The sequence below is a fragment of the Cetorhinus maximus genome, chromosome 7 (assembly GCF_964194155.1).
Source record: "Cetorhinus maximus chromosome 7, sCetMax3.hap1.1, whole genome shotgun sequence".
NCBI classification, from domain to species: Eukaryota; Metazoa; Chordata; class Chondrichthyes; order Lamniformes; family Cetorhinidae; genus Cetorhinus; species Cetorhinus maximus.
This window is the reverse complement of record NC_135885.1, coordinates 47,578,484-47,722,662: the sequence shown is the minus strand read 5'-3', so window position 1 is coordinate 47,722,662 and position 144,179 is coordinate 47,578,484. Positions and strand designations below refer to the sequence as shown.

General features: G+C 45.5%; 1 long non-coding RNA gene across 1 annotated transcript; it reads right to left on the bottom strand.

The window, feature by feature from the left end:
* Nucleotides 1–43,336: 43,336 nt before the first annotated feature.
* LOC144682459 (uncharacterized) lies at nucleotides 43,337–97,742 on the bottom strand. The gene is made up of 3 exons (XR_013577039.1): nucleotides 97,651–97,742; nucleotides 82,731–82,797; nucleotides 43,337–44,641 (listed from the first exon to the last, which is right to left on the bottom strand). It is a non-coding gene; the product is annotated as an uncharacterized LOC144682459 (long non-coding RNA).
* Nucleotides 97,743–144,179: the final 46,437 nt, after the last annotated feature.

The window sequence follows — 144,179 nt, the reverse complement described above, 5'->3', positions numbered from 1 at the left end:
CCGGAGGACGCCCGCCAAAGCCATCACAGACATGATAGTCAGCAGGCTGCCTCCACCTCTTCTGTGGGTGACACAGAGCATCTAGACGTAGCAGTAGAGTAAGGAAACCTAAAAAGTATTAAATGAGCACTGGTAGCACGGCTGTTCAATCATGGTAAATAGCTTTTGCACTCCCAAATATGTTATGTTGCACTGTTTGGAAGTCTCCTGGATTCATTTTTGTTGCTAGTAGATTTAATGGTTGAGTGCACTCCACCCCTCCAGGGGTGGGGGGGGGGGGGGGGGGGGGGCGGCATGGGGGGAGGCCAGGGGGTTTTTCCTCCCCCTAGTACGTGGCTGCACATAGAGACATCACTCTTTGTCAGGGGTGTTGACTGGCATGTGTAAGTGGCCTCCCACTCACACGATTCTGCTTCGAGACTCTAAGGATAGATCTGATTGCAATGGAAAGACTAACCACATAAGCCTTTGTAAGGCAACTCCATTCCCCTGGGAGGATGAAGGTTTGCAGTCTCATCTTGGCTGCCATTCACCTGCAAGCCCCTCGCTCCCTACCCCCTCCTTCCCTAACTCTGCCTGGAGCCGATGGCAAATGGTTCAGAGTGAATGGCAGCTCTGCACCTTGCTGGGACCTCATTGTTGTGAGAACCATCTGGGTCAGACCTGCTGCCATGTGGCCTTCACCTAATAGTCAGGAATAACAAATGAGAAAACTTTCATACATTCTCCACATGATTATTTGGGTTTCCCTTTAGTTGTCTAGTTGTGCTGGCCATGAACTCCACCCACCTGAGCAGACCCTCCCCCCACTTCGATGTTTTGCACCTGGGCATGGAAGGCGTTGCCTTGGTCTGGAGCTGGCTCTGTCTCAGGATGGTGTATGTTTCATTTCAAACTGACTCCGCCACCTTTTACCCTCCCCCTGCCACTTACCAACCTCCCCACATCACTGTCGACCCTGCCTATCGATGTCACCTTCACTCTCCCCTTGGTAATCCTCAAGCCCACCATCCCCCCATCACCCTGGACTCTATCACTGATAATCTGCACATGCCTCCCCTCCCCACTGAGCCCATCCCAGTCACTGTTTCCATGCCCACCCTGATCCTCCCCACTCCCATGATCCGTGTCACCATCCTTGTCCCCCTTAATGACCCTCAGATGAGAACTATGCCCGCCATACCTGGATCCTGACCCTACCACCCTAGCATGTCCCACTTCCCATGCCACTCATATCACCAGCATCCCAGTTCTCCTCCCAGGATTCCAACATCGACAAGACTAACCCCTCCCTCCTCCCCATTCCACATCATGCCTTCCTTCCTCTCTTCCTCCCATGCCTTCCTTCTCCCCATTCTCCTTCATTATTTCCTTCCCCCTGCAGTCCATCCAGAGCACACCTTGTTCTAATCAGGACCTTTCTTCTCTGCCCCTCCTCTTCTCCTCTGTCCCCCCTCTTCTCCTCTACACCCCTCACTTCTTCTCATCTGGTCACCCCCCAACTTCATCTCCTCTAGATCCACCATGCCCCCCTTTGAGCCTTGCACATATCACCCCCCTCACTTTGTGTCTTACACCCACTGCCATCCCCTCATGTCTTCCGCGCGCACCATACCTGCGGCCAGCTCCAATGGTGCAGCCAGTCTCGACACTAGGTATGTGCTTTAAAATTCTGTCTTGTCGGGTACCCGCTACCAGTGTCCAGTTGGGTTACAGAATGGTGTAAGTCCTGTACTGCGGGGTGGAAAACTTGACGGGGGCGCACGATTCTGGTCTGTTGGAGTTTTAATGAGCATGCATGAGGTGCAATGTGAGTTCCCACTGAGCTTCAGTGGCAGACCCGACCTGCCATGAACTTCGGTGTGGAGCGATCCCACAGCTACCTCGACCACAGCTCCTCACACCCCGCTTCCTGTAAGGACTCCATCCCATTCTCTCAGTTCATTCGCCTCTGTCGCATCTGTTCTGATGACGCTACCTTCAAAAACAGCTCCTCTGACATGTCCTCCTTCTTCCTTAACCGAGGTTTTCCACCCACGGTGGTTGACAGGGCCCTCAACTGGTTCCGGCCCATCTCCCGCGCATCCACCCTCACGCCTTCTCCTCCTTCCCAGAAACATGATAGGGTCCCCCTTGTCCTCACTTATCACCCCACCAGCCTCTGCATTCAAAGGATCATCCTCCGCCATTTCCGCCAACTCCAGCATGATGCCACCACCAAACACATCTTCCCTTCACCCCCCCTGGTGGCATTCCGTAGGGATCATTCCCTCCGGGACACCCTGGTCCACTCCTCCATCACCCCCTACTCCTCAACCCCCACCTATGGCATCTCCCCATGCCCACGCAGAAGATGCAACACCTGCCCCTTCACTTCCTCTCTCCTCACCGTCCAAGGGCACAAACACTCCTTTCAAGTGAAGCAGCATTTCACTTGCATTTCCCCTAACTTAGTCTACTGCATTCGTTGCTCCCAATGCGGTCTCCTCTACATTGGAGAGACCAAACGCAAACTGGGCGACCGCTTTGCAGAACACCTGCGGTCTGTCCGCAAGAAAGACCCAAACCTCCCTGTCGCTTGCCATTTTAACACTCCACCCTGTTCCCTTGCCCACATGTCTGTCCTTGGCTTGCTGCATTGTTCCAGTGAAGCCCAACGCAAACTGGAGGAACAGCACCTCATCTTCCGGCACTTTACAGCCTTCCGGGCTGAATATTGAATTCAACAACTTTAGATCTTAAACTCCCCCTCCCCCCATCCCCACCCCATTTCTCCCCCCTCCCCCTTTTTTTTCAATAATTTATATAGATTCTTCTTTTCCCACCTATTTCCATTATTTTTAAATCTAAAACTAAAACTTTGTTAGTCTTTCCACCCCACCCCCACTAGAGCTGTACCTTGAGTATCCTGCCTTCCATTCTTAATTAGCACTTTTCTTAGATAATATCACCACCTTCAACACCTCTTTGATCCTTTTGTCTGTGACATCTTTTGATTATCTGCTCCTATCACTGCTTGCTTATCCCCACAATCACCCCACCCTCAACTTCTCTCTCCCCCCGCCCCCCACCTTAGACCAGCTTATATTTCACCCCTCTCCTAACTATACTTCAGTTCTGTTGAAGGGTCATGTGGACCCGAAACGTCAACTGATTTCTTCTCCACCGATGTTGCCAGACCTGCTGAGTTTTTCCAGGTAATTCTGTTTTTGTTTTGGATTTCCAGCATCCGCAGTAGCTTTTAACTTTTTGTTTTTACCCAAGTGGTTTCCTGAGATTAGAAACTGATTTTTCGCTCCCTGCAATGTCTTCTGCCCCTGTCTGCCACAAATCCCACTAATGACAGGAGGGGAATATTTCACTCCACAGGCTATATGGCCTTCAGTGGATGAGGTAAAAAAAGGGTTAAAACGATCCTGTTATGTAAGAGAAAAAATAAAATTAAACATAGCTCCAATGAACCAATTTAACTGCGAATATCTGAATTACTGTTTGACACATTATTTTAAACTCTGCAACACTAAATATTTATGAGTTAAACCATTGTCTTTTTTTAAGATATACTTAATAAAAACACTTAAAAACTTCTAGTTTCATGCTTCATTTCTATCAGTGTGAGTTAAGGAAGTGTGGATAGTGGTATTGTACTCCTATTTCAAACAACACCAAGGTGATAATTAGAATGTCAAACATTTTTGCCATGTAAACTTACCTACACTCTGGGTGTAGAGGATTATTACAGATGGAACAATGCTCTCATAGAGATCAGAGGATTAACTGACTGTTCATCTTTCACTGCCAAACAGGGGCATCAAAACAGTTTTACAGAAAAGCTATTCATAACCTGTTGACTAAAACAGTAAGATTAACGTGGCATTGCCCCAGCTTGTAGCTTTGCTGCTACCTCAGAACAATTTGTGAGCAGGTCCTGGGGCAGAACACTAGAAGTGAAAAGTTTAATTCATTTTTCATGAATTGGCTTGGTTCCAGCCTGGGACAAGATCAGTGAATGGTTGTTTAAAAACCTCACTCCTACATTTCCATACCAACTTTTATTTTTTAAGTTACGCTTTGAATTAAAGTTGTATTGCGTTTTAGTACAGTGGATCGCTCTGATTTTACATCCAGTATAGAAAGGTACAAAATGAATTCCATCTAACATCAAGGGGTTTTGTGCTTATCTTAGAAATTGTACAAAAAATCATCTGGTACTTGAAAGCTCTGGGGACTTAAAAAAATAGCAATTTATTTCAAATTTAAATTTATAATACGCTGTAATAAATATCATATAACAAAGGTTCATTCGATGAACTCCCACAGAATGGGATTTATTGACTGAATGTGATTTTGTTAACACTCCTGTGAAGCTGCTTGGAATATTTTACTACCTTGAAGGTGATAAATAAATTCAAGTTGTTTCTCTAAAAGGAGATTACATTTAGGAATGTGGAGTAAAAAGAGCTCTGCTACCTCCATTGCAGCAGACATGTAGTGAAGGTACATTCTAATGGATTCATCTTATTGAGCTGGGCAATTATATATTTTTTAAAAAAGCTTTCAAAGCGCTTTTCAAGACAATTGGGATAAATTTCCATAGAGCGAGTAGCATTGCTGTTTCACCAATGGAGGAAGATTTAAATCTGCTGGTGGTCAGGAGAGGTATTTACACAAGGGTGTCCTGGGTCATCTTATTTGCATATCCACTCATAAATCCCTCGTGAAACAGTTGTAAGCTGCTGGAATGCATGGGAATTGGAGTGCAGCCTTTAAAAAGACAGCTCAACTGATCAAGAAGCAATGAGAGAAAATAGCCACCCACCCCAATGGTAAAATGAAAGCAGAGAAGCAGGTGTCAGTGGCTGGAAAAAGTTGTTGGTAGTGACATGTTGAGACAGAATAAATATGACTACTAGAAATAGCAGGATTGTGGCTGGTGACAGCTGTGGAGATCAGAGCACAAACACCACTAGGATATATTCAGACAGAAATGGAACTGACATCAAGCTTGTCAAATCTGAAAGCTTTGTTCTTATGAGCTACGTATGAGAAAGTAATTGTTCAGCCAAGCTGTCATCGCATTTTGGAATGCTACACCCTCCAGTGTTAAATGTAAGTCCGTGTATATACTGTACACTCAGATCTGCTTTGATTGTAACACTATGTTTTTGCATCCTGAATCAGGATACATAGCATTCTATGTTCCAACATGTCTGATATATATATTAAATAGTAGTGATGGAAAATTGTGTATGATTGTTTGATAACCCATCACTTTACAGTTGCTATCCCCTGACCAAACTTTATGACACCGAATTTCCATGGGCCTTCTGATGCATTCCTGTTGTAAGTCAGCTGGGCATGGAAGGCCAGACTTTAACAGGAGTGTCAATCGGGCAGGGTGTATAACAGGCAGCTGAGAGGCTACTGGCTGCATTCTGTCTTTGTAGAAAGGTGAAACCTGTATTAATGTTTTAGGTGGGCACGTGTCATGTGAAAGTTGACAGTGAAAGTAAAGATGTCAGAAATGCTGTTAAGTTTTAAAATGTAGCAGCAGAGTCATAGAGTTATAGAGTTGAATTTTCTGGCTGGGGGGTGTTGGTGGGGCGCAGACCCAATTGGGTCTGCGCCGCCATTTTATGTGGGTGGGCCAATTAAGGCCCGCCTAGCGTGAATCGCGGCTCCCGAGAACAGCGGGAGTGGGCGGGCGGCGGTAGGTCTGCAGTGACCGCTGGGCCCAATGGTGACCCAGCAGCCTGTTTAAAAAAGTTGCTGCAGCCTTTCAAAGGCTGTGAATCATGGACAGTGGAAGGGCTCCCCAGACCGCTGCTGGTGAGCAGGCCAGACGGGAGGGTGGGGCAGGGGGCCACTGTGCCCCTTGTTTTTCCAATGATTGCCTTACTGCCCTCCTTGAGGAGGTGGCAGCACGGTGGGAGGTCCCGGTTCCCCAGGATGGGAGGTGGAGGCCCTCCCGACATGACTAAACGTGCCTGGGAGGAGGTGGCGGAGGTGGTGAGCTCCCGCAACGTGGTGCAGTGCACCTGGATCCAGTGTCGTAAGCGCTTCAATGACCTGTTGCGCTCAGGAAGGGTGAGTACCATGTTGACATTGGTCACTTAACCCAGCAGGTAGGCTTTCCCCACTGGTGCCCCCACCAACCTGCCAAGTCTGAGTGTAGTGACTGCATTGAATCATTGACGGCATGTGTCCTTCGCTGGGTGGGCCAGCAGATATTGCCCATACCGAGGTCACCCTGAGAGGGTGGTGAAGAGATGGGTTCTGCACCCGCAGCATGTGGTACACTGAGACCCACATTACTGTTTCGGGGACAACCTGGAGGAGCTGCGCCTAGGCACAGTGCTGGAACTCCAGGACATGTCCAAGTCAGGATGATGAGATGCTGGGAGGGGAGCTTCAAGGTGGTGTTGGCACCGATCGATCTGCTGCCCTCTACACTCCACATGCTTGAGCCTCCTTGCTATGGAAGGATATACCATGTGGTGCCCAATGTGATGCAGGCAGCAATTGGCCAAGGGGATGGGGGTGCGGGGGAGACAGGCCTAGCATCTTTGTGTGAGTGTTTGACAGCAGCGAGGTGAGGAGGTACTGGAGCCCTGCAATGTCCCACTCTGGTTGGGGTGGGCCGTCCGCGAAGAGAGTCCGGGTACAAGTAACACTAATCAATGCTCTTCTCTCCTTCTCAGGAGAACAGTGCTCATAATGCAGCCAAGCAGGTGAGGACTGGCGGTGGGCCGGCACAGTTAGCGATTCTCAGCCACTTCGAGCAGGAGGCCCTAGATTTGGAGAGGCGCCATGCGCCCAGGTCCACCGGTGTCAGTGAGGCTGGGGTGCCACGGACAGGTATGTTTGCCCAGCAGTGAGGTCACTATTGTCCTCCCAACAGCCATGGCAGTGCTGAATGTTCAATGATTGAAGTTTGCAACATGGCTTGACCATTGCTTATGGAAGGATGAGCGCATAATGATCCGGGGGACAGGGATACACATTGTCATTGTCTCCACGTTAACTGATCCAATGTCCTTGTTCTTCCTTTCAGCATCAGCGGAGCAGGGCCGGGAGGAGGAGCAGCAGAGGTCCCCTCTCACACCTGAGGGCCCTGAAGTCCCACCAGCATCAAACCATCTCTGCCAGGCAGGCACCAGCGCAGATACTAGCACCTCGGTGGGAATTAGAACATCGGCTAGTGTCCCGGGGCACAGCAGTGAGTGCACTTCACAGTCGCTGGAGGAGCTGGCGGAGACAGAGAGTGCCCATGGAGCCAGCAGTCAGGGGACTGCAGGGGACCAGGCACATGCTCAGTTGGTGTCTGATGATGTGCCCCTGGAGTTGTCCTCAATGCAGCAGGCGCAGGAAATGCGGCCGGGTGTGTGGGAGCATCTGGGGGGGATACATGAGGCTGTGCTTGGCTTGGTGTCTGTGGTGGAGGGGTCTATGCAGACTATCGCTGAAGCAATACGCCTCATGTCTGAGCGCCATGAGTCCTCCATGGAGAGAGTGGCGACTCTCGTGGAGAGGCTCCCCCAGGAGACCCATCAGGGCTTCCTGGGGATGCGCTCGGCCCAGCAAGCCCTCACATCGGCATTGACCTCAGCTGGTCAGTGCCAGTGTGGGAGATGTTCTGGGCATCAAGTTTCCCAGCTTGGTGTCCATCCATCCACGGTGAGCAGGGAGGTCCGAAGAGACCTCACGTCGGCACAGCATCTGCCTGTCGTCTCTGTGGGCTCCTCTCAGGGTGCTCTGGATGAGGGTGGCAGCTCCTCCGCCCCTCTGCCAGCAACCATTGCATCCGGTGAGGCTGCGATGACTGGGGAAATGCCAGCTGTGGGACTGGCAGCCTCAGCCATGGTAACATGTCTGAATTTATTTTTGTAACCAAAGAAACTTAATGAAACAAAATGAAAAAGATGTTAAAAATCACACCAACTCATAAAAACCTCATTGCGGGCCAACACAAAAGCACCAGTGATAAACCCATGTGTGTCTAAGGTGCCTTATGTTTACGTTTTCGGCTGCTATGTCTTGGTGCTGACCCATCGCTCAGAGTGGAATCTGAGACAGACTGCTGTCCTGTTAGCCTCGTTGACCTTGGCGGTCGTCCTCCGGCCCGATGAGCCTGTGCAGGCCCCACCTGGGAGGGAACTGCCAGTCCCAAAGCGTCCCACCCTTTCCAGCGCAAGATTGTGGAGAGCGCAGCATGCAACCACTATCACCGACACACGACCTGGGGGGTACTGGAGTGCGCCCCCTGAGCGGTCCAGGCATCGGAAGCACACCTTGAGAAGACCAATGGCTCTCTCCACCACAGCCTTTGTGGAGGCCTGGCTCCTATTGTACCTTCTATTGTAGCTTCTGTTCTTGGATGGCAGGTATCAGAAACTTTGAAACATCACTATTTGACAGAGCACACTCGCGACCCCACTGAGCCCTCTTATCCCACCTGTGGATGAGATTTATACAAATGTTTCCTACCCGCCTTCCCATTGTGCTTGTGCGCTGACCCGAAGATTGCACGGACGCTGAAAAATCGCGGTCAATTGGAGCGTCCAGGGCCTTAAGTGGCCTGTTAATTGATGGCAGGCACGCATCGGAGAGCATTGTGCACCTGCCCAACTAAATATCACGATGGCACGTGGTGACGTCGGGACACTCGCCCGACATCACCGCGCGTCATTTTACACGTATGCGTGCGGGGCCCATAGAGTTTTACAGCACAGAAAGAGGCCCTATGGCCCATCATATCCATGACGGCCATCAAATCCCTATCTACTCTAATCCCATTTCCCAGTACTAGGCCTGTAGCCCTGTATTCTATGGCATTTCTAGTGCTCATTTAAATACTTCTTAAATATTGTGAGGGTTCCTGCCTCTACCACCCCCTCCAGCAGTATGTTCCAGATACCTCCCGACCATCTGGGTGAAAACTTTTTCCCTCAAATCCCCTCTAAACCTCCTGCTCCTTACCTTAAATTTATGTCCCCTGGTTATTGACCCCTTCATTAAGGGGAGACGTTTCTTCCTGTCTACCCTATCTATGCCCCTCATAATTTTATACACCTCAATCAGGTTCCCCCTCAGCCTTCTCAGCCACAAGGAAAACATCCCAAGCCTATCTAGCCTCTCTTCATAGCTGAAACATCCTGGTGAATCTCCTCTACACCCTCTCCAGTGCAATCACACCCTTCCTATAGTGTGGCGACCAGAACTGCACATAGCACTCCAGCTGTGGCCTAACTAGTGTTTTATACAGCTCCATCATAACCTCCCTGAACTTGTATTCAATGCCTCGACAAATAAAGGCAAGTATCCCATATGCTTTCTTAACCACCTTATCTACCTGTCCCGCTGCCTTCAAGGATCTATGGACATGCACACCAAGGTCCCTCTGATGCTCTGTACTCCCTAGGGTTCTACCATTCATCGTTTACTCCCTTGCCTTGTTAGTCCTCCCAAAATGCATCACCTCACACTTCTCAGGATTAAATTCCTATTGCCACTGTTCTGCCCATCTGACCAGCCCGTCTATAACATCCTGTCGTCTAAGGCTTTCCTCCTCGCTATTTACCACACCACCAATTTTTGTGTCATCTGTGAACTTACTGATCATACTTCCTACATTCATGTCTAGGTCATGAATGTACACGACAAAACAGCAAGGGACCCAGCACTGAACCCTACGGTATGCCACTGGACACAGGTTTCCAGTCACAAAAACAACATTCGACCATCACCCTCTGCCTCTTGCCACTAAGCTAATTTTGTATCCAATTTGCCAAATTGCCCTGGATCCCATGGGCTCTTACCTTCTTGACCATTCTCCCATGCAAGACCTTGTCAAAAGCCTTACTGAAGTCCATGTAGAGCACATCAACCACACAACCAGCATCTACACACCTAGTCACCTCCTCAAAATACTCATTTTCAGATTTGTTAGACATGATCTCCCCCTGACAAAGCCGTGCTGACTATCCTTGAATAATCCTTGCCTCTCCAGGTAGAGATTAATTCTGCCTCTCAGAATTTTTTCCAAAAGTTTCCTTCCACTGATGTTAGACTCACTGGCCTATAGTTCCCTGGTTTATCCCTACCACCCACTTGAATAATGGTACCACATTAGCTGTCCTCCAGTCCTCTGGTGCCTCTCCTGTGCCAGACTGGATTTGAAAATCAATTTCAGGGCCCCTGCTATCTCCTCCCTTGCCTCTCATAGCAGCCTGGGATACATCTCATCTGGGCCTGGGGATTTATCTACCTTAAAGCCCGCTAAAACCGTTAATACCTCCTCCCTCTCAATGTTAATTTGTTCGAGCATATCACAGTCCCCCTCCCTGATTTCTACACCTACATCGTCCTTCACTATAGTGAATACAGATGCAAAGTACTCATTTAAAACCTTACCTATGTCTTCTGGCTCCTCACATAGATTGCTACTTTGGTCCCTAATGGGCTCTAATCTTCCCCTGGTTATCCTCTTGCCCCTAATATACTTATAAAATGCCTTTGGATTTTCCTTCATTTTACTCCCCAGTGTTTTCTCATGCCCCCTCTTTGCTCTCCTAATTTCTTTTTTAAGTAACCCCCTGCACTCTCTATATTCCTTTAAGGCTTCCACTGTTCTGAGCCCTCAGTATTTTTTTTTATTCATTCACGGGATCTGGGCTTCGCTGGCTGGTCCAACATTTATTGCCCGTCCCTGGTTGCCCTTGAGAAGGTGGTGGTGAGCTGCCTTCTTAAACTGCTGCAGTCCATGTGGTGTAGGTACACCCACAGTGCTGTTAGGAAGGGAGTTCCAGGATTTTGACCCAGTGACAGTGAAGGAACGGTGATATATTTCCAAGTCAGGATGGTGAGTGACTTGGAGGGGAAATTCCAGGTGGTGTTGTTCCCATCTATCTGCTGCCCTTGTCCTTCTAGGTGGTAGTGGTCGTGGGTTTGGAAGGTGCTGTCTAAGGAGCCTTGGTGAGTTCCTGCAGTGCGTTGGTGGTGGGGGGGTGAATGTTTGTGGATGTGGTGCCAATCAAGCAGACTGCTTTGTCCTGGACGGTGATCAACCATAAGCTTCCCTTTTTACCCTTATCAAATCCTATACATTCTTCGACATCCAGGGGGGATGTCTGGAGTTGATGGTCCCACCCTTTACTTTTATGGGAACATGTTGGCCCTGCTCTTGCACTATTTCTTTCTTGAATGACTCCCACTACTCTGATGTAGATTTTCTTACAAGTAGCTGTTCCCAGTCCACTTTGGCCAGATCCTGTCTTAGCGTTTTAAAGTCAGTCTGCCCCCAATTCAGAACTTTTATTTCCAGTCCATCTTTGTCCTTTTCCATAACTACCTTAAATCTTACTGATTTATGGTCACTATCATCGAAATGCTCCCCCACTGGCTTCGTTCCCTAAAACTTGGTCCAGCACCGCCCCACCCCACCTCTTGTAGGACTTCCTATGTGCTGGCTTAAAAAGCTTTCCTGGATACATTTTAAGAATTCTGTCCCTTCTAAGCCTTTCACACTTTGTCTACCCCAGTTAATACTGGGGAAGTTGAAATCCCCTACTATTATTACCCTATTATTTTTACACATCTCTGAGATTTGCCTACATATCTGTCCTTCTATCGCTCTTTGACTGGGGGTCTATAGTACACACCCAGCAATATTATTGCTCCCTTTTGTTTTTAATTTCTACGCAGATAGCCTCATTTGAGGAACCTTCTAAGATATAATCCCTCCTTATTGCAGTAACTGACTCCTTGATCAATATTGTGACACCACCTCCTCTTTTACACCCCACCCCACCCCCCTACCTCTCCTGAATATTCTATATCCCTGAATATTGAGCTGCCACTCCTGTCCCTCCCTCAGCCATGTCTCCGTAAAAGCAATTATATCATATCCCCATGAGTTAATCAACACCCTCAACTCATGTACCTTACTTGCAAGACTCCTTGCATTAAAATAAATGCCATCCAGCCTTGCCATGCTCCATTGTGCCATAACTTGATTATATACGCTCTGCCTTCCAGACTGACTTAGTTTTTCTTCTATACTTGCCTGCGCATCACCCCCTACTATACCTCCACACTGTATCCCATCCCCTTGCCAAATTAGTTTAAATCCCCACCAACAGCATGGGCAAACCCCGAAGCAATCTCTGGAGACTTCAATTTGCTTTGTCGTCTGCATGCTTCATTTAGTCAAATCTAAATATTTCCTTTTAATAAAGCCATCACATATTTTTTAATTCTACTTGGAAGTCAAAATTACAGTATTGATTTGAAACAAAGGTAAGATTTCCATAGTCCCAGCAAAGCAGGAATGATCACATTCATAGTCAATCACTTGTTATTAAAGAAATTACACTGTGAATTACACAAACACAACACAAGGTGAGGTGACGATGTAGTGGTGTTGTTGCTAGGCTAGTAATCTAGAGACCCAGGGCAATGCTTTGGGAACCTGGGTTTGAAGAATCCCACCATGAGATTGTGCGGGGGGGTGGGGTGGGGGGAGGGGGGGGTGAGGGGGAGCGGGTGCAATTGAACTTGAATTCAACAAAAATCTGGAATTAAAGGTCTAATGACGACCATGAAACCATTGTCAATTGCTGTAGAAACCCCTCTGGTTCACTAATGTGCTGTCCTTACCTGGCCCCTGGCCTGCCCTACATGTGACTCCAGACCCACAGCAATGTGGTTGATTCGGAAATGGTCCAGCAAACCATCCATACAAAACCAGAAAAATGGAATGAAACTGGACGGACCACCCAGCATCGACCAAGGCACTGGAAACTACAACAGCAAACTCAGCCCTGTCGACCCAGCAATGTCCTCCTTACTAACATCTAATGCAAAATTGGGAGAGCTGTCTCACAGACTAGTCAACCAACAGCCTGACATAATCATGCTCATGGAATCATGTCTGTCAAATGTAGGCCAGGCCAGGTAAGGAAGGCAAATTTCCTTCCCTAAAGGGAATTAGTGAACCAGATGGGTTTTTACAACAGTTGACAATGGTTTCATGGTCATCATTAGACTTTTAATTCCAGATCTAATTCAAATTTCACCATCTGCTGTGGCGGGATTCAAGTCCGGATCCCCAGAGCATTACCCTAGGCTTTGGGAATACAAGTCAGTGATAATGCCACTATACTGCCACCTCCATGGTTCTCCTCCATGTTGAACACCACTTAGAGGAAGCACTGAGGGTGGCAAGGGCGCAGAATGTACTCTGGGTGGGGGACTTCAATGTCTATCACCAAGAGTGGCCTGGTGGCACCACTACTGACCGATTGGGAACTGGACGTACCCCAGGGGATGCATTACAGTACCCCTGAGAAGTCCCAGCACAGGGACTACATGGGAATTGCCCAGGAAGTTTCAACATCCGATGAAAATTCCCCTGTGCCCGGAACCCTCCAAAAAAGTTGCTAACTCTGAGTTAGATTCGGGGATTTCTGAGAGTTCCAACTCACTTATCAGAATAGTTATCCAGAAATATTACACAGGAAAGAAAAATGTCTAACTCCTGGGTAACTATACAACTGACCCCAACCCCCACCCCTGTTCTCCTCACTGACCCTCCCGACCCTCTGACTCCACTCCATCCCCCCAGACCCTTCAGCCTCAACGATCCTGTGACTCTCCCCCCTGAATCTCTGACACCCCAACCTTCTGACCCCAACTCCTCCCTGACCCTCTGACCCCATTCACCCTCTAACATCCCCCCAGCCCTCTGACTCCCCCCCACCCCCTGACCCTCCCACTTCCTCTAGACATTCTGATTACCCTGACCATCCGATTAACCCCCCCTGACCTTCTGACCCCCCTACCCTCCAACTCCCCCTGACCCTCTGACTTCCCCCGATCCTCTGACTCTCTCCAAACTGACCTGACCAGCCCTCACCACCCTACCCACACTGCCAAACCATGCATCTGGCACCCTATCCACCCTGCTACACTACCTATCCTGTCACCCTGCCATCTATCAGCCTGCCACCCCACATGTCCTGCCACAACACCTGCCCCACCCACTCTGCCACCTAACCCGCCCTACCACCCTTCTCAGCTGGCACCCTACCCACCATGCCACCCTACTAACTTAGCCACTTATCTCACACATATTCATTCACTAACACACTGAAAAGTTATTTAAATGTCCCAAAGCTTTTCACTGTATTAGTGAATGAAGACTTATCAAAATATGGCAGCTAATGCCATAAAGGTGGTGTGGCTTGGCTTCCTTGACCATATGAAGGATGACTCCCAGAAGAGGTATGCTCCACATTTCTGAAGAAGCCCAGTTCAGAAGACTGAGCCAGAGATCCATCTTAAGTGTAAAAAAAATAGGAGTGGCGTGGCAATCCGACACTCTTGGGAAGATTCACCCCTCGAGAAACAGGAAAGTGAGCCCTTTATTGACAATAATCTCTCCTCTTTTCTTTCAATTATTGTAAAATTGACTTGTTGACACCAGATTTAATTTTTAGTCAGCCAGACATCTGACGTGCATATTGTCTGTGTCTGAACCAATCTATTGAAAAATCTGCACATGCAGAATTTCTGTTTAACTGATAAACAGAGCAATTCCCTCCCCATAGGGAGACATTCCTTTACATCAGTTCATAAATTCAAGGAGTTTAGGCACAAGTTCGCAGAACTGAGGCTTAATTACTCCCAAGTATGCACAGGCGTGTTGCCAGAGTTGAACTTGTCCAGTTAGGAACACCCATTCCATTTAAGCATTGGCCTGCAGGATTATATGGGGCAAAATGCAATTTCCACTCCTTGGTGACAGGTCTATACCTGCAGCTTCCATTGCCAAACCAGCTGGTCAATCATCAGCTTCCTGTCTGGCTCAGCAATCAGATTGCCAAACCGCCACAAAGGTTTGATTTAGTTCTGAGCTTCTTGGAACCACTTTGACATGAAAGGGAACATACTTAACCTTCCATGCCAACAAAGGATAGTCATTAATTGGTGATTATATAACCGATAAGTATGTGTTTGAGGCCTCAGTAGATAGACAATAATAACAGCAACTCTTCATAAGTGACATGGTTAGCAGCACAACTAACCATAAAATGTATGGATATATTAACACCTTCTTGAGAGTGTTATGAACCTCGGCCAGACCCTGGGTCATAGGGGGAAATCCAGTTAGGGACCAATAATGTTTTGTTTAAAGTAGAAAAAGTTTGAGATTCAAGATGCCTATTAAGTGAATAAAGCCCAAGATTCCATGGGTTTGAAACAAACAAAAATAAACTTTACTATGCAAGTTCAGAAAGATAAAACAATTCACAATATCCATCTTATACTCTAACATTCTGGGTATAAGGTACATGTGAACAAACAGGCAAAGTGTGGTCGACCACACCACATTACACAATAAATGACAGATGCGACCAAACTCAATTCCATGGGTTTCTCAACAACCCACCCAGACTTTTGCCGCATTGTGAACTTACCGATCTCACTGAACTTCATCTTTCTCATGAGGGTTTCTAATCTCCACCTTTGAAGATCTCACCTTAGAATTCTTTCCAAAAGTTGCACCCACTCAGACAGCTTCAACAATGAAATGATCCACCTCGCAGGGTTTCAATCTTGCCTTCTGAGATTCATTTCCTCTGGATCTCTGAGTACACATAAGCTTCACCTTCCAAGCACAATTTCAGATCTTTGGCCGTGCCAAGTAGAACACCACTGCTTCAAAGGAATAGCTTTGCCCCAACGACCCACAGCACGGAGTCACAAATCTTCAGCTGCCTTCTTGGATCTTCAGGGCTTCATTTGTTCCCACTTCACTAAACATCTGCTCCCTGCAGCTCTTTCTTTAAATTGGAGCCTATGGGCGGAATCATCCCAGATTTGCACTAAGTGCGGTAGCAGGTGTGAAAAAAAGACATTTTACCCGCTGGCCGCAATAGCAGAATTTTGCACTACATTGTCCCCTCCTTGGTGTGACCCGCCTCATTAATAATGCATTCATGGGAAACACTCCAGAAGGCTGGCGAGTGTGCTCGGATTTGCCTGCCACGCCATAACCTCAGTGCCTCCTCACCCCGGGCACCATATTTAAAATGCACCAGAGCCTACTTCATGTCTTCAGACCAGGACTGCTCCAGGCGACAGATAGCCCAGAAAGCAAAAAAGATGGCAGCCCCCAAATTTAGTGAGACCTCTCTGGGGCACTGCTGCACGCAATGGAACGTTGCCACGATGTCCTCTACCCCAACTTTGGCTGCAGGAGGTGCACCAGAGTCACCAGTCCAGCCTGGGAGGCAGTGACAGTGATGGTCAGTGCCACCGAGGCACAGAGGGGGTCAGTCATCCAGTGCAGGAAGAGGATGAATGCTCTTATCTGTTCTGCGAGGGTAAGTCAACCACCTCATCACTCTCAACTCACACACTCACAAACCCATCACACATCCACAGGAATATCACACCTCAAGGGGCAACACCACTAACTCTCACACACACCCTCACACCTCCATCCAGCTCATAGCCTCTGAAGGTCGTGTCTTTATCACGTCCATGGCTTCACTCACCACGCGAACATCCCACACAGTGCCATGTGTCCTGCTCACACTCTGTCCATCTGTTTTCATGCAGGAGAAGCTGGCTCACAGCAGCAGGGAGAGGTCCCAGACCAGGAGTGGAATGGCCCACATTAGGCCCCTCACTCACTTTGAGGAGCGTGCCATCGCACTGACTGCTGAGGACGTGGACCTTGCCTGCGGCGATGGTGAGGTCGGCGGCGAACACCCATGTGAGGATCCTGTACCACATCATCCCTCCCTCAACGCAACTGTGAGTGCTCTCTCTCCTGCTTTTGACTCTGCTGCCATGCACTAATTATCTCTACTTTGGTTCACAGGGAGCTCTGCCAAGTGACCAACACCCTCAGCCAGCCAGTCCCTCAACTCCATCCAGGTCCTCACCTCCAGCCTAGAGGACTCCTCCTCCATTGAAGAGCTGGAAATAAGCAGCCTGGAAGACCCATCACAGTGCTTACCCACACCCTCCACTAGCGCAGAGACACACATCTCAGTGGGACCTAGATCTAGAGCAGGCTCGGGTTCACAATCTGGTGGTCACCGCACGGACATGTGTCAGCAGCAGGAGGAGGCAGGTTCAGCCGAGCTCCCCATCATTTGAAGGACTGCTGGGGAAGAGGCATCTGTGAGGTCGGAGTCAGATGACAAGCCTCTGGATTCTGCCTTCCAACTCATCATGGAGAGTCAGCAGAAGGCGGGTGAACATCACACAGAACTGTCGGAAGCCTTCAACAGAGTGGCTTCCATGGGAAGGATGGTGGATGTCATGGAGACCCTGGTCCAGAAAAAAATGGAGATGCACGCAGATTTGCACTCATCGTGTTAGCCATGGGTGAGTACCTGGAGGAGGTGTCCTCTTGGCTGGAGGTGAGGACCTGGATGGAGCTGAGGGACTGGCTGGCTGAGGTTGTCAGTTGCTTGGCAGAGCTCCCTGTGAACGAAAGTAGAGATAATTAGCACATGGCAGCAGAGCCAAAAGCAGAGAGACAGCACTCAGTTGCTTTGAGAGAGGGATGATGTGGTGCAGGATCCTCACATGGATGTTCACAGTTGACCTCATTGTTGGCGCAGGCAGGGTCCATGTCCTCACCAGTCAGCATGATGGCACACTCCTCAAAGTGAGTGAGGGGCCTAATGTGGGCCACTCCACCCCAGTGTGGGACCTCTCTCTGCTGTTGTGAGCCAGTTTCTTCTGCATGAAAACAGATGGAGAGAGTGTGAGCAGGATACATGGCACTGCATGGAATGTTTGTGTGGTGAACAGGGCCATGGGCGTGTTGAGGACATGAGCTCCAGAGGATATGAGCCCGATTGAGTGTAAGGGTGTGTGTGAGAAAATTCGATGTTGTCTCTTGAGGTGTGAGACCCCTGTGGATGTGTGATGGGTTTGTGGCAATGCGAGAGGGAAGTGGGCATCTTGACATCCCTCCAGGTGCTCCTTCCCCTCAATGAGTCAGGCCCGGTCCTCGGGCACCCGAAGGGAGGAGGAGCAGCAGCTGGGCACCCCTGGGTCATCCACTCAGGAATCTCAGAGGCTGTCTGCTCCCTCTGAGTCCCCCTTTACCTGTGACCCCTCAACCTTGTCCTCTGTTACCATGAAGGGAGTAGCTGGCCCATAGGAGGACAGCCAAAGAAAGCTGGGGCCCCAAAGGCCTCGGCTCTCCAGAGGACGCATGCTGAAGTAATCAGCGGCAACAGGGCCAAACGTTGCACAGGCTGTCTCCCCCTTCTGCTGTGGATGTCAGGGCAGCACCTAAAAGAAGTGTTAGGCCTAGAAAAGTTAAGAATGTCTGATCACAAGTGGTTGCATAGGTGAACACATTTTGTCATTTCATAATCTGAAAATATATCCACTTTCACTGAATAATGTGTAATTTTGTCTTTCAGCTCCATTGAATGCTTCGCAAGTTTTCCCATTGCATCCCCCAACTGTTCAGCTGCATACAACCATCCCACGAGTGATTCTGGAGGGAGAAGTGTGTGTGTGTGGCAGGGCCCTTCAGAGCCTCGGGTAACTACTCTCCCACGCACGCGGAGCCTTCCTCCATCACACTCATCAATGTCCTGAGCATTTTCAATGCTGCCTGCTGGGGTTCTCTTTCAGTTGTCCATCTGAGCTGACCTGCATCTCCACCCACCCACTGAGTACACTCCTATGCAGCACCTATGCCCAAACAACATGAACCTCCACTCACCTTCAATTTGAAAACCATGGTCGTAGTAATGTTTTGTGGTCAGCTCTCCCGCCCTTTCACCTCCCCTAGTCACCCAAGCCCTTTCCCCCATCACTGTGGACCTTTCGGCATCACCTTCCACCTCCCCACTGTCACCTATCAACCCGAATCCTTGTCATTCCTGATGTCCAGGTGAACATGCACGTTCTCTACCTTCCTGAGAATCCCAGCCCCATCCAAATTGACCTCCCTGAACTCCCCCTTCCCACCCCCAGAGTCCGTGCCTGCTTCTGAGTCCTTACCAACCACCCGCGCCATCCCTTCAACCATTACCAATGCACCCCCACCCTCTCACCCTACCTGCTCCCTCTGCCCCCTCACATATTCACCATTCTCTCCTACCATGCCTACCCTCAGTTCGCTCCTTAGGAGACAGTCATTAACTCCACAGACCCCTCCCTTGTATATTCACCTGGTCACCCTCCCGCCACACCCTCCTCCATCTTTACATCCTCCTCCACCCTTACGCCCTCCTCCCAATACCTGGATATCTTACCCCAACGAACTCCCTCCTCTCCCCGGACACCGTCCCCCCCCCCCCCATACTCCATCCTCTCCCTGGAAATCTTCCCTCCTCCGAACTCCCTCCCTGACACCTTTCACCCCATTACACCTACCGCCCCACTTGCAGCATTCTCCCCCATTATACCCTCCTCCCCCATACTCCCTCCTTCCCCTGTACTCCCTCTTCCCACCAACCCCCAGACACCCTCCTTCTCTCTCCAAACCTCACCCCCCCAACATCTTCGTTACCCCCCTTCCAACCTCAACCCCCACCACAGTTTCGTCCCCCACTCCCAACCTCACCCCGACACCTTAGGCTCCCTAATCCCAATCTCACCTCTGACACCTTTGTGTCTCCACTCCCAACCTCACAACCCCAGTATGCCTTCCTCTCCCACCACCCCTCTACACCAGTACACCGCCCTCTCCAACTCACAGCTGGATCTTCCTCTCTTCCCCACCCCGCCGTTTGCCGCTCATCCGTATGTGCCCATGGCCAAGGCTGTGATATTCCGAAGCAGGCTTGAGACATCAACGAAGAGCTCCCAACTTCCGTGAGCTGCTTCACAGTGGAGCCATGTCCATGAGAATCCACGCAGCATGTGATGCATGTGTTCCTCCAGGATCCGGTAGCTGTAAGGCTCCATCATCTTCTGCTCCTCCAATGTCCGTGATCTGAGCCAGGCCCTAAAGGTAAGTCCTGAGTTCTGCACATCACACTTCTCCAGATGTGCTCTGGGCCGGCGTGTTTTCCCACCGGTGTAACAGAAAATCGGGTGTGGAGGGACGATTCTGGTCCGGCCTTACTTTACATCCCATTACCGGGATGTAAATCGAGTTCACGCTGACCTCCAGCAGGATTCGTGTTCCGCCATGGTGGACACCATTGGATAATCCTGCTGTGATGTCACGCCGGCGTGAAACCGAATTCTGCCCCTCACGCCAATTTGACGCCCCCCCCCCCCCCCCCCACCCCGCCATCCCCACAGGAGCTGCAAATGGGACTGGACGATTCCAACCTATGTGTCTGCTCCTTTCTTCTAATTTAACTTAACAGGACCTATTTCTGTCCGCTGTCTTTAACCCCTTATCTGGGACTTTCTTTTTCGACCTGTCTCTGCTCCCATCCCTTATCCCTGTCAGTGGAACCCTTACTTTGACAATGGTGCTCAGTACCAGGTCACCTGACTTGGGCTTCATGACATTCTTCTTTTTCTCTTCTGCGCAGGTGCGCAGGGCCGGTCCTCATATGAAGAACATAAAATGCAACCAGTTCCCGGCCACGCATGCACGGGAGGTTTGTCCGGAACTGGAGCCCAAGCTCCAAACTACAGGCTAAGGTAAGTTTGGGTTTCAGCACAGGAGCAGAAATGTTATATCCCATTGAATGGTGATTCCACAATTAGTGAGATTGGAGCTTCAGCAACCACCTATTGATTCCCTAGAACCTGATTTGTGGTTGGTGCTGAGCTCTGGATACTAGTGTCCATTTTTGTATTTCAACTCCTAATGGTTCTTCCCAAGTCCCAGGAATTCCTTACTGGCTACACCGTCAACATTGGCCTTCAGCAGCTACCACAACATACTAGATTTACCGAGTGTTAATTGCTCACTCTAGGACCTGATGTGAAGCACTTTGACCAAGAGGCGTGCCAACCATGTGGCTGACTCCCCTCTAAGGTATTCAACAGAAGGTTGGTATCGGACAGATTCCCCCTTGATTTAACTGCTTCCCCTCTTTTGCCAACAAATTGTCCCTCTCAAATTGGACCTGAATCTAACACATCTACCAGGGGAAGTAGAACTCCTAAAAAGTGCTAAGCTATGAGGTTTAAGTACATGTTATACATGCCACAAACTTATTGGCCCAGAACTTCTGATCTCCAAGGTCCTGGAGCACCTGCAGTACCAGCAGTGACTACGGCTCCCAATGGCACTGCTGGGACTGAAGAGCTGCCGGCCTTCTAATTGACCAGCAGCTCTCAGGGATGGGTCCTCAGCCCTAAAGGGCCTGATTACCATGCAGTTGCCTCAGAGCTTCTGAAAATGGCTGCACCAGGGTTGTCCCTTGTTTACCAGCCTGGGGTATGGGCCACCAGCACAGCCACTAAATTTATCCCATGATCTGTAATGTATATCTGATGGTATGGAAGTAAAAACAGGCTCTTAGCTGCATGAAAACAAAAATCATGAATCCTTTTTTCCAATGGATTCCAGGCAGTGGTGAGATTATTTAGAAATATAATGGGCGGAATGTTCCATAACAGACTGAGTGCGGTGGTGGGTGTTTTCGGCAGTGCCCACCCTGCTGTCTGGAATGGCGGGGACTTGCGACCGATTCTGCACTTGGAGCCCCATTAATTATGCGAAGGCATGTGTCGGTCCGAATCACCTGGCGGATAAGGAGCTGAATTGTGCAGCTGCCATCAGCTGGTGGGTTCAAAGGTCCGGGCGCCATATTTAAAGGCCAGTCCAACACACAATCTCACCCTCTCCAGCCCGTCAGAGATGTCTGGTGGCCAGAAGAGGAAGGTCGTGAGCCTCAAGAGGAAGGCAGCAGCCCACTTCACGCACCAGGCCCTCCAGACCTTGATCAGAGGAATGCAGGTGCAAAGGCACCCGCTCTGTCCCAGGGATGGCTGCAGGAAGCACAGCAGCCTCAGCTCTCCAGACTGGGAGGCCGTCGCTGAGCAGGTCAGTGTGGCTGGCAACCCCGCCCAAAATGCCACCCAGTGCAGAAAAAGGATGAATGATCTCATCTGTTCCACCAGGGTAAGTCATCTTTCATCTCCCTCCAATATCAAACTCTTATCATGGCATCATGCACTCAAACGGCTACTCTCTTCAGGGACCTCACACAACCATTAGCGGGGGACACATATCAGCACTCATTCTCTCACTGAGACTTTCACATCACCGCCATCCCATCTATCATGTTGCTCACACTCCATCCTCTGGCCGTCCCGGGGAGGGTTTACCATACACAGGGGACATACATCTCACCCAATCCCTACTCCATCCCTTCTCATCACATGCCTTACTTTCTCTTCATACAGGCCAAGCTGGCGCACAACAGGTACGAGAGAGTGCAGACCGGGGGAGGGACGGCCGATATCATCGCCCTCACTGAGTTTGAGGAGCCGGAGGCCGAGCTGGCTGGGGAGCACAGGGGTCGCTCCTGTGGGGAAGGGGAGATCGGCCTCTCCCACCAACCCAGTACGGATCACAGCTCCATCATCTCATCAAGTTCTGACATCCACAATGAGTCACATGCAGTCTTATCTAGCTCATGCTCATTAACTGATACTCTAGGCTGATTTTTCTAAACTGATTTTCTAGGCACCAGCAGATTGAAGCCCCTAAGCCAGTCCAGTATCAGTGTGAGCTCACATATTTCATGCGAAGAGGAAGCTCCGGAAGAACCGTCACTGCATTCACACGCTCCCTCCACCAGCTCAAAGACACACACGTCAGTGGGGCACCACTGTAGATTAAGCTCGGCCTCACTTTCTGGAGAACACCTCACCGACACCTCCCCACAGCAGTCAGAGGCAGGGACAGCCCAGGTCCAGCAATTAGAGGACTGCTGGAGACCAGCCAGCCACTGAGTCCGAGTCAGATGATGAACTTCTGGAAACAGCCACCAACTCAATGCTGGAGATGCAACGACAGGTGGCAGAACATCAGGCAGAGATTTGGCAGTGGCTCAGCAGACCGGAGTGAACAATGGAGGAGTCCATCTGCATTCTGCCTGAAGTCATGGCTCCGACATGCGAGTGCCTCGAAGTCATCGTGGGAAGGCAGGCGACCACTGTGGAGACCTTGGTCCAGCAGGTCTTCCTGAATTTGCGCTCGGCCCAGCACTGTATGGCCACACACACCATCAGGATGTAGGTGACATGGGGACGAGGCACCTTGATCTCCCTCCAGGTGCACCATCTCCTTCAGGAGCCAGGGCGAGGCCCTCAGGCACCCACAGGGAGGATGACCATCAGCCAGACACCTCAGGGGCCTCCTCTCAGGAGACTCAAAGGATGTGCAGCTGCTCACAGCCCCCTCTGCCTGTGTCTCCATCCACTCCAGCTTCTCAGACCGCCGAGGGCACTTCTGCCCCTGAGCAGGATACCCTCCAGGCCTCAGGCCACCAGACGATATCCACCAAGGTCATGACAGACACCAGGATGTAGCAGTCTGCAGGCCGTCTCCTCCTCTGCCATGGGGCTGCACCCAGGCGTAGCGATAGAGTTAGGAAAGTTAAGAAAAATTGATGTCACTTTTGGGTCACAGGTGTGCTAGACATGTAAATAAAGTGCACTTTTGTCAATACATTTGATGGTTATGTGAATGTTCCTGTCAATTGAAGGCTGTGATTTTGTACTTTGGAATCCTCTTACTTTGAGATTTGGCCATCCTCCCGCTCAGTGACAGTGTCCCACTGTGAGATTCACATTCCTGTGATGTCAACCTCAGTTGAACTAGTATCTGCACCCCTTGTGTGATGTAGGGGAGATGTGTTTAAATCTTTATTGGAAGTATGTGATGGAAGTGTTTCTAACCCTTCTTCCTCAAGGAATACCATTGAGCAAGGGCAGCTCATCAGCATTGATGATCTAGCAGCATTTGTGTCTCCTCAGTGATAGTATCAGAAGAAAAGACATGCATGGGAGGAGGAGATCCCTGGGCATGTCTACATCTCAGTCGTAGCAGTGTTTGCATCATTAGATGGCGGCGAAGGCTTGAATCTCACAGCCTGGCTATCTTCATTAAGCAGGCTCTGGACAGTTAGGGCTTGAAGAAGCCCTGGGAGTCATTGGTGTAGCTGAAAATTGCAGTTTGGACCTTTGTGTGGTTTGCAGCACACAGAGAAGCCCTGGGAACTGTTAAGTACTGTTAGCATTCAGAAAAGTTCTGGGGAGCTGAAAAGGTGGTGGAAGGTTGCTGGTTCAGTGCTGGAGACAGTTAGGGCTCCGAGAAGTCCTGGGCGCTACTTATAACTTGGTACAGCCAGGAGACTAGAACTTGGAGAAACCCAAGGACAGTGTCAACTTAGTAGAGCTAGCAGTCTGTGAAAGAGTTGGACGTGTGCCAGTAATTAGAGGTGGAAGTGCAGTTTTCTGAATTCCATGGAACGCAGTCTCAAGAGGAGAGATTGAACCATTAGAAGATGAGCAGTCTTTGAGGCAATTTGAGTCAGGGTGGCTTTTGAGAGACTTCAAAGACTAAATCTTCAAAAGCGAAGAGTTGAAATCCTTCATCAGGGAAACAGAATTTTAAAGAGATATTGTGACTCACAGTGGTCACTGACATCTGGGTGGATTGCTGGGAAATCCGTGGGATCTGTCTTGGTCACATTGACCATATAATATGCAGTGTGGTGTGCTCGACCACAGTTTGTTTGTTAATTCATATTTTCCTCAAGGTACTTCTGAATGCTAGAGTGTGAGATAGATATTGCAGATTGTTTTACTTTTCTGATTTTGTATAGTAAAGTTTATTTTGTTTGTTTAAGACTGTGGAATCTTCTGGCTGTATTCTGTTGGTGAGGCAACTGGGATTTCAAACTTTATCTACTTTAAACAAAAAGTTACTGTTCATAACCAGATAATTACAGCTTCATTCACAGAATTTGAATTTTTGGGAAATGGGCAGTGTGATAATGCCATATGATTCTATTATGCTGCTGCCTTGCTGTCATAACAAACTGTAGGAGCTTCTCCTGCTCTCTTTAAAATGGTACCAGTGGGAATTGTTATAATTCTGAGATTCATAAGATTACTATGTTTGGGACTGTGTCTTTAATTAAAATTAACAGAGTCATGCGACCTGTTCCGAAGTCTACATGAAAGCCGGCTAGGTGATGCAGCTATTAAAGATTAAAGGGAGGACTGGGTTGTTTTCTGGGAAGTAGGTGTAAAGTGCTCATACATGGAGATAATGGCAGTAGTAGCTGTGCTTACAGAGGTTAGACTGGTAGTCTCGAAAGTTCCAGGAGGGTATTGAGAATGTCAGGTTGTAAGCAGTTATACTTTAAACTGCCCATTTGATTCCAGGATAGGATAAAGTTTGGGTCTAAAGAATAGCTAATCAGCATCTCTACCTGGATGAAAGACCAATGTGATTCACATTGCCATGGAGATGGATTTTGAGAAGGGAAGGGTGTAGACGAAGCCATTGTCAGATCAGGTAACTGGCTTTGCTAAAAATTCACAGAACACCTCAGGCAAACGTAGCTTGTCAGGATCTGGGAGAGAGGGAGCTGCTAAAGGTTCATCATGTAGGAATGGTGGTGGGAACTCATGCTTGGATTGAAAAGACCAAATTTGTGGGGATTTGAAATGAGGCTAGAAGATTAGCCTAGCTTGTGCTAGAGGGAGAATCGCCAGGAAAGAAACGCTCTGTGAAAAACAGTTCTGGGGTTAAAAGTTTCGAGGTTGGGAAAGAAAAGAAATGGAAGTATCTACTTATATCTACTTCAAAGGCAGTGTAATGTACACCTGTGAAGTGGGGTTTTTTCAGTTGTGTTAAAAGTAAAAAGGAATGTTCTGTTCTGCAGTTTAAAGTGTAAGCGTTGTCAAGCATAGTGTTTAGCCAATAGTACTTTTAGTCTATTTGTCACAGAAAAAGTCTTAAAACATGAAATCTTGTTCTGGTATCCTTTCAGCTATCAACTGGAAGTTTGAATTTCCTTTTTAAAATGTTATTGGTCTCTACAGGTGTCATAACACAATGCCTGAACTCATGACACCATGGCATTGTTGCACATCCCCACAGGCTTGAAAGGAACCAGTGTCATAGAGATTGAGTGTGATGGTAACTTCTATTGTACAGTCAGAGCGTGTTTGGGTATGTGACTTAGTATGAAGGCCTTTATGCAAAACCAAGTGCAGCTCCCTTGCTGCCACACTCTGCAGAGATCTCTACTGAAATCTTCAAAAATTTTGAATGGCCTCTGAATTCGTTCAGGGTGATAATTTGTTATGGGATGCCAGCTTCTCAGATACTGTCTTGCTAACCTATTTTCTAGCCTACATTTCTTCCTCTATTAAAGTAGGGAATGCCTTTTGGGAATCCCATTATGCATGCATTTTCTCAGAACCGATCGAAAGGGCTGTCACAACCAGTGTGGGTAGAAGCCTGGTATTAATGGGACCCACTCGAATTTGCAGTGCTCACAAAATAGAACTGCAATTCCAGTGCTGATAACAACGAGTAAATTTGGGGGTCTCAAAATCCTCGAAGTTTTACAAATAATGGAAAAAACAGAAAGGGGGATATCAGTTTGCTATATTTTTATCTGCCTTCACAATTGCTGAATGTCAATTATGTAACTTATGTCAGTGCACATCTGCGAAATGTCACTCATCAGGAGTGGCAATCATTAACTTTGACTTGAAACCTATTTTGATCGATACCATGCTCTAGAAAAACACGTTTTTATATATTTGAAAGGTTCCAATCTGTGACATTCTCGTAAATGTTCCTCAAAAACAAACTGATAGCCCTGAAACTGTCCCGTGGAAAAATTAGATTAGCTTTAAATCAACCATTCAACCCTGGGCATCATCACCCACAATAGCTCTGGTGAAATAGTCTTTCTTTCAATCTCGGAAACCTCCCCCTCCAGAAGAGCTTTTGAAGTCAAGAACAGATGCCATAACAGGCATAAATTGAAATGCCTGAAAATTAATTTCACAGCTTTGCAAAGTTTTCAGCTTCTTGCCAGCAGTAACACTCCATTAGAGGGTTAGTAGTTAAATTTTACCACATGCAGAAAATGTTTTATTCAAATAGTTTCTTGCCACTCTCAAATAAACTGAAATCCTACAAAGAGATTGAGAAAATGATTAATGTTAGAGATTTTCTTTGTTGAGAAATTGTTCTGCTTTATCGAGAGGTAGTGAAATAAAATACAGCACAGTTTGGCAATTTCTTAAATATAAACTAACACATACTACATAATCAGATTGAACATGACATTGAAGAGGCTAAAGATCCCATGACACTGAAGTGGAATGGGCAATCTTCCCTGTCCCCTGATTGACGCTGCTGCCTCAGACAACAGCACCAAAAATAGATAAACTTCTCATTTATCTCATTGTGGGCGGTTGGTGAAATCTTGCTGTATAGAAAATGACTGCTTCATTTGCCCAAGTAACAACAGTTATGGCACTTTAAAGTAATTAATCGTGTGAAGCTCTTTGACATGTTTCTGAGATACAATACATAGACCATGAGAGTGACTTGGGAAAATAATATTTTGTTATAACGACAGGGACCAAGCCAATTAGTTTAGTTAGAACTATAGAACCATAGAACACTACAGCACAGAAAACAGGCCATCCGGCCCTTCTAGTCTGTGCCGAAATATTATTCCGCTAGTTCCATTGACCTGCACCTAGTCCATAACCCTCCAGACCTCTTATACTCTGATTTTTAAAAAGTTAATATGTCTTATTGAATCTTGAAGGGCACTTTTGTGGTTACAATACAATTCCCAATACAGTCAGAAAAACTAAACAAGCTTCATACATGCTGCTTTTTTGCCTTGAGAAAATTAGGTGAAGGTGCAAGGCCAATGGAAAAGGATATCAGCAAACTTGAAAACAATACAAGAAAAAAAGGTATAAATCAAGAAGTGGAAGAACTCTTTGGGAAATTATCAGCTTAAGCTATATTTGATTTTGAAATATACTTGATGTGCCTTGGGTAGAGTCAATAGTACGAGATTGTGTTGAAAGTTACAGCGAACACAATTCATATGCACAAGGGAGTTGTTATGAAGTACTTCAAGAATCTGTTCTCAAACAACTGGTGAGGGAACCCACAAAAGGGGAATGCAATTCTCATAACTCACAAAGGATAGTAGTAAGCCTGGGAAGGAAGTCCTCCTGGAGCGAGGACTGGAATATAGGGAAGAATCCAAATTTCACCCCATTTGTGCTGGCCCTTTAAATGACAGCAATGGGGGCTTTGAGTACACCTTTCACCGTCTCACTATCCCATGTAAAAGTGGGGATTCCCAGACTACTGCAGGACTTATGGCTTCCATAATTTTAAAAGGCTTCAACAGATCTCCCTCCAGCTGAGAACTGCCCAAGTCATTTTGAGGTGCCTTAAAGGCCCCAGGATGAACTACCTAGCTAACAGTAAAAGTACTATACTGGTAGCTGCACATGCATCTCCAGTTTGAGGTGAAAATATCTTGCTTTGGAGACAAATGACAGATATAAAGACTTCCCATCACCAAGGAAGCTGGGACAGCAGATCTCATGGCACTGCTGATATACACAAATCCCTGAATAGCTGTACCTATAGATGCTTCCTCAGAATCACTTTATGTCATACTTTCAGTGAAATTGCATTAAAGAAGACATCTCATTAGCCTCAGCTTTCATCTAGGAATAGGCACATTAAAGATAAAAACAGTGAGGAAAACAATGGGAAAGTCTGATACTCTTCCTAATTAAGTGGCCTCAGACCTTGTGTGAACATTGTTAGGACCTGCCCTAGGGCAGAGCACAATAGATAGATGGGCCATACATGATATTGGCTAATGCATGTGCCCCTCATCACCTGCTTTGCTGTGACACACCAGAACATGAGCTAAGGATTAGCATAAGTTCCATGCAGCCACTTTGATCACTGGCATGTTGAAGTCTCACTCCATATCAGTTTGGGGTCCTCAAGGATTTTGTGTGTAACCTGGGGATTTTCCTCATTCCTACATGGGGCAATGAAGACAGTGGAACAGGACGGTTTCCATGCGCTACCATCCTGAGGGAAACCATATTTCTTCTTTGTTATTTGGAAGTGGGGGATACTGGTGAGTGGTGGTTGCTTAAAGGGCATAAAGAATTAACCATGCAGTGTGAGACTGGAGTCACACTTAGGACAGTCTGGATAGGAATGGCAGGCCCATCTCAATACAAGAACTTTAATATCTATTTTCTAGCTCTAGCCTACAACTTAGCAGGCTTTCTTAATTTTTCAAACCATTGATGCTACTAGTAAGACTCAAGGCACCATGTTCACCATTAATCAATGCACACTTACACATCAAAAACTGATATTGAAGTGCGGAGGTATTCTGAGAATAGTTATTGCAACAAAGCTTTAAAGGGTTGGTTCTACAATCAGAACCTTCTTGGTTGTGTGCCCTGTAAGAAATGGCTACATATGAAAAGCAATGAAAGAACTGTTAGGTTGTATTAAGGCTTGGCATAGGCAAGCAGTAAACAAGAAACTGCTTGACAGACCACAGGTTGCGTCTTGTGCTTTCTACCTGGTGCAAGGAATATTGGTTCAGATTTTCTGGCCAGATTCCTCATAGTGTGCCATCTTCCCTCACATTTCTTTCTAGCATTGTAGATAATGTACAGCCCGGCTGCCACTTCCTGCCAGTCATGGTGCACTGATGTCCTCCTATGGGAAACAAGGGCAAGCTTCCTCACACCAACACATGTAAGATCATGTTATCTTTGCCAACCATTAAACAGAGATTGGAGATTTGCCACTACTTGCCTCTGGATTTCATTTTGTGTCTTGATATTACTTGCCCATGCATTTTTTATTTGTCCCACCATTTCTTTTTCTTCATAGAACCTCCAGAAAGACTAACAAATTCAGTTTTTCTGAGGCGGGAGGAATTTTTGTTTCTCCTGCATCCTGACACAGTCACTCATCTTTAGGTTACCAAATCACTTTAATTTGGAATAATACCTCTTTGGTCCTGAAACTACAGGCCTCCCTTCACAATGTTCTCTATTCAAATTGCTCAGGAAGTATGTGCAAAATACTTACCAATCAGGTAGGGTCAGGAGGCCTCTCAAATTGGCAGGTGCGCGCATCAGCTTTCCTATTATTGGGGAATCGGATCAGGCACCTTCTCATATTTTGTATTGAACTTGCTCCTAAGGAATCTGTCCAATGATCTCAACTGAAGTCTGGGTCAAACAGACTAATTGAGATAAACAGTTATACAGCTATTTTCTTACTTAGATGCAACATGAGATTCAAAAGCTGCATTAACTCAGCAAGATCATAACTGTAATTCAATTACAACAATAGTGATGCAATTCTGGTAAGAAAAGAAAATAGCGCTCTTACCCCTGGAATAACAGGAATTGATGTCAGGGGAGAATTTTCCACATGGAATGCATGTTGTAAAATTGTGTGTTCTCAGACAATGATCTTCCATCCATTAAGGATGTGCTCTCAACATGTGCCAGAAGCTTTAAAGTAGAAAACCCATGCAGTATAGATATTTCTGGATTTACTGAAGGGAATACATAATTTGTGGACAAACAGCATTTTATGCTGTGTTCAACATCCTGATCTAGATTTTCTCCTCAAGTGTGTCAGTTGCCTGATGTAGTTCCGGCAGATGGAAGCAAAAATCTCTTCAGAATCTGTTTCACTGAATCTCCACTCACTCCAGCCTGTTCCGAGGTTCTCTGTTGTAAATGATGGGGACATCCAATACACCTTTCTACATATGGACAGTGATGTAATAACGTTATGCTAATGCCAATACTGCCTCATCCAACATAATTCCCTCATTTGTGACACGACAAAATTTGGTGCATTGGGCGTTTGTTTGTCTCTGGAAATGATTGCTGCTACGGGTGATAGAGAAGCCTATTAAAATGTAATAGTTCAATAACTTTCAACAAAGAATATGGCTTACATACATTTCTTTAAATTTTCATTTTAGTTCCCGCCTTATAGGGTTTGCTTGCCAATCTAAACTGCAGAAGGCCTCTAATACCTGCCATAGCTAATTGCCTAGTTGAGACCAGGAAACCTGCCTGTAAAATATAAATTACTTGGGAAATCAGTTAAAGTAAGGATGCATTCTGTCATTATGCAGTCAATAGCACAAGAACAAGTTACATATATATAGCACCTTTAACTGAGAAAAACTTCATAAGGTGCTTTCCCTGGTGTAATCAGACAAAAAGAAAAGACCTAGGCCTGAATTTTCATAGGGGACAGAGTCTCTGACTTAACTAAAATGGCAGCGGAGCCCTGATTCTGTAAGTCCCGCTCCTGAATGTGGGACCCACCATTTTCACGAGGGCGGTGGAGGGGGGTTGTTGTGAATGGGGACAGGTTGTAGTTTGCACATCCATGGTTCACGGAGGCAAGTGCACATGTAAAAGTGAAGCTGTCTTCAAACAGATCCCATTTTTGGGGTGTCCAAAACATGACTTGTGGGTTTTACACTTTTCAGGAGATGGCCTAAACTTACCGGAGTTCTTTGGAAAAGTAGGGTACGCTTTTGGAGAGGTATGGGATCCTTTTGGATAGATACCGGGAACCATTCCGGAGAAGTAAGGTGCCCTTTCTGAGAGGTCAAGTGCCCTTTGGGATTGTTAAAAGTAGGCATGAATGTATAAAGTAAAAAGTGGATAAACTCATTGGAACTATCAAGCTGTCAAGGCATTTATTCCCATTGGAACTGTCAAGCTGCCAATGCATTATCTCCTGCCATTTAAATTTAAAAAAAAAACAGTCTGTAGTTTAAAAAAGTTAGTGCTTGCTATTATACTCTGAGTGCTATCATTATAGGATTTGTGCTGCTTGGCTGATTTCACAGCCTGTCATTGTCACAATGGAGTGCTTTTTGGTTTTAGATTGTCAGCTCTTGAGTGATTATAAAGTATTTGATGTGGGACTATGAGTACAAATGCTTGTTTTTATAAGGGGTCAAGTACATGAAGGAAGTGTTTGTGTTTATAAGGCATTAAGTAGTTGAAGGAATTTAAATGTATTGAATGTGTTTTTTACCAGTGAGAGTGTCTTTTTTTAAAATAGTGAAGTCATCAATAAACACTTAGAACTTTATTTTATTTAATCCTATCATGGTTCCTGAGGTCTACCCAAGGTGGATACTGGGTGAGTTAAGTTGACATAGGGGCTATGAAGAGCCATGGGGAATGGGAAGAGGAGCATGGATTGGCTTGGAGAATATGAGGGACTCTGGTGGGTGGGGGGAGGGGGTGGGGGGCATGAGGTGCCATGAGTTGGCATGGATAGGGCATGTGGGGGTGAGGTGGTGTGAGGGGTAATGGCTAGAGGGCTGCTTTTCATTTTATTCTTTTTCTAACAAGTATCAGAGCACTGAGGCCAGCTTTTCATATAGTCCGCCTCTGCAGCCATCGGCCCCTGTGGCTGCTTCCACACTTTTTCTGGGGGCAGCGAGCCCGACTGCAATTAACACCCACCCCTCCCTTTCCGGAATGAAAATTAGGCCATCTGGGGCACTTTCTCCTGAGTCGGGTTTGTGGAGTGGGTAATTTTCCGGAATCTGTGCTCCTGACTAAGGAGTAAAAATCCAGGCCCAAGCCAAATGAGAAGATATTGGAAATGGTGATTAAAAACTTGCTCCTTTTTCATATCTTGGGGTCAAATGTTACACCAAGGTTGCGAACAGACTGGTTTAGCCTCAGACAATGTTGCCAGGGAGATGAATGGAGTTGGTAGCTCAGGAACGGTGTTTGAAGTGGAGATTGAAAATCATGACTTCAGTCTTCCCCAGTATTTAATTGGATGAAATTTCTTCTCACCCAGTACTGGGTGTTGGATAAGCAGTCTGATAATTTAGCAACAGCGGAGGAGCCGAAAAAGGCAGTGGTGAGGTAGAGCTGGTTGTCTTTTGTGAAAACTAATCCTGTGCCTTTGGGTGTTGTTGCTGAGGGCAGCATGTAGATGATAAAGAGGAGGGGGCCACGGAGAGATCCCTGCTATCCAAGGATAGAAGTAACAGTGCGGGAGCAGGCAGGAAAGCCTTTGATACTCTGGATAGCATTAGATAGGTGAGAGCAGTCCCACCAAGTTGGATGACAGTAGAGAGGTGTTAGAGGAAGATGGTGTGACCAACTATGTCAAAGTCTGTAGACAGGCCAAGGAGTACAATAAAGGAAAGTTTACCCTTGTCATAGTTTCATAGGCTGTCATTTGTGACTTTGTTAATGGTTGGTACTGTGGCAGGAGCAGAAACCTGGGTGGAGTAATTCAAATATGGAGTTCTGGGAAAGGTGGGCATGGATTTGGAGGGCGACAGAACATAGAAGGACTTTAGAGTGGAAAGGGACATTGGAGATGGGATGGTAGTTTGCAAAGGCAATGGGGCCAAGGGCTTTTTTTTGAGGTGAGGGGTCAAGACAGAGGGTTTAAAGGAGAGAGGGACAACATCTTAAGAGAGGGAACTATTAAACAATATCCGCTAACATGGGGTCCAGAAGCAGTGTTGAGTGGTCAGTGGTTTGGTGGGAATAGTGTTGAGGGAACAGGAGGTAGGTCTCATGGGCAAGATGAGCTCAGAGAGGGCATGAGGGGGTTAAGGGACAAACTAGAGCGAGATGCTAGTTCAGCACTAGGGCAGCGGGAACTTTAGAGGAAGTTTCAATAGGAGAATTGTCATTTCATGGAGTTGGCTTTGCAGATAGGGATTGGGCAACCATTGTGCCATGGGACTTTCTCAGATTGGAGACCTTGTATTCTGATTAAATCTCCATTGCAAAATCCAGAATTCCTCATCCTTCCTGGATTAATTGGATTGAAATGGAGAAATGGCAAAGTGGCTAGATGTTTCTTGTGGAATGAGCGAGGGGTTTGAAGGCTTTTGGGGTCTAAGTTAAGTTTACCCTCAGCTTTCTTGATTGACTATTCTGCAGGGTATGTTGGTGCAGGGTATAAGTATAAGTCGTGGCCTCCCACTTTATTCCTTCTCATAATATTTATCCCTCATATATTGGAAGAGTTTTACTGCTCCTGACGATAGCAGGCTGTTAAGGTAACGACAAAATATTTCAATTCCAAGCCGAACTGTGTCCTCTGTGGTTAGTAATCAAGTGTAAACTCAATTAAAACAAACTTACTCTAGTTTTATCTAAATGGAGTTGTAATTGAGACTGAACTAAAAGAAAAACATTATAATTAAGGTTTGTATTTGTTAGCTTTGTAGGTCTGTCAAAATTTTAGCTTTGCATGGAAACATCTGCAAGTAAACATGATGAAAGGCATAATAAGAATGAGGGCTTTATACAATCAGAATGTATTGGTGGTAGTTTTGATGGTCTATTAGAAATAATTTTCCAGCTACTGATGTGGTAAATTTATCGACAAGTAAATATAATACTGAAAGGCACTGCGGTAATTTAATTGTAATCAAATATTTTCATCTTGCTTCATTTAACGTAACCAAGTGATAGTAACACTGCAATGTCTTAAACTACATTGTGAATCTAACCAAGAGAAAAATTTTGGCTGAGGGCCTATGAAACACTGGTGCAAGTTTGGCATAAAGCCTGCAACAACAATCATTATGGTGAACACTTGCTACTGAAATTTTGCAAAGACTACATTTATCAAGCCTTTGCTTATGTGCAACATGCTTTTAACCTTCATTGGATCAGCTGCATCTGTTTTTCACTAGGCTTCAATTCAATTCAGGCATCTTGAATAAAGCAGGCCACAGTGTTTTCACATATTAAGATTGTTTAAATCTTAAAGCTGTGACAGAAATTTCTGAGTGTTTTTTGCAGAATAAAGCACCAAGGGGAGAATTTTCTCCCCATTGGGGGTGCTGGTCGGGAACGGGCACGGGTGGGCGCGGAACCGATCGCCACCAACGATCAGCTGTGCTGCCATTTTGCGTGGGCGAGCCTTAATTGGCGTAATACGTGGCTGGTAGTGCTTAGTGCTACCTGTGTGGGCAGAGTAGAGAGAGAGTCGGGGCCTGCGCTCTTACGTGCATGCGCGCGAAAGAGCGCAAAAATCCCCTTGAGGCATGGAGCTGCCTCAGGGAGATAAAGTTCAAATTGAAAGTTAGAAAAAAAGAAAAAATAAAATTATCCAAACATGTCTCCTCATGTCACAGTATCACATGAGCTGGGACATGTTTATGAATTTTCATAAAAAATTTTATTTCATTAATAAAACCTTCATGAAAACTCATCCCACACTTGGATGAGGTTTCATGCAAAACGCGAAGGCCGCCTGGGCTCTTCGCCTGCCCGCCAACCTTAAGGGTGGGCGGCAGCCCTGGTAATTTGTTTACTTGGTTTATTAATGGCCTTAACAGGCCTTTGACAGTTTGGCGGGTGCGCAGCCGACTCTGGTGTGCGCCTGCTGAACGAAAGATCGGAATGACGCACGGTGACGTTGGGGCGCATGCCCGACATCACCGCGCGTCATTTTACGTGTCGGCATGCGGGGCTTGCCCCCGCTTGGTGAACAGAAAATTCTGGCTCAAGGTGTTTCTCTGTTTTATGTTAAAATTAAATATGGACAGTTTTTCATTCTAACTTTTTATGACATTTGGTAATGTTGCTTGGTGGAATTGATTAAAGGCCTGCAGTGTTTCAGGGCAGTAATATTGTATTACTAAAAATATGCATAAATGTTTAGGGGGATTCTGGTTATCAAAGTGAAGTATATATTGCTACGCACAGGACTGTGCAGGCCCTCATCTTCAGTATGTCACAATAGACAAAGAAACAATGAGATGTTGACAATGATGTGAAATTCAGCATTAGTACCTGGAAGTTAATATTACCTACTGAACCTCTGCATCATATGACTGTCAAAATCTCAATGTTACCTAAATCAGACTTTGCAGCTAATCATTTTTCATAGATTGCCATACGCAATAAACTAAGAAGGCAACTTGTGCATTGGATTGGGCAGTATATAAAGAACAATAACACAATAAATATTGTCACTTGTAATACTTATACAATAGTATTAAAAGAAACTTGTTAAACCAATTACTACGCATTACATGTAGTGGGAAGAAGGCAATGGTTGGTTATAACCAACACATACAGGTACAAACAAAAAGCTAAAAGCTACTGCGGAAGCTGGAAATCCAAAACAAAAACAGAATTACCTGGAAAAACTCAGCAGGTCTGGCAGCATCGGCGGAGAAGAAATCAGTAAACGTTTCGAGCGTTCATGGCCCTTCGGCAGAACTGAAGCATAGTTAGAAGAAGGGAGAAATATAAATTGGTTTAAGGTGGGTGGGGGGGGTGGGGGGAGTGGGGGGGGAGGAGAGAGAGACATTGAGGGTGTGGTGATTGTGGAGATGAGCAGATAATCAAAAGATGTCACAGACAAAAGGGTCAAAGAGGTGTCGAAGGTGGTGACATTTGTCTGAGAAAAGTGCTAATTAAGAATGGAAGACAGGATATTCAAAGTACAGCTCTAGTGGGGGTGGGGTGGAAAGACTAACAAGGTTTTAGTTTAGATTTAAAAATAATGGAAATAGGTGGGGAAAGAAGAATCTATATAAATTATTGAAAAAAAAGGGGGGGGTGGAGAAACGGGGTGGGGATGGGGGGAGGGGGAGTTTAAGATCTAAAGTTGTTGAATTCAATATTCAGCCCGGAAGGCTGTAAAGTGCCTAGTCGGAAGATGAGGTGCTGTTCCTCCAGTTTGCATATACAGGTACAATTATACATATACAGTTACCATACAGGTACAATTAATTCAAGTTTTCAAGATTGTTAGATTGTACCCTCCCTTCACCCATAAGTTTCAATTTAAAGGTCCTTTGCCAAAGAATCAGTGGTGAGATGAGAAGGAATGTTTCTACACAGCAAGTTGTTATGATCTGGAATGCATGGCTGAAAGGCGCATTGACCTCTACCTCGCGGAGGCTGAGCGTCAACTCGCAGACATTTCCTCCTACCTCTCCCTGGACCATGACCCCACCACAGAACATCAAGCCATTGTTTCCAGGACTGTCACTGACCTCATCTCCTCTGGAGATCTTCCTCCCACAGCTTCCAACTTGATAGTCGCCCAACCTCGGACGGCCCGCTTCTACCTCCTACCCAAAATCCAGAAACAGAACTGTCCTGGCAGACCGAACATGTCAGCCTGTTCCTGCCCCACGGAACTCATTTCTCGTTATCTTGACTCCCTTCTCTCTCCCCTTGTCCAGTCCCTTCCCACCTACATCCGTGATTCCTCTGACACCTTATGTCACATCAACAATTTCCAGTTCCCTGGCCCCAACCGCTTCCTCTTCACCATGGATGTCCAATCCCTTTACACCTCCATCCCCCACCAGGATGGTCTGAGGGCCCTTAGCTTCTTCCTTGAACAGAGGCCCCAACAATCCCCATCCACCACTACTCTCCTCCGTCTGGCTGAACTTGTTCTCACACTGAACAATTTCTCCTTTAACTCCTCTCACTTCCTCCAAATAAAAGGTGTGGCTATGGGTACCTGCATGGGCCCCAGCTATGCCTGTCTCTTTATGGGGTATGTGGAACATTCCTTGTTCCAGTCCTACTCCGGCCCCCTCCCACAACTCTTTCTCCGGTGCATCGATGATTACTTCGGTGCTGCTTCATGCTCTCGTCGGGACCTGGAAAAATTTATTAATTTTGCTTCCAATCTCCACCCCTCCATCATTTTCACATGGTCCATCTCTGACACTTCTCTTCCCTTCCTTGACCTCTCTGTCTCAATTTCTGATGATAGACTGTCCACCAATATCCATTACAAGCCTACCGACTCCCACAGCTACCTCGACTACAGCTCCTCACACCCCGCTTCTTGTAAAGACTCCATCCCATTCTCTCAGTTCCTTCGCCTCCGTTGCATCTGTTCTGATGACGCTACCTTCAAAAACAGCTCCTCTGACATGTCCTCCTTCTTCCTTAACCGAGGTTTTCCATCCACGGGTGTTGACAGGGCCCTCAACCGTGTCCGGCCCATATCCCGCGCATCCTCCCTCACGCCTTCTCCTCCTTCCCAGAAACATGATAGGGTCCCCCTTGTCCTCACTTATCACCCCACCAGCCTCTGCATTCAAAGGATCATCCTCCGCCATTTCCGCCAACTCCAGCATGATGCCACCACCAAACACATCTTCCCTTCACCCCCCCTGGTGGCATTCTGTAGGGATCATTCCCTCCGGGACACCCTGGTCCACTCCTCCATCACCCCCTACTCCTCAACCCCCACTTATGGCACCTCCCCATGCCCACGCAGAAGATGCAACACCTGCCCCTTCACTTCCTCTCTCCTCACCGTCCGAGGGCCCAAACACTCCTTTCAAGTGAAGCAGCATTTCACTTGCATTTCGCCTAACTTAGTCTACTGCATTCGTTGCTCCCAATGCGGTCTCCTCTACATTGAAGAGACCAAACGCAAACTGGGCAACCACTTTGCAGAACACCTGCGGTCTGTCTGCATGAAAGACCCAAACCTCCTTGTCGCTTGCCATTTTAACACTCCACCCTATTCTCTTGCCCACATATCTGTCCTTGGCTTGCTGCATTGTTCCAGTGAAGCCCAACGCAAACTGGAGGAACAGCACCTCATCTTCCGACTAGGCACTTTACAGCCTTCCGGGCTGAATATTGAATTCAACAACTTTAGATCTTAAACTCCCCCTCCCCCCATCCCCACCCCGTTTCTCCCCCCCCCCCCCGCTTTTTTTTTTCTTTTTTTTTTCAATAATTTATATAGATTCTTCTTTCCCCACCTATTTCCATTATTTTTAAATCTAAAACTAAAACCTTGTTAGTCTGTCCACCCCACCCCCACTAGAGCTGTACTTTGAATATCCTGTCTTCCATTCTTAATTAGCACTTTTCTTAGACAAATATCACCACCTTCAACACCTCTTTGATCCTTTTGTCTGTGACACCTTTTGATTATCTGCTCCTATCACTGCTTATCTCCACAATCACCACACCCTCAACTTCTCTCTCCCCCCCTCGCCCCCCCCCCCCCCCCCACCCCCCCCCCCCCCCACCCCCACCTTAAACCAGTTTATATTTCTCCCTTCTCCTAACTATGCTTCAGTTCTGCCGAAGGGCCATGAAGGCTCGAAACGTTAACTGATTTCTTCTCCGCCGATGCTGCCAGAACTGCTGAGTTTTTCCAGGTAATTCTGTTTTTGTTTTGGCTGAAAGGGTGGTGGAAGCAACTTCAATAATAACTTTCAAAAGGGAATTGGATAAATGCTTAAAGAGCACAAGGGTGGGATTAATTAGTTAATTCTTTTAAAGAACTAGCACAAACGTGATCGTTTGCGATCTCTGCTATATCCTGCTATGATTCTGTGGGCGGAATTTTCCACCCCCATCAGCAGTCGGAATCATGGCAGGCAAGGGCACTTTATTTGGCAGGAGGCAAAAAATCTGTTTCCCGATGGCGGGAAATTAATTTGAAATCATATTCTCCTGACTTTCATGGTGGCTTAAAGGTTGAGTGTCCCGTGGATCTATGTTGGGAACCCCATTTGCATCTCATGAATGTTCATTATAGGCCAACACATGGGAACCCCTCCAAATTAAGTGCCCACCAGCGGGAATTTAGAACGTTCACTTTCACGACTGTTCATAAATGGCGTGCACCTGGCGAGGTAGACTTCTTCCTAGATTTTCAGTCAGTAGATGCAGCTTTCGCCTTCCTTTCACATTAGCTGCCTGTAGCTTAAGTTGCTTCAAGGCTGGGCATAGGGTAGGGGTGAATCCGAGGCAGGACTGGTAGTGGGAGTGGGGTGGAAATCAAGGCGCAGAGTGGAAGAGTGAACGGCTGTCCGGGTGCTGTTTAATTATGGCGGTGGGACTTTGGAGCCTATGAGGTGATGGTGGTGTGGGCCATTTCCTGCCTGCTCCGCCACGGGATTCGTTCTTCTCCTTGTGAAGGCATAAGTTATGAACTGAACAGCTCAATATCTCATGTGTTCAGCCACCCTGCTATCCAGCAGAAATCACTCCAACTTCCACCCCTGCCACTGGGCTTGGTCTCCAGAATGGAAAATTCTGCCCTATGATTCTTGGTTAACGTATCCATTTTTAACTGAATATTGATTTGTAATGTAATAACTTGGTTAACCATTTTGCTTTTTGGCACATATTGTCAATGGTGATAAACAATCTGATGAGCAGAAATGTCCTCCAAATGAGCACTAGGAAGACCGAAACCATTGTTTTCTGCCTGAAACTCTGTTCCCTGCTGACTCTCTTCCTCTTCCTAGCAGCAGTATGAAATTAAGCCAGTCTGTTCACAACCTTGGCGTCACATTTGACCCCGAGATGAGCTTCTGACCTCATAGTTGTGCCATCATTTAGACTGCCTATTTCCAGCTCCGTAATATTGTTTGACTTTGCGCCTGTTTCAGTTCAACTCCTGCTGAAACGCTCAGTTTATGTTCGTTACCTCTAGATGTGACTGTTCCAATCCACCCCTGGCTGGCCTCCCACATTCTACCCTCCGCAAACCTGAGGTCATCCAAAACTCTGTTGTCCATGTCTTAACTCTCAGTAAGTTCCGTTCCCCTATCAGCCCTGTGCTCGCTGACTTATGTTGGCCCCCTTTCAAGCAATGCCTTGATTTTAAAATTCTCATCCTGGTTTTCAAATTCCTTCATGGCCTTGCCCCTCCCCCTCCCTGTAATCTATTCCAGCCCCACAACCCTCTGCGGTATCTGCACTCCTCAAATTCCGGCCTCTTGAATATTCCCAATTTTAATTGTTTCACCATTGGTGGCCATTACTTCACATGCCTAGGCCCTAAGCTCTGAAATGCCCTCCCTACACCTTAGCCTCTCTGCCTTGCTTTCCTCCTGTAAGATAATCTTTAAAACCTATCTCTTCGACCGAGCTTTTGGTCATCTGATCTAATATCGCCTATGAGTCTTGGTGTCATACTTTGTTTTATAATGCCCCTGTGAAGCACCTTGAGATATTTTATTATGTTAAAGGCGCTTTATAAATATAAGTTGTTGTTGCTATTGTTTCCAGCATGGGACTGGATGTCTGAAAATCAACATGAGGAGGTATATAAAGTGGTAAATGGAATGGGGCTGATATACTTACTTTAAATTCAATTATGAGAGCAGGATAAGGGGATGCTGGGTCAAATTATTGAAAGGTTAATTTAGGACTGATTTGAATGAGTTCTTCTTGCAACAAGTGAACAAAATATAGAACAAACTTGCAGCAGAGTAGCGAGGATGAAAATCCTGGCTGCATTGACACAACAACTGGATACTGCAATGAGCAGATTACTTCAAGTGGATGAGATTAAATAAATTACATGGCCTTCCTCTTCCATAATTAACATGTAACTTTGTGATACTTGATCCTCCGATTGGGGAGATCAGATAAAACAGTAGAAAATATACACCTAGCTTTTCTCAATACTTTTTGATGGTTATTCAGTTGCATCTCTATGAATATGATATTTGAGCTACCTCGCTGCAGGCGTGGCATTTTGCATGTGCAACTCACATAGTTTGGTGTTACTTCTACAACATAAAAGGATACATGTTGAGCTACAGTTTTTCTTGTTCAAATGGGGCTATTTTCAAACAGTAATCAAACCACTGACATTCACAGCAGCAGCTTCATTCCTCTGTCAACAGTACACTTTCATAGTTCAGTCTTTAAGTTAATTACAAACAGACCCTTGGGGCTGGGTTTACCAGTGAGGTCAGTGAGGTGGAAGGGGAAGTGCACAGTCCACTTGCTCCCACCACTGTGAATAAATCGCGTCCCATCAAGCATCAGCCGGCAAATTAGCAGCTGACTGACGGGAACGCTGACAAATTAGTGTTGTGCGGGCAAGTTCCCTGGCAAATCTTGAGCTTAGGGCGGGATGTTCAGCAGGAGAGAACTGAAATTCAGTCCTAGCCACCAATTTAAAGGGTCACTGTCAGTGGGTTGTTTGCTCCTGTAGACCTTTAGAAAAATGCAGCATCCAGGGCTGACAATGTGGCAGTGGTCAGGACAGGCTGTTCCATTCTGGTGATTATTGTGCCAGCAGTGTCTTGTTTAGGTCCCCTTGTCAAGGAGGAAATAACATCTTCACTAGCCTGTCCCATTCCTCCTTTGACTGCTGGAGGAGCCCAAAGCCCTGTTGGTCCCATTGTTCGACGATGACTAGCTGCGAATCCTACTCCAAGTTGTGAGTGAGTGTTGGGAGGCTCTCATGCTACTGGATGGCAGAAGGAGACCTCCTTGCCAGATGAAACAAGCCAAAATCGAGGTGGCTCAGGAGTTGAGCAGCTGAAGGGCCATCTGTAGGGCCTGGATGTCATAAGAGGCTGAATGACTTTCATCGTTTAGCAAATTTGAGTGTCGAACCTTTTTGTGTGTGGACTTCTTTGGTGGTAGTGTGGGTGTGACACATGTGTGGGACTTCCTAATGTCTGGCCCATGTGCAGAAGGGGAATGAAGCAGACATGCCACACTGCATGGCTCTGGGGGATTCTGAGGGGGTCTGAAGTCAAAGAACGGTTAGTTTGTGAGGACGTTTACCAAGTGGTGGACACTGCCAATGTACATTTTGGACACACTTATAACAGCATGACCTTTTCAGAGGAGACTCCTGACAACCTGCTCTCAGTTTTGCAGGAGTAGAGGGCCCATAATGGCCAAGAGAGAACAAGGCCCAGTGGGGTTGCATCAGACCTAGCATTCATGACTCCTGTGGAAGAGGAGACCCTGGAGATGGCCTGTAACCAGGGATGCAGGACTGTTGGCCACAGAGATGCTGGAGGCCAGTGGCCCTGTGGGTGGGGTGGATTGGTGTGGGGGGGTGCAGTGGTACGGGTGAAATTCTAAGGAGCCATAGTCCTCTCTTTGTAGGAGATGCTGAAGGCGAAGACAGGGTGGACCTGGGGGAAGGTGTGGGGAGGGAGCATCAATGGGTTGACTTTGGCGGCTTGCAGCATTGACGGAGGAGTGTGTGCCTCGATCATGAAGAAGATGTGGGTGAGACCCTGGTTAGCATTTTCCAGGGTGTTATGATCCCAGCTGGTGTTAATACTGGACAATTCAAATCCCAGAGTGAAACCTGGCTTGATGGATCCTAACTTTTTTTTAGAAACTGTGGAGGAACATTACTGAACAAATTGACAGGAGTCTGCTGATGAACTTTTAATACAAAGAATAAAATATTTATTAAAACAAGATAAGTGAACCATGTTACAACAGAAAAAAAGGTTGGAAAGATCTCAGTACAAACACACAAAAACAATTCATATTCCCACTATTCTTTTACCCCAGCAGTATCTTTACAGACACCTAAACCAGTGAAAAGTTATCACTAGCTTGACACAGAGGCTTCTCGCTTGGGACTGGTACAGTTGCAAATGGCTTCCTTCAGGTGAATTCCTGAGCATTCACTTAATGCTTCTCACCCAACTATTATCTCTCCCCAAGACACCCAAAAACTGCTCTCTAAACTTGCTGCTTCTTCAACTACAGAGCAAACAAATGAATTCCCTAAACTCAATCTTCCAGTAACTCCTCCACTAATCCGATTACTTTACTGAGTCCTATAACTGATTATTCAGTTAACTACAGTCCCATTAGCCTTGTATCTTTACTTCTCTCTTTCCACTCCTGTCTTTTTCTGTGTCTGTATCACTGGGTTACTGTCACTGGGCAACAGTAAAGCTTTTTCCAATTTTTGTGTTGTTTCTAGGAACCACTGAATTTCTAACTCCTTTTAACCCCATCTCTTTAACTTCTGGGGTTATAAGACCTCATTAAATATGTATACATACAAACAAGCCCAAAAGACCTGAAAGCTTTTAGTCACAATCTAGATTGCCAGGCATCAAGATTCATAAACAAAACCTAAATGAAACTGAAACAATTTTTACATTTTTAACACAAATATATATATATACCTATTATATATATATAAATATACTCAACTTAAAAATTATACATTGTTCATAACACCTTCCCGCAGAAAAAGCAAATGAAAAGGCATCTTTAAATGCATTTTCTTTCTACTAAACAATCCCATCTTATCACTATCTCTATATTAATTATACAAAATAATGTATTTACGTCAAATATACAAGGATACCTGACTTGTCAATAAAAATTATATTTCACACAAGTCCATTCTGATCACGGATCATGTTCCTCCACATTTAAACTCTTGATAAAGCATCTGCTATGACATTGTCTCTTCCTGCTACATGAATAATTTTCAAATTATATGTTGTAGCATTAAATTCCAATGAAATAGTCTCAGATTCTTGGTACGAAATTTTTCTAAAAAGATTATAGGATTATGCTCCATCTAACTAATGAGCGGAATCATCCCAGATTTGCAAGGAGTTTGAAAACAGAGCCATCCATCTGGCCAGTGAGGATCTGGACCTTTCCTGTGCTGATGGTGAGGTCGCGGGAACCCCAGCCGTCTCTTCTTCCTGAGGGTGCTACTCCTCCCTCTGAGCAGCCAGGTGCCTCAGTCACTCTTTTCTCCATTGTCTTCGCTCTCTGTATGCCATGAGACGTACAGCTAGGTGACCAGGCTCCATGATCATTATCTACACCCCTGCAGGACGAAGGAGAGAGATGTGAGGCTGTACAGCATGGCTGTACTAAGAACCTCTCTTGGTTAAATCTGAAGGCCCCTTAACGCATGCTGGAGAATGCTGCCTACCACTTGGATGGCCAGAGATTAGTGCGCTGTATAGCTGCCCGAAACCTCACCTTCCTCCGTCTCACTCTACCTGACTGATTGGTGGCAGCTTTGCCCACTGGACTGCATGCTGTGCTCTCAGCTCAGGCGCAAACATTCTCCTAACCCACACTGCAAGGCTGTGCTGTTAGCTTGAACCATGGTGGGCACTGGTCCAAACCGAGATGATGACATTGCAGGGGGCTGTCAGCACTAGTGACTGCTCCATGGCCAACTTTAGCATAAAGATTGTACAATGTGCCCAGTCATCCAACTGTTCTGCAGTCCAATAAAATGTTCGTTACTTAGCAGTCTGTGCTCAAGGGGTGGAAAGTTCTGGAGCACTTTCATGCCTCTACATTGCTTGAGTGGGCAGATAAGCTAGAGCCTCGACTCCAATCATATCAATGTGGCTGCACCTGAACTGTCTCAGCTGCAGAGGAATGGTCACTTTATACAAGGTTTACTTAATATGTGGCCACTTCCCTCACCCACCTACCCCACCCCACACATGCTTGTGCGCCGCCCCCCAGCCTAAAGTCACCTCAACCATAGGGCAGCCTTTGCCCCTTCCTACAGTTGCCTCAAATGCAGGGCAGCCTTCTTTGCACCCCATCCCACCCCCACTCCACCAGCATGTGCCTCAACCTTGAAGTCCAAGAGGCGTCCTTCACAAGCGCTCTGCAATGTTACTGTGCACTCACCTCAAAGTTCCTCTCAAAGTGCACACCTTTTATCTGCTGCTGTGATTACACGCCGACGTGGGTGGGCGATCCAACATGGGGCGGGGGTGGAATGAATTGGCATGCTGGCCTTATGATGATATGCTGATGTATTACAATGAGGTTCCCGACATCCGATGGTGGGAAACAGGGCCCACCATCGATGGGCTGAGCAGATGATCGCAAGCTGGTTTCACAACGTTGTGAAACCAATTTTTGGCCTTCTCACCATATTGTCCACTCACACTACTGAACATACCTGATGCCAGCTGGCACAGATGATTCTGTCCATGGTCTCTGCAGAGCTGTTAGAGGTGTAGGGCAGAATTTTTCTAGTTGGCGAGCGGGGGTGGGGCATGTTTGCCGATGCATAAAGTGACACGCGGTGATGTCAAGGGGAACTCCCAACGTCACCACGCCCAATTTAAATTTTCAGGAAGGTGGGAGTGCAGCAGAATCAGCTGCGTGCCCGCCGACCTGTCAATGGCCGATTGAGGCCATTGAGAGCGTCAATTAAGTAATTAAAGGACCTGCCTGTTCAACCTTAAGGTTGGTGGGCAGGCCAGGAGCCCCAGCGGGAACTAGAAAAAGCATGAAACCTCATCCACTGGCGGGATGAAGTTTCATGTAGGCTTTAAAAAATTTAAATAAAGATTTTGTAAAAATAATGGACATGTCCCAACTCATGGGACATTGTCACATGAGGGGACATGTAAGGGAAATTTTATTTTTCTATTTTTGTCTGTTTTATGTGGAGCCGATTCCCCTGAGGCTGCACTTAGCCTCAGGGAGATGAATGTGCTCTTTCGTGCGCATGCGCGAAAGAGCACACTCCTCATTTTGGGATTCACCCCCCGCCCGCACAGGGAGTGCATAGCGCTTCTGTGCGGACGTCACGCTGGGCGGGCCAATTAAGGCACCGCACCTCCGATCGGGGGCGCCGATCAGAAGCGCGCCCATATGCACCCGCCCATCAATTTCTCCCTCTATGGAGGGGGGGGGGGGGGGGGGGGGGGGCGAAATTCAGCCTGTAGATTTCAAAATGTTGTAGAGCTAACACCAAACTCAAAGTCTCTTTTTCCACAGTTGAATACTTTTGCTGGCAAGAATTCAATTTCTGAGAAAAGTAACCAACTGGCCATTTGATCCCCATCTCATTCTCCTGTAATAATACTGCACCAATGCTTACGTTGCTGACATCAACAGCCAGTTTAAATGGCTTAGCATAATTTGGTGCTGTTAAAACCAGTGTGGTAGTCAGTAAAGCTTTCAAGCTGTCAAAGGCACTTTGACACTTCTTTGTCTACTCACATTTCTTGCCTTTCTTTAACAAGCTGGCACGGGAGTCACTACAGTGCTGAAATTTGGAATGAATTTCTGATTAAATCCATTCCTGACCATGAACTGCAAAATCTTTCATTTTGCCTTAGGCACTGGAAAATTCAAAATAGCCCTTATTTTTACTTCTCCAGGCACTACTTGGTCTTGTCCCATAGTGTGGCCCAAATAAGGTACTCTCACTTTGGCAATTTCACTTTTTGCCAAGTTTATGACCAAATTGGCTCTTTGTAACCAATCAAACAATTTGTTCAAGTGTTGTAAATGTTCCTCCCAGGTTTGGCTGAACAAAAGTCATCAATATATACCACACAGTGGTACAATCCTTCAATGACCTGGCTAATTCATCTTTGAAAAGTTGCTGGTGCATCTTTCATTCCGAAAGGCATGACTTTGCATTGATAAAGTCCATACAGGTTTACAAAAGCTGATTTTTTTGGCTGGGTTAGTTCATGGAACTTGGCAATATCCCTTCAATAAATCAATTTTTGTAACAAACATTGCTTGCCCAATCTTCTCAATACAGCCTTCTAACTGTGGAATCAGATATGAATCCACCTTTGTCACTGCATTAACTTACGATAACCTATACACAATCGCTGTGACCCATCCAGTTTTGGTACCATTATAATAGGTGAACTCCAGCTACTGTCACTCAATTCAATAATGTCATTTTCCATCATGAACTTGATCTCTTCCCTTACTTGGGCTAAGCTCTCTGGATTTAGTCTGCAAGGATGTTGCTTTATAGGTGATGCATCCATTACATTAACATCATGTATGGCCAAAGATGCTTTCCCTGGCCTATTCACACAAATTGATTCAAGAGTTTGCAATAGCTTTCATAAGTTATCTCGACAATTTTCTGGAAGATAACTTAATATTGGGTCTAAATTTTTAAGCACCTCCGTATTATCCAATCTGATTATTGGAGGGTCAACTTTGGTATTTTTGACTTCTGATTCATTCTCAGAGTGTTCTGATACTTTTTATTTCACTCCCTACTTCTTTTACTGCTGTAAATACTCCTATCCTGACTATTTTCCCTGTCATAATATTGCTTTAACATATTAACATGACACACTCGCTGACTCTTTCTCCTGTCTGGAGACGTCACTATATAATTTACATCATTGAGTTTTTTTTTGATTTGATAAGGTCCAATGAACCGCATTTTGAATGGTTCACCACAGGCAGGTAATAATAATCTTGCTTTCCGCGACAAAATTTCGAGCTTTGGCATTTATGTCTGCTTTAACTTTCATTGTTTATTGAGCGATTTTCCACTGCTCTTTGAACAATTCACACTTAGATTAATTTCTTCTGGAAATTTGAGACATACGTTAGAAGTGTAGTCTCTGAGCTTTGGTTTATAATTTTTTCCTTAATTAATTTAAGGGTCCTCTCACTTCATGCCCATATGTCAGTTCAAAAGGACTGAATCCTGTTGATTCATTAGGGGCAAACAGCAAAAATGGAATTCCTTTATCCCAATCATTAGGACATTCCTGACAATAGGCTTTAATCATGGTCTTTAAAGTTTGATGCCATCTTTCTAATGCTCCTTGAGACTGTGGATGATAAATTGAAGACTTAAATTGTTTTACTCTGAAACTATTCATTATTTCTTGGACCATTTGTGACACAAAATTTGAGCCTTGACCTGATTGTATTTCCTAAGGTAATCCATATGTCGTAAAAAAAGTATTCTAACCTTTCCACAACCACTTTTCCACTTTTGTGTTTTCCCCAAAGGCACCGGCCTCAGGAAATCTTGTAAAAACATGCACAGTTGTTAAAAGATATTGACTCCCACTTCTGGCTTTAGGTAGGAGTCCTACACAGATTATTAAGACCCTGCTAAATGATTCTTCAAAAACTGGTATCGGAATTAAAGGTGCAGGTCTAATTGATAATTGGAGTTTCCCCACTACCTGACATGTATGACATGTCTGGCAGAATTTGACCAATCTTTATGCAACACAGGCCAATAAAAATCTTTCCTTAATTTTGCCTGCATTTTCCTAACACCTAGGTGACCTGCTATTGGAATTTTGTGAGCCACTCGTGAAGTTTCTTTACGATACTCAGATGGAATTATTACCTGATAAACTACTGACCACTCCTCATCTTCCAGTATTTGAGGTGGTCCCCATTCCCTCATTAGCGCTTTGTCTTTCAATTAATAACACTCAAGTGTTGGATCTGATTCATTCTCTGAGTGGGCTGTTTGATACAGTTCTCTCAACTCAGGATCAGCCCGTTGCACTAAAGATAAAGGCCTATACAGGTCAGCATCGTTTTCTTTGCCTTCCTCATTTTTGCTCAGGTTTTCAAAAATAGTGCAGAAAACTGAATTTCTACATCATCTCCCTTTTTTATAGATGCTTCCTCTTCCTGTCTAATTTTACGGACCTGAGATCTAGACACCACACAGTCAGGAAACAATCAGAATGTTCCTCCTGTAGCATCTCAGTTTCTTTCACTTCCACTGGTTGTTCCAACACCTTCGGTAAGATTAATATTTTTGAGCCAGCCAGGTCACTCCCCAAGACAAAATCAATTCCTGTTGTAGGCGTTTTATGCACTACTCCAACTGTAGCCTCTGCATTTATGAAATCACTCTTTAATCTAATTCTATATAAGGGGGCTTGTTTATAACATCCTTGGATACCTCCAATTAATGTTTTTTCCTTCATTAACCCCCCTGCAGACAAACTGTGTCATCAGTCAGCATCAGTGACTGACTTGCTCCAGTGTCTCTCAATATCGTTATTAGTTTACCTCCTTGATTAGAAGAATAGGAAAACACCTCTCCTCTATAAACAAAATCTTTAAACCCTTCCGTAATTTGTTTTTCCAAATTTAATTGACTGGCCTGAGGAGTTATCTCTGCCTCTTTGCGGTTGAGTCTCCACTATGCACTTGCATTATGGCTTCTGTTTTGTCACTTGTCTCCTTCCCTAAGTTAGTTTTTCCTAAAGATTATTTAGGCATCCCTATTACTGCAATAGGTCTCCCAATTAATTTCCAACACTTAGTGTTAATATGTCCAGTTTTATTGAAATTGAACATACTATCTTCTTTACATCACTTTTAGGTTCTAGCCTATCTCCTTCAATATTTTGGAATCCTTCTGTATGTTCCTTAGAACTACTGCTTTTTCCATCACAAGATTTTCTATTATCCAATCTTCCTGTTAATTCCCATATCACCATTTCCACACATATAACTGCCTGTGATATCATAGGCATCAGACAAAACTGCTGCTTCTCAGATCTTTGATACATGACGCTCATCTTAATACACCTTAATGATTACTAGAATACTATTTTGGAATTTTTCCAAATCATTATTTTCCTCACGTTCTCAAAACTTTTCTCCAACTTCAGTGATCGAAACCACTGGTCCCACAGCATTTCTTTTTCCCTAGCAAATTCTACAAACATTTCATTTAGCCTTTTCTTTAAAGTCCAAAATTTCAACTGATATGCTTCAGGAACAAGCCTGTAAACATTGACCCTTTTAGCCGCTTCATAGTCTGTAGATTGCTCTTCTGACAGACTAATGTACGCATTCATAGCTGTGCCTGTCAGGACACTTTGTAACATTATGGACCAAGCATCCTTTGGTCAGTTCAACTTCACAGCCACTCTTTCAAATGAGGTGAAATATTTTTCAACGCCATCCTCTGTAAAATTAGGCACTAGGCGAAGACTTCTTTATATCAAAACTCGATTCATCATCTGAACTACTAGCCTCTCTTCCACTCTGTAGCCTAAACTTTTCTCTAGTCAGTTCATGGTGTCTGAGTTATTTTTCTCTTTGAAACTCTCTATCACTTTCCTCCCTTGCTAACTTCTCTCTCTGGTGGTCATGTTCAAACTTTTGCATTTCCATTTCTTTCAATCTTCCCTTTTCTTTTCCCTTTTCCTCTTTATCCAACTTGAGTTTTTCATTTCCATTTATTTTTCCATTGTAAGTTGTTTCATCTGCAACTGAATGCTAGCTAACTCCAGCTGTGATACACCAGTTTCAGATTTCTCTTCTTTTAATTCTAAATGCTGGGTAATTATTTTAATTATATCATCCTTACAAAATCCTGCTTTTATTTCTATCTTCAATTTATCTGCTAACTCTCTCAGTTTAGCCTTAGTGAAGGATTTCAAATAATCCACTGTTACATTTTCTACTCCTGGTAAAGACTTAGCAACAGTCAAAGCCATTTTTGAGTTCTAACCAGTGTAATATACTTCACAGTGAATCCTATTCCTATGCCCAGTACCTCCAAGCACTCTTTTCTAAAAGGATTCACAGATCCCACTTAAAATCAAGGCTTTTTGATCCCCAATGAGCCCATACTTTGTTATGATCCCAGCTGATGTTAATACTGGACAAGTCAGATCCCAGGGTGAAACCTGGCTTGATAGATCTTAACTCTTTTTGAGAAAGCATGGAGGCAAGTCACTGAACAAATTGACAGGAATCTGCTGATGAACTTTTAATACAAAGAATAAAATATTTACTAAAACAAGAAAAGTGAACTACATTCTGTCAGACACAAAGGTTAGAAAGATATCAATACAAACACAAGAAGATGATTCAATTCCCACTATTCCTTTACCCCAGCAATATCTTTACAGACACCTAAACCAGTGAAAAGTCACTACTAGCTTGACACAAAGGATTCTCGATTGGGACTGGTACAGTTGCAAACAGGTTTCTTCTGGTGAATCCTGAGCATTCACTTGATGCTTCTCACCCAACTCGTATCTCTCCCCGAGACACACAAAAACTACACTCTAAACTCGCTGTTTCGTCAACTGCAGAGCAAACAAATAGTTTCCTAAACTCAGTCTTCCAGCAGCACCTCTGTTAAACTAATCACTTTACTGAGTCCAATAACTCATTATTCAGTTAACTACTCTGTAGTTTTACATATCAGAGAGCTTAAAAATGCCTGTCTGCTCTCTCCAACACACACACTCTCTGAAACCTCTCTCTCCACTCCTGTCTTTTTCTTTATCTGTGTCACTGGACCACTGTTGCTCGGCAACAGTAAAGTTTTTTCCACTTTTTGTGTTGGTTCCCAGAACCACTGAGCTTCCAACTACTTTTACCCCCATCTCTTTAACTTCAGGGGTGTAAGACCTCATTAAAAATGTATATATACAAACAACGCAAAAGACCTGAAACCTTTTAGCCACAATCCAGAATCCCAGGCACCATGGTTCATATACAAAACCTAAGTGCAACTGAAACAATTTTTACCTTTCTTAACACAACAAATGTACATAGGGCAGAATTTTTCGCTTGATGTGCAGGCATGCATCTGATGCACTCGCGGGCAAAATAGCACGCAATAATGTTGGGTGAGCACCACAGCGTCATTGTGCAATCCCGCGATATTTTGATCTATGGGTGCATGGGGGTGCTGGAGCTGCGCCCGCCATTAATCAAGAGCCCACTTAAGGCTCTTAAAAACCAATTGACATCGATTTTCCGTTGCCTGTGCGATTCCGCACTCGTCGCAGGGGAAAACAGGCAGGCGACCAGCCGACAATTTCAAAAACCTCATCCATGGGCGGGATAAAAAGAGTCAGCAGCATTGCCAGTGTGAGTGGTGAGGAGTTTGATTGATAGTTTGCTGCTGGTGACATATTGGTATATAGCAGCTTCATCTCTGCTCGAGGCTTCATTCTTTGCATTTCCAGGCTTCATTTCAGGACTCCTTGGTGTCTCCAAGGCTCCCGGAGGATTCAGACTGTGTGGACCCTTCCTGGTATCAGGTTGTATTCTGTTGCCCTGGTAATGGGAACTTTGGTCTCTGCTGGGGGCACCTCCTCTGAGGAGGAAGAGAGGGCAGAAGGGAGAGAAGGCCAGGTGTCCCAACGCAGCTTCCAGAGGAGCGACCTGTGGGAAGAGAGGCACAGGTACAAGGGGGGCAGGGCCAGCAGGAAGTCCAAGGTGGAATCTGATTAAAAATCTATCTCAGCCTTGAATATACTAAATGACCCAGCCTCGACTGCCCTCTGCAGTAAAGAATTCCAGTAAAGCAGTCCAGAGAAAGTTCACTAGGTTGATCCCGGGTATGGAGGGATTTTTTTGTGAGGAGAAGTTGAGTAGGTTGGGCCTGTACCAATTTGAGTTTAGAAGAATGAGAGGTGACCTTATTGAAACATATAAGACTCTTAGAGGGCTTGACAGGGTAGATGCTGAGAGGTTGTCTATGAGAGTCTAGGACCAGAGGGCATAATCTCAGAGTAAGGGGTTGCCCATTTAGGACAGAGATGAGGAGGAATTTCTTCTCTCAGAGGGTAGTGAATCTGTGGAATTCTTTACTGCAGAGGGCAGTAGAGGCTGGGTCGTTATGTATATTCAAGGCTGAGATAGACAGATTTTTAATCAGTAAGGGAATCAAGGGTTATAGGGAAAAGACAGAAAAGTGGAGTTGAGGATTATCAGATCAGCCATGATCATTGAATAGCGGAGCAGACTCAATGGGCCGAATGGCCTACTTCTGCTCCTTCGTCTTATGGTCTTATAGTGGCCTCAATGCCACTATCCTGCCTACCACTGATACCCTTATTAGTCAAGGATCTACCTACCTCTGCCTTAAAAGTTTTCAATGAAGTATTGAAAAAAGTATTCAATTCCACTGCCTGGGCAGAGAGTTCCACAGACACAAAACCTTCTGAGAGAAAAAATATTCTCCTCATCTTCATCTTAAATGGGAGGTCATTTATATTTAAACTGTGTCCCCTAGTTCTGGTCTTTCCCACAAAGGGAAACATCCTTTCAGCATCCACTCTGTCAAGCACCCTCAGGATCTTATATATTTCAATGAGATCACCTCTCATTCTTCTAAACTCTAAAAGATACAGGCCCAACCTGTCCAACATTTCCTCATAAGGTAACCCCTCTCTTCCCAGGAATCAGTCAAGTGAACTTTCTCTGAATTGCTTCTGATGTTGTCCTTTCTTATATAAGGAGACCAGAACTGTACACAGTACTCCAGATGTGGCCTCAACAACACACTTCCCTACTTTTATATTCCACTTGCTGGACCTACTATTAACGTTTTGTGATTCATGTACCAGGGCCCCCAGATCCCTCTGTACCTCAGAGTTCTGCAATCTCTCTCCATTTAAATAATACGTTGCTTTTCTATTCTTGCTGCCAAAGTGGATAAGTTCACATTTTCCCACATTATGGGCAGAATTTTGCCCTCGGAAGGCGTGTGGGCCCCACCGGCTTGGCGGCAGGCGGACAGCTGACCCCCGCCACCGAAACAGGGCGTGCCGCCATTTTGAGTGGGCGGGCCTTAATTGGCATCCCTGACGGGAAGCGCTATGCACTTCCTGTGCAGACGGTGGAGGGATTCCCCAAATGCACGCGAAAGAGCGCACTGCTCCCTGAGGAAAAGTCCTGTCTCAGGGAGATTCGTGACAGGTAAGTAAAGTCTAAAAATAGAGAAATATTGAAATTATTAACATCTCCCCCTCATGTGACAATGTCACACGAGATGGGACATGTTAATAATAAACAGTATTAAATGTTTAAAAAACGGACATGAAACTTCATCCCGCCAGTGGATGAAGTTTCATGAATAATCTGGAGCCCGCTAGGGCTCCTGGCCTGCCCGCCAGCCTTAAGCCTGGATGGGCAGGGTCTTTAACAAGGTTAATTACTCTGTCAATGGCCTCAATTGGCCATTGACAGGTCGGCGGGCGGACAGCTGATTTCTTATTAATAGATTTAATAATTGATCATCTTTGTTTGTTTCCACCACAGGTGAAGCCTCGGCAATTGCAGTCACCAGCCCTGAGAGATCGCTGTTTACCTCTGAGGAGGAGGAGTAAGTCTCAGAGGGTGCGCCATCCCATCCTCATGCAGCAATTAGCCCCAGCTCAGGTACTCGCACCTCAGTGGGTTTGGGCGAGTCGGCTGAAAGGGAAATACACACTGGGTGTGAGCAAGTCACAATGGCTGGACCTGCTGTTGGAGGCTGAGATAGCCCAGGACTCTGACACTCGGAGAAGTGTTGGAGGCAGACTAGATGCTGAGCCCCAGGCTGAAGGTAAGTCTTTGGAGTTGTCCGTCAGGTGGCAGATGCTAGACGTATAGTGCAATGTACATAGACATGTAGCAACGCTTCCAGAGGGTTTTTGTACCCTGGCACTGACAGTGGAGGAGTCCATTCAAGCCATGATCACTGTGGTCACCCTCTCATCCAAATTCATTCTTCACTGAGAGAATGACGACATCCATGGAGAGTCAGTCCCAGCAGCTCATTCTTGGGATACTGGGTATGGCCTCTGACCTGCATTCACGTACCTGGATTGCAGGGTGTACCTCTCCCCGGATAGCTGGCCTCCTCTCTCTCCTTCTCCTCATTGGAGGCTCCTCCTTCGGATTGCACAATCCCCATGGGGACAGCAAGCTGTGAATTCTCTGCTGGAGTCCTCATCCTCCAGGATACCCCTGCCTCCAGGTCCCCTGCCAGCTCACTCTCTTCTTAATTGTTCTGTCAGCTGCAGAATCTGAGAACAATTGCAGTTGACTCACAGCCAAACGCTGTCACTTTCAGCAGGAGACTCTACTGCTACAAGCACTCTATAATGGATCCACATACCTTTTCATGTGCCCTTGCGTTGTCCCCTGCATAGCTGGCAAACTCACTCCCCACATTTTTCCCATGCGACTTCTGTAAAACAAAAAAACCCCCAAAATTCTGTAAAAACTGATGCTAGGCAGCATCGAGGCTGCCTGATCTGCTGAGTTTTTCCTGAATTTGTTTTTTGTTTTTGATTTCCAGCATCCACAGTATTTTGCTTGTAAAATTGGGTGGGCCATGAAAAATGTGTGTCTATTGTGTAATTAACAAGATTAATCGAATCTTAATTGGCTTTATGAAGGCAGGCTTCCGATTTTGGGCTTCAATCATGTTCCGTATTATCAGCGATGGGCAGTATGATGTCAGATTGCCGACCAGACATAACTCCATATTTTATGTAGGTGCAGAGGGGTCTGCCCAATTTGCCTCCATTAAATTCAACCCTTGGATAATATATCAGTTTAGGATATTGTCATCTACCTCCATGAACTCTGTTTGGGTTAATGATGATAAAAGTTTCCCTATCCTCTGCATCGTCTGGGGAATCTTGATTTGTATCAATCCAGTTCTAAGACACACATCAACAGCACAGAGCTCCCAATAATTTAGCACTGATGTTACTGGTTGGCAACCTTGCTCAAATAAAGCCTAGCTTGGATGGTAAGGTAATCAGGAATGTTTCTAAGAGTAGTGTTATTTTAAGGTTTGAGCAGAGTTGCAGGTGGAATGCCAATCTGTAACCATCTTCTGAAGATTTATTAAGCTGTTGAGAACTAGAGCATTTAACGCACTTTACAGAGCAACAAACCCTAATTTATGAATCAGTCCATTCTAGTTTAGCGAGATTAGGATCTATGAGTAGGTTGAAAGAAACAAAACTTTCCACATGTTGTAACACAAAATGGAGGCTAATTGACATTTCAAAGATATAAAAGAAAAATACAAAAATAATGCTAACTTGATTTTGGATGGTACCGGAAAAATGGTTGTCTGTGACATTAAAGAGTTAATCAATTAGGCAATATGTAACCATTGTGCTGCCCCAGGCAATCAAAGCCATCCCATGTCTAAAGCTTGCTGAATAAATTGGTGGAAATACAGTAATAGCATTGTTCATTCTGGAATAAACAAGATTCTAACCTGCTCTTCATATGCCAGCAATACTCTATCAGAAAAGCTTTTAAATGATTCTGGCATAAGTTTTAGTACACTGGTGAAGTCATATTTCCTGCAATTACAGTGTAGTGTGACAAATGATACAACAATATGCTCAAAGAATTCGGTGACCCTTTGCTTATTATTTAATGTTTATCAAGCAATAGCATTGTTCTTTATAAACTGCATAATTTGTAAATAAAGTCCCTGAGTTTTACATTACATTTTGCCCCATCAACTAATGCTTTTGAAACTGGATGATGACTGGATTAATACAATGGCTTGTTATTCTGGCTTTCACAGCAGAAGGCTTGAGCTTGAATACATTCCAAGAATGGGTAATGTTTGGTTCTCAGCGATACCTAAATGTGTCTCAAGTGAAATATATTCTAGTAAAATACAAATATTTAGAAAAAAATAACTAATTGTATATGAATCAATGATTACCTTGATTAAAAATTTCAAGACGACTACTGAGAAATTCGAAGGTAATAATCACAGTAATAATAGCACTGGAACGAGAAAATATTTCCAAGCTTGGTCCTTCTGGGTTTTGATCTAAGGTTGCTTCTACCTATAAAACTCTTTAGAAAGTTTTCCATAATTTGGATTTTGGTGCATGGCTAAATTAGCATATTTATTTATACTTGGAAACTTTAATTGTAGCATTTGCATACTTTGCACTCAAAAGATACGGGCCTATATAAATTGGTCATGGCCCATTTTTAGAACAGAATCATAGGATAGTTACAGCACAGAAAAATGCCATTTTAGTCCCTTGAGTTGGCCACATAAATAGTGACATTCAGATAGCGTGCGTGCTACAACTGGGAGGTCCAAGGCTGACCTGAAAGTGGGCCTTGGGCCATATTTTCATTACGTGGATGAGCTGCCAGCACCTGTTGCACCCATTTCACATAATTGATTATCAAGTCTCTTTTCTTTGTCTCTGTACAGTAAAGCTTTCTTTTCTCTATCCCTCTTTTTACTGTCTGAATGTGGAGGCGATGTTGTGACTCTCCTTTCGTGGTTTGAATGTGTGCAATAAACTAACCCTTTTTTAGTTCATCCTATCTGGAGTTTGTTGTGGGATTATTAATAGAAAATTAGATCACACAAAAACCGAGGGATTGGGAAGTACGCCACCCCTTATAAAGAGGGAAGGAAACAAATCACTAAACTTTTCTGTTATGGACGGGTGGTTAGAGGAGGAATTAGTGCTGTGTAAATTAACACCCCTCTCCTGTCCATAACAGAAATTGTGAGCTCAAATCCGGGATCAGCCATTTGAATTTGACCCGAGTCCAAGTAAGACAAGAGCCAAATCTGATATTAAAGAGCCAGTTGGAAACCAAAAGGAAAAACTCGGTGGCTGGAATGAATTTTACAGTATAGAGATGAAGAAAATAAACATTGTTTCACATGAGTTCTAGAGTCCAGAATCAAAGTTCAATGAGGTATTCCTTCATGGAGGTTTGCGGGCTGAAGGCCAATGTTGTAGAATTCACTTTTCTTGTGGTGTTGACGTCACACGATGAGTTAGACATACAGAGATTTATCAGTATTGTAGACGAAGATACAAACTTTCCAGCAGAAACAGTGTAGTTGGAGCCAGTTGTTCAACCTGGGCAGAGCTCCTTTTCCGTGAGGCTGCTAGTCAGGTGGTAAATAGCAGCATCAGCTATGCAGTCCAGCAGGGCAATATTGCTTGTTCCGCAAGCCAGAGGCCCATGTCACATGACACTCACCTCTCCACCATCTTTGACAAAGGATGTTTATCCATCCTCTGGATTCCAAAGACCGTTAAATGTCTAAGCCATTATGGATTGAAAGGAAGGTTGTGGGTCCTTTGCCTTAGCTGCTGATCCATCTCCTTCTGGCCAGCCTGGGTTATTAAATGCAGATGGCCTTTGTATAGCTCACTTTGAAGTTGGGCTGTACAGTCCACAGAGGGTCATTAGTGCCTCCTCAGAGATAACAAGATGTGGGTTTTCCTAAAACTGTCAAATGGCTTTTTTTGTTCCACGGACAGACACAATTTCAGCCATTTTAAAGGTCTTTGTTCAGTTTTTAAAAATTGTAGAAATAGGCATGTGCATATCTATATACATTTTATGAAAATATAGGGCAGCATTTTCCTCCCATTGGGGGGGTTGTGCAGGAGAGGGTGCGAGCGGGGGGATTTCCAATCGGCGCCCCCACTTGGGGCCACATCGCCATTTAATGTGGGCGGGCCAAATATGGCCCACCCAGCGTGACGTCCACCAGGAAGCCCTGTGCGCTCCCTGTGCGGGCGGGAGTGATTCCCTGAGCAGGTCTGTGCGCTCTTTTGCGCATACGCATGGAACAGCGCACAGATCTCCCTGAGGCAAAGTGCTGCCTCAGGGAGATCGGTTGACGTTTTAAAAATTTATTAAAAGTAAGAAAAAATTTTCCTGACATGTCCCCTCATGTGATACTGTCACATGAGCTGGAATATGTTCATTACTTTTATTTAAAAATTTCCCGAACATTTTAAATCCCTCATGAAACCTCATCTCGCCTGTGGATGAGGTTTCATGCTTTTTCGGGAGGCCGCCTGGGCTCTTCGCCTGCCCACCAACCTTAAGGTTGGACGGGCAGGTCCATTAAACATTTTAATTACCTTTTTAACGGCCTTAATAGGCCGTTGGCGGGCGTACAGCCGAGTCGGCTGCGCGCCCGCCGAACTGAAAATCTAAATGAAGCGGGGTGATGTCGGAACGCACGCTTGACTTCACTCCGCATCATTTTATGCGTCGGCAAGCGGGTCCCGTCCCACTTGCTGACTGGAAAATACTTCCCATAGAGTGTGCAGTCTTAGTCCCTTCCAGTCCTTGTGGCCTAGGAGAAAAAAATGAATTCTATTTCAGCTTTTGAATGTGTTCTTATGAAGGAAGGACAGGGATTAAGAAGTATTCATTCATTCTCTCATTCACACTGGCATGTCAGGCACACAGCTAGCAGAGGCAATGGCAGCTCCCTGCATCAATTCTTTTTGAGGTTTAAATCTGGGTTAGTGTATCAGCAAGGACATTGTCCTGGGATATGAAATGATTTGGTGAGCTGGGAAGATTCTTTACGGGAAATCTTATTGGGGTTGGAGTTCTGGATTTTCCTCTGTTGAGGATCAAGCATAAGCAAAGCCATTGGTTTCAGACCTCTGCCTGTCCAACTCCTGGCTGAGCTTCTCTGATCCAGATTAACTCCTCTCTGTCTACCTTGGTAACCTGTGGATTCAACTGTTCAAGCCCAGGGACGGTGGTTAGGCTGATTGTCAGGAGATTGGGGTGTTTTAATGGGACTTTGGTTGAGTGTCTGGCTCCGGTGCTAGCACAACTGGGGTGTTCTAGCTATTGTTGCTAGGTGCTATGGGTTGGCAAGGCAACAGGCGGACAATCTACTCCTGAACTTTGGCCAGCCTTTCTGGGCCCAGATGATAGAAAAACTGCCTTCTGTAAGGGGCCTCTCCCACATGCATATTGAGCAGGGCTACAGTGCTACAACCTGGTGGGTTATTATGGATCATTTTAAATGCAGTGGGCAGCCCGGTCAGGTTGCCTTACAATTCTGCACTAAGGTGGGTGGATATGACATCCAATCTAGTTGGAAACACTCTGCTGGTCAGTTGGGTGGTAGGCTCCATGTCTTTTGGAACACTACTGCCCTCTGGTGGATGGCCCTGCTCTCGCTGCACCTCTCTGTGGCGTTTCAACTAAGTGAGGCATCACCCCCACTCTTTCTGGGCCAATGTGGGAACATTCCTGGTCCCCCCTTTAAAACTCACCACAAAGCTGCTGGCTAGACCAATCAATGCCTTCTTAGTCTGTGCCTTTGGATTGGGAGTGGGCGCTCTCCTAACTTGTTTCCCATGCCCTGGGCTTCCAGAACCCTCAAGTGGAGGTGCAGCTCCGGTTACACTCCCTTGTGGCGTTTCAACTGGGGGAGGCATCTCATTCCCTATCCGGTTGGTGGTTTGAGGTATCCCTTTGTCCCTATTTAAATTCAGAAAGGTTCCTGCCAGCCATACTTCAGGCAATTGCTTAATCTTAGTCTTTCCTGGTTTAATAACTTGCCTTCCTTCAGGCTTTTTGACTGTGTGGGATATTTCCCTCGCTATCTCTTTCCCTGCTCTGGGACTTGTCTGGTCCCTGTTTAATTCTGGGATATTATGTGAGTCTATTTTAAATTCCATTGGCCTTTTCTGTACCTCTTTTAACTTTACTTGCCTGACTTTGGCTGTGTCACATTCAAGTAGCTCTCGCTCAATGATTGTGGGCAGAATATTATGCCCATCGGGCGGGCGTGTGCCTGACCCGAATGAGCGTAAAATGATGCGTGATGACGTCGGGTGAGCGTCCTGACATCATTGCGCAATTGCACAATATTTCGTTTGGCGGGCACTCGGGGGAGTTGGCAGTATGCCCGCTGACAATTAAGCAGCCAATGAAGACCATTAAAGTTATAATTAAAAGAATTTTTTCGCTGAACAGCCAACCTTATGGTTGGTGGGCAGGCGAATTGGCCAGGCAGCCTTTGGAGTTTTTGCAAAACCTCATCCACAGGCAGGATGAAGTTTCCATCAGTGATTAAGAATAAAATTAAAAATTTTCAATCTAATTTCTAACATGTCCATGCTCATGTGGCAAAGTCACATGAGGGGAAAAGTTTTTAACATTTCTGAATTCTTTATTTTTTATTTTAAAAACCTTCATCTCCCCGAGGCAGCTCTGTGCCTCAGGGAGCTTTTACTGCGCGTGCCTATGCGCATGCGCAAATTACTGTGCTCACCCTCCTCCCCTGCCAACCCCAGCAGCGCTGAGCGCTGCAGCACGTGGTTCACGCTGGGTGGCCGTTAATTGGCCAGCTGGCATGAAATCGCGGTTGGGGCCCAATCACAGGCGGCGGTACATTTCGCAGCTGATTCCGCTCGCCCCCGCCAAGGCTGCCCGATACCCGGAAAATTTTGATCTCTGTGTTTTATTTCACCCTTTTTGGCCTCTAAACATTTCCCAGCCTCCTAAACTCCTGCAGGTTTCTGCCAGCTGATGTTGGCCTCTTTTCTTTTGCTGGCTAACACTTTGCTGCCAGCCAAATGGTTTCCGAGTAGGAATTTGATTCCTGCTACTGGTGGTTCAGGGATAATTCCTACCGTGACAGAGCCTGAAACAGGGTCACACTCTAGATGGACCCTATGGAGGGGGGCAAGCAAACACAGCTCCCCCTCCCACTCCACTGACCAGGGCTTTGGCCTTCTGGGAGGACTTGAGTAGGATTAGGTTTCCCTCCAGTATTAAGGACTGGGTGGCCCCTGTGTCCCAGAGCAGTACAGCAGGCTTGCTCACATCATTGGACAGGTAGGGGGTCATTGTCCCTGAATGGACAAAACTCTGGAAGCTCTCTGGGAGTTTGTCCAGTTCAGACACACATAGTGCTATGCTCTCCAAGGGTAAGTTTCTGCAGTGTGGGTCTCTGCCTGCTCTGCTGCACTATCCATTAGGGCGCCCTTCGGGTGACTACTCATGTTGAGCCCTATTAGACCTACAGACTATCCTTGTAATTTCTAGCACTCAGGCCTGGGATGGCCTATTTTATTACAATGGCACCACACCAGCCTCCAGGCGTTCTCCTTTTGGGCTTCAGGAGGATTCCTCGCACCCTCCTTTGTGCTTTCTTTTCTGTGTGGGGGTGCCTTTCCTATCTAGGTCACCCTGCTTATCTTTCCAATGTTCATGGGAATGGTTTTGAAAGGGCCTGCCTGAGTTTCCAGGCCTTATGGGTGAGATTATAGCTGTCTGCTGTGACTGCTGCATGAGGATTCTCTGCCATTCCAAGTGCATCTTCAGGCTGGAAGGCAAGCAATTTTTAAATTCCTCGAATAATGTCAACTCCTGCAATCCCCCATATGTGCATGGGATCTTTAGGGACCTTACCCATCGATCAAACGCGATTTGCTTCAGCCATTCAAACTCAATAGGCTTGCGTGGGTTTCTTGTGAGTGTTCTGGAATTGCTGGTGATCTGCCTCCAGGACTAACTCGTAGACACTTAGGATGGCAGCCTTGGTCTGCTCATAATTCAAGGGCACATCAGGAGTCAACATGGTGTAGACCTCTTGAGCTCTCATTGACAGCTGCCATTGAATTAAAAAGGTCCAGATATCAGATGGTCATTTTAGCTGTCCACAGGTGGAATGAGGTTTCCAACAGTAAATTTGAAAAAAAAAATCATTTTTAACATGTCCCTCTTCATGTGACTGGGTCACATGTAGGGACATGTTTATAATATTTGTAGAATCTTTATTTTTCATTTTAAAAATCTTCAGCTCCCTGAGGCAGCTCTGTGCCTTCAGGGAGCTTTCAGTGAGCACACCCCGCGCATGCGCAGACTTCAGCGCTTGTGCTCCACCCGCCTCCACCCCGGCAGCGCTGAGGCTCTCAGTGCACGTTTCACGCTGGCTGGCTGTTAATTGGCCAGCCAGTGTGAAATCGTGGTCGGAGTCCGATTGCGGGTGGCGGTCCGTTTCTCAGCCGTTCCTGGCCTGCCCGCTGCGCCCACCTAACAATGGGATAATCCTGCCCCACATTACTCCCTTTGAATTTGGGAATCTAGCATATTTGAGAGCGGTTCTGGATTAGGGAGATAGGGGGTGCTAACAGGTAGAATGAGGTTTCCCTCACAGCATCCAGCTGTCTGGTCTCCCTCGCTCTCTCTTTGAGCTGCTAGTTCCATTTCCAATGTTCAGAGCTAGAACTCTTCTCTCTCCCTTTCTCTCTCTCTCTCTTTCTCTCTCTCTCTCTCTTTCCCTTTCTCTCTCTCTCTCTCTCGAAATTCTAGCTGCATTCTGAGCTTTTCCAGCTCAATATTGGTTAGAAGAGGAGATTCGGAGTCCTGGTTGAGCCCTTCATTTACCTGTTCTATCGGATATGTGAGATCCAAGTGTTCTACCAGCGACTGCATCAGTTCACTTCTCTTCACTTTACTGGCTAACTTTAACTGTACCTCCCTAGCTACAGCTTTCAGTAGCTCTGTGCTAAGGAATGCTAATGTTTCATTCTTCAGGCCTCCTTGCTTGACCCACATCTGGGCACCAAAAGTTACCATTTTCTTAGCGTTGGAGGAAAGGAATTTGCCATGATAAGTTAATTGTGTTTTAAAATTCATTCTACCGTGTTTTTCCTTTTGTTTTCCAACTGGCTCTTTAATATCAGATTTGGCTCTTGTCTAACTTGGACTCGAGTCAAATTCAAATGGCTGATCCCGGATTTGAGCTCCCAATTTCTGTTATGGACAGGAGAGGGGTATTAATTTACACAGCACTAATTCCTCCTCTCACCACCCATCCATAACAGAAAGGTTTAGTGATTTGTTTCTTTCACTCTTTATAAGCAGTAGCGTATTTCCCAACCCCTCAGTTTTTGTTTGATCCATTTTTCTATTAATAACCCCGCAACAAACTCCAGATAGGATGAACTAAAAAAGGGTTAGTTTATTGCGCACATTCAAACTGCGAAAGGAAATTTGCAATGTCACCTCCACTTCAGACAGTAATGAGAGGGATAGACCACAGAGAAACTAAACACTGGTTCACATGAGTTGTATAGTCCAGTATCAAAGTCCAATGAGGTATCCCTTCATGGAGGTTGGCGGGCTGAAGACTGATGTTGTAGAATTCACTTTTCCTGTGGTGTTGACATCACACAATGAGATAGACATGCAGAGATGGATCAATCTTGTAGACGAAGGTACAAACTTTCCAGCAGAAACAGTGTAGATGGAGCCAGATGTTCAACCTGGGCAGAGCTCCTTTTCTGTGAGGCTGCTAATCAGATGGTAAACAGCAGCATCAGCTATGCAGTCCAGCAAGGCAATACTACTTGTTCCACAAGCCAGAGGCCCATATAAAATGACTCTCCCCTCTCCACCATCTTTGATAGAGGATGGTTATCCATCCTCTGGACCCCAAAGACTGTTAAATGCCTAAGCCATTAGAAGCTGAAAGGAAGGGTAGGCGCCTTTGTCTTAGCAGCCGAGCCAATTCCTTCTGACCAGCCTGGGTCATTAAATGCAGATGGCCTTTGTATAGCTCTTTTTGAAATTGGGCTGTACAGTCCACAGGGTATCATTGGTGGCTCCTCAGAGATAACAAGGTGTAAGTTTTCCTAAAGCTGCCAGGTAGCTTATTTTGTTTTGGGGTCACAGACAGACACACTTTTAGCCATTTTAAAGGTCTTCATTTAGTTTTTAAATATTGTAGAAATAGCGATGAGCATATCTATATATATTTTATAAAATTATACAATGTGAAGTCTTAGTCCCTCACAATGGCCAAATCAATATTTCCTTTATAGGTTCCTCTTCCACCATAACTTGGCAAATATGCAGCTGAAATCTCATTTACAGATTTTTGGTGCCCCATTATAGGAAGGATATTGGAGTTATAGAATGAAAACAACATAGTTTAATTAAGGTGACAATGTCTGATGAAATTCTTAGTCATTCACAGGTATAGATTTATCACCTTTTATCTATTTATCCCACCAAGATATGGGCATTGGCAACATGGCTGCATTTATTGCCCATCCTGTTTGTAATAGTGACTGTTTTGATAACTGTGTGGCTTTTACTAAATCACTGAGAATTAAGAGTCAACCAAAGTGTGTTGGGCTGGAGTCCCTCACTATTACAGATGAGGTCTCACTACAAATGTAACAACATTCAATTTAATTTATAAATCACCCCCCACCCCGGTTATGCATTCATTAATCTTATTTGCTTTCCTCACTGCCTACAAATATCAAACTTGCGGTTTATAACCATCAAATCCTCAAATTTCTTTCCAGCTCTGTCACCTGAAACATCTTATAATTTAATATATAATCCACTTTGTCACTTCTACATTTTCTCATGAGGTTAGTTATTCATGTTGAATTCAATCTGCCACTTCTCTAACTATTGACCCTAACTATTCCAGCTCCCTTTGGTTAGTATCACTGGCCGCAACTCGGTTGATTTGAAGTCACCTTGAAACACTTTTGAATATTACTCCGTCCTCTAATTCATTTATAAAAATTATCAATAATGATACCCTAATACCAATTCTGGTAGGACACCACTGGCAAATGATACCAAACTGACACCTTCTCATGCACCACCACACTTTGTTGTTTACTTTTCAGTTACGCATCAATCCATCCTAATACTTTGATATCTATTCCTCTGCACATGCACTGAATGAATGAATCTGTTATGCGGGACAGGTTCAAATGCCTTCCCGAAATTCAGGTAGATAACTTGCCCTTATCTACTAGATTTGTAAACTTCTTCCATTTTATTCCTTTCATTCAGCATTTTATCTTTTCAAAATCTGCCCTCTTAAATTCCAAATATTTAATAGCTTTTATTATCTTATTTATTATCTGGTATGTCCTTCTTTCAACCTTAAAATTAAGAACATTATGATCGCTAGACTACAAATTAAGTAAGAAAATCTATCTTGCAGACAGAGGATCAAATCCTTATTCTTTAGAAAATTGCTCTTTAATGTACGTTCTAGATTATTAATAGAGTTCTTTTATTCATATTCTAGCATCAGCAGAAATGTCAACAATCATTATTGTCACAAAAGAGTAGGCTGTTCATGAGAAACCCTTCAGCTTCCAGTTAAATATGCTTTCTACAAAACTTTCAGTTGAGAAAAATAGCTCAGCCAACTCACCAAATAGAGCAAGCACTTTCTAATCACTGACAGTAATTTAATTCTAACAAAAATCCTAGTGCTCCTTCATGTGCCAAGTTGCTAATTATTTAATGAATTAAGTAAATCAGCAGCACTTCTTTAATAGCTGTTTTGTGGCAAAACACTGATGAGGAAAAAATCATTATGCAAGTAGGAGCTTGTTGGCTGCTGAAGTCACGTATTCATTTGTGAAAAAAAAGAGTCCTTTGTGTTCATGGGGGCACCAAAAATATTTCATCCATATGTATAAGGGCCGCATTTTACCGTGGTTAAACCCCATAAATCTACTGGTGGCCGGGAAACGAACAAAAAAACTAAGCAAGCAAGATCTGTTTAATTGCTATTACAGCCTAATTTTGAATTTCGGCATGGGGAGGGGTTCAGGGTTCAGCATTAGATGTGTTATCACACAATCTTCCAATAAATGTGAAAAGAATGATGTTGGCACATTTTGCAGATACACCATTTATTTTGTGATGTATTCATAACTCTGAATATCTCAACCTTTATTGTCAAAGTATGGAGACTACATACTCTAACTGAACACAATTGCAGTTTTCATGCTGTAAACTGTAATTTAAATCCTTTTAAACATTGCCAGTAAGGATAATGTGGCTTTTTAACAGGTCGCGCCTGAATAGATGAATGCGATGATGCACACGTCTCAGCAAGATATGGATTGAAAAGATAACTCTACAGAAAAGCTCAATACTGTACAGGACAAAATTATTACTGTATAAGCAAAATTAGGTAGATTTATTTGCCAATTTAATGGAGCATTATCCTGCTTAAAAAAGGAAGCTAATACCTTCATCAAAATCAAAGACATAGGAATATTTACCACTATTTTAGTATTTATATGCCTATGGAAGACTTTTGGATTCCTTTTTATGTTAGCTTCCAGTCTCTTCTCATACTCTCTTTTTGCTTATCTTATTTCCTTGTTCACATCCCCTCTGAACTTTCTATAATCAGCCAAGTTTTCTCTTTATTATCAACCTGATGTCTGTCATATGCTCCCGTTTTTTGCTTCATCTTACTCTTTGGGCAGAATTTTGCCCTTGGTGTGTGGGATTGACGGGGGCAGTCAGGAAGCCAACTGCTGCCTGCGATCAGCACCGCACTGCGATTTCACGCTGGTGGGCCAATTAAGGCCTGCCCAGCATGATACGCGAGCGGCAGTGCTGAGCGCTGCCTGTGTGGTGGGGGGGGAGGAGGGCAAGAAGGCCGAGCGTGAACTTGGTGCATGCACACGACTGAGCGCTGCATAATCTCCTTGAGGCACGGAGCTGCCACAGGGAGATGAAGAGATATTAAAAAAAAATAAAGAAAATAAAAATGTAATAAAACATGTCCCCTCATGTGTCTCTGTCACATGAGCAGGGGCATGTTTTTAATGAAAAATTGAAGTTTTTATTTTATTTGCTTTTGGAAACCTCATCCCGCCGATGGATGAGGTTTCCAAAAAAGTGCAAAAGTCGCTTGGCCTTTTCGCCTGCCCGCCAACTGGATGTGAAAATTTATGTTAATTTCTAACTTAATGGCCTTAACAGGCCTTTTAGTTGTCTGTGGGCGGGCTGCCATTTCTGGCGTGCGCCTACTGACCCAACTATCACATGACTGTGTGTTGACGTTGGCACAAAAGAGCTCAGAAATCTCCTTGGGGCACAGAGCTGCCTCAGGGAGATTAGTTTGATTACCAAAAATTTAAATAAAGAAAAAAAAATTTAAGGCATGTCCTCTCATGTGACAGAATCACATGAGCTGGGACATGCCAATGAACTTTAATAAATAATTTTATTCAATTTATAAACACTTCATGAAACCTCACCCGCCCGTGGATGAGGTTTCATGATAAACGCGAAGGCCGCCTGGGCTCTTCGCCTGCCCACCAACCTTAAGGTTGCCTTTTATCCAACTGTAAGGTTGGACGGGCAGCCCTGTTAATTGATTGAAGTGCTTTTTAAGTGGCCTTAATAGGCCTTTGACGGTTCGGTGGATGTGCAGCCGACTCTGGTGCGCGCTTGCCGAACTGAAGATTGGAATGACACGTGGTGATGTCGGGACACCCGCCCGATGTCACTGCGCATCATTTTACGAGTCAGCAAGTGGGCCCCGCCCCTGCTCATGACCAGAAGATTCAGGCCCTGAGATATCTTCTCTTAAAAGACAGCTTAATAGTTATGGCTGCCAATCTTTAATTCCAATGGATCTGTAACAGATCCGTCTCATCACTGAAGTTGGCTATTCTCCAATTAAGTATTTTTATTCTAGGTTGCTCCTTGCCCTTTTCCATTACTAACCTAAACCTTATGGTAATATGATCACTGTTCACTAAGTGTTCTACTGACACTTCATCCACTTGACTCACCTCATTTCCCCAAAACAGATCCATCAATTCCTTTCTCCTCATTGGTTTAGATGCATATTTATCAAGGAAATTCTCCTGAACACACTTCAGAAACTCATTACCCTCTTTGCCCTTTACATTATTACTATTCCAGTCTATATTAGGGTTATTAAATTTCCATTTTCAATACTCCATAGATTTCACATCTGCCTGAAAACTTGTTCCTCTATATCTTCCCCATTAGTTGATGGCCTTTAGAATACACCCAATAGTGTAATGGTACCTCAATTGTTTCTCAACATTTGTCCACTAATATTGGCTACAGCAATGTCTAGGAAGGAATTTTAATTGGCGCTGATCTGAAGTTTGATAGCATTTTGAGCTAAAGTTGCCTTGCTAAAGACAGTGCAGTGCAATGAACTTGTTAAGGATGACTTGCTCCATAGTTGGGCCCAGAATAATTTCTACCCTACTATCTTTCAGAAAAGTCACTAAACAGAAGTGCCATCTGACTCTTTTAGCTGTTCAGTGGATGTTAAAGATTGCATAACACCGCTCAAAAGGAGTGGGATAACTTGCTGTTTTTTTGTTAATATTTCTTCTTGAACCAGAAACAAATTAGCCAATTATTTTCTTAGTACTGTTTGTGAGAACCTCTGGTGCACAAAATGGTTGTCAGATTTGTCTGTAACGCTGGACTTCAAAATAATATTTCATATGATGCAATTTGAGATATTTATAAGAGACATCAAGTGGTGCTATTTAAATGCAAGTCTTTCTTTACACTTCCTTTAATTTTGCATTTGAATTTGAGTAGACTGATAATTAGCCTAACAATTAATACTAGAGTGGCTAATGTTTAAGCTCTTTCAAGGCAGCACAATGTTTTAGGGTATGTCATTGTGTGATCTTGGTGAGGAAGAATTAGATTTATGAACATGGGTCAAATCATTGATTGAATGAAAATTGGCAGTATCACTTATACTGACACAGCAAGAAAATACAATAAATCATGATAGCTATATAAGAAGAATGACATTATGAAAGTAGGGCAAATTGGCAGATGTATTACCTCATATATTTTCTCAAGAAACTTAAATAAAACTTGAATGGTTCCTCTAATAACCATCTAAACAATGGAAACTAGATGATAAATTGAAAATTAGACGAAACTACATATCACAAACTTTTCCTCATAATAATAAACTCTCACAATGAATGCATTAAGGAACATTTGAACAAGGAGAAGATTAATGGCCGATGAAGAAATGATACACTGAAGCAGTCTATTGTTTAACGTGGTTTCTTATTACTAATAATTATAACAGCTTTATCCCTTATTTTGAAAACTAAAATGTTAACCCATAGTGCAAGTAGCACATATAATACTTTGATACTTTAGCCAAATAATAGTGTTAGTAATAGTAATAGGACTGGGGATGGGGGATTAATTTAAACAGCCCTGATTACTGCTCTCATTACCCATCCACAAACAGAAAGGTGTTTTTTGATTTCTGGTTTCCCCCTTTATAAGTGGTTGCGTGTTTTCCCCAACCCTTCAGTTTGGGAGTGGTCCAATCCTCTATTAATAACCCTTCAGCAAACTCGAGATAAGGTAAAATAGGAGGGTTGGTTTATTTTACACATGCAACGTCCACCCCTTTTTGCACTCATACAACAAAAGAAGGATAAGGGGAAGAATGGGGTACAGAGAAGGATAACAATAAAATTAAGAGTTATGGCTTCATGTGAGTTCCAGGGTCCAGAATCAAAACCTCCAATGGTGCATTCCTTCAGATATTAGCAGGCTGAAACTATTGCAGGGTGATCCGACTTTCCAGAAGCAATGACTTCCACGATGGAAAAAGGCATGTAAAGATGAATTAGTCTTGAAAGCACAGATACAGAAGTTCCAATGTTCCAGTAGTACACAGAGTAGATGAGGGCCGGGCACCTCACCTGGACAGAGCTCTTTCTGCTGCTACCTGTTAGATGATAAAATGATAGACTGTCTAGCAATATTACAGGTTCTAGCAGCTTAGGGTATGTCATGTGACATATCTCCCACTTCTCATTAGGTATTGATTTATTTTCCCAAGTCTGGAATCTTGAGGTGTTTAATAGAGGACTCAGGGTCCCTTTTGTCCTTTTCAGACATACCCTCTCCATTGGCCGGAGCTCTGCCTTAGAAATCAAAGGAGGTTGGTGCATTTCTTTGGAATTTGATTGTTGGCTATCACAGAGGGCATTTGCGCCTCTTTAAAGATAACAAGGTCCCTGCTGGTTTCTGAAGGTTAGAAATTCCTCTGATATGAGTCATAGCTAGCCTGAGTAAAGCCTTGTCCAGTTTTAAAGTAAAAATAATAATTTTATAACATAACCAGGTTGACTGATCTCTGGCCAGGACAATAGCCATTGGCTTTGTTCTGTACAAAAGCAAAAAGCATATCTGGAACAAACATATCTTATTTATATAGGAGGTGGATAAAAATGAAAATGTAATCTGACAGTATTTCAGAATTAATTATTATTGTTCATAGCAGTCTGCTGAATCAGAGAAACTTTCAATGCAGATTCATAGTATACCATGATAATATCATGAAGACATGATAAGTATTTGAAGCTGCTACACTGGGGACATAAACTAATGGAAATTGTCATGGACAATGTGTCAGACAATGTGAAAGATATGACATGGGCTTTAGAGTTTTGGATGAGGCTGAGTTGATATATGTGGTGGATCTGAGAAATTTGGTGAGGAGAATATTGGCAAAATCAAACCTTGTAATGGTGAAGGAATAATTATGGGTTTCACTGATAAAAGGATGTTATAGGGGCATAGGCTGAGAATGCTCTAGATGTGGAAGCAAAGCACCTTAGCAGTAAACATGATGTTAGGTTTGAAGCTCAAATTAGGATTCTGAGAAACTAATATCAACAGTTGGTGATAAATTGGTTTTGGTTTACTCTAAGTAAGCAGCAAGTGTGGATATGGAATTGATACTTGAAATAGGGAGTTTCGAGCAGAAGCAAAACAGATAGGATTATATGAACAGGAGTGGGCCATTTAGCTCCTTGATCCTGTTTAGCCAATCAATGAGAACGTAGCTGATCTGTGTGCTAACTCTATATACCCGCCTTTGCCCTATGCCCCTCAATATGGGTGGCTAATAAAAATCTATAAAGCTCAGATTTAAAGTAAGCAATTGCAATTTGGGAAGAGAGTTCCAAACTTCTCCCATCCTCTGCATGTAGAAGTGTTTTCTTATTTCTTTTGACAACGTCTCCTCTTCATAGACTCCCCAGCTAGGGGAAATAGTTACTCTATATCTACCCATTAATGGGGGAACTAATAATGGGCAAATGGAGATGGGGTTGGGTGTGTGCAGGGATGTAAAGCCATTAAAAGTGACGTTGGTTTGGGATCCTGAATTCACCCAGGTAGGTCTACAGGTGAGTGGGGAACACCTTTGGAACTGTCAGATAATAACTGTCATTTGCAAATAAGCCATTAACTGGTTTTAATGAGGGCACAGCGGGAAAGCTTCTTCAGTGAGATGGACAGGTTGGGAAGGCTTCAAACAGTGAAACTGAAGAGCTCCAGCCATGCCTAGTTGAGAATCCGGTGCTCACAGCAATACTTCTGAGAATGTGCTTTCATTGCTTGTCAGGTGATTGCCAACTGCTTGGAAGTCAGCTGACCTGTCTTGGGCTTCAGTCACTTAAGTGTTCACTCTCTGCACCACCAATGTACAGTGGCAGCAGTGTGTTCCATTGTAGTAATCTGATGTGTAATATACCTTTAAGATGAATGTTGTAATGGAAGATCACACGATCTTGGTATCCAATAGCAGAGTAGCACGGGCTACCTCTGTAGTCAGTAGTCTTGAGTTAGAGTCTGAAGTGTAAAGGCAGAGTTTTGAGTTGTAAGCACACAAGTGTAGCTGCTGAGTTCATTTTGTAAATAAACAGAATGTGTTTCTTCTAAGAACGATCTACTTATCTTCTTTGTCTATGGTACCTACTCAGTCATCTTAAAAGAAGTGTGCAACCCGAACCCTTATGCCACAACAAACCAGGGTACAGGAGCCAACAACCATCTACAAGATGTACTGCAGCAACTCATCAAGGCTCCTTCGAAAGCAGCTTCCAAACCTGTGGCCTCAAACACAAGAAAAAGAGCACTAGACGCATGGGAACACCACCACCTTCAAGTTTCCTCCAAGTCACACACCATCCGGACTTGGAACTACATTGCCATTCCTTCACTCTCGCTGGGCCAAAACCCTGGAACTTCCTTCCTAACAGTACTGTGGGTGTACAGTCCATGTGGACTGCAGCAGTTCAAGAAGATGGCTCACCGCCACCTTCTCGGGGGCAATTACGGATGGGTCATAAATGTTGGCTGAGCCAGCGATACCCATATCCCAGGAAAGAGTAATTAAAATAAAACTTTCAGTTGCTCTTCCCTGCTGTCAATGCTCAGCCGAGCATGGGAGCAGCTCATGTAGTTTCATCTTTCACCTCTGACTCAGACCAATGGAGCAGAAAAACCAACACCAAAAGCACCAGTAGCAGCAACAGCAGGAGCAACAACAGTTGTAGCAATTATAGACGTCTACAGCACAGAAGGAGGCCATTCGGCCCCATTGTGTCCATACCAGTCAACAAAGATCTGACTACACTAATCCCATTTCCTAGTGCTTGGCCCATAGCCCTGGAGGCTATGGCAATGCAAGTGAATATCAAAATACATCTTAAATGTTATGAGAGTTTCTGACTCAACCACCCTTTCAGGTAGTGAGTTCCAGACTCCCGCCATCCCCTGGGTGAAAAAATTGTCTTCAATTCCCTCTTAGCCTTCTACCTCTTACCTTAAATCTATGCCCCATGGTTATTGACCCATCTGCTAATGGAAAAAGTGCCTTCCTATCCACCCTATCTATGCCTCTCATAATCTTATACACCTCTATCAGGTCCCCTCTCAACCTTCGCTGCTCCAAGGAAAACAACCCCAACCTATCTAATCTTTACTCATAGCTCAGACCCTCTAGCCTTGGCAGCATCCTGGTAAATCTCCTCTGCACCCTTTCCACTGCAATCACATCCTTCCTATAATGTGATGACCAGAACTGCATGCAGTACTCCAGATGTGGCCTAACCAGCGTTTTATGCAGTTCCAGCATAACCTCCCTGCTTTTGTATTCTACGCCTTGGCTAATAAAGGCAAGTTTCCCATGTGTCTTCTTAACCACCTTATCTATCTGCCCTACTACCTTCAGGGATCTGTGGATATACACACCAAGGTCCCTCTGATCTTCAATACTTTCCGGAGGCCTACCATTCATAGTGTAATCCCTTGCCTTGTTAGTCCTCCCCAAATGCATTACCTCAGACTTTTCCGGGTTGAATTCCATTTGCCACTGCTCTGCCCACCTGTCCAGTCCATTGATAACCGCCTGCAGTTTATGGCTATCCTTCTCACTATTTACCACCCTACCAATTTGTGTCTCATCTGCAGACCTCTTGATCATACCCCCTACATTTATGTCCAAGTCATTTATGTACACCACAAACAGCAAGGCCCCCAGCACTGAGCCCTGTGGAACCCTTCTGGAAACAGAATTTCAGTCACAAAAATATCCCTCTACCATCACCTTCTGCTTCCTGCCTCTCAGCCAATTTTGGATCCAACGTGCCACTTTGCCTTGGATCCCATGGGCTCTTACTTTCTTGACCAGTCTGTCATGAGAGACCTTATCAAAAGCGTTGCTAAGGTCAATGTAGACCACATTAAATGCATTACCCTCATCAATGCTCCTGGTTACCTTCTCAAAAAAATTCGATCAAATTTGTCAAACACAACCTTCCCTTAACAAATCCATGCTGACTATCCCTGATTAATTCATGTCTCTTCAAGTGCAGGTATCTTCTGTCCCTCAAAATTCTTTCTAGTAACTTCCCCACCACCGAGGTTAGACTGACTGGCCTGTAAGTTCCTGGTCTATCCGTTCCTCCCTTTTTTAATAATGGGACAATGTTAGCGGTCCTCCAGTCCTCTGGCACCTCATCTGTGGCCAGAGAGGATTTGAAAATTACTACCAGGCCCTGATATTGCTTCTCGTGCCTCCCTCAACAGCCTGGGATACATCTCATCCGGGCCTGTGGATTTATCCACTTTTAAGGCTGCTAAACCCGCTAGTACCTCCTCTCTCTCTATGTTAATTTTCTCTAATATTTCACAGTCCTTCAACCTGATGTCTATACCTGTGTCGTCCTTTTCCATTGTGAAGGCCGATGCAAAGTATTCATTGAGGACTGCACCCACGTCTTCCAGGTCCACACACACAGATTACCTCTATGGTCCCTAATTGGCCCTACTCTTTCCCTAGTTATTCTCTTGCTCTTTATATATTTAAAAACCCTTTTGGGTTTTCCTTTATTCTACCCACCCATGCTTTCTCATGCACTCTCTTAGCTTTACTAATTTCCTTTTTAAGTTCCAATTTCCTTTTTAAGTTCCCCTCTGCACTTTTTATACTCCTCTAGGGATTCTGCCATATTGAGCCCTCCGGATCTGCCATAAACTTCTCCTTTTTCACTTAATCCTAACCTTTATGTCCCTTGACATCTAGGGTTCTCCGGACTTGGTCCCTTCCTTTGTCTTTACGGGAACATATTTGCCCTGTACTTTCACGATTTCTCCCTAGAATGCCTCCCACTGCTCTGACATAGTTTTATCTGCAAGTAGCTGCTCCCAGTCCACCTGGGCCAAATTGCATCTCATCTTTGTAAAATTAGCCTTTCCCCAGTTTAGAACTTTTATTCGCGGCCCAACCTTATTCTTTTTCATAACTATCCTAAATCTAACCGAGTTATGGTCGCTATCTCCAAAATGCTCCCCTACAGATATGCCTTCCACCTGCCCGGGCTCATTTCCGAATATTGGGTCCAGAACTGCCCCCTCCCTTGTTGGGCTTTCTACGTACTGGCTAAAAAGGTTCTCTTGGATGCAACTTAGGAATTTTGCTCCCTCCCTACCTTACACACTAAAACTATTCCATTTGAGTATTCATGCTGATTTTCTGCTTCTACACAAGCCAATGTGTGATTGAATAGAAAGTTAAGAGCGAGCACGTGCAGAAGTAGAAAATCCTGACTTCCATGTCCTAGATAGTGTGACTTACGTATTCCCCTGAACAAAACTTCCAGCGTGACAATTGCTATAACAGTTCAAGTTCTGGAGATTATTGAGTCATTGGCCCCGATTTTTGGTGCGGGTGCATTTTGGACTCTATTCAAAACTCATTCCCGCAGTAAAACAGAGGCCTGGCTTATTTTAACTCCCATGCCTCATTTAAATGCTACCATCTGACATCCCACCTATTCAGAGTGGAAAGTTGGTGGGAAGCTAAGGAAACTCACACGTTCTGGAGACCACCCATCAAGACTAGTTAAATGGTGGGATTGCATGTCGCCCAATGGGCATCTTTGTGATCAGGGTGGGATTGTGGCAGGGAAGGTCTAAGATTTTCTTGTAGGGGCAGGATGAGTACATCTGCTCTTCCTAACGTCAGAAGAGAAAAATGTAATTTCCATTTTTGGTTCTCTTCTACTGCTGCTGCATTTCTTCACTGCGTTTTCATGACAGGAAAGTCACTGCTGTTCCTCGCTTAGGCCTCTTAGTAAAAATTGCAGTTGGGTTCTGCTGATGTCATTGAGACTCAGCATCATACATTAAAAAAGATCCTGTCAGATTTGGGTATGTGGCTTGGCTGGTTGTTCAGTGGAACAGGTTGAAATAGCGACAGGTCAGCTCCCAATGCCTCCGCACTGGGTATGTGACTTGGCAACGTTAAATACCCATCAGCCTGCTCTATGTTAGGTGGTTGGGTTAATATTGACCCTACTGTCTCAAATTGATCGCACGTAACTTCTCAATTTTCTTCAAGAGACGATTGAGATGTGCCTCAGTAGCTTTAATTTGCCAATGACAATGACCTAGTTTTGCACTAATTTAAGCTCAAATCTGTTACTGTAACTTCTGATGGAGTGGCAAATGAGTCCGATTGCTACTCCGCTCGGAAGTACTTACCTGGAAATTCAGGCGATCCTATCTTGCCCAACCTTCTGACCCAGGCAAGGTAAGATCAGTGCAGTGCAGTGCAGCTCGGTCCTGGGGCCTACCATCGAGAGCAGCTCAGTTACAGGTAAGTAAGCCACTCCCCCTTTTTTATGGCACTAGCTGCTGTAAACCAGTTAATTTTAGAGGCCCAGCCACGTTTAAGGCCTATGAGAAGCCAGGGAGAAGGTATGTGAATGGGTAGAATTTGTGGAGTTTGGGAGGGTCAGGTTGGGTCAACTTGTGCCCGGGAGGTGGTGGGGAGTTCAGCAGTCAGGCCTTGTGGGGATGGAGTTCAGCAGTGGGGCCTGTGGGGGGGTGGTGGCTGTCGGGCCTTGGAGGAGTGGGGGGAGGTTAACAGTCAGGCCTTGGGGGCAGGTGGGGAAGATTGGCAGTTGGGCCTTGGGGAGGGTGGAAGTCGGGAGTCGGGCCTTGGTGGGAATGGAGGAGCTCGTCAGTCAGGCCTTTGGAGCAGGGGTGGGGAGGGACCTTGGAGAGGGGTGCGGAGGAGATTGGGAGCCTGGCCTGGGGAGTGGTGCGAGGGGGTTGGCAGTCGGGCCTCATGGAGGGTGGGTTTGGGGGGTGGGGGAGGTTGGCAGTTGGGCCTTGGGGATGGTGGAAGTGAGGAATCAGGCCCTGGCGGGGACAGAGGGGGTCGTCAGTCAGGCCTTGGGTGCGGGTGTGGGGAGGTTGCAGTTGGGCTTCGTCGGGGGGTTGCGGTGAGGTCAGCAGTTGGGCCTTGCGGTGGATTGAATTCGGCAGTCGGGCTTTGGGGAGGTGGGGGGATATTGGCAGTCGGGCCTTGGGGGTGGAGGGGGGTAGGTCTATAGTTGGGCCTTGGAGGTGTTGAGGTCGGCAGCTGGATGTTGGAGGAGGGAATTCCCATGGTGAGGGAAGAGTCCCATGGAGTGGGGGTTGTCAGGGTATGTGGGGTGTCCTGTGGGGGCGGGAGGTCCCATGGCGGGGGGTAGTCTTGGCGGGTTAGAGTAAGTCCCATGGGGTGGGGAGTCCCCAGGGGGTTCAGGGTGGGTGACAGGAGTCCTGTGGGGGGCCTGTCTGGGTCAGTACAATAGTTACCCAGAAGTTAGAAGTGCTTTTAATTCTTCTAACTTTTTCTGGGTAACTGTTTAATGTAACACAGTTGGAAACATCCGAAGTTTGGGATTTAAATCGTATTTCCGGGTGATTCCCAGTGCAGGATTATTGCCCAAAGCAAGTTTGAACTTCCCGGGCAATTGCCCTGCAAACCTTACCTGGGAACCTCGGAGGAGTGGTGGCGGGGGAGGGTCGGCGGGGTGGGGGGGGGTTTCGGGCAGGGTTTCCCCAGTGCGTCTTTGGAGTATTCCCCCCGGTCACACAGCCCTGAAGCTAGGAAGCTAAGGCCCAAGTATGTATCTCTCCAGTTTCCCTGTGGGCTTTTGGTGTCTATGGCTGATTCGTAGCCTGAGATTGCTGGATTAGTTCTGTTTTCTGCTGAGTCTCAGGGCAGAATTGCCCCAGGTTTGCACTAAGTGCGATAGTGGGCGGGAAAAGAACATTTTACCCAACGGCTGCAATGGCGGCTTTCACGCTGTATCATCCCAATTCCGCCTCATTAATCACTCATTCCTGGGAAACACGCTGTTTTGCCCGCCACACCATCACCTCGCCTCTTCCTCACATCTGGCACCATATGTAAAGTGAAGCTGTGCGAACACCTCTCAGTGCTTCCAGCCCAGGACTGCTGCACTGAAGACATGGCCCCGAAAGGCAAGGAGACTGCAGCCCCCCGAATCAATGATGCATCCCTGGGACACCTTCTGGACACTGTTGGAACCTGCCGCGATGTCCTCTACCCTCGTTCTGGCTGCAGGAGTCTCATCAGTGTCACCAATCCAGCTTGGGAGGCGGTAGCAGAGGTGGTCAGTGCCAATGCTGCACAGAAGAGGTCGGCCCTCCAGTGCAGAAAATGGATGAATGGTCTCCTCTGTGCCACCAGGGTATTGCAATCAGCCCGTCACATTCATAAACCCATCACACATTCACTGGCATCTCACTCACTGTCAGCTCAAGGGATATCACCACTCACTCTCTCACACACACCCTCACATGTCCATCTGGCCCCATCTCCTCTGGAGACTGCCTCCTCCATCCTCACCAATTGAGGCCACTTGCACAGATCAACATATGCCCCCACACACACCTTAGGATACCCTCGTTCTCCAGTAATGCCCTAGCCCTGCAGCCTCTTCCCTTGCCTGAGGCAAATTTTCCCCCTCCCTGAAGCAAGCCCTAGCCCTGCAGCTGTTGAAAAGCTACCCCCCCACCCCTCCACTTTATGGCTGATCTGGTAGGTAGAGGCCTGCCCTTGAGACCCTCTAAAAGTGGTGTGGTGCTGCCTGTGAAGCCTGGCGCTAATGACTACGAGTGCTGCCCGAAGCAAGATGGGCAAACAAACCTTGACGTCCCGAGCCAAGTGCAGCTCACCAGGTGCATGTTGCTTTTTAAAGTTGTGAAACACGTCGGTGTATTCAGATGATCCAGTGTGGGATGGCGATTCCGGTGAGCTGGGCTTATAATGATATGCAGATGTATCACAATGAATGCAATGCAATGAATTTCCGATGGTGGAAAACGCAGCCCGCCATTGATGGGCAGAATGGATGATTGCAAATTGGTTTTAAAATGGCGTGAAATTGATTTTTGACCTTCTTGCCATATTGTCCGCTCACGCTGCCAAACACGCCCGACGCCAGCGGGCACAGAAAATTCTGCCCTCAGTCTGCCTTACTGTGCCTTCACTTGAGCGTTTTGTTTAATTGATGCTGCTGTTAAGTTTGAGCATGGGTTTTTCCAAGCTTGCTCCCTGATATCTAGCAGCAAGCTTGACTGAGTCCTGGAATGCACAATTATAATTACACCATAAACGATTACATTCAGATGAGTAACTTAATTGGTCAGCTGGAATAACAGAACTCAAAGTTGTAATTAACTAGAACATTCTGTAACTGAAATAAATAACTAACCGACCAAATTTTAGCAGTGCAGTCATTAATTTCTCACAACTGCAGTAAACAACGCACCATAACACACAGTTTGCTGCAAAACAACTGTTGATTGGGGCACATTGTATTCTGCATCACAACTGAGGGGTACAGTAAAACAGAGAAACTGCTTTCCTACTTATGACCATTTGGCCTTTTAATTGTGTTAAAGTTTTGCACCACACTGCAAGCTTGGCTTGTCAACTCTGATTGGGGCATTCCTGAAGGTTCTGACCATGTGACACCTGAACATGTGACCTTTCCAAAAGTTACTGATTTAGATTACGACGTTTGGGTCCCCTGTAGTTGAGCATCTTTGCTCATCGATTTGCATCAGTAGTTCTGAGACCCAGGAGGGTAGTGGTGAGTAGAAGAAGAAGGGAAACTGAGAGCAGGGATGCATAGAACTTGAAGGCTGGGAGGGAATTCACGGGGGGAAACTAGAGGTGGGAGGAGCTATGATTCTGCCAGTAATTAATGGTAACTCATTGAAATTGTACCTCTCCCAGTAATACCATCAATATTCAGATTCCCTGCATAGAATCAACAGTATAACTCCTTGGAAGTCTACATTCAACAGGTAGTAATGGGTGTAATGCTTGATCTGCTTGTGTTTTTAACTCCACTTTCCTGCCTGCCCCCTATAACTTTTGACTCCCTTGTGGGTCAGAAATCTGTCTAACTCAGCCTTGAATATATTCAATGATCCAGCCTCCACTGCTGTGAAACAAAAGATCACACATTGGATAGCAGGCTCAATCCTTGATGCTCTTCTCACAGGGCACATCATCCTAAACTCAGCTCAGCAGCACAACTTTGAAACCATTCCTGAACGTAATAAAGATGAAGTTTGATCGAAGGATAGAAATTGTAGCACAGCGGGAGTCCATTCAGTCTTCAGTGTCTGTGCAGGTACTGGTGCTCCCTTTTACAAGATCCTTCTATATTTCTCCTTTTCAAATACTTATTCCATAAGGACATAAGAACAAAATAAATAGAAGCAGGAGCAGGAAACATGGCTCATCAAGCCTTCTGTGCCATTCAATATTACCTGATCTTCGGTAACAACTCCACTTTCCCATCACTCATTATACTCTTTGATTTGCTGAGAGATCAAAGATCTATCTATCCCATCTTGAATATACTCAATGGTGGAGCATCCACAACCTGTTCTAATGAAAGGTCATAGACCTGGAACATTAACTCTGTTTCTATCTCCACAGGTGCTCCCTGACCTGCTGAGTATTTCCCAAATTTTCTGTTTATATTTCAGGTACCTGGCATCCACAGTGTTTTGCTTTGATGTTGAAGCATCCACAACTATCTGGGGTAGAGAATTCCAAAGATTCATAACCCTCTGAATGAAGAAATGTTTTCTCATCTCAGTCCTAAATAATCAACCTCTTATCCTGAGGAAGTGCCCCTGTGTTCAAGGTTCCCCAGCCAAGGAAAACATCCTCTCAGGCCTGGATTTTCATTACTCTGTCCATGTTGGAACCAAGGCGAGTGGGATTTAAAAATGGTGGGCGGGACTCAAATCTGGGATTTCTGCCCACATTCCCATCCTGTGGGATTTTTATGATGCTGAGATAAAGGTGCGGGTAGTGAACCAGCACTCAACAATCCCGCATTTGCCTACTCCATTGCGGGGTTGGGCATTTTAGGGCCCCTGCTATTTTCATGGAGTTGGGCCCATTTTGGTAGGAGCACTTCAGAGGAGCCATGAACCATGGCCTGGATTTAAGAACCTTTTGACAGGTAAATTAAAGGGTCTTAACCATGCACCCTCATATCCCTCATGCCCTCTCATATCTCCCATACCCCCTTCATGACCACCATGCCCATTACATACGCCTTCCATTACCCCCATGCCCCTTCCATGGCCCCTGCCTCTTCCACGCCCACTCACTCAGTATGTACTATGTACAGGACCAATGAGCCATGTAATAACTGTGGCAATGCTTTGAAATGCTCATGAGAAAAAACACCCATTCCAAAATCTCCTTTGAGAAAAATCTGCTGATTTTACAACCTTGTAAAAGTATCAGATACAGCCATTCATAATATCAATAACGAAAGCCTATCCCACTTCACACCATAAAACCCCATCTGGTTCATTAATGTCCTTTAGGGAAGGAAACCTGCTGTCTTTATCTGACCTACATGTGACTCCAGGCCCACAGCAATGTGGCTGACTCTTAACGGCTCTCAAGGACAATTAGGGATGGGCAACAAATGTTGAACTTGCCAGCGAAGCCACATCCCATGAGCGAATAAAAATGCCCTTTGATTCCTTTCTCCTTCGTGAATTTATTGAGCTTCCCATAAATGTGTCTACACTCTGCACCTCAAATAGTCCTTGTGGTACAGTGTTCCACCTTCTACTGACTCTCTGAGTAAAGAGGTTTCTCCTGGCCTTTAGTTCTTTCATTAAGTTAAAGATCTCTTGTAGGTCACACCTCAGTCCTTTTTCTAGAGAACAGAACTCTAGCCAGTTCTATCTTTTCTTATAAATATAGCCTTTCAGTTCTGTTATCATCTTAATAAGCATTTTTGGTATCTTCCCTTTATCCATTTTATAACACAGAGACCAGGATTGTTCAGAACGCTCCATGTGCGATCTAACCAAGGTTCAATAAGTATTTAACATAATCTCTCTTGCTTTTCAATTCTATCTGTTTAGAAGCAAGCTCTAATTTTTTGTTTGTTTTCTTATCTTAAAACACAGGAATAATTCTATCCTTAATTTGAACCTTTGTTTAATCTAACTTGTTCTTTTAAGGATTTAAAGTCTTATTGCAGTAAACAGAGACCTAAAAAAATTGTTAAAGTCATAGAATTATAGAATGCTACAGCACAGCAGAACACCATTTGGCTTACCATGATTGTGTTGGTTCTTTGGTAAAGCTCCCCAGTTAGTCCACTGCCCCACGGTTTCCCCCTAGCCCTGTAAAAAAAATTTGCTTCAAGTTCATACAATTTCCTTTTGAAAATTACTATTGAATTTATTCCCAACACCCTTTCAGCCTATACTTTCCAGATTGCAAGGGCAACAATTTCCCCCTGTCGGAGCAGGTTCCCTGGTTGGGGGCGCGCTGCCATTTTATGTGGGCGGACCAATTAAGGCCCGCCCCAGCGTGACATCCACCAGGGAGAGCTCCCTGTGCGGGCGGGGGGGGGTGGGGATTCCCTGAGCTGGGAGTGCACTCTTCTGCACGTGCGCGCGAAAGAGCGCACTGGTCTCCCTGAGGCAAAGTGCTGCCTCAGGGAAGTCAGCTCAGGTTTGAAACATTAAATAAAGATGAGAAAAATAATTCCTGACATGTCCCCTCATGTGACACTGTCACATGAGGTGAGACATGTTAATTTCTTTTATTTAGAGATTTTATAAAAATTTTAATAACCTCAGCAAGCCTCATCCCACCCGTGGATGAGGTTTCATGTTTATTCAGAAGCCCGCCTGGGCTCCCAGCCTGCCCGCCAGCCTTAAGGTTAGACTGTGTGCCCGCCGAACTGAAAATCTAAATGATGCGGGGTGACATCAGGACACACGCCTGACGTCACCCCGCGTCATTTTGCGTGTCGGTGACCAGCCCTGCCCCCTGCTCACCGACCGGAAGATACAGCCCCAACACTCACTACATAAATTTTGCTCGCCTCATGTCACCTCTGTTTCTTTTGCCAATCACCTTCATCTTTATCCTCTGACTACTGATCTCTGCCACCACAAACAGTTTCTTCTTAGTTATGCTACAAAAACTATTCATGATTTTGAACTTCTCCATCATATCTCCTCTAAATCTTCTCCTCCAAGGGCAAAAGCCCTAGTTCCCCAGTCTCTTCACATAACTGAAGTTCCTCATTCCTGGCACCATTCTGGTAAATCTCATCTACACCCTCCTTAAAGCCTTGACGTCCTCCCTAAAGTGTGGTGACAAGGATTGGACTCAATACTCCAGCTGAGGCTTAACCATAAAGGTTCAGCATAACTTCCTTGCTTTTGTATGCTGTTTCTATTAATAAAGCTAAGGAGCCAATTTGTTTTTTATGACAGCCTTCTCAATTTGTCCTGACATTTTCAAACATTTGTGCACATGCACCCCCAGGTCTTTCTGCTCTTGCACATCCTTTAAAATTGTATAATTTAGTTCATATTACCTCTTCTCATTCTTCCATAAAAAAGTATCACTTCACACTTTTCTACATTAAATTTCATCCGCCATGGGTGGTATTTTAATATAACAGACCTGCTGACAGCGACGTGGGGTGGTGGTGGGTCAGGGGGAGCGTGTAGAGGGGACGGCGGCAGGTTAGGAAACTGTTTGTCATTGAATGAGACTTTGCTGTAGCTCTTTAACTCAGTCACAGCAGTAACATCCCACCTCCGGGTTTCCTAACCAATCAGATAGTGCGGGTGTGATGATGACCCACATCTGTAAAAAAAAGGATTTCTTCCGGGCGGGTGTCAAAGTGCCTGAACTGGACATTGATTCCTGAGGCTTCAGCAACCACAGGAATGGAAAGGGGACCCCTGGACAAAATACCTCCCTGGGTCCCTGACTCTTCCTTAGAGACCCTGCTGCAAAATCCGAGGGACTGAAGTGAACCCTCTGTTTCCCATGGATAAGAGGAAGAGGCTTCTTAAAACAAGTAGGCATGGATGGAAGTTGGCAAGAAATAGAGCAACAAGAGTGTAATCCCTTGAACCTGGATATAGTGAACCAAGAGGTTCAATAAGAATGTAAGAACATAAGAAATAGGAGCAAGTGGAGGCCATTAAGCCCCTCAAACTTGTTCCGCCAGTCAGTAAGATCATGGCTGATCTTATGTAGCCTTAACTTTACTTTCTTGCCTGTCACCCGTAACCCTTGGCTCTTTTAAAGGGATAAGCCATGGCAGGAGAGCTCAAATCCATGGTGTGCTCCTCGTGCTCCATGTGATAAGCCAAGGACATTTCCAGTGCCCGAGACCAGCATGTGTGCAGGACGTGTGTCCAGCTGCAGCTCCTGGAAGCTCGGGTTTCAGAGCTGGAATGGCGGCTGGGGACACTGTGGAGCATACACGAGTCTGAGAGCATCTCGGATAGCATGTTTAGAGAGGTGGCCACACCACAGATGAAGGGGCTTGAGGGATAAAGGGAATGGGTGACCACCAGGCAGCCCAAGAGAAACAGGCAGGTAATTCAGGAGTCCCTTGGGGTCTCGCTTGCAAATCGGTATTGCATTTTGGAGGCTGATGAGGGCACTGGTTCCTCCAGGGAGTGCAGACAGAGCCAAGCTTCCGGCACCACAAGCAGCCTGCCTGTACAGGAAGGGAGGAAGAGAGGAAGAGCAATAGTAATAGGGGATTCTATAGTCAGGGGAACAGATAGGCACTACTGTGGCCGTCAACATGACTCCAGGATGATGTGTTACCTCCCTGATGTCAGGGTCCGGGATGTCACTGAACGGCTGCAGGGCATCCTGAAGGGGGAGAGTGATAAGGCAGAGGTCATGGTACATGTTGGTACCAATGACGTAGGTAGAAAGAGTATTGAGGTCTTGCATCAAGAATTTAGGGAGTTAGGCAGTAGACTAAAAAGCAAGACCTCTTGGGTTGTAATCTCTGGATTACTCCCAGTGACACGTGCTAGCGAGCTCACAAATAGGAGAATAGCGCAGATGAATACGCAGCTTAAGAGTTGGTGCAGGAGGGAGGGTTTTAGATTCCTGGATTACTGGGACCGTTTCTGGGGAAGGTGGGACCTGTACATGCGGGACGGTCTACATCTGAACCAGAGCAGGACTAACATCCTTGCGGGTGGGTTTGCTAGTGCTTTTGGGAGGAGTTTAAACTAATTCAGCAGGGGGAGGGGACACAGAATGTTAGCAGAATAGGGACACATCATAATACAGTAAAACAATCAAGTCAGAGGGAGTACAGCTGCATTAAGTTTCAAGGGAGTAAGGCAAGGCTGGATGACCTCTACTTTAATTCCAGGAGTATTACGGGTAAAACGGATAAGTTAAGGGTGAGGATTGACACGTGGAATTGTGACATAGTAGCCATCGTTGAGACAAGGTTGAGGGAGGGGCAGGATTGGCAGCTCAACATTCTGGGATATAGAATCTTCAGGCGTGACAGGGGAGGGGGTAAGAGAGGAGGAGACATTGCATGATTAGTTAAGGAGTCAGTTACTGCAGTAAGGAGAGATGATACCTTGGAGGGGGCATCGAATGAAGATTTGTGGGTAGAGCTTAGGAATAAAAAAGGGGTAGCCACATTGTTAGGTGTTTATTATAGACCCCCAGATAGTCAGCAGGAAATTGAGGAGCAAATATGTGCACAATTTGTGGAGGTGTGTAAAAGCAGTAACAATAGGGTAATTATATTAGGTGATTTCAACTTTCTCAACATTAATTGGGATAGATAAAGTATTAAGGGCTTGGAAAGAGTGGATTTCTTGAAATGTATGCAGGAGAACTTTTTAGGTCAACATACAGAGGGTCCAACAAGGGATGATGCAGTGCTGGACCTAATTTTGGGGAATGAAGCCGGACAGATGGCTGAGGTGTTGGTGGGGGAGCATTTTAGTGATAGCGACCACAACATGGTAAAATTTAAGCTTGTTATGGACAAAGAAATAGACAAGTTGCAAAAAAGTGTTTTGGATTGGGGGAGAGTGGATTTTAGTAAAATAAGGCAGGATCTGGCCAAGGTAGACTGGGAACAGTTACTTGTGAGGAAATCTACAAGAGGAGCTGTGGAGGGGCGTTCAAAAAGGAAATGGGGAGGGTACAGTCTCAACATGTTCCCGCTAGGGTGATAGGAAGGAGTAACAAGACCAGAGAACCATGGATGACCAGAGATGTTCTGGATACGATGAGAAGGAAAAGAGAGGCTTTTAGCAGGTACAAAGGAAGCAAATCAGCGGAGACATTAGTGGAGTACAGAAAGTGCAGAGTGGAGCTTAAGAAAGCAATTAGGAGAGCAAAGAGGGGATATGAGAAAGCTCTGGCTGGTAAAAGTAGGGAAAATCCCAAGATATTCTATAAGTATATCAATGGGAAGAAGATAACCAGGGAAAGAGTAGGGCCCATAAGGGACCAAGGGTGCAATCTATGGGTGGAGCCAGAGGACATCGCTAGAATGTTGCATGAATACTTCACATCCGTCTTCACCCAAGAGAATGGTATTGATCTTGGGGAGAGAGACTGCGAGGTTCTTGAGCAAATTGATATAGGGAGTGACAAGGTGTTGGAGGTGTTGGTAGGCTTAAAAGTGGTCAAATCTCCAGGTCCAGATGATTTGTGTCCCAGACTGCTGAGGGAGGCAAGGGAGGAGATCGCAGGGGATCTGACCCAAATTTTTAATTCCTCTCTGGCCACGGGGGAGGTGCCAGAGGACTGGAGAACAGCTAATGTGGTTCTGCTATTTAATAAGGGTTGTAGAGATAAGCCAGGGAACTACAGGCCAGTGAGTCTCACGTCAGTGGTAGGGAAACTATTGGAGAAAATTCTGAAGGAGAGAATCTATCTCCACTTGAAGAGGCGAGGTTTGATCAGGGATAGTCAGCATGGCTTTTTCAGAGGGAGGTCATACCTAACAAATTTGATTGAATTTTTTGAAGAGGTGACCAGGTGTGTAGATGAGGGTAGGTAGTTAATGTAGTTTACATGGATTTCAGCAAAGCCTTTGACAAAGTCCCACATGGGAGACATATAAAGAAGGCAAATGCACATGGGATACAGGGTAATTTGAAAAGGTGGATTCAAAATTGGCTTAGTTGTAGGAGACAGAGGGTGATGACAGAAGGATGCTTTAGTGACTGGAAGCTGTGTTCAGTGGCGTACCACAGGGATCTGTGCTCGGTCCCCTATTATTCATCATTTATATAAATGATGACTATGTGGGGATTAGGATTGGTAAGTTTGCGGATGATACAAAGATTGGCCGGTTGGTTAAAAGTGAGGCTGAGTGTCTTGGGCTACAGGAAGATATAGACGGGATGGTCAAATGGGCAGATAAGTGGCAGATGGAATTTAACTTTGGAAGGAGTAATTTGACAAGAAAGTATTCAAAAAACGACATGATACTAGGAAGTTCCGAGGAACAACGAGACTTTGGCGTGTGTGTCCATAGATCTCTGAAGGCGGAGGGGCATGTTAGTGGGGTGGTGAAAAAGGCATACAGGAAACTTGCCTTTATCAATCGGGGCATAGATTACAAAAGTAGGGAGGTCATGTTGGAGTTGCATAGAACCTTGATGAGGCCACAGCTGGAGTACTGTGTGCAGTTCTGGTCACCACATTATAGGAAGGATGTGATTGCACTGAAGTAGGTGCAGAAGAGATTCACCAGGATGTTGCCTGGGATGAAACATTTAAGATATGAAGAGAGGTTGGATAGACTTGGGTTATTTTCGATGGAGGAGAAGACTGAGGTGCGATCTGATCGAGGTGTACAGGATTATGAGGGACATGGACAGGGTGGATAGGGAGCAGCTGTTCCCCTTAGTTGAAGGGTCAGTCACAAGGGGACATAAGTTCAAGATGAGGGGCAGGAGGTTTTGCGGAGATGTGAGGAAAAACTTTTTTACCCAGAGGGTGGTGACGGTCTAGAATGCACTGCTTGGCAGGGTGGTGGAGGCGGGTTGCCTCACATCCTTTAAAAAGTACCTGGATGAGCACTTGGCACGTCATAACATTCAAGGCTATGGGCCAAGTACTGGTAAATGGGGTTAGCTAGGTAGGTCAGGTGTTTCTCACGTATTGGTGCAGACTCGATGGGCCGAAGGGCCTCTTCTGCACTATGTGATTCTGTGGTTCTGTGATTCTGTGAAAAATCTGTCTAACTCAGCTTTAAGTATATTCAATGAGCCAGCCTCCACTGCTCGCTGGGGAAGTGAATTCCAAACACTAAGAACCCTCTGAGAGAAGAAATTCCTCCTCAATTCCATCTTAAGTGGGAGACCCCTTATTTTGAACTGTGCCCCCTTGTTCTAGATTCCCCCATGGAGAGAAACATCCTCTCAGCATCTACCCTGTCAAGCCGCATCAGAATCTTAAATGTTTCAATAAGATCACTTTGCATTCTTCTAAACTCCAATGAGTACCAGCCCAACCTGTACAACCTTCCTCATAACACAGCCCCTTCATCCCTGAATTCAGCCTAGTGAATCTTCTCAGAACTGCCTACAATGCAAGCATGTCTCCCCTTAAGTAAAGTGACCAAAACTGCACATAGTTCTCTAGGTGTGGTCTCACCAATGCCCTGTCCAGTTATAGCAAGAGTTCCCTACTTTTATATTCCATTCCCCTTGCAATAAAGGCCAACATTCCATTTGTCTTCCTAATTACTTTCTGTACTTGCATGCTAGCTTTTTGTGATTCCCTGGTCTTTCTGTGCCACAGAGGAGGAGATGGAAGAGATGCACATCTCCTCTGATGAGGAGGACATCAAAGGGGGTGAGGGTGATGAGATCCTCGAAGTTGAGGATGCCGATGATGAGGCCATCACACTGGCCAGATGAGGCAGGCACGCTCTTGCAGTCCTAACAGCCGCAAGGTTTGTGGAGGATGATGATGAGATGCAGTAAGGACAGTCCTGACATCCTCACCTTGCATCATTTCACTCCTGTGTGGCTGATGGCAGCGCACATACCCTCAGTGCTCAGGCTTATGTCATGGAGACACAACAGAGGCTCTAATAGTCACAACATTCCAGGAGGATATTGACGACATGCTGTGAGGACACTCCATAGATCTTCACATTACCTCTATGAATGTCTAACTCCTGTCTGCCCGAGGGCAGCTCACTTGTGCGCAGCGATCAGGGTCATATTATGGAGACGCAGCCATGAAACTTTAAGTGCACCTGATCGTCTGGCACCTGTCCCCTTCAGGAGCACGCCATCACCGGACACAGATGCTGAAGAGATGGGGGGGCCAGCCCCAACTCAGAGGTACTGAGAGCACACAGAAAATATGAAGGAACTCTGTGTTGCCTGCCCACAACAGCTGAAGGGACTTGAGGAAGGAAGGGAATGGGTGACCACCAGGAAGTCCAAGAGAAACAGGTAGGTAGTTCAGGAGTCCCCTGGGGTCCTGCTCGCAAATCGGTATTCTATTTTGAAGGCTGATGAGGGTGCTGGTTCCTCCAGGGAGTGCAGACAGAGCCAAGCTTCTGGCACCACAAGCAGCCTGTCTGTACAGGAAGGGAGGAAGAGAGGAATAGCAATAATAATAGGGGATTCTATAGTCAGGGGAACAGATAGGCACTACTGTGGCCGTCAACGTGAGTCCAGGATGGTGTGTTGCCTCCCTGGTGCCAGGGTCCGGGAAATCACAGAACGGCTGCAGGGCATCCTGAAGGGGAAGGGTGATAAAGCAGAGGTCATGGTACGTGTTGGTACCAATGATTTAGGTAGAAAGAGTATTGAGGTCTTGCATCAAGAATTCAGGGAGTTAGGCAGTAGACTAAAAAACAAGACCTCTTGGGTTGTAATCTCTGGATTACTCCCAGTGCCACATGCTAGCGAGCTCACAAATAGGAGAATAGCACAGAAGATTACGTGGCTTAAGAGTTGGTGCAGGAGGGAGGGTTTTAGATTCCTGGATCATTGGGACCGTTTCTGGGGAAGGTGGGGCCTGTACAAGTGGGACGGTCTACATCTGAACCAGAACGGGACTAACATCCTTGCGGGTGGGTTTGCTAGTGCTGTTGGGAGGAGTTTAAACTAATTCAGCAAGGGGAGGGGACATAGAATGTTAGCAGAATAGGGACACATCATAATACAGTATAACAATCAAGTCAGAGGGAGTACAGCTGCATTAAGTTTCAAGGGAGTGAGGCAAGGCTCGATGGCCTCTACTTTAATGCCAGGAGTATCACAGGTAAAACTAATAAGTTAAGGGTGAGGATTGACACGTGGAATTGTGACATAGTAGCCATCATTGAGACAAGGTTGAGGGAGGGGCAGGATTGGCAGCTCAACATTCTGGGATATAGAATCTTCAGGCGAGACGGGGAGGGGGTAAGAGAGGAAGAGGCATTGCATTATTAGTTAAGGAGTTAGTTACTGCAGTAAGTAGAGATGATATCTTAGAGGGGGCATCGAATGAAGATTTGTGGGTAGAGCTTAGGAATAAAAAAGGGGTAGCCACATTGTTAGGTGTTTATTATAGACCCCCAGATAGTCAGCGGGAAATTGAGGAGCAAATATGTGCACAATTTGCGGAGGTGTGTAAAAGCAATAACAATAGGGTAATTATATTAGGTGATTTCAACTTTCCCAACATTAATTGGGATAGATAAAGTATTAAGGGCTTGGAAAGAGTGGATTTCTTGAAATGTATGCAGGAGAACTTTTTAGGTCAACATACAGAGGGTCCAACAAGGGATGGTGCAGTGCTGGACCTAATTTTGGGGAATGAAGCCAGACAGATGGCTGAGGTGTTGGTGGGGGAGCATTTTAGTGATAGCGACCACAACATGGTAAAATTTAAGCTTGTTATGGACAAAGAAATAGACAAGTTGCAAAAAAGTGTTTTGGATTGGGGGAGAGTGGATTTTAGCAAAATAAGGCAGGATCTGGCCAAGGTAGACTGGGAACAGCTACTTGTGGGGGAAATCTACAAGAGGAGCTGTGGAGGGGCGTTCAAAAAGGAAATGGGGAGGGTACAGTCTCAACATGTTCCCGCTAGGGTGATAGGAAGGAGTAACAAGGCCAGAGAACCATGGATGACCAGAGATGTTCTGGATACGATGAGAAGGAAAAGAGAGGCTTTTAGCAGGTACAAAGGAAGCAAATCAGCGGAGACATTAGTGGAGTACAGAAAGTGCAGGGTGGAGCTTAAGAAAGCAATTAGAAGAGCAAAGAGGGGATATGAGAAAGCTCTGGCTGGTAAAAGTAGGGAAAATCCCAAGATATTCTATAAGTATATCAATGGGAAGAAGATAACCAGGGAAAGAGTAGGGCCCATAAGGGACCAAGGGTGCAATCTATGGGTGGAGCCAGAGGACATTGCTAGAATGTTGAATGAATACTTCACATCCGTCTTCACCCAAGAGAATGAGGATGAAGGTATCGAACTTGGGGAGAGAGACTGTGAGGTTCTTGAGCAAATTGATACAGGGAGTACCCTGAATATCTCTTCACCAAATTCCCACTGTGCATCAAGTTGCCAATACCCACACTCACTCTGGCTGTGTCTCACTCAGGATGAGCTCTCTCCACTGTTCGTGTGCAAGCACACTGTAGTGTGCTTCTAAATAGTCCCTTTCTTAAATAGTGCTAGGGTGAGCTGAGATGACTCACACTTGTTAAGCTTCAAACACTAACACTCCTTTCAAGTGAAGCAGCATTTCACTTGCATTTCCCCTAACTTAGTCTACTGTATTCGTTGCTCCCAATGCGGTCTCCTCTACATTGGAGAGACCAAACGCAAACTGGGCGACCGCTTTGCAGAACACCTGTGGTCTGTCTGCAAGAAAGACCCAAACCTCCCTGTCGCTTGCCATTTTAACACTCCACCCTGTTCTCTTGCCCACATGTCTGTCCTTGGCTTGCTGCATTGTTCTAGTGAAGCCCAACGCAAACTGGAGGAACAGCACCTCATCTTCCGACTAGGCACTTTACAGCTTTCCGGGCTGAATATTGAATACAACAACTTTAGATCTTAAACTCCCCCTCCCCCCATCTCCACCCCATTTCTCCCCCCCACCCCACCTTTTTTTTTCAATAATTTATATAGATTCTTCTTTCCCCACCTATTTCCATTATTTTTAAATCTAAAACTAAAACCTTGTTAGTCTTTTCCACTCCACCCCACCCTCACTAGAGCTGTACTTTGAGTACCCTGTCTTCCATTCTTAATTAGCACTTTTCTTAGACAAATATCACCACCTTCAACACCTCTTTGATCCTTTTGTCTGTGACATCTTTTGATTATCTGCTCCTATCACTGCTTATCTCCACAATCACCACACCCTCAACTTCTCTCTCCCCCCCCGCCACCACCACCCCCCCCCACCTTAAACCAGCTTATATTTCACCCCTCTCCTAACTATGCTTCAGTTCTGCCGAAGGGCCGTGAAGGCTCGAAACGTTAACTGATTTCTTCTCCACCGATGCTGCCAGACCTGCTGAGTTTTTCCAGGTAATTCTGTTTTTGTTTTGGATTTCCAGCATCCGCAGTAGCTTTTAGCTTTTTGTTTTTAAGCTTCAAATAGTAATCAACACCTATTCAGGCCTTAATCAGGCTTTAGGTGATTGACCGTTAACTGTCACACAATCAGCTGGGTCAGCTACCTTACCAACCTTTTAACTAGACTACTGAACTTACAAAAATTAAAGAGAAATTAAAGAGAAAGAGAAAGAAAGTTCAATTCCCACTGTGCACCAAATTACCAATACCCACACTCACTCTGGCTGTGTCTCACTCAAGATGAGGTCTCTCCCCTGTTTGTATGCAAGCACCCTTGTACCCTTCTAATTGCCTTCATTTAAGTGGATTCTAGTTTCACGCCCACAATTCTCACCTTCAAACTGATTGTGAAATTCCAACATGCTATGATCACTCTTACCTCGAGGATCCTTTACTACAAATTCTTTAATTAACCCTGTCTCATTGCCAGGTCCAAAATAACGTGTTTCCTGGTTGGCTCCAGAATGTTTTAACAGTTTGAGGCAGTTTGATGCAGGACAGGATGTTTCGAGTGTCAATAACTGCACAGGGTAAGCGTGTTGACAGGATGGTGACATGGGTCTCACATTCCACATGGAATATGGCTGGGACATATGCCAATCATTCACCTCTGAGGCCAGGACTTCATAAACTATTAGAACCTCTGCCTTATCAAGGCATCCCTTGTGTCACGGCCATCCATGTGATCAAATCCAGGGCCTTACACCTGAATGTCGCTGTCGCCTCACCTCATCGTTGCCCTCACCCTTGGATGGATAGCCCCTATCTGGTGTCCCCTGTTCCTCAAGAACATCCGCTCTCTGGGTAGCGAGGTTATGGAGGGCACAGCACTCCACGACCATGAGGGACATACGTGATGGAATGTACGTCAATGCCCTTCCTGATCTGTCAAGGCATCTGAACCTCATTTTCAATAGCCTGGTGGTCTGTTCAATGATGGCCCTGGGACTACCGTGGCTGTCATTGTATCTCCTCTCCGCTTCTGTTCTGGGTCCCCTCACTGAAGCCATGAGCCATTTCTTCAATGGACAACCCTTGTACCCTCGTCACCCAGGAGCTATCCATCCAGGGCATCAGGGCTGCTGAAAACGTCTGTCACCTGTGAGTTACAAGAAAGAAGGAGTCATGCTCATTTACCTGGCGCATAACTGCATTATCCATCGATGATGATCACAAACCAGCTGGACGTTCAATTAGTGGAAGCCCTCCTGGTTAATAAAGGTGCAGGGCAGGCAGCAGGAGCCTTTATGATGATGTGCGTGAAATCAATGGCTCCCAGTGCCCTGGGGAAACCTGCAATTCCTGCAAACCCTCTGGCTCTTTTGAGTTGACTCTGGCCGTCCATCGTGAAAGAGATGTAATTTTCTGCCCTTCTGAACATAGCATCAGTGAAGACCTTGATACAGTGGTGTGCAGCAGGCTACATCTGAAGTCTCCAGATGCTGCCTGAAAGGACCCTGTCACAAGGCAGTTGAGCGCAGCAGTAACGTTGACAGCTATAGGCATTGGGTGGCTCCCAACGCAGTTGGACGAGATCTCCCCTGCCAGTATGTCACAAAGAGATGTGACTGCAGCTCTTGAGAGCATGAGCCTCCTCTGGCATTGTGTCCTGGACATCTGCTGATAGCTCAATCTCTGTCTATATACTTGAGGAGCTGCATAAGTCTTTCTGTGCCTCTGTTGGGGATTCACGATGGCTTCATCACGTTCTGGGTCTGGCGCAGCTCTGCCACCCGACGCACCAGTAGTGTATCCTGGACCTCTCGCTGTGTCCTTCTTCCTCTCACTCTCCTCCTCCTCCTCATCCTCCTCTTCTCCTCACTGGAGGTTGTGTCTTCCACAGAGACAGCCATCCCCATGTTTGGCCTAGTTTGAAGGCTAAGGTGATGGTCAAGGTCTAAATAGACCTCTCTGCAGGAGGAATAAAGCCTCTAAATAAGATAAGTTTGAAATGTAAACTCTGCTTCTTGTATGAGCACTTCCAACAGTCACAGAGCCCTGAACTGCTAAGCTGAAACTCAGGGCTCAGGTGGAGCCCTGAAACTCGCCCTGACAAGCTGCCTAATAAAAAACAGGAAACCCACCTGGAGTGAAACACACTCTGCTCACACCAACATTTTATTCCAGTCAATTGGCTGATTAATGATCTTAATTACCCCATTTAATGAGAATTGAATAATGCAAACAGGGTCCCAATTTTTAGCTCTGCCTGACTGCCGTATTATCTGGAATTGGCATGATGACGTCAGGAATGCGACCCAATGTCATCATGCCCAATAACACATTGGCGCGGGCACATAATGCTCCCATTTTTGGAGATTATGTGCTTAATTCTTAATGTGCTCTTTGAACCTGATGAGGAGAATAGTTGGCTGGATCATTGTCAAGTGGGGTCCCTGATGTTGGTAGTCCAGGGTCCCCATAAATTTTGCCCAGGCTTGCATCCCAGAGAGGACACTCCAGTTTCTCTGCAGAGAGTTAACACAACAAGGAGACAGCAGTTATGAGTGATAAGACCACCTTGACTGGCATAGAGAATGGGTGCTCTAGGCTGACTCCAATGGTGAGAGAGACTATTCATGTCCCACTGGTCAGCCAATGCCCAACTCAAGGTGTGCAGCCCCCCACTAGTAAGGTGCTGACCCACCACAGTCCGTGTGCATCAATGGGTGCTTGAAGCTTAGAGTTTCTGCTCAAATAGGGGACCGAATGCATCGCACTAGGCAAGCAAACGAAAAGAAAGAGGATGCCAACTCTTCGATTGGTGAGTTGGAACATCAGGACCACGTGCATGGGATTGATAGACGAATTACAGCTGGTTGGCAACACATGCAAGACGGTTGTGGTCGACATAGAAATTGATCGGTTGAACATTGACGTCGCTTCCCTACAAGAGACCAGGCTCACTGAGAGCATGTCTCTGACAGAAAAATATTAGACTTTCGTCGGGCAGGGAAGAGTTCAGAGGAAACACATGAGCTAGGTGTAGATTTGATGTAAGGAACTCACTGCTCCCGATGATAGACCTCTCCCACAAATAGTTCAGAAAGTGTTCCCTCCATCTGTCTCTCTACTCAATCAAGGGCTGTTAACCTCATGAGTATCTATGTTGCAATGCTGTGGGCCATTACAGAGGCAAAAGACCAGTTCTATGAGGAGCTTGACACTGCTATCAGCAGAATCCCTGGCCCAGACCTTTCGGTCTCTGTAGGAATTGCCTGGAGGTTTCATTTCCCTTCCTCCCTGTGGGCCTCCGAAAATGTCTCCAACTCTGAGCTAGAACTGGAGACTTCGGGGAGGGGGGGGGGGGGGGTGGGGGTGGTTCCCAACTTACCTGGATAGTTACCAGGAAATGTTAGACAGAAAAAAACAATGTGTAACTCCTGGGTAACTATACAACTGACCTCACCCCCAACTCCCCACTGATCCTGCCCTGACCCCCCCGACCCTTCAACCACCCCCAACCCCCTGAACCCCCAACTCCTCTCAAACCCTGACTCCCCCCAAACCCTCCGACTGTCCCCCCAACACTCCTACTTGCTTAACCCTCCGAACCCCCTGACCGTCTGCCCCCATGACCCTACGTCCCCAACTCTGCCAACTCTCTGACTCCCCCTACCATCCGATTCCCCCCTCAACCCGACTTGATCCGACCTCATCACCCTACTATCTTGCCATCTACCACCCTGCTACTTATCACTCTCCCACCCTACCATCTGGCACCCTACCCAGCTGGCACACTACCCAACTGGCACCCTACCCACCCTACCATCCTGCCACCTATCACCCAGCCACCCTACCATCCTCCCCACCCTACCACCTTAACATTTTACTCACCATGCCATCTATCCCCTACCTGCTCTGCCATCCTGCTCAGCTGGTACCCTACCATTCTACCCACTTATCCATTTACCTCAGTCACACACATTCACTAACACACTGAATAGATATTTCAAAGTCCCAAAGCTTTTCACTCTGTTAGTGAATGAAGACTTATAAAATATGGCTGCTAGTGCTAGTGGCTTGGCTTCCCCCAACGATCCTGCACCACAATGAAAGGCTCCGAGAACAGGTACCCTCCGCATTTCTGAAGAGGCCCGGTTCGAAAGTCCATGTCAGAAATGTGGAGGGTACCTGTGGTGGATATCCTAGTATAATGAAAAGGAGTGATTGCCACTGCTCAGAAGATTTGTCCCTCTAATTCAGAACATTTTTATTTACAGTGGGATTTCAACACAAGAGTGGGCACAGATCATGAGACATGGCCCTCCTGCCTCGGACATCATGGGCTGGGAAAGATAAATGAGAACGGACAGAGAGTTTGCTGTTACCACAAGCTTTGTGTAACTCATACCTTCTTTCAGAACCAACCATGCCACAAGGTGTCCAAACCACACCACAAGACATCAAGATCAGGGCATTGGCACCAGGTGGATCTGATCATCACCAGATGTGACTCTCTCAACAGCATTCTCAACACACACAGTTACCAGAGCACTGTCCGTGATATAGCTTACTCCCTGGTATGCACCAGGGTCAGGATGCAAGCTTTGAAGTATTTTCATTTAAAGCAGAAATGCTGTCCTCGTATCAATGTCATCCATATTACCTACCCAGATGCAAACCAACAGCTCCCTGAGTTGATTGAACAGACACTCTACAGCATTCCCACACAGTGCAGAAGTGAAATGGAACATACTTCAAGCCACCACCTACAAAATGCCGCACTTTCAACATAAGAGAAGCTATTGCAGAGAAATGCTGACTGCTCGAGGCTAATGTCACTGTAATGGAACCTATCATTGAAGCCAAGTGTCCGCTCTCATTAATTTCAAGAGAGATCCAACTGAGAAGACTCTGAACGCACTCAGAGCCGCTCGAGGTAAAGTCCGACAGATTGCTGCACCAATGACTACTGGTTACAACTTTGCCAGAATATCCAGATGTCTTTTGACACAGGGAATGCTAGAGGCATGTATGAAGGGATCAAAAAGGCAACAGGTTCATCAGCAAAGAAAATGGCTCAATTGAAAACCAAGCAGGGGAGGTAATCATTGACTTCAATAAACAGTTGGAGAGATGGGTGGAACACTACGTTGAGTTGTACTCTAAGGAGAACACTGCCACTGAGGAAGCTCTGGACACCATAGAAAGTCTGCCTGTCATGTCAGAGCTGGATATTGAATCCACAACGGAAGGGTTTAACAAAGCTATTGACTTATTGCCATGGGAAAAGCTCCAGGTGTTATACTGCCTGAACTCATCATGCACAGGAACCCAGCACTCCTGCAGCATTGCTGCTGAACTTCTCTGTTTCTGCTGAAGGGAGGGGCCAGTGAGCCAGGGTATATGTGATGCAAAGATCGTGATGCTGCACAAGAACAAAGGTGACTGCAGTGATTGCAACAACTATCGAGGCATCTCCCTGCTGAGCATTGTGGGGAAAGCATTTGCTTGTGTTGTCCTTGTCAGGCTGCAGTTTCTATCTGAACTCCTCTACCCCAAACCGAAATATGGTTTCAGAACTAGGAGATCGACAATTGACACGATCTTCTCAGTCTGGAAGCTGCAAGAAAAATGCTGTGAACAAAGGAAATGAACATACATTGCCTTCATTGACCTCACCAAGGCATTCAACCATGTGAGCAGAGCTGGTCTATTTAAGCTGCTGGGCAAAATTGGCTGCCTGCTGAAACTGCTCAATTTGATCTTCTCTCTCCAGGACAGCATGATGGATAAGGTCAGTTATGACTGGGCAACATCGGAACGCTTTGAGATCTGCAGTCATGTCTATCAGCGGTGAGTTCTGGCACCGACACTCTTTGGCATATTCTTCTCTTTGCTGCTGCCTTCAGCTCATCTACAGAGAGTGTCTACTAACATACCAGGACTGACGGAGAGCTGTTCAGCCTTGCTGGCCTGAGATCAAAGGCAGAGTTGTGTCAGGTCCTCTACGCTGATGATGTGGCACTAACATTCCATACTGAGTAACACCTTCAGCAGCAAATGGACAGACTCTCTATAAAGAGTTTGATTTGACCATCAGCATCACGAAGATAACTGTCATGGTCCAGGATGTTGCCATTCCGTCATCTCCCAGCATTGATAGGAAGTTTTTGGAAATTATTGATAGCTTCACTTATCTCGGCTCCACAATCACCAGCAATCTGTCACTTGGTGCTGAAGTCAACACACATATTACAAACACTGCAGCTGTTATGTCCATGTTGAGTAAGAGAGTGTGGAACAGCAGCAACCTGAATGAGAACACCAAAATGTGAGTCTACCAAGCCTGCATCCTCAGCGCACTCCTCTACGGTGATGAGGCTGGGTCAACATATTGTTAGGCAGGAGAAAAGGCTGAACAGTTTCCAACCTCACTGTCTCAGACGTATCCTCGGCATCTTTTGGCAGGACAAGGTCACTAACTCAGAGGTCTTGGAGCATTCTAATTCCATCAGCATACACTCATTGCTAAACAAATGACCTCTGTGCTGGCTCAGCCATGTTCATCAAATGGATGACGGCTGTATACCCAAAGACCATATGTGTGGTAAATTGACCACTGGGTCATGACCTTCTGGGCGTCCATACCTCCATTACAAAGACACCTGCAAGTGAGATATGAAGATGGCAGACATTAGCACTGACAACTGGGAGCCAGTTGTTGACAGTCATGACCTCTGGAGGCTAAATGTTTGGAGGGCCATTGGAAAGGGAAAGCTGAATCAAAAAGCTCAGCTGGATAAGAAGACTGCTCAGAGAAAACAGAGGCCAGCGAATGCAAGCTCCTTCTCAGCCCATTGTCTTCCTCTGCAGCAAATGCAGCAGAGACTACCATGCCAGTGTGGGACTCCTGAGCTGATCACCATGGCACAAACCATCGTCTCACAAGATGGAAGTCTGCCACCACAGTCTTTCGCAGTCTCACTGTGAAAATCTATGTATTGGGGGAAACATGGCCTTGGCAACTTTTTGATTGTATCAATTAATGTGTTCACTCCTGTCAAGATCCTCCTGGCTATTTGTTAAAATACAGAAGGATGACATTTCAGGGTTTCAGTCATTTTAGCAGACACGGGCAGAGCAATGTTCATGGTGGATTGCTCCTCCAGCTGGGATGCCAAGAGTTGGCACAACTCAGTAATCACATCCCTGGGTGGCCACAGGTGTTGCGTATGCTGTTCTGTAATTATATCCCAGGTACTTTCTCCTTCAGCGATCGTTGCATTCCCATGGGTGCCTGATGCCAATAGCTGTGAGAACTTTATGCAATTTATGATCCATGTCAGTGCTCTGCCCTCTGTTCCCTGTACTAAATACAAACACTCTCAATGCAGTTTATAGCATAAGCTGTGCTATATGTGCTGTCCCCCTGTTATTTTTCCTCCAGATTGAAGTAAAGACAACAAGGACTAGAAGATGTACATGGAATTCAACAGAGACTAGCACAGGTGGAGCCAGTAACGCAACAAACAGGTATTAATTGGCCTCAATACACTTGGAACCAGTTAAAAAAATTCCTGTTGGAGTTTTTCTTTTGCCTGGAATTTCCACAAATGTTCTCCAGTGAGGGATTGGCGAAATCCCAAGAGAAATTATGTAAGAGCCTAAAAACAACTATTTATGCCATTTCTCTGGAGGTTTTGCTGCTATCCCACTGAGTTAAGGCAGGAGATCAGAAGAACCCTAAAGAAATCCAAGAACCTTAATGCCATTTTGGATCCAATGGTGAAATCAGATAACGTTCTGCAATAGTATTCTGAAATTTTGACTTAGGCATGTTATTGGTGCAAGTGACATTTCTAGGTCTTTTTGACCAATTTGCCACAGAGAGAAGTTGAAAAAAAGAATGGTTTTTAATGCTGGGTTTTTATGAAGTAAAATGCATTCCCACAAGCTCTTTTTAAAAAGCGGGCTTTGGACGAAAGGTGGTCAACATGCTAATCGGAAGTTAGTTTGTCTGGCTATTTGGAAAGAAAGACACAGGAAAATCTTTAAATCTTTCAAGAGTGAGAGACAGGCTTTGAAGAGAGAGTGAGAACACAGATCACAGGTATGAAGGAAAGCATTGGCTTGTTTGGAAACAGGAAGCTGCATAGAGAGGCAGTGAAATTTGTAACAGCGCTATCCCTAATGTAGGAATATTTAATGTTGACACTGAGTGCCCTAAATGTGAAATTGTTTCATTCTCGAGCATTAACAACATTGCACATTTTCAACATGGAAGCACCGTCCCAAAAGATAAGAAGAAAATTATCTATTCTTTCCTGCAAACTCTTTGTGGTGAAGAGAATAAGAAAAGTAGAGATTACTTGTTCTTGACAGCAATAAAAAGCTTTGTCAGAACATATGTTACGTATTATCAGATGAGAAACAACCCAACTTGTTCTATTACTATCAACAAATTCCATCAGCCTATGATTTGCCGAGCAGCAGCGAGGCAAGCACCGCTGAAATAATGCCTGCGATGAGCTACCAGTTATTGCAAAACCCATTTCCTAATGTCCTTGAGGGAAGAGAATCTGCCACCCCTATGACCTACATATGACACATAGGAACACAGGAACATAGGACTTAGGAGCGGGATTAGGCCATTTAGCGCTTCAAGCCTGCTCTGCCATTCGATAAGATCATGGCTGATCTGGTTGTGGTCTCAAGTCCGCTTTGCTGTCTGCTTCCTGTAACCCTCGACTCTCTAGTCTTTCAAAAATCTATCTAACTGAGCCTTGAATAAATTCAATGTCCCAACCTTCACTACTTCCTGGGGAAGACAATACCACAGACGGACAATCCTTTGAGAGAAAAAAATTCTCTTCGTCCCCATCTTTAAAAGGAGGCCCCTTATTCTTAAACTGCGTCCCCGAGCTCTTGTCTCCCCACTCATTGTGGTTCACCCTTAATATGCTCTGAAGTGGTCTATCCAGCCATCCAGTTGGACAAGCAATCACTAGATGAAGTAATCCTAAAATTTTAATCATTGGTTGTGTAGCACCCATAGTGTCAACATTATAGGGATACCTTTCCAGGTTTTAAATGATGTTTGTGATATGTGTGCACACTTCTGGTGAGCGCTGCTTTAAATATGAGATGCATTGCATTCCCAAAGGACACCATTCCCTCAATGTCTAGCTAGTGTGCTACCATATTTAGTGTATTATGCAAATTAATGTCCAGTACCCTGGCAGCAGTCAGCTCTACCAATACCCTTGGATGGAAAGTAGGCGAACCTGGGGCTGAACCTTCCAGTTGGCGTGCGGGGGGCGTGCCTGACTCGCTGACGCCGTAAAATGACGCGTGATGACATCGGGTGTGCGTCCCGATGTCATCACGCGTCATCACGATATTTCGTTTGGCAGGTCGGCTGCGTGTCTGCCGAAATGTCAATGGCCTATTAAGGCCACTAATAAAGTAATTAAACTAGTTAAGAACGCTGCCTGTCCAACCTTAAGGTTGGTGGGCAGCTGAAAAGCCCAAGTGGCCTTCGCGTTTTTCAGGAAACCTCATCCATGGGCAGGTTGAGTTTTCCTGAAGCTTTAATAAAATCAATAAATTAATTTTCCCACCTTTACAAACACGCCCCAACTCATGTGACACTGTCACATGAGGGGACATGTTTAAATAAATTTTCACATCATTTATTAAACTCTTTTATTATCTATTTAATCTCCCCAAGGCAGCTCCATGCTGCGCGTTACACTGGGCGGACCTTAATTGGCCCGCCAACATAAAATGGTGGTGGGCAGCCGATCACCGCACCCACTCCTGCCCAGCCCACCTGACATAGGAAAAATCCAGACCCTGGGGTTTACTTTCAGCTTCCTGAAACTTTCTAACAGGTCTTCCCTTGTGCTGTTATATGTTACCAAGCTTCTATCTCCCTTATAAGCCTCTCTCAAGTAAAGCATCTCTGCCCCTCAAATATCATGGAGCAAATTAATTGTCACACTCAGTAGATAGTGCTTCTGAAAAAGAGAAATGTAATTAGATAAACTTGAAAACTACAGCTACATTTTTCCACCATCGATGTATGGACTTCATCGTTCCTGAAATGTACTTGGGTGTTTAAACGCTAAGGCCATGAATGTAACGAGATTGCATTTTGCTGCTGGGACATCAGTTTAACTGTTTCATCCTTCATCATCATTGACAACCTAACATGGATTGGGAAGAGGCAACCTTCTAGTATACAAGCCCTAGAAGATCTTGATAATACTGTCATTGCAATGTCAATATGGATTTATATTTCACTTTACAAATTTATTTTGTGACTATCATATTAAGTGATGCTAGTGATAGAGTGACCACGTTGGCTATCAAGTAACACCACAATGTTAGGAAAAGTGTTGCCTGTGGTAAGAAAGTGATAAATATTTTTTATAAAGATTGGCCTTCTAATTTCATACCCATAGCAAACAGTGGAGATCTTCTTCACATGTGCATCCTCATTGTACCAGACTGGCATTTTTCTTTTTCCAATCAGCCATCCTGGATTCACTCAGAATGAGATTTCCAATTTGGTACCCATTAGGATAGGCTTTCATGGGTAAGTGGTTTCAAGCATAGGTCCTTGTAATGAAAGGCTATATGCAAGGGATTATTGTTAAACAAGGTGTGTCTTATTAACAAAGCACCCATTTAACACTTTTTTTCACCCTTTCACCAAAATAACATACAAAGGTTGTACAAATTTGTAGAGAAGACTGATTCAGGAGACACAGTAAGTTGTGTGGATGGGAGAAGAAAATTACAAAGCAAAATAGACAGATTAAGTGAATAGGAAAACTATGACAGCTGGAGATCAATGTGAAGAAGTATGAGGCCATCCACCTTAGATCCGAGATTTGGATATGGGAGTCAAATGTAACATCTCCGAGTTTGCTGATGGCACAAAACTAGGTGGGAATGTGAGTTGTCAGGAAGATGCAAAGAGTCTTCAAAGGAAATTAGACAGGCGAGGTGAGTGTGCAAAAAATGGCAGATGGAATATAATGTGGAAAAATGTGAAGTTATCCACTTTGGTAGGGAAAACAAATGCAGAGTATTTCTTAAATGGTGAGAGATTGGGAAGTGTAGATGTCCAAAGGGACCTGGGTGTCCTTGTTCATGAGTCACTGGAAGCTGTCATGCAGGTGCAACGAGCAATTAGGAAGGAAAATGGTATGTTGGCCCTTATTGCAAGAGGATTTGAGTACAGGAGTAAAGAAGACTTGCTGAAATTGTATAAAGCCTTGGTGAGACGACACCTGGAGTATGGTGTACAGTTTTGGTCTCCTTGCCTAAGGAAGGATATACTCGCCATAGAGGGAGGGCAATGAAGGTTCACCAGACTGACCCCTGGAATGGTAGGATTGTCCTATGAGGAGAGAGTGAGGAGACTGGGCCTATATTCTCCAGAGCTTAGAAGAATGAGAGGTGATCTCATTGAAACATATAAAATCCTTGATAGGGTGAATGTAGAAAGGATGTTTTCCCTGGCTGGGAGGGCGCTAGAAGCAGGGAACATTGGGAGAAATTGTCCCAGATTTGCACAAAGTGTGGTAGCAGACAGGAAAAAGGACATTTTATCTGTTGGCTGCAATGGCAGCTTTTTGCACTATATCATCCCATTCCCGATGCGTCCCACTGCATAAATAATGCATTCCCGGGAAACACGCTGGGTAGCTGGTAGGGTGGCCACTGCTTTGCCTGCCCTGCCGTCACCTCAAGCCTTCAGTAATCCAGGCAGCATATTTAAAATGTGCCGCTGCACAGAGCTACCTCTCTCTAAGGCATCAGAAGTTGCTGGAAAGTCATGGCTGCCGAAGGGAGGAAAGGTGCTGCCTCCAAATTTAGCAGCGCATTCTTTGGGCACCTGCTGGATGCAGTGGAGGCCCGCTATTAAGTCCTCTATTCCCACCCTGGGTGAAGATCAGCAAGCAAGGTGACAAATCCAGCATGGGAGGTGGTGGCAATGGTGGTCAGTGCCAACTCCCTGCAAAAGAGGACAGCCACCCAGTGCTGAAAGAGGGTAAATGTTCTGCCCTGGTCTGCCAGGGTAAGTCACTCTTCTCATCACTCTCAACCTACATACTCACAAACCCATCACACATCCACATGGATCTCACTCACTGCCAGTTCAAGAGACATCACTATTCACCGTCTCACACACACCTTCATCTGCCTTGCGATTCCTGTCCTCATCCCATCCATGGCACTACTCACCACCCACACATGCTAGGCATCCTTATTATCAGGACTGACAGGCATCCTGCTTACACTGTCTCTAACTGTATTCATACAGGACAAGCTGGCACACAACAAAAGGGAGAGGTCACAGACTGGTGGAGGAATGTCTGACATCAAGGTCCTCACAGACTTTGAAAATAGAGCCATCCAGCTGGCTGGCGATGATCTGAACCGGTTCTGTGCTAACAGTGATGTTGGTAGTGCTCTACCAAGCGAGGATCCAGCAGTGCAACATCCATCAGACAGCCATGCTGTGACTGAGTTCCTCTGTTCCGCAGTCCCCTGCCATGCACTAATTATCTCTCCTTGCTTTCGCAGGCACATCTGGGGAGTAGCCGAGTGGTCCATGATCCAGGTCCTTCACTCAAACCCTGAAGACAGCACGGAAGAAGAATCTGATCACACCCTAATTGAAGACCAATCACAGTGCTCACCCACACTCTCCACCAGCGCAGAGACACACACCTTGGTGGGTCCTAGTTCTAGAATAGCCTTGGGGTCACAATCTGGTGAGCAAATCTCACTGTCTGATCCACAGCAGACGCTGGCAGGGACTGCTGGAGGCCAGACATCAGCTGAGTGCGAGTCAGAATAGGAGCCTCTAGACTTGGTCATACCTCAGTTGCTGGAGCTGCAAAGGCAAGCTCAGGAACATCAGGAAGGGGTGTCCACTGCACTCCTCAGATTACAAGGCAAAATGGAGATGCGCGTCCGCCTTCAGTCTGAGGTGATAGCGCCGGCATGCCAATGCACTGAGGTCAACACTGGTAGGATGGCAGCCGCCATGGAGACCTTGGTCCAGGACATCAGTCCTGCATTACTGTGTGGGCTGAACTCCATTGCTGATGCCATAGTTGGCCTCCAACAGTGTCAATGCGAGAGGGTGCAGGGCAGATCGATCTCACTCCAGCTTCCCGTTCTCCTAAAAGAGTCAGCCAGGGACCCTTGGGCACCCATAGGGTGGAAGATCAGCAGGTGCACACTCCGGGGCCATCCATCCAGGTGACTCTGGGAGTGTCTGGCCCATCCAAATCCTCTCTTCCTGTGACCCCAGCAGCTCCAGCTCCAAAGGCCAAGGAGGGAGCCATTGCCACACAGCAAGACCCATAGGCAGGCCATGACCCTCCAGGTCTCGGCCCTCCAGAGGATGCCCCTCAAGGTCATCACAGACAGGGTGTAGCAGTCAGCTGGCTGCCTCCACCTCCGCTGTGGATGTGGGGTAGCAGCAGGGTTAGGAAGGTTAGGAAAATGTAGTTTCACCGCATGGGCAGAGGCGTTAATCACTTGTACATACTATTGTAAATAAACTCCCAGCAAGGTCTCCCTGTCTATGGCTCCTTGTTATGATGAGCAGTGTTTCTGTCACTTTGTTCTCCGGCGACGCTGGTTCTCGGTCATCCGCAGGAATGACAATCGCCATCTGTAGACCCTGGGTCTAGTGAAGTGCCGGCCCATGATGGCTCACTGTGGCTCTTCAGCGGCATGCGCAGGAGCCCCAGCTGCCCCTTCTTCATGAGGGAGCTGCTCTTCCCTCTGATAGCCAGACGCCTCTATCACTCTCTTCTCCTTTGTCTCCACTCTCTGTAAACCATGAAGCATATAGCTAGGTCACCAGGCTCCATGCTCCTGATGTACTCCTCCTGCAGGATGAAAGAGAGAGATGCGTGGGTTAGCATTAGTCTCCTAAGGACCTCTCATGGTTACGTGTGTGTGGCTCTGGATCTGTCTTAATGCCTCTTAACGCATGCCCGGAGAGTGCTGGCCACCACGTGGATGGCTGGAGTTTATTGCGCTGCATGGCTGTCCGAAAGCTCACCCACCTCTGCCCCACTCCACCTGGCCGATTGGCAGCAGCTTTGCCCACTGGACTGCATGCTGTGCTCTCAGCTCAGGCACAGGCATTCTCCTAACCCACACTGCAAGGCTGCACTGTTAGCTTGAACCATGGAGGTGACTGGTCCAAAACTAAATGATGACATTGCAAGGGGCTGTGAGTGACTCCACCAGTGACTGCTCCATGGCCAGCTTTCTCAAGAAGATTGTACAATGTGCCCAGTCGTCCAACTGTTCTGCAGCCCACTAAAACACTCATTAGTTTGCTGTCTGTGCCTGAGGAATGAAAAGTTCAGCAGCATTTGGTGGCAATTTCATGCCTCGGCGTTGCTTGAGTGGGCAGATATGCCCGACTCCAAGCATGTCAATGTGGCTGCACCTGAACTGTCTCAGCTGTGGAGGAATGGTCACTTTATACAAGATTTCCCTAATGCACGGCCGCTTCTCTCACCCACATACCCTAACCCTGGCTCGTGCTTGTGTACTACCACCAGACCGTGCTGCCCTGCGCCTTCCCTACCACTCGCCCCAAACGCAGTGCAGCCCTTGCCTTGCCACCGCATTGTCAGTCAACTGGGAAAAAGCAACTTGCCTGTGCCCTCGCTTGAATGTGCGATGCCTCTTTCTTGAAGTCGAATGGCTGACCCTCGCGAGCATTGTGAACCGAAGGATTGTGAACCTTTGATATTCTCTACCGTAGAGAACTGTGGACGCTCAGTCATTGAGTATATTCAAGCCAAATGTTGATAGAATTTTGGATACTATGGGAATCAAGGGATATGGGAACAGTGCAGGAAAGTGAAGCTGAGGCAGAAAATCTTCTAAATAGCAGAGCAGGCTTGAAGGCCTGAATGGTCTACTCTTGCTCCTATTTTTCATCTGATGTTCTAAGAACCAGGAGGGCACCATGAGGATGGGGAAGAAGGAAATCCAAAGATAGATGAGCAATTAGTAGAGAGAAAATGAGAGGGGTGAGGAACTTTGATTCCACCAATAGCTGATAGTAATTCACTGAAATTGCACTGACAGCTACTTGTAGAATGGTCTCTATCGCTGTGTAACTGGTAGTAATAGGTTTAATGACACTGTATCCTATCCATAACCAGTATTAATCCTATAATCAGTTGGCCTGAAATGATAACCAAATGTGCATTCAGGTTCTCCAATTGATGCCTCTTTTTATGAACTCCTGTCTCCTTGGACGCATATTTGGACTCAGGAGCCATGTGAAGGTAACAACTCAGAACTGAGAAACACACTTAGAGCTGATCTGTACTTGGACTTTACATGTCAAGGCTGACCTGAAGCATCCAAGAGTTCTCACAAAGGGCAACGGGCTCAGCGTTTGGGTATCTCAGCTCAGCGCCAACACTTCTAAACCACTCCCTGAGCTCAGTCTCAATAAAGGAGAGTTTCTTATAGAAATGGAGGACAGAATCTTCCGGTTGGCGTGCAGGGGCGGGCTCGACACGTCAACGCGTAAAATGACGTGTGAAGACATTGGGCATGCGTCCCGACGTCATCGCGATATTTCGTTCGGCGGGTGTGCGCTGGAGTCGGCTGCGCGCCCGCCAAAATGTCAATGGCCTTTAAAGGCCATTAAGGATGTAATTAAAGTATCTGAGAAGGCCAAGCGGCCTTCGCATTTTTCAGGAAACCTCATCCACCGCCGGCATGAGGTTTCCTGAAGCTTTAATAAAATCAATAAATTAATTTTCCCACCTTCACAAACATGTCCCAACTCATGTGACACTGTCACATGAGGGGGCATGTTTGAATAAATTTTTACATCATTTATTGAACTGTTTTATTATCTATTCAATCTCCCTGAGGCAGCTCTTTGCCTCAGGCAGATTTCTGCACTCTTTCACGTGCATGCACGAAAGAGCGCAAGCCCCGGCTCTCCCTCCTCCCCACCCCCCCGCCTGCACAGGTAGCGCTGAGCACTACCGGCTGCTTGTTATGCCGGGCGGGCCTTAATTGGCCCGCCTGCGTAAAATGGCGGCACACAGCCAACCGAGGCCGGCGATCGGCTCTGTGCCCACCCCCGCCTGCTCCCACTCAGCCCACCTGCCATAGGAAAAGTCCAGGCCATAGAAATTGCATGACAGGGTGAGACCATTTGGCCCTGATGCTGGCCTTCTCTGCTGTAAGCCCAATGCTCCTCTTCAAAGATTTATCCAATTCCCTTTGCAATAAAATTTTAGGTCCTACCTAAATAGGCACATGTGATAAGATTTCCCCTTTCCTAATATGGGAAAGCTGGGTGCCATGGCCAGCCCAATCTCCATCTCACCCTGGTGCCCTCACACCCCAAGCCTTGATTCCCAAGTTTCTTATCAATTAAATTAAAAATTAGTTTATGAGGCTTCCACAGTAACCTATTCAGGGCGGCTCCTGGCACCTGCCCTGTTTATTGGTGACTATTAGTCTTGCCACTTATAGCTGGAGGCATCATTTGACTACACGATGTCAGATGCCTGATTCATTCACAGGTTTATTAGCATGTGCACTGAGGGAGAAAAACTCATTCATAAAAGTTCACTCATAAAAATTGCACCAACTGATCATGTGACCTCTGTTTTGCCTTTCCCTTTGATTTTTTGTAAGTTGGGCATCTTCATTCGTGGTTTCACACCAGCAGCTGTTGTCTGATTATCCCTGAGAAGCAGGAGTCCACCTGTGAGCAAATGAAGAAGGGAGAGTAAGAGCGCGGAGCGATTTGTAGAGGGAAAGCTAGAGGTCAGAGGAACTTTGATTCCAACAATAACTGATAGTAACATATTGAAATTGTGCTAATACATAATAATAAGGTTGGCAATGCTTAGATTCCCTATGTAGCGAGGAGCAATCTCTATATGCATATATCTATATGTGATTGATAGTAATAGGTATAAGGTCCCAATATTCTACCTGTCACCAGTAGCAACCCTATAACCTGCAGATATGCATCCTTGAAAGGGACTTGGATATATACTTGAAAAGAAAAATATGTTGATCTATGGGGCAAGAGAAGGGGAATGGTTCTAATTATATATCTCTTTTAAAGACCTGGCACAGGTAGTATGGGCCAAGTGGCCATCTCCTGTGCTGTATCATTTTATAAAGCTACAGCTGTATGAGGTACAGTCAGGCTCCTTGTCCATGACATGTTTAATAGGAACAAAAACAGAAAATTCTGGAAAAATTCAGCTGGACTAATGGCAGCTGTGGAGAGAAAAAAAAACAGAGTTAACATTTCGAGTCCATATGACTCTTCTTCAGAGTTAAAAAGAAGTAAGAATGTGATGAAATTTATACTGTTTAAGAGGTGTGGAGCAGGTGAAGCTGGATAGAAGGCCAGTGATAGGTGGGGGCTAAGGAGAGATTGACAAAGATGTCATGGACAAAAGGACAAAGGGGTGTTAATGATAGTGCTACTGGCTAAAGGAGGTGCTAATGGTGGCATTAAGGTCAGAAAGCAGAATGTGGTAATAGCAGGACTATAGTAATAGTATAGTAATAGTAAGCACTCTGGAAAGAACAACAAGAGCAAGTGACAGATGGCCCTAGAGGGGGTGGGGTAGGGAGAGGGGACAATGGTGGGAAAAAAGGTTGAAAATAGGATAAAAGGTAGGGATAAAAGCATTAATAAAAATAAGTGGATAAAAAATAAAAATTAAAAAATTAAAATGAATATTGAAAAAAGTGGGGATGAAAAAAGGGGGTGAGGATGGAGGATAGAGTTCATGGTCTGAAGTTGTTGAACTCAATGTTAAGTCTGGAAGGCTGTAAAGTGCTCAATCGGAAGCTGAGGTGCTATTCCTCCAGTTTGAGTTGAGCTTCACTGGAACATTGCAGCAGGCCAAGGATGGACATGTGGGCATAAGAGCAGGATGAGGTGTTGAAATGGCAAATGACAGGAAGGTCATGCTTGCGGACAGACCGAAGGTGTTCCGCAAAGCGGTCACCCAGTCTGTGTTTGGTCTCTCCAATGTAGAGGAAACCGCATTGGGAGCAGCGAATGCAGTAGACTAAATTGAAGTAGGTGCAAGTGAAGCGCTGCCTCATCTGAAAGGAGTGTTCGAGCCCTTGGAAAGTGAGGAGGGCGGAGGTAAAGGGGCAGGTGTTGCACCTTCTGCGATTGCATGGGAAGGTGTCATGGGAGGGGGGATGAGGTGTTGGGTTGATGGAGGAGTGGACCAGGGTGTCCCAGAAGGAACAGTCCCATTAACTCTGTTTTTTTTCTCTCCACAAATGCTGTTAGACCTGCTGAGTTTTTCCAGAATTTTCTGTTTTTGTTTGAGATTTCTAGCATCTGCAGTATTTTGCTTTTATCCACATGTTTAATAGGCCTGGATTCTCTCCCTGTCTCCTGAGACTCTAGTTCCATGTGAAGGGACAACTCTGAATTGGGAAGCTCCTCAGAGTCAATCTGTACTTGGACTTCAGACATTGAAACTGACCAACATAAACCAACTTGAACCAAACCTTGAGATCGCGCAAAGGGCATCCGACACATTGTCCTAAGTTCAGCTCAGCACCAACATTTCGGAATCACTCTCTGGGCTCAGTCTTAAGAAAGGTGAACTTTCATAGAATTATGGAAATTGCAACATGGGTGGAGACCATTTGATCCCCAGTGTTGATGAATTCTCCTATAACTCCATGCCCCCAGGTCCCTTTATAATTCCCCTTTTCAAATACTTATCACATTCCCTTTTAAATTATTTTTTTTGCCTCTGCCTCAATAGCTTCTCACGGTGAAGCATTCCAAGATCTGATGGCCCTCATTTCAAGAACCTTCCTTCTCCCTTGGTTCTTCCAGTGAGTGTCTTTGGTCTCTGTTCCTTTGTTCTCCATTTGGCCACAGTGGAAACAATCTTTCTCTATTTCCTCAAAGTACAGTCCTAGGTTTCACTCATGTCTTCACTGGCTGCTTCTCTCACAGCACCGCTCCCACTTACCACAATGCTACTGCTGTTGCTCCTAAATCTGCAGAAAATGCTGAACCCCCAACCCCGACTCCCAATCCAGTCTCATTCTCTCTTGCTGACTCCTATTCCACATTCTCCCACTCTTCCCGTTGAGACCTCATCCCCAACACTTTGTTCCCAATTCTCCTTCTCTACCCCATTCCCTTATTTTCTAGCTCCCCCCCACTCCCTCATCCTCAGACCAACACTCTATTGTCACTCTCTCATCAAAGCCAGGCCCTGACTATTCTCTTCCCCGCTACAAGCCAAATTCCTTGCCCCCAGTTCATGTTCATCCTAGTCCCATACGCCTCTCAATTGCTAAACTTGCAGTTGGTAAAGGAGGAGACCAGAAGTCAATCTTTGCTCAGTTTTAGATTTATTCGCAAAATGAGATATTACAAATATATAGTTCCTCATCCTACAACCTACTCATTTTATAGGTGCACAAGTAATCATCCAATGAATGTCCCCTACCTGTAGACACTTAACCTTAATGTATACAATACCCAATCTGTCTCTCCCCAACCCTACTCAATTCAACTCACCTCCTGACTGTCTCTCTCTCTCCCCACTAGCCAGTTCTTTGTCTGGTCACCCCTAAGCAGAGGCTGGCTCTCTGCAGCACTCAGTTGAGGGGGGAATAGGGGGGTGATGCGTCACATTCTTTGAGTCCCAACCATTGACATTACTGGGTGGAGTGTGTGGGGTGCAGGGTTGGGTGGATGTGTTGGTGGAGAGCAGCTGCTAGAATAGGAATATATGATCTCAGTCTGTGAGCAGATCCATGTCCCATTCCGGGACACTCATCAGCAACTTAGGAGGATTGGCAATGCTATAGAGTAATTTTGTAGAGGGGTCCTTCAACAGGTATTAGGTCCCTAATAACCATATTCAGAGGGCCGATTGGCTGTCTTGACACCTGCCCAGGACTAACACTTGTACAGGCTGAGCGCAAGCTGTCCCGCTGCTAAATTGGTCTGTTTCGTGCCCTTTGAATGACTGGCACAAGGCATACCAATTCCTTACAGCATTGACTTTGTCACATTTCAACTCGTCACTTTCAAATATCTATATATCAGCAGGGAACTTGCCCTCACAACTCGCCATAATCTTATTGTTTATTGAGAGAATTTTAGTCTCTGTTCTATTCCTTCAGTCTTATCATTTACTCTATTAATTACATTTTTTGGTTGTATGTTTGGGACAGGCTCATATCATAAGGCTTGAAAGTTTTAATATAAAGAATGAATGTATAAAGCTCATACAGCTACAATGTGTCTGAACATGTGTGTGTTGTTGGGGAGGAGCACAAAGGAAGAAACAATTGTCAGGATGAATTTGGGGAGATCAGTTCTGGCCTGTGCTACAGCTGAGCAAAGAGCTTTAACAGTGCCAAATACAAAACACAGGGCAATCAATATTCTAGTTTATATCACAAGTAATGAGTGGTTGCATTTCATCAGTAAAATATGAAATCGCATTTTCATTGCCAAAACACCATCAAAGTTTCTTGTGGTAATATTTCTATTTCAGTCCCACTTTGCAGCCTATTACATGCTTTCTGTCTATGGCACTCTAAGTAATCACCTTGGCAAGCACAAAATATATTAAAGAAATAAACTAGCTTTAAGTATAAGTTTGACTCAGTAGCAGCATTCCTGTTTTGAAGTCAGAACTTTGTGGGTTCAAGTCTAACTGCAGGATTTCAGCACGTAACCATCTTGGCTGACACTTCAGTGCAGCACTGAAGGAGAAATGAGATGTTTCAGATGAGATGTTAAGCCCAGACCTCTTCTACCTGTTCAGGCGGATGGAAAAGATTCTGCTATTTGAAGCTGAGCAGGGGTGTTCTGGTGTCCTGGCAAGCATTCATCTTATTCAACATCACCAAAACAGATTAACTGGCCATTTACCTTATTACTCTGTTGTGTGCGCATTCAATGTCACATTTGCCTCTAACATACCCTGAGAATGTAAAAGGAGTGATTATAAATGCAAGTTCTTTCTTTTGAACTGCAGACAAATAAAATCTGGTATTATTTAATTTACACATAAACTTGCCAATAAAATGTGTAGAAAGACCTTTCCCCAGGCTCCATACTTTAAAAACTGTTAATCTGTAACATCTTCTAGCCCTGATGAAAGGCTGAAACAGTGGTCCTAATGCCACTGAGAGGTGTTGGTCTTAAAAGTGAGGTGAGGAGTTTCAGATGGAAAACCCGGACGTCCGAGTTTCCCCACACGCTGAGGAGTTTTAACTCCATCATGTGTGCCTTTTTCTCCTGGCAGGATCACCGCCCGCAAGTCAGCCTGATTACAAGACTTGGCTCCCTGTTGGGCGGGGAGCACTCTGGATCAGGCACAGGGGAGCAGGATTGGGAGTAGGAGCGTAAGCAGGTAAGGAACCAGCAATGTGCTGCTGGGAGTGTTAGGACAGAGGTGGATCCAACCCCTAATCCCGTTGGGATCTTTGGATTGGGGGTAGATCTGAAGGTGAGAGGTGTGGGCTCTGATGGCAAGGTGATATGATGATGGGAGAAGCTCCAATCCCGGGTGAAAGAGCAAAGGGACCTGGGTGTTTCTGTGCATAAGTCATTGAAGGTGGCCAGACAGGTTGAGGGCACGGCCAATAAAGCATACAGTATCTAGCCTTTATTGTTAGGGGCATAGAGTACAAGAGAAAGGAGGTTATGTTAAACTTGTATAAAACACTGGTTCAGCCTCAAGTGGAATATTGTGTCCAGTTATGGGTGCCTCACTTTAGAGAGATGTGAAGGCTTTTTATAGAATGAAGAAAAGATTAATGAGAATGGTTCCAGGGTTGAGGAACTTCAGTTATGTGGATAAATTGGAGGAGTTGGGACTGCTTTCCTTGGAGAAGAGAAGGTTGAGAGGAAATTTGGCAGGTATTCAACATCATGAGGAGTCTCGATAGAGTAGATAGGCAAAAATTATTCCCACTGGTGGATGATCAAGAATGAGGAGGCACAGATTTAAGATAATTGGCAAAAGAAGCAATGGAGACATGAAGAGAAATTTATTCATGCAGTGAGTGGTTTGGATCTGGAATGCACTGCCTGAGAGTGTGATGGAGGCAGGTTCAATTGAAGCATTCAAGAGGGAATTGGATTATTATCTGGAAAGGAAGAATGTGCAGGGTTACGGGGAGAAGGTGGGGGAATGGCTCTAGGTGAATTGCTCATTTGGAGAGCTGGCACAGACAGCTAGCCTCCTTCAGTGCTGTAAAAATTCTGTGATGTCCCCGATTTCTGACCCAGGTGTGGGTAGCAATCATGGACGCCTCTGACCCCTGACCACAGGGAGGGCGGTATCCACTCCTCAATCATGTGGTGTCTTTAGGGTGCAAGAGACCCAATGATGGTGGGGGGGTGGGGGGAGGGTGGGTACAATGGTGGGGGTGGGCACCAGTGGCAGGGAAGAAGTACTCCTTTTCCTCCCTGGCACACAAGCAGTGCAGCAAACCCTTTCCCCAAAGTACTCCTCACCTCACTCAAGCCAACAGGGCTTCTGATGTCTGGGAATAAACCTAGCCAGCCAAGGTTAAACCTGTAAGGCAGGTTAAATTTGTGTCCCCCGCCGAACCTCATTTTAATATTTAATTGGCCATTCCACCTCCTTAAAATGGTTTGGTTGTCCACTCTGTTTTGCCTCTATTTAACCTCTATTAGTGGGTGGATTGGGTATGGGTTTGAGACCCCAGTCCACCTGTATTTGGGGGTTAAAATTGCCCCCATTAACTTTCTTTTTGCTCTCTCCAGGGATGCTACCTGACCTGCTGAGTGTTTCCAACATTTTCTATTTTTATTTCAGATTTCTGGCATCCACAATATTTAGCTTTGTTTTAGGTACAAAGGACACCTTTGTTGTGCCCCAACCAGAGCAAGCAGATAGATAAGTAAAAGCCAAAACTAGTTTTTTAACCAGATGCTGATGCCATGAAGCCTCAGGATAGCAACACCACTGCTCAATTATTATTGTTTTCCCAGAACTTTTCTTTCTACCCTTAAAATTCTTGGATTTGAAACTTTTGAACTCAAAACACACAGATCAAGTCCAGTATGTGGTGACTGCTGTAAACATTTATGATTAACACATGTTTGGAATTGTACATCAAACCCTAACAAAGAGCTAACAAGAAATATCAACTATTTTACAGGCTGCCAAACATGGTCGATATTAGAAGATTCCTTCATTCTGCAGTCCTTATTTCATGTGTGAGGCTGGGCATTGGCATTGAATACCATTCAACTCAATCATTTTTAACTTGTTGCGTACTTGTCTAAGATGTGTGCCAAAATTTAATAAATAATAAACTATTGTATTTCTGTGTTTGTTTGCAGCTACATTTAATGAGATGTATGAATTATCGTGCTTGTTCAGCAGCTAATGTATGCTATTATATTGATAGATTTATTTCTGCACTGAACTAGTTCTGGCCACCGCACCTTAAGAAAGATAATTTGTCCTTGAAGGGAGTGCAGGCTAGATGACCAGAATGATACCTGAACTACAGGGTTAAGTTACATGGAGAGATTACACAAACTAGGGTCATATTCCTTGCAATTTAGAAGGTTTAGAGGGAGTTGATCAAAGTTTTCAAGCTATTAAGGGGAACAGATAGGTTAGATAGCAAAAAGCTGTTACTGCTGGTTCGGGGGTCCATGAGGAGAAAGCAGGCCTAAAAATTAGAGCCAGACCTTTCAGGAGTGAAATTAGGGGCAGGATGTTGAGGTTGGCGAGCAGGGGGGGGGGGGGGGGGGGGGGGGGCCACTCGCCGACGCATAAAAGGACGCGGAATGACGTCAGGCGGAACTCCCAACGTCACCCTGCATCATTTCAATTTTAAGGTCGGCGGGGGCACAGCAAAATCAGCTGTGCACCCGCCGACCTGTCAACAGCCAATTGAGGCCATTTAAAAACTAATTGAACTAGTTAAAGGACCTGCCCGTCCAACATTAAGGTTGGCGGGCAGGCCAGGAGCCCTGGCAGGCTTCAGAGAAAGCATGAAACCTCATCCACGGGCAGGATGAGGTTTCATGTAGGTTTTTAAAAATTTAATATAAGTTTAATTAAAAGTGATGGACATGTCCCAACTCGTGTGACAGTGTCAAATGAGGGGACATGTCAGGGAAATTTTATTTTTCTACATTTAACATTTTAAAATTTGGCACCGATCTCCCTGAGGCTTTACTTAGCCTCAGGGAGCGCGAAAGAGCGCACTCTTAGCTTATGGAATCCTGCCCACCCCCCCAAGCTGACACAGGGAGCGCAATAGCCCTTTCTGGTGGACGTCACACTGGGCAGGCCTTAATTGGCCCGCCCACGTAAAATGGCAGCGCGCCCCCAATTGGGGGCACCAATCGGAGGCGCGCCCACCCGTGTCCGCTCCTGAATATCCCCCCGATGGGGGAAAAATCTGCCCCAGGAAACACTTCTATACACAAAGAGTGGTAGAATTTGGAACCGTTTCACAAATGGCAATTGTTGCTAGGTCAATTATTAATTTTAGATCTGAGATTGATAGGTTTTTGTTCATCAAAGTTGTTAGAAGATATGAGGCAAAGGAAGGTATATGAAATTAGATTGTAGATCAGCCAGATTTTATGGCTCCCCCATCGGATGTGATTTTGACAGGGGTTGGGAGGCACATCAAATATGTCGGCTATCTCGTCCACCACCTTCCCGCCTAACCCAGAATATGATGGGTGGGTAAGTGACCTGTTAACCCCCCCCCCCGCCCTTTGGGGTCCTTAAGTGGCCAATTAAGGGGCAATTAAGTGCTCAATTCCGCCTCTGCAGCCATAATATGGTTGGCAGTGGAATGCGGATGAGAGTGGGCAGTGTGCTTTTTCACCAACTGAGGTGAATAAGCAGGAGGGAAGGGTGGTACTTCCTCTGGGGGTGCCCTGTGCGCATCGGGGGCACCATCCTAAGATGGTACCACAATTTTGTGTCTCCCCCCACCCCCCCCTCTCCCACTACCCGGTTTTCAAAACCCAACATGCCCAAGCTCCCTAATCCTCCCTAGGTGTCCAATCCCTCCCTGCCCAAAAATCCCAGATTTACCTGAGTCCTGGGTCCATGATGTCTTCTTCGTGGGATTGCTTGCAGTCCCAGCAGTGCCCACTACTGAGTTCTGGCACTGCGCGGGGTCTACAAGAGTTGCTGGCCAAGCAGATTGGCTAGCAGCTCTCGAGGGCGGGACTTCCTTCCACTGAGGGGCGGAAGTCCCACGCTGTGTTTGTTAAGGCCACCCATAGCGTATAATCCTGTGGGGTAGCCTTTTTTAAAGGCAATTAGTTTGCGAGCAATACCTCTCACTCCCCTGTAGAATTCACCCCAGGATCTCATTGAGTCACAGGGCAGGCTTGAGGGGCCAATGGCCTCATTCTGTTCCTATGTTCCTAAGTTTTTGTTACTCTTTCATGAGATGTGGCTAGGCCAGCATTCGTTGCTTATCCCTGGCTGCCCTTGAGAAGATGGTGGTGATGGTGAGCCACCTTCTTGAACCACTGTAGTCCATCTGGTGCAGGTACAACCACAGTGCTGCTGGGAAAGGAGTTCCAGGATTTTGATCCTGCAACAGTGATATAGTTCCAAGTCTGGATGGTGTGTGTGACTTGGAGGGGGGACTTGCAGGTGGTGATGTTCCCATGCATCTGCTGCCCTTGTCCTAGGTGGCAGAGGCCGCGGGTTTCAGAGGTGCTGTCAAAGGAACTTCGGTGAGTTGCTGCAGTGCTTCATGTAAATGGTACACAATGCTGCCATTGTGCACCATTGGTGGACGGAATGAATGTTTAAGTTGGTATAAGGGGTGCCAATAAAGTGGACTGCTTTGTCCTGGATGGTGTTGAGCTTCTTCAGTATTGTTGGAGCCGCACTTATCCAGGCAATTGGAGAATACCCCATCACACTCCTGACTTATGCCTTGTAGATGGTGGACAGGTATTGGGGAGTCAGGTGGTGAGTTACTGTTGCAGAATCCCCAGCCTCTGACCTGCTCTTGTAGTCACAGGATTTATATGGCTAGTCCAGTTCAGTTTCTGATCAATGGTAACCCCCAAGATGTTGATAGTGGGGGAGTCAGGGAGATGGGTGGATACTTTTTATTTGGAGATGGAAGGAACACCATTGATGAAACAGCATATTTTTGGGCCTAGGACACTTCCTAGAGGAACTCCTGTAACAATTTTTATTTTCGATTTCCAGCATCTGCAGTATTTTGCTTTTAACCTCTAACAATGTCTTGGGGTTGAGATGATTGACCTGCAACAACCACAACTATCTTCCTTTGTACGAGGTATGACTCCAACCAGTGGAGAGTTTTCTCCCTGATTCCCATTGGCTCCAGTTTGCTAGGGCTCCTTGATGCCACACTCGTTCAAATACTGCCTTGATGTCAAGGACAGCCACTCTGTCCTCACCTCGGGAGTTCAGTCGTTTCTTGACATCACATGTAGTGAATTGTAGGGAATTCTCTTCCTCACTTAGGGACCCTCTGCACTCAATTTTGTGACACCAAAATTACAAATGCATGACTTGAGCAGAATAACCAGCCAAACAAGTTTCTTCTGATAACTCACAGTCACTTCATTGAATTATCCACAATCCTTAGATAAGGGTTACATTCAACAATCACAATTATGTTACCCAGGACCCTATCCTGTTAGAGGCTAAACTGCCCTCTCATCACCACTCCTAGCTTAATTACTTTACCCAGGGCCCTGTCCTCTTAGAGTCAAAACCCCCTTATTCCAATCTTAATTTCCGAACTTATTACTTACAATCATAGACTCATAGATGTTTACAGCACAGAAGGAGGCCATTCAGCCTATCATGTCCGCGCCTGTCAACAAAGATCTGACTACACTAATCCCATTTTCCAGCACTTGTCCTATAGCCCTGGAGGTTATGGCAACGTAAGTGAACATCTAAATACTTCTTAAATGTTACGAGAGTTTCTGACACAACCACCGATTCAGGCAGTGAGTTCCAGACTCTCACCACCCTATGAGTGAAAAAATTTCTCCTCAGCTCCCCTTTTCACCTTTTACCTCTTACCTTAAATCTATGCCCCATGGTTATCGACCCATCTGCTAATGGAAAAAGTGCCTTCCTATCCACCCTATCTATGCCCCTCATAAACTTATACACCTCTTTCAGGTCCCCTCTCAACCTTCACTGCTCTAAGGAAAGCAACTCCAGCCTATCCAATCTTTACTCATAGCTCAGACCCTGCAGCTCAGGCAGCATCCTGATAAATCTCCTCTGCACCCTCTCCTGTGCAATCACATTCTCCCTATAATGTGATGACCAGAACTGCATGCTGTACTCTAGTTGTGGCCTAACCAGCATTTTATACAGTTCCAGCATAACCTCCCTGCTTTTGTGTTCTACGCCTCAGCTAATAAAGGCAAGCATCCCATATGCCTTCTTAACCACCTTATCTATCTGCCCTGCTACCTTCAGGGATCTGTGGACATGCACACCAAGGTCCCTCTGATCTTCAGCACTTTCCCAGGTCCTACCATTCATAGTGTAATCCCTTGCTTTGTTAGCCCTCTCCAAGTGCATTACCTCACACTTTTCCGGGTTGAATTCCATTTGCCAGTGCTCTGCCCACCTGACCAGCCCATTGATATCTTCTTGCAGTTTATGGCTATCCTTCTCACTATTTACCACCCTACCAATTTTTGTGTCATCCGCGAACTTCTTGATCATATCCCTTACATTTAAGTCCAAGTCATTTCTGTACACCACAAACAGCAAAGGCCCCAGCACCAAGCCCTGTGGAACTCCACTGGAAACAGACTTCCAGTCACAGAAACATCCCTCTACTATCACCCTCTGCTTCCTGCCTCTCAGCCAATTTTGGATCCAAAGTGCCACTTTGCCTTGGATCCCATGGGCTCTTACTTTCTTGACCAGTCTGCCATGAGGGACCTTGTCAAAAGCCTTGCTAAAGTCCATGTAGACCACATCAAATGCATTACCCTCATCAACACTCCTGGTTACCTCCTCAAAAAATTCAATCAAATTTGTCAAACATGACCCTCCCTTAATAAATCCATGCCCACTATCCCTGATTAATCCGTGTCTCTCCAAGTGCAGATAAATTCTGTCCCTCAGAATTCTTTCTAGCAACTTCCCCATCACTGAGGTTAGACTGACTGGCCTGTAATTTCCTGGTCTGCCCCTTTCTCCCTTTTTTAATAATGGGACAACATTAGCAGTCCTCCAGTCCTCTGGCACCTCACCTGTGGCCAGAGAGGATTTGAAAATTACTGCCAGGGCCCCTGATATCTCTTCCCTTGCCTTCCTCAAAAGCCTGGGATACGTCTCATCCGGGTCTCTGGATATATCCACTTTTAAGGCCCTTAAACCCGCTGGTACCTCCTCTCTCTCTCTATGTTAATTTCCTCTAATATTTCTCAGTTCTTCACCCTGATGTCTATACCTGTGTCGTCCTTTTCTATTGTGAAGGCCGATGCAAAGTATTCATTGACGACTGCACCCACGTCTTCCAGGTCCACACACAGATTACCTCTATGGTCCTTAATTGGCCCTACTCTTTCCCTAGTTATTCTCTTGCTCTTTATATATTTAAAAAACCCCTTTGGGTTTTCCTTTATTCTACCCACCAATGCTTTCTTGTGAATTCTCTTAGCTTTCCTAATTTCCTATTTAAGCTCCCCCCTGCACTTTTTATACTCCTCTGAGGACTCTGCCATATTGAGCCCTCGGTATCTGCCATAAGCTTCTCTTTTTTTCTTAACCCTAACCTTTATGTCCCTTGACATCCAGGGTTCTCCAGGCTTGGTCCCCCCTTTCTCGTTATGTGAACATATTCGCCCTGTACTCTCACTATTTCCTCCTTGAATGCCTCCCACTGCTCTGACACAGTTTTATCAGCAAGTAATTGCTCCCAGTCCACTTGGGTCAAGTCGTATCTCACCTTATTAAAACTAGCCTTTCCCAGTTTAGAAATTTTATCCCCAGCCCAACCATATTCTTTTCCATAACTATCCTAAATCTAACTGAGTTATGGTCACTATCTCCAAAATGCTTCCCTACTGATATGCCTTCCACCTGCCCGGGCTCATTTCTGAATACTAGGTCCAGAACTGTCCCCTCCCTTGTTGGGCTTTTTATGTACTGGCTAAAAATGTTCTCATGGATGCAACTTAAGAATGTTTTTCCTTCCCTACCTTACACATTTAAACTATGCCAGTTAATATTTAGGTAATTAAAATCCCCTGCTATTACTGCCTTATTATTCTTCTACTTCTCTGAAATTTGATTGCATATTTGATCCTCTATCTCTCCCTGCCTATAGTACACACCCAACAACATGTTTGCCCCTTTTGTGTTTTTTACTTCCACCAATATGGCCTCATTTGATGATCCTTCCAAGATATCATCCCTTGTCACTGCTATAATTGATTCTTTGATCAATATTGTGACCTTCCCTTCTCTTCTATCCCCCTCTCTATCTCACCTGAATACCCTATGAGCAGCAATGTTGAGCTACCAAGCCTGCCCTTCTTTTAGCCAAGTCTCAGTCATAACTATGAAATCATGCTCCCACGTGCTCATCTGTGCCCTCAGCTCATCTGTTTTATTCCTCAGGCTCCTTGCATTAAAATATATTCCATTTAGCCTTGCTAAATTCACTTCTTTCTTATTTAGCCTATGTTTCCTTTGCTTTCCAGACTCATTTACTAACATTTTAACTTCTAATTCCATTTCAGCTTGTCTCCCCTCTGAACTACTTTTCAGGATCCAACCCCCCTGCCAATTTAGTTTAAATCCGCTCTAACAGGATTGGCAAACCTCTCCATGATGGTGTTGGTCCCGTTCCTGTTCAGATGTAACCCATCCAACTTGTGCAGGTCCCACCTCCACCAGAAACGGTCCCAATGCCCCAGGAATCTAAAGCCCTCCCTCCCACACCATCTCTCCAGCCAAGTATTCATCTGCTCTATCCTTCTGTTCCTATAATCACTACTGCTTGGCACTGGGAGTAATCCAGAGATTACTACCTTTGAAGTCCTGCTTTTCAATTTCCTACCTAACTCCCTAAAGTCTGCTTGCAGGACCTCATTTCTCTTTCTTCCTGTGCCATTGGTCCCAACATCGACCACAACCTCAGGCTGTTCACCCTCCCCCTTCAGAATGTCCTGCAGCCGTTCCGTGACATCCTTGACCCTGGCACCCAGGAGGCAACGTACCATCCTGGAGTCACGTCTAGCAGAAGCGCCTGCTTATTCCCCTCACTAATGAATTCCCGACCACTATTGCCCTTCCACACTTCTTTCTCCCCCCCCACCCCGAGCAGCTGGACCACCCACAGTGCCATGGCCTTTGCTCTGGTTGGCCTGCACAGAGCAAACATCACTCTTACCGTTTTCCAAGGCCGAAAAATGGTTTGCGAGCGAGATGCACTCGGGGGATTCCCTCACTACCTGCCTGGTCCCCTTCTTCTGTCTGGTGGTCACCTATTCTCTCTGCTTGCACTTCCTTAAGCTACGGGATGAACACGTTCTGAAACGTGCTATCCTGGAACCTCTCAGCTTCGTGAGAGCACGGTAGTGCCCCCAGCTGCCGCTCAAACTCCAGTCGGAGCCACCTCCTGTAATCATTGGTCATCCAGACCACCAAGAGCATCTAGGATTTCCCACATAGTGCAGGACGTTCAGATCACGGGAATGAGCTCCCCAGACATATCTTAACTAAATAGAATATGGACTCTTGCTTTTATTTTACCCTTGCTCTTACTTGAGTATAGACTAGATGCCAGATCCTCTAGATAGACTAGACCCTCTAGGTGCTGTTGACTTTTTTTTTGCAAAAATATACTTTATTCATAAAATATCTTCAACCACATTCCAAACCATTTCAAAAACACCATTACAAGGGTACAATCAGGTTCAACTTTTACAAAATGTATCACCAGGTGCATCAGTACAAACAATATTACAATAATTTACAGCCTTTCATTTTGAGCTGTACAGTCCGAGGGGATTTAAACAGTTCCCAGTCCCTCGGTGCGCTGTGGCAGAAAGGTCTTAGACAGCGACCTTTCCCCATTGCGCCTTTGCGGCAGCTGCCCCAAGCTTTAGTGCATCCCTCAGCACGTAGTCCTGGACTTTGGATTGTGCTAGTCCGCAACACTCGGTCGGGGACAACTCTTTGCGCTGGAAGACCAACAAGTTTCGGGCAGACCAAAGCGCGTCTTTCACCGAGTTGATGATCCTCCAGCTGCAGTTGATGTTTGTTTCGGTGTGTGTCCCTGGGAACAGCCCGTAGAGCACAGAGTCCTGTGTCACAGAACTGCTTGGGATGAACCTCAACAGCAACCACTGCATCTCTCTCCAGACCTTCTTTGCAAAGGCACAATCCACAAGGAAGTGAACAACGGTCTCTTCCCCACCACAGCCACCTCGAGGGCAACGTGCAGAGGGGGTGAGACTCCTGGTGTGTAGGAAGGATCTGACGGGGAGGGCCTTTCTCACCACCAGCCAAGCCACGTCTTGGTGCTTGTTGGAAAGTTCTGGCGATGAGGCATTCTGCCAAATGACTTTGACAGTCTGCTCGGGGAACCATCCCACAGGATCCACCCTCTCCTTTTCCCTCAGGGCCTCTAAGACGTTACGTGCTGACCACTGCCTGATGGACTTGTGGTCAAAGGTGTTTTTCTGCATAAATTTTTCCACCAGGGACAGGTGGTACGGCACGGTCCAACTACTTGGAGCGTTCCGCGGCAGCGTGGCCAGACCCATCCTTCACAACACCGGGGACAGGTAGAACCTCAGCACGTAGTGACACTTGGTGTTTGCGTACTGAGGGTCTACGCACCACTTGATGCAGCCACACACAAAGGTGGCCATCAGTATGAGGGCGATGTTGGGCACGTTTTCTCCCCCTTTATCTAGAGGCTTGTACATCGCGTCCCTGCGGACACGATCCATTTTTGACCTCCAGATAAAGCGGAAGATGGCTCGAGTGATCGCCACCACGCAGGAGTGTGGAATGGGCCAGACCTGCGCCACGTACAGCAACAGCGAGAGTGCCTCACACCTGATGACCAGGTTCTTACCCGCAATGGAGAGGGAGCGTCGCTCCCACATGCCCAGTTTCCTTTTCACCATAGACACTTACTCCTTCCAGTTTCTAACGCATGACCTGGTCCCTCCGAACCATATCCCCAGCACCTTCAGGCCGTCAGCCCTGACAGTGAAGGGGACAAAGGATTGGTCAGCCCAGTTCCCAAAGAACATGGCCTCGCTCTTCCCACGATTTACCTTGGCTCCCGAGGCCAGTTCGAACTGGTCGCAGATGTGCATCAGTCTGCGCACCGACAGCGGATCCGAGCAGAAGACGGCGACATCATCCATGTACAGGGAGGCTTTTACCTGAGTGCCTCCACTGCCTGGGATCGTCACTCCTCTTATGCCCGGATCCTTCCTGATGGACTCGGCAAAGGGTTCTATGCAACACACGAAAAGAACAGGCGAGAGAGGACAGCCCTGCCTGACTCCAGATTTAATCGGAAAGCTATCTGTTTCCCACCCATTGATTGAGACTGCACTACTGATGTTAGTGTAGAGCAGTTGGATCCAATTTCAAATTCCCTCCCCAAACCCCATTTTGGAGAGCACATCCACCATGTAGGTGTGCGATATTCTGTCAAAGGCCTTCTCCTGATCCAAGCTGATGAGGCAGGTATCCACACCCCTGTCCTGTACATAGGCAATCGTATTTTTTTTTTTTTTTTTGTAAAAATATACTTTATTCATAAAATATCTTCAATCACATTTAAAACAATTTCAAAAACAACATTACAAGGGTACAATCCAGGTTAAACTTTTACAAAATGTATCACCAGGTGCATCAGTACAAACAATATTACAATCATTTACAGCCTTTCATTTTGATCTGTACAGCCCGAGGGGCTCTAAACAGTTCCCAGTCTCTCGGTGCGCTGTGGTAGAAAGGTCTTAGACAGCGACCCTTCCCCATTGCGCCTTTGCGGCAGCTGCCCCAAGCTTTAGTGCATCCCTCAGCACGTAGTCCTGGACTTTGGATTGTGCCAGTCCGCAACAATCGGTCGGGGACAACTCTTTGTGCTGGAAGACCAACAAGTTTCGGGCAGACCAAAGCGCCTCTTTCACCGAGTTGATGATCCTCCAGCTGCAGTTGATGTTTGTCTCGGTGTGTGTCCCTGGGAACAGCCCGTAGAGGACAGAGTCCTGTGTCACAGAACTGCTCGGAATGAACCTCGACAGCAACCACTGCATCTCTCTCCAGACTTTCTTTGCAAAGGCACAATCCACAAGGAGGTGAACCACGGTCTCTTCCCCACCGCAGCCACCTCGAGGGCAACGTGCAGAGGGGGTGAGCTTCCTGGCGTGTAGGAAGGATCTGACGGGGACGGCCTTTCTCACCACCAGCCAAGCTACGTCTTGGTGCTTGTTGGAAAGTTCTGGCGATGAGGCATTCTGCCAAATGACTTTGACAGTCTGCTCGGGGAACCATCCCACAGGGTCCACCCTCTCCTTATCCCTCAGGGCCTCTAGGACGTTACGTGCTGACCACTGCCTGATGGACTTGTGGTCAAAGGTGTTTTTCTGCATAAATTTTTCCACCAGGGACAGGTGGTACGGCACGGTCCAACTACTTGGAGCGTTCCGCGGCAGCGTGGCCAGACCCATCCTTCGCAACACCGGGGACAGGTAGAACCTCAGCACGTAGTGACACTTGGTGTTTGCGTACTGAGGGTCTACGCACCGCTTGATGCAGCCGCACACAAAGGTGGCCATCAGTATGAGGGCGATGTTGGGCACGTTTTTTCCCCCTTTATCTAGAGGCTTGTACATCGCGTCCCTGCGGACACGATCCATTTTCGACCTCCAGATAAAGCGGAAGATGGCTCGAGTGATCGCCATCGCGCAGGAGTCTGGAATGGGCCAGACCTGCGCCACGTACAGCAACAGCGAGAGTACCTCACACCTGATGACCAGGTTCTTACCCGCAATGGAGAGGGAGCGTCGCTCCCACATGCCCAGTTTCCTTTTCACCATAGCCACTCGCTCCTTCCAGTTTCTAACGCATGCCCCGGTCCCTCCGAACCATATCCCCAGCACCTTCAGGCCGTCAGCCCTGACAGTGAAGGGGACAAAGGATCGGTCAGCCCAGTTCCCAAAGAACATGGCCTCGCTCTTCCCACGATTTACCTTGGCTCCCGAGGCCAGTTCGAACTGGTCGCAGATGTGCATCAGTCTGCGCACCGACAGCGGATCCGAGCAGAAGACGGCGACATCATCCATGTACAGGGAGGCTTTTACCTGAGTGCCTCCACTGCCTGGGATCGTCACTCCTCTTATGCCCGGATCCTTCCTGATGGACTCGGCAAAGGGTTCTATGCAGCACACGAAAAGGACAGGCGAGAGAGGGCAGCCCTGCCTGACTCCAGATTTAATCGGAAAGCTATCTGTTTCCCACCCATTGATTGAGACTGCGCTACTGATGTTAGTGTAGAGCAGTTGGATCCAATTTCGAATTCCCTCCCCAAAGCCCATTTTGGAGAGCACATCCCCCATGTAGGTGTGCGATATTCTGTCAAAGGCCTTCTCCTGATCCAAGCTGATGAGGCAGGTATCCACACCCCTGTCCTGTACATAGGCAATCGTATCCCTGAGCAGCGCCAGGCTGTCAGAGATCTTCCTGCCTGGCACCATTTAAATAGTACTCTTCCTGCCTGGCAATCGTATCCCTGAGCAGCGTGAGGCTGTCAGAGATCTTCCTGCCTGTTGACTGCCTGTCCCAGGGTCCTCCTCTCACACTCTCCTTTAGGTGCTGCTGACTGCCTGTCCCAGGGTCCCCCTCTTCTCGGTGGCCTTCTGATTGTATCTGTAGGTCTCTCAATGGAGTTGACCAAGTTCTACTGTCTTCCTTGACTGCCTGCAGGAACAGTATTGTATCCTGATTTCTGTTCACGTTTGTACCATTTTCTTGCTGCTGGCCTGGCCATCTCGTCTCCAAATTTGGCAATGCTCCAAAACATTAGTTCTGATTGGTAACATGTCCTCATTCTTGGTATCCCTTTTTTATAAAAAAGTCGTCTGCGAAAGATAGAAAATCACCTATTTCCTGCTGGTAATTGATCTCAGGAAGGCTGGTCTTTCACTTCTCCCTCTGTGATTTACACAGTATTTTTGAGCTGCTCTCCCTCCATTGTCTGTTTTTTAAGGTCATTAGGCCTTAATCCCTTCCTCTATTGTGGTTGCAAGACATATATGTTTGCTACAGGGCTATGTGACTGTCTGCTTCCACTTAAACTTGTAACTTCAGCAGAATCTCACACAAGGAGTTAACCCATTGTTGTCCCTCAAATTGAATTGATTGGTATCTTTGATGCTGGGAACCTCAGGAGGAAGCTGAAATGGATCATCCACTCAGCAATTCTGACTGTATGCGGTTACAAATGCCTTGTCTTTTGCACCGATGTGCTGGGCTCCCCCATCATTGAGGATGGGGATATTGGTGGAGCCTGTTTAGTTGTTTAATTATCCACCGCTATTTACAACTGGGTGTGGCAGAACTGCAGAGCTTGGGCTAGTGCAGGGGTATTTGCCACCCTAGGCGAACCTTCAGCCTGCCACCCCCCACCCCCACCAACATCTCATACACAAACACACACATGCACACGCAAAAATTAACTTTTGAAAATGAATCGCTCACAGGTAGTTGTCATCTGTGGCCTCCCCTCGCTCGGGTCTCAGCTTCCCACTGTCCTGATTAGTTGAAAATGCAGAACCAGCATTTTTTGATTAACTGGCATCACCCATTGTTACGCATGCTGAATATCAAACAACTTAAATGATAAAAAAAAATTTTAATTAACTTTTTTGCATTCATATTTCATGATGACTTAAAGACTGGAAGTTTGGACTTTGGGAGAGACACTGATGTGCTAAGCAATGGTGGCATTTACTATCTTAACAATTCATGTGGGACATTCAAATATACAACCAAAAAACACATGTGTTATCACCGAGCGGGTCAAATTAGAACTGATATCATCAGAAAATGTCTAGTTGTTTTGAGAAAACTCAAATTGCTCCGGCGGCGATTTCTCGCATATCATCTTCTTTTCCTGTACAACGCTAATGAAATTGTGTTGCTATATGCATCAATCCCCCAAGTTGCCCTAATCATTGCTGTTAAACATGCAAATGGCTATTACATCTATAATATCTGAAACTGCTCCAATATGTTCACTTGACTTTTCCTTTCCGGCAGCCTCTCCGTATAGAACATTATCTGGCTGTGTACTGCCTTTTCAAAATATTTGTATCTCCAAAAATTGATTTATTTCACTATGATAAATTCCAAGTTGTAATTTGAAGCTATTGACATTTTGGTTTCTAACGCAAACAATTCTGTCTCCCTTACCCCGTGTAAAGAATCCTGTCTTTTTTCCCTTTTCATATTTATATCTTAATCTCACTAATACCACATTGTGCCGGGATTCCCAAACCCCTTTGTGATAATATGGAACAAAAGATCCAAATGGGAAATAAACAATTATTCTGGTACAAGTAATGCGTTAAAAAAGGCCCTGAAATATTTGTAAATTCCAAAGTACTTCTGCTGACTCGTTGGTGCAGGAATTGTGATAACAAAGAACCTTGAAGCTAGAATATCCATAAAGAAAAATGTTACACTGCATCATCGTCCAGCAAATGAATATATTCTGGCAGCTATGCGTGCCACAAATTATAATATAGTTGTTAAATTAGATTATAGCACAGGGGGGTTATTGACATTTAATAGGAGATCTCAAAATGTTGTATCAGACTTGCCAAGTTCCATCAGCGCTGCACTAAGACAATAGCCAAAATTGAAAAGCTATCTTTAATGTTATAACTTTAAAAGTATTACTGTTCAGTTGCTAGACTTTGATTTATTGTTAAAAGCTTAATTTAAAATATTTCCATTTCATTTCAGTATGTGTTACTAAATTCAATAGCATTTGCCTCCATTGTGCGAATTTGTCCCAACTCTCCCCTCATAGCACATTTTGGAACAGAAATAAAACACAAATGCTCATTTGGGCTTAACAGCACAGACACTCATAAAGCCAACTCAGGATAGTTTAAATCTTTATTTATCTGAGTATTGTATGCAATCTACATTACATTAATTGTTTTTTAATAGTGCATTGACTGTAACTAAAAGATGCTACGATTCACACCTAATTAAAGGATGGTAGGAGCACTAGCATATTGTCAGAATGACCATGCCAGGTGGGTCAGCTGGCGCCACAACTCATTTTAAAAGGCTATTAAAATAGGGATCAAGATAAAATGCTATCACAATTTCTTAAAGGAAAATACAGTTAGAGTAATGGACACAATCCCTTCCATTCAGTATGAATAACCCTATTTGCAGGAAAGTGGAAACAAATTTGCTAATATAAAAACAAAAAAAACTGCGGATGCTGGAAATCCAAAACAAAAACAGAAATACCTGGAAAAACTCAGCAGGTCTGGCAGCATCGGCGGAGAAGAACAAAGTTGACGTTTCGAATCCTCATGACTCTTCAACACAAATCCTGATGGCTTTCAGTTCTGCTCTTTTTTAAAAGTCAGCAGTTTTTTGCAGAACCACCTCCCCCCCACAACCCCCACCACCCCCCAACCCTAGACAACTACCTAGTTTGCCTAGAGGACACATCGGCCCTGCTTTGATCTGATCCATTGATTGTGGGACTGCTTAGGCTTCCACTGTTTGGCATGCAAATAGCCCGCTTTACCAGGTTGACACCTTTTTAAAAAATTATGCCTGATGCTGCTCCTGGCATGCCCTCCTGCACTTTTCACTGAACCAGGGTTGTTCCCTTAGCATGATGGTAATGATAGAGTAAGGGATGTGCCAGGCCATGAGGTTACAAATTGTGGTAAAGTAGAGTTCTGCTATTGTTGATGGCCGACAGCACCTCGTGAGTGCCTGGTTTTGAGTTGCTAGATCTTTGCGAAATATTTCCCATTTGGCATGGTGGTCGTGTCGTGCAACACCATGGTGGTTATGTTCAGTATCAAGACAGGACTTCATCTTCACAACAACTGTACGGTGATCACCCCTACCTAAACTGTCATGGACAGATGTAACTGCAACAGGTAGATTAGTGAGGACAACGCCTGCCAGGTTTTTCCTTTTTATTGGTTCACTGCTGTAGACCCAGTCTGGTAGATATGCCCTTCAGGATTTGGCCAGCTTGGTCAGTAGTGGTGTTTCTGAGCCACTCATGGTGATGGACATCAAAGCCCCCTACCTAGTGTACATCCTGTGCACTTGCTACCCTCAGGGCTTCCTCCAAGTAGCACTCAACATAGGAGTACTGATTCATCAGCTCAGGGAGGGTGGTAGGTAGTAATCAGTAGAGGTTTTCCTTGTCCATGTTTGACTCGATACTATGAGACTTCATAGGGCCCAGAATCAATGTTGAGGACTTCCAGGGCATCTACGTCCTGATAATGCTGCTGTCTCTGCTGGATCTATCCTGTCGATGGGACAGGACATACCCATACCCAGGGATGGTGACGGTGGTGTCTGGTTGTAAAGTATGACTCAGTGAGTATGACTTTGTCAGGCTGTTGCTTGACTAGTCTGTGGGACAGTTCTCCTAATTTTGGCACAAGTGGCCAAATGTTCATAAGGGGTACTTTACAGGGTTGACAGGGCTAGGTGTACAATTGTTCCCGGTGCCTACGTTGATGTCAGGTCCAGTTTTATTCCTTTTTGACTTTTCTGCAGCAATTTGGTCCAACTGAGGAGCTGTTGCTTGGCCATTTCAGAGGCCATTTCAGAGTGGTTCTGGAGTCACATGAAGGCCAGCTGGAAAGGAGGGCAGATTTCCTTCCCTAAAGGACATTTGTGAACCAGATGGGTTTTTACAAGAATCGGTGATAGTTTTATGGCCATCATTACTGAGACTTGCTTTCATTTCCAGATTTGTTTATTAATTGAGTGTATTAATTAATTAAATTTAAGCTCCACCAGCTGCCATGGTCGGATTTGAACCCATGCCTCCAGGGCATTAGCCTGTGCCTCTGGATTACTAGCCCAGTGACATTACCACCATGCCACTGTCTCCCAATCAAGTTTGCATCATGTATCAAGTTTGATTGCTATCACAATATTGTACAGTTCAGCCAATCAGAGAAATTATTTAAGCAGTTCCCCAGCTCATACAGTAGAATATTATAAGCCACCCAGTACTCAGGTAATGCATGGGCCATAAGGATCATTTTCATTCTGTCAGATTGCAATTGTCACTGTAGCTTGAAAGGGTACATCCAATTAGCAATTAGACCCAGAACCTGGGAGTGCTGTGAATGCCTGAAGAACACCATCAGGCTGATTATAATCAAATGTGTTCCTGTGCCAACTCATTATGGGTCAATATGAATTAATGCAAAGTAGTCAGCTGTTTCACATTTTAATGCAAATTATCTGGTGACTATTTATTTTCAAAAGGATATTTATTTTACAATATATTACATACTGCTTCTTCTGTTAATCTCAATCACGCCTTTGTCTGCAGCTGATTGATATTTGCAATTTCAAGTAATCAAGCACAGGCATTTTCCCTTCAAGTGCTTTCATACAACTGGAAGTGTTGGTTGGCAGTTGACGAGATGCCAGTTTGAGCAATAACTCCAGGTGAGATGATTGCAGTGCAATAAATCCTCTGATGAACCAACAGCCAAGAAATAGATGTAATCTTGCTTTTAAAAGTATTTTTATTTATATTTCATCTGCATATTTCAAATCGTGTTGCTTCTATATTAAGACTTTCCTTGAATTATTTCACCACCACAATGTGTTTCCCCATCCAAAAAGCTATTGAGGTTGTACTGAATGATCACTTCTTTCACATGATGGGGTGCACTTCCCATAGCCAGAATTTCACAGCAAGAGACTGTGCTGGGGGATGATTTTCAATCTGTTTTCCCTGTTTAGAATAGTAATCTGAATATTTTCTATCTTTGTTTTGCAAATCCCTGTTTAACACTGTTTTGGAGTTGAAATATGTTGGTGTATATTGGTTAGCTTAAATGGAGTAATAAGTTCCATTATTGGAATTTTATGGCCCCATAAAATGTGGCGAGCCATTTTAAACTCCACTGACTTCAGCGCAACCTTAAAATCCCACTGGCGTAAAACTCTGCCCATGTGTGGAAATGGGTACAAGGTGGCAAATAAGTTTTGATCGCTGCTGATTCCACTGAAAAACCTATATTGAATAGATTGATCTTGGAGAACAATCTTAGATATTAATTCGCAGGTTTAAAAATTGTTTTAGCCAGCCAATGTGAAGGGTGCAGGAGGGCATGCCAGGAACAACACCAGGAATACCTAAAATGAGGTGTCAGCCTGGTGAAGCTATAACACAGGACTACTTGTGTGCCAAACAGCATAAGCAGCAAGTGATAGACAGAGCTAAGCGATCCCGCAACTAACGGTTCAGATCTAAGCTCTGCAGTTCTGCAACATCTAGTCATGAATGATGGTTGACAATTAAACAACTCACTGGAGGACGAGGCTCAACAAATATCCCCATCCCCCTGATGGAGGAGCCCAGCAGATCAGTGCAAAAGATAAGGCTGAAGCATTTGCTACAATCTTCAGCCAGGAGTGCAGAGTAGATGATCCACCTCTGCCTCCTTCGGAGGTCCCCAGCATCACAGATGCCAGTCTTCAGCCAATTTGATTCACTCCACGTGATATCAAGAAACGGCTGAAGGCACTGGATACTGCAAAGGCTATGAGTCCTGACAATATTCCGGCAATAGTACTGAAGACTTGTGCTCCAGAACTTGCTGTGCCCCTATCCAACCTGTTCTGGTACAGCTACAACACTGGCATCTACCCAGCAATGTGGAAAATTGCCCAGGTATGTCCTGTACACAAAAAGCAAGACAAATACAACCCAGCCAATTACTGCCCCATCAGTCTACTCGTAATCTTCAGTAAAGTAATGGAACGAGTCATCAACAGTGCTATCAATCGACACTTGCTTAGCAATAACCTGCTAACTGACGCCCAGTTTAGGTTCCGTCAGGGTCACTCAGCTTCTGACCTCATTACAGCCTTGGTTCAAACATGGACATAACAGCTGAACTCCCGAGGTGAGGTGAGAGTGACTGCTCTTGACATCAAGGCAGCATTTGATAGAGTGTGGCATCAAGGAGCCCTAGCAAAACTGGAGTCAATGGGAATCAGGGGGAAAACTCTCCACTAGTTGGAGTCATGCCTAGCACAAAGGAAGATGGTTGTTGTTGTTGGAGGCCAATCATCTCAACTCCATCACTGCAGAAGTTCCTCAGAGTAGTGTCCTAGCCCCAAACATCTTCAGCTGCTTCATCAATGACTTTCCTTCCATCATTAGGCCGGAAGTGGGGATGTTCGCTGATGATTGCACAATGTTCAGAACCATTTGCGACTCCTCAGATACTGAAGTAGTCCATATCAAAATGCAACAAAACCTGGACAATATCCAGGCTTGAGCTAACAAGTGGAAAGTAACATTCGCGCCACACAAGTGCCAGGCAATGACTATCTCCAACAAGAAAGAATCTAACCTTTGCTCCTTGACATTCAATGGCATTACCATCACTGAATCCTCCACACTCAACATCCTGGGGGTTACTATTGACCAGAAACTGAACAGGACTAGCCATATAAATACTGTGGCTACAAGGCCAGGTCAGAGGCTAGGAATCCTGCGAAGAGTAACTCACCTCTTGACTCACCAAAGCATGCCCACCAACTACAAGGCACAAGTTAGGAGTGTGATGGAATACTCTCCACTTGCCTGGATGAGTACAGCTCCAAAAACACTCAAAAGCTTGACACCATCCAGGGCAAAGCAATTGGCTTGATTGGCAGCCCTTCACAACAATCCACTCCCTCCACCACCAACGGACAGTGGCAGCAGTGTGTACCATCTACAAGATGAATTGCAGGAACTCCTTAGACAGCACCTTCCAAACCCATGACCACCACCATCTAGAAGGACAAGGGCAGCAGGCACACGGGAACACCATCACCTGGAAGTTCCACTCCAAGCCACTCACCATCCTGACTTGGAAATATATCGCTATTCCTTTGCTGTCACTGGGTCAAAATGCTGGAACTCCCTCCTTAACAGCACTGTGGGTGCTCCCTACACCACATAGACTGCAGCGGTTCAAGAATTCAGCTCACCACCACCTTCTCAAGGACAATTAAGGATGGGCAACAAATGCTGGCCTAGCCAGCAATGCCTACGTCCTGTAATTGATTAAAAAAAAGGGGTGAGTTTAGGTTCTGGGAAACAACATAATCTATATCTAACTCAATGTTGGGAACCCAGGCACTTAACACCATCCAGAATCAAAATATACACAGGTTGTATACCCAGAGCTCACCATCAGCTTTAAAGTTTAAGTCCCTCTCACCCCCTCAGCATCAACCAGGCAGGCATGCCACACAGGACATGTCTTGGAAGACTAAACAGAAATCGCATGAGGTGTCAATTTGAAACCTGAGAGAAGGAACTAGTCAGCACCAATCCATCTGTGCTATTTCATATTACTTTAAGAAAGGAGAACCATTGTGTATATTCCTTATGTTTTTAAAAAGATTAGCTTAATTCTTAAAATTGTATCCTATTTATTATTTTGTCAATTTCAAAAATTTAGTGTAAGGGTTCTAGTATAAGTATTCAACTGTATTGAATCATATGTACCTGTTTATCTTTAGTAAAAGAAACTTGCTTAATATTTTAAACTGCTGATGTGATAATCTATTGTATTCAAAGACTGGATTAAGATCTGTGAGTCCATAAATTCTTGAGTTTAATGCAATCAACAGACAAGTATTGCTATTGATTTCCTGGTCAGATTACTGAAAGCTCACCTAGTTTACCATCTTACCAAGGTGGACTCAATCAACGGTATGGGAGCTTGAAACTTGGGCAAGAATGTGATCGAAGATATGAAAGTTGAAACAATCCAGGGTAGCAGGGGTAGAAAATATTCGAAATTGTAATTCTCTCATTGTCATTTTTTTGTATGTAGACATTGATCAAAGGAGGATTTATCAAGGCAATTATTAAATACATGACCTGGCCAGATGTTCTGAAAATGTAGACATGTTTACTCTCAATGCCTCAAGTTATTTCCTGTTCTCTTATGCAGACATTTACCAATCCTCCCCGCTAATCATTGCCAAGTTAGTAAGGAGTGGGAGAAAAGCTATATCAATAAGTACATTATTTCTGTTTCGCACCGATAGAAAGCCAAATGAAATTGACTTTAAGGTCCTGAATTTATTAAAATATACAAATATGTAACTCCAAACACAAACACTGTATGAAGTTGCATACTCCAACATTAGGGAGCTTTACTTGTTCAACAAGCAGGTTTGGTCGTGATATTATGAGTATGGTTTTTATGTATCATTTAATTCTTACAAATATCCCTCACAGGAGGAATGAAACAAAGCTAATGCTTTTGGGTGGAAATGATTGTGGCATGAAAACATAATTATTAGTCCCTCTGCTTCTGGAAATACATAGTGAAATTAGATTCCACATCCAGAGGTTATCTGCACAGGTAAGGGCTCTGCTGGAACATGGGAGAACTTTAAACTGGAAGCAAGTGGCTAATGAATCAAAAGCAGATGACCAGATGGAGTAGTGTCACTGGCAGATTGAGCATTGGTGGCATGGATTGCAATCAGTAGGCTTGTGAGAAAGGCTTCATACTGCTCAGGCTTTCCACCTGGCCACTAAGCCAGCCAAACCCTGTCTCAACTACACCCTACAGCTGGCATAGGCAAGGCGAGGTGGCTGTAAGCCCAATTCAGGACATGCCTTGTAACTGTTACATATAAGTGACACCGGTACTGTCATGTTAATAGTTGACTGTGGTTGTGGACTCCAGTATTAGATACTATACAGTACTCTGTACTAGATAGGGAGTCACCTGACCTGGGATTTGAAGGTCAGATAGCACATGTTGGAGCCTTTCTAGATAGAATTCAGTTACTGCAGATATATGTTCATGTTAGTAAAATGTTTTATCAATAAAGTTAACACAGCTACAATGTCGACAGCCTGTGTGCATCATTGAAATGAAAAAACAAGACATGGTGTCATGAAGCAAACTAAACACAACAATGGAGATTCTGAGACCACCGACAGGGCTCAGTTTGGAGGGAAATCTTGCCGAAAATTGGAGGCAGTTCCGGCAGCGAATAGAGCTGTACCTCACAGCGATAGGCAGTGATAAAAAAGACCCTCAGTTATAGTCTTCCATCTTTCTTCACATAGCAGGGGAAGCAGCCCTCAAAGTCAATAATGCATTCACTTTGAAAATGATGAGAAACGAAATGTCTTGAAAGAAACAATGGAGAAACTCGAAGCCTACTGCAGCCCTGAGAAAAACATCACGTATGAAAGATACTGAATTTTTACAAGCATGCAAGGCAGTGTCAACATTAGTCAGTACGCAACTGAGCTGAGAAAATGAGCTAAATCGTGTGAATTTGGAGAGCTTAAAGAATCACTCACCTGAGATAGAATAATTTGTGGGATTGCAAATGACACTCTGAGAGAACGGATTTTGAGAGAAGTCGATTTCACACTGGAGAATGCAACAAATATCTGCACAGCAGCAGAAATAATGAAATGCCAGATTAAACGGATGACAGAAGATGAAAAGCCACACACGGACTAGCAGTTAGATGCAGTTAAACAGAAATAGTCCCGGAAAAGAACAAATAGATAGTCTGAACGTAAAAGGAACAAAACTGCTATTAAAACATTTAAATGCAGCCAATGTGGAATAGAGCATTTACCACGTAGTTTTCCAGCCTATGGAAAGAAGTGTAATAACTGTGATACTCTAAATCACTTTGCTAAGATGTGTAAATCGAAGAAAGTGCACACGATTTACATAGGCACTGAAACTGAACCTTTTGTTGGTGCAATAACAGAAAAATCCAAAGAAGATGAATGGAAGGCTGATTCAAAAATTACTAACATGATGGTGAATTTCAAGCTTGACACAAGTGCACAAGCAAATGTCATCCCCATAAACCTGTATCGTAAGATAAGCAAAGAAAATCAGCTAACTAAAACAAAAGTGAAGCTGTCTACTTGTACAGGTGAAAAAATGGTTGTAGACGGTAAGAACACACTTAAAATGAACTACAGAACAGTCTCAAGCACTTCCATTCATAGAGGTGAAAACTAATGCAAAACTCAATTTTTGGGGCAGAAATTTGCGCTGAGTGGGTGGGCGCGCACCCAACCTGTTCGAGCGTAAAATGACCTACGATGACAGGAGGCGAGCCTCCCGACGTCAGCGATATTTCAGTCAGCGGGCGCACGCCGGAGTCAGCAGCGCCCCCACTGACAATACGCAGGCCTATTAAGGCCATTAAAGTTGTAACTGAATGAAATTTTTCGCTGCCTGTCCAGCCTTACGGTTGGCGGGCAGGCGAAAAGGCCAAGCTGCCTTTGGATTTTTTAAGACACCTCATCCTCAAGCGGATGTTAAATTTAATTTATAACATGTCCCTGCTCATGTGGCAGAATCACATGAGGGGAACATGTTTTTAACATTGCTAAGTATTTTATTCCTGATTTTATAAATCTTCAACTTCCTGAGGCAGCGCTGTGTCCCAGGGAGCTTTCATTGAGTGCACTCGCTTGCATGCGCGAACTTCCGCGCTCCTCCTGCCCCCACCCCGGCAGCACTGAGCACTGCAGCACACGTTTCATGCTGACTGGCCACTAATTGACCAGCCAGCATGAAATCGATGTCAGGGCTCGATTGCGGGCAGCAGTCGGTTTCGCGGACGCTTACTGGCCCACCCACCGCATCCACCTGATGAGGGGAAAATCCTGCCCTTGGAATCAAAGCTTGTGAAAATCTGAAGCCAATCAAGAGAATAGTGACTCTCACTACTGATGACATCCTGAGTGAGTATAAAGATGTGCTCAAGGGGATTGGATGCCTACAAGGAGAACACACTATCAAGATTGACAAAACTGTGACACCCAAAATACACCCATGCAGGAAAATACCAGTAATGCTGGAATCCGACTGAAAGCAGAGTTGGGACAGAATGGAGAAACTTCACATCTCAGGAAACTGAAGAACCAACAAAGTGGGTTAATCCAATTGTAATTGTAGTAAAATCAGATGGGAATCTGCAAGTCTGATTGGATCCCAGAGGCCTAAAATCAGGCAGCATAAAGAGAGCATTACCAGCTGCCTACAGTAGAAGACTGTATGACATGTAAGCTAGTTGATGCTAAATACTATTCAGTCTTGGTTGCCAATTCAGGCTTCCGGCGGGTCAAGCTGGATGAACGCAGCTCCTATCTCTGTACCTTCAACACACCATACAGGCCATACAGGTTTTTATGCTTATCTTTTGGTGTAAATTCAGCTCCGGAGGTGTTCCACAGAACAGTGAAGCAGCTGTTTGAAGGGTTAGAGGGCAGGGAAACCTATACCGACGATGTGCTGATCTGGGGAGCCTCGCGAGAAGAACACAACCACAGACTGAGGCAGGTACTGGCCAGAGCTAGAAAAAGGAACCTCAAGTTGAAGAAGGAAAAGTGCAACATAGGTCTTCATGAAATCAAATACTTGGGACATGTGCTGACAAGTGAGGGACTGAAGCCGGACCCGAGTAAAATCGAAGCAGTCATGAACATGCCACCCCCCAGAATGTGAGAAAGATTTGGACAGGTTTTTGGGAATGGTGACCTATCTTGGGAAATTCATTCCGAACATGTCAGACCTGGCGGCACCTCTCAGAGAGCTTCTACAAAATAGTGTGGAATGGCACTGGGAACAAAGTCACCAGGAAGGTTTGACCAGTCTGGAGAGAACGCTGACCCAGGCACCGGTGTATTACAATGTCAGTCAGCTGGTCAAGATCTCCGTGAACGCTTCAATGACTGGCCTGAGAGCTCTTCTAAAATGAGGCACTGGAGGCAATTTTTGAAATTCATTCATGGGATATGGGCATTGCTGGCTAGGCCAGTGTTTATTGCGCATCCCTAATTGCCCTTGCTCAGAGGGCAGTTAAGAGTCAGCCACATTGCTGTGGATGTGGAGTTACATGTAGGCCAGACCAGGTGATGATGGCAAATTTCCTTCCCTAAAGGACATTATTGAACCAGATGGGTTTTTACAACAATCGGCAATGGTTTCATGGCCACCATTAGACTTTTAATTCCAGATTTTTATTGAATTCTTATTCCACCATCTGCCATGGCAGGATTCAAACCCGGGCTCCCAGAGCATTACCCTGGATTACGAGCCCAGTGACAATATCACTACACCATTGCCTCCCCTGAAACACAGCAGCAGTATGCCCAAATAGAGAAAGAAATGATAGCAATTGTGTTTGGCCTAGAACGCTTCCATCAGTTTGTCTATGGCAAAGATACAGGTAGAGTCTGATTATAAGCCTTTGGAAGCTATATTTAAAACGCCCCTGAACTGTGCACCACCAAGAATCCAAAGGTTACTACTGCATCTGCAGAAGTGCCAGGTCAGAGTTAAATACAAACCAGACTAGGAAATGTACATCGCAGACACTCTGTCACGTGTATACCTACCCATCATGGAGGAAGAGGATAAAGAAACGGAAGCACAGGTTCACATGCTGACAAAGAACTTACCTGTGGCTGTAACCAAACTGGACAAGATCAGGGAAGTGACCAAGAATGACACCACTCTGAGAAAACTGCAGCAGATTGTGCAAACTGGCTGGCCCACACATCGGAGCCCAGCTCCTTCTGCTGTACAAGGGCACTGGAACTTTCCTGAGGAACTTCATGTAACAGAAGGAATACTTTTCAAGGGAGAAAAGATCATAATTCCTGCAACACTGAGAAAAGAAATGCTGTAGCCCATACATGAAAGTCACCTCGGCATAGAAACATGCAGGAGAAGAGCTCGAGGTGTAATGTATTGTCCCCGAATTGGAGCACAAATTGGTGAAATGGTGAATGCTGGTGCAGTGTGCCAAAAGTCCAGTAAATTACAACAAAAAGAACCACTTCAGCCACATAGTGTTCCAGAGAGGCCCCACCAGAAAATTGGAGCGGACTTGTTCACATTTGACTACAGTGAGTACCTACTAGAGTAGATTATTGCTCAAAGTTTTTTGAGTTTGTGCAGCTGAGAAATGATAGTAAGGGCATCACTGTAATAAATCATTTAAAATCAATTTTTGCTTGCCACTGCATACCTGAAGCGCTCATCTCAGATAATGGTCCACAATTCTCAGGCACTGAGTTTCACGAATTAGCACAGGACTGGGAGTTTTGCCACATTATGTCAAGTCCTAAATATCCACAATCCAACAGAATGGTGGGACGTATCGTGCAGACCTTAAAACACCTGTCGAAGAAGACAAAGGCAGATGGAAGAGACCCCTACCTGGCTCTGCTGGATTTCAGGAATACTCCATTAGAAGGCATTGGATCATCTCCAGCACAGCTCCTGCTGGGGAGATGACTAAGAATTAAGGTTCCAATTGCATCCCAACTGTTATTTCCACAGCCAGTGAGCTACAGCATGCAGGACTTGCTCAAACTAAGACAGCAGAAGCAGGAGCAGTGCTTTGATCGAGGTGCCCAACCTTTGCCTGACCTGAACATGGGAGAGACAGTGAGGATTCAGCATGAAGGGATCTGGAATCCTGCTGTTGTCACAGGAATCACAGGTGAACCAAGGGTCTTACATGGTGCAGACTCCAGGCCGACAACAGTATAGGAGAAACCGGAAATTCTTCCAGAAAAACAAATGAAACACAACCCTGCTCTGAACCAGAAAGTGTAGCTGAAGATCAAAAGCCAGGATGCAACAGTGAAGCAACAGATAACCAGACAAAGTCTGAGAGTCCGGAAAACTATCCAAGGGGTGATAGTGACACCAAGCTAGAGAAGGCCCCTTGTCCTTCAAAATCACCCCTGTCACCATTCAGAACATCCAGTGGAAGAATTGTGAAAAAATCACAGAGATACAGAGATGAGTAAAAGACAAAGCAGACTGATCAAAACAGAGTGAGGAAGGATAGATAACAGACTTTGTGTACTCGAGTTGCATAGAAGTTTGTTTTCTTAAAAAAAGGGAAATGTCATGATAATAGTTGATTGTGGCAGTGGACTCCAATATTAGATACTATACAGTACTCTGTACTAGATAGTGGATCACCTGACCTGGGGTTTGAAGGTCAGATAGCACATGTTGGAAACTGTCTTGATAGAATTCAGTTACTGCAGATATGTCTTTATGTTAGGAAAATGTGTTATCAATAAAGTTAGCTCAGCTACAATGTCAGCAGCCTGTGTGCACCATTGAAACAAAAAAACAAGAAAAATACCTGACAAGTTTACTGGAATTTTGAGAAAGCTCATCAGTAAAGGGGCCACCCTTTGCTGAATTGGATTTGTGTTGGTTTACAGCCACTTCACCTTGCCTATGCCAGCTGCAGGATGTAATTGAGACAGGGTTTGGCCGTTTGGGGAGTAAATAGTATGGCCGGAATTTTCTGGTCCTTTTGGCGCAGGCGCCATGGCTGGCAGGTCATGGGGCGTGGGGGGTGGGGGCGAGGATACAATATGGTGAGAAGGCCAAAAATCGGTTTCTCACTGTTGTGAAACCAGTTTGTGATCATTAACTCTACCTGTCAATGGTGGGCCACGTTTCCCACGCCGCACGTCAGAAACCTAAATTCAATACTTTAGCATCTCATTATAAGCCCTGTTCACCGGAATCATCCACCCCACACTGGATCATCCAGGCATGTCAGTTTGATTGCAAACTGACGTGTTTCGCAACTGTACATAAACAACATGTACCTGGCCAGCTGCATTTCACTCGTAACTTCGAGGTTTGTTTTGTCTACCTTGTTTCAGGCTGCATTCGTGGTCATCAGCACCAGGCTTCACAGGCAGTCCCCCACTTTTAGTAGGGGGGGGCTCACGGGCGGGTCTCTACCTACCAGACCAGCCGTAAGGCAGTTGTGGTTTTTTCAATGGTTACAGGGCTGGGGCTTCCTAGGGGTAGGGGGAGAAGTGGCCTCAGGCAAAGGAAGAGGCTGCAGGGCGAGGCCTGTACTGAGGAAGGGGAATATCCCAGGGTGTGTGTGGGGGCATATGTTGATCTGTGCAAGTGGCCTCAACATGGTGAGGGCTGAGGAGGCAGTCTCCAGAGGAGATGAGGCCTGGCGAAATGAGGGTGTGTGTAAGAGAGTGAGAGGTGATGTCCCTTGAGCTGGCAGTGAGGTACCAGTGAATGTGTGATGGACTTTTGAGTGGGTGAGTTGCGATTGATGAGATGGCTGACTTACCCTGGCAGCACGGATGAGATCATTCATCCATTTTCTGCACTGGATGGCCATCCTCTTCAGTGCAGCGGTGGCATTGACCACCTCTGCCACTCCTTCCCAAGCTGGAATGGTGAGACTGATGGGACTCCTGCGGCCAGAGCAGAGGTAGAAGACATTGTGGCCTCCACAGCGTCCAGAATGAATCACTGATTCAGGGGGCTGCACTCTTCTTGGCTTTTGGGCCTATGTCTTCATTAGAGCAGTCCTGGGCTGCTAGCATTGAGGAGTGTGCACGTGGCTGCAGTTTAAATATGGTGACCTGTGTGAGGAAGCAGCAAGGTAACGGTATGGTGGGCAAATCAGAAGCCATCCTCCAGCGAGACAGTGTGTTCCCCGTGGCAGCATAATCAATGAGGTGGAAATGGGACGATACGGTGTGAAAACCCGCCATTGCGGCCGGTGGGTAAAACGGCCTTTTTCCTACTCACTACTGCACTTTGTGTGAATCTGGGACGTTTCCGCCCTGTGAGATACAAAGGTTTATCTTGTGTGAAAATAGATACAAAGAAAGAATTCAGCTTGGCAACTTTGTGTATTTATGATATTTCCACTCAGTGCTGGTCTGGGCAGTGAGGTGCTATACTAAAGCAGTTATGCCACCTGAAGAGAAAAGCTGAATTTTG